Genomic DNA, 144,179 nt, shown 5'->3' on the forward strand with positions numbered 1-144,179 from the left:
TAGTGTTGGAGGTCAGCTTTGGTTCCTTCAAACAGTCAAGGCAAGTGTGTATAGTTGACAAGTTGGTCCACTTTAGCATCTTAGTACTATCTGCAATCAGTAAATCTTGAATGGTGCTAAAAAGTGGTTAGACATTAATTTAAATAAAAATCATAAGTTCGTAGTCCCCTTCTTGACTCAATAAAATTGTTTTTGAAAAGATTTTGACAAAACTCAAGAAGATGGTATTAGTACTACCTCCCCCAGACTTAAATTACACTGTCTCGGTGTAAAGTGTCCAAAGGTGGTGATAAGCAAAGCTAGATGTTTGAGATGTTAAAGTAAAGTGCCGTACCTCTCTGTCCCGCACATCGATCGATACCATCCTCTCCGTATCGATCGACGGCGTAGAACAGAAAATTTTGCGTCATGTCTGGAATCTAACTCATATGATCTGTCAGTTTGGTTAGATGTGTTAGACACTCTAAACATAAGAAATAAATAACCAGTCTCAAACACAAAGCATAGATATGTCTAAAATATAAATCCTACAAGTTCGAAAAACAAAGAAACAAGTGCATAAGGGAAAGAGATCGAAATGGGAGGACTAGTCGGTGTCCTCGCTGGTCGCGTCGTCGTCGCTCTCGGATGAGGGGTCTCTGCGCTGCCTAGAGCGTCCTGCTGCTGCTGGTGAGTAAGCTCTGATGGTCCTCCTGCTCGTGCAAGAAACTCTAGACCATATGGCACGAAGAGCATCAACAACTACCCTCTAAAAGTCTCACTGGTCGCGCATAGGGATGTATGGTATGTTTGGGAAGTCAAGAAGAGGTGCCTTTGTTGGTCCCTGTGTAGCTCTGGCTCGACGCAGTCTGGGAGGTCTGCGCGGAATGGCCGGAAGATCGCGGAGGAGCTGGGCATCGGGGAGGAACCGGAGTCTCTTGACACTGTAATCAAAGTCCGTGATCGTCTTGTTCGGCATCTGCAGTAGACGGTGCTGGTTCCCGATCCTGAAACTCCATAGAAGCTTCTCCTTGAGCCAACCTGAGTTCATCATGTTTGGTTAAGTTTTGCAACATATATGCTTTCTGGACTTCAAGATATCTTATATTCGAAGAGCACAAAATGGAATTTCTGACTCTTTACTGCAAGATCCTTTTAGTGAGGTTTGTTTTACTTGTTGTTTTATTTTGATCTGGTTATTCAGACCGACTCAAATTTGAATAATAAAATAGTCGTTCATTGTTAAGAAAAAAAACTGTGGTTTAAGTTTATATTTGAAATATATTTTTTTAGGAAAAAGTGGTAAGCTCAGACGGATGGAGAAACAAGATGGAAGAGCACAAAGATTGGAAACCACGTTAACGAGTGGCATGTGACACTAGGTTAGACGGTGCCATGTCATCTCTAGACAGCGCATAAAAGAAACAAGGGACTCGCTTTAATTACCCTTTTACCCCTCCAGACGAACGCGGCTTCACCGTAATAGCAAAAAAACCGACGTCGGATAAAAGTCAAAAAGTGACAACTCAAGACCACACCCTCCTAATACTTTATATTCAACGCTTCTTTGTTAGTTTCTTTCGTTCAACAACATTTTGTCTCTTCACATTAGACACAACTACAAATAAAATTCAACTTTTTACAACGTTTTGTAATTTTCTCGATTTTTTCTTTGTTACTATTATGAAATTCGTTATATTTATTTTCCGTATGTCAAAAGTCCAACAACATCTCCTAGCCAAGACAAGTAGGTTGGAGAATTATGTAATACTCATTTTAAAAACATGAAATCTGAAATATTCAATGTCCATAAAGAATACTTATATTATATATACTAATTAGTCCAAATGCAATTAGTCTATTATCTAATTCCTGGTCAGTAAATGCCCTTTGCTACACGTACACAACTATAAATACATACACACTAGCCCTTCATCTCATAACACAACAACTCGTTTCACAAAGCCAACATTCTTAGAGAAAAAGATTCTGAAGTGAAGTAAAAGATCAATATGGAGAAAAAGATTCTGATTGTGTTATTCATCATCTTTTCAGTGGAGATGTCCTCGATTATTTCGGGAGTTGATTGCCGAGCCCTACGAAAAGAGCAGACTAACGGCTGTAATCAAACGGCCGCCGTCGACGGCGGTGCCTTTAACTTGATCTCGCCTGCTGTTGCCGCGAACAGCTCGAGGATTCGTTTGATGAGGAGCTTGACTTTCCGATTGGCGTCTGGGCCGAGCAAGAGAGGACCTGGACACTAATGAACACATTGTTCTTCTCTTTTAGTTTTGAACACTAATTCTTTCTTTTCTTTTTTTTTTTCCGTTTTTGACTTTACAAAGTATGTAAAGATCTGTGTATACTAAGTTCTCAAAAGTATAAAAAAAAGACACTTGATTAATTCGTATACAGGCTTTGAATTACAGGCGTAGTTACAGGCTTTTTGTTTACACAAGTCGTTATACATGTAAAGAGTTTGAATTTTTCTTTGAATACAAAAGACTATAGTTTGTTTATTTTATAAAAAAGTCACTAACAAAAGCCAATGATAGAAAGAAGATTTACCAAAATATAATTCAAAACTTGATTTTAAATACAAAACTATACCCAAACTTGAATCAAATGCAAAACCAACTTAAAAGCCTTGTGAAATTACAGCTAGCCTCTTATGACCAAACAAAAAAACAGAACTCATTTTTACGAATATAGTCCCGGAAAGTCGTCTGAGTCTTCTGAGATATTGTAAGTCGTCTAGGCGACTTCCAGGAAAGTCTTATGGTGTAGTTGATCTTAAAAATAATTTTTAAATTTTTTAAAAAATAATTTGACAAGTAAAAAATTAATATCATGTAATTATAAACAGTTTTAAGTAATATAAATTAAGAGAATCTACCAAAACTAACCCACAACTTGATTTTAACCTCAAACCTATACTCAAACTTGAATTAAATACAAAACTAACCTAAAAGCCTTGTAAAATTACAGCATAACCCCTTGTGACCAAACAAAAAAAAACCAGATACTATTTTTACGAATATAGCCCAGGTAAGTCATCTGAGATATTGGAAGTCGTCTGGACGACTTCAAAGTAAGTCTTCTGGTGTAACTTATCTTAAAAATAATTTATAAATTAAAAAAAAATATTTTGATAAGAAAAAATTCCGACGAAATGAAAAAATTCCGTAGAAAATTCGTCAAACTTTTCCGACGAATTTTGACGAACCTATTCCTAGGAAATTTCCGACGAATTTCCGACGGATTGCATCACATTCGTAGGATATTCGTCACAAGTTTCCGACGGATTGCATAACATTCGTAGGATATGCGTCACAAATTTCCGACGAATTTCCGACGAACTTGAGTTTTAGATGTGAAATATTCTAAATAAATGTTAAGCCGGATATATTAAGTGATAAATATGATGTGGGTTAATAATACTTCAATTATTTAAGCTATATATATATATATATATATATATATATATATACTCTTGCGAATGATGCATCGACGGATACCTAATCTTTGTCGTTAAAACTTGAGCACATACTTTCTGTTGATCGATCTTATAATCTTTAATTTGTGTTTTTTCAAGTGTTTTTAAACATTATGAAGATTTTAAACCCTTAAAAGTCATCAATTTATTATAAATGGCTATTATCGTTCTATTTTTTCTATGTTCCAAACCCCCAATACGTAATTCATCGGAAATTTGTAGGAAATTTCTGACGAATTTATGACGAATATCCGACAAATATAGTTCTGACGAATTTCCGACGAAAAAGATATATACCGACGAATTTCCGACGACAATGGTATATTCGTCGGAAATAGTCGGAAAATGAAATTTGCCCGGGAAAAAACCCGCCTAATTTTCGCGAAGAACCAAAATAAAAACTTCCGACGGATTTCCGACGAACACTTTCCGTCAGAAGTTTTTAATATAAAAGCGTAAACCCCTTCTTCTTCCCCATTTCTCCTCTCTCTCTAAACACACACAAATTCTCTCAGATTTTCTCTCTCTATACCGGCGATTCTAAGTCTTAAACTCCTCAAATCTACTTAACAAATTATGTAAGTCATCTCTTTCCTTTTCTCATTTGACTTATGTTACTTTTTGATTGTGAAATTGTGAATTTTAGGTTTAAAATGTTGGATTTATGTTAGGATGAAGAATTTTATGAATTATATGTTAGATTTTGTTGTTAGGTTGTGGTTTAGATAGGTTTTGATTATGATTTTGTGGTTTGTTTATTTAATTTGTTGACTTGTGAAATTTAAAAAGTTTTTATTATTTTATAAAATGCTTTTCAAAATTTTAAAACATTTTGTAATTTTTATAATTTTTGAATGTTTTGTGTAAATATACATATAATTTTCAAGTTTTTATTATTGTTGTTGTTTTAAAACATTCTTTTGATTTTATAAAACTTTTTACACTTTTTATAAAAAATAATTAAGTTTTTATAAAAAGTTTTTAAGTTTATTACAATTTATAAAACATTTTCTGGTTTCAAAAGTTTATCAAAACAAATTTCACTTTTTTTAGAACTTTTCAATCTATAAAGGCTTTTGTGTTTTTTTAGATTTAATTAAAATATTTTTCAATTTTTAGGAAATGGGTTCAACAATTAAAAATTTTTTAAAAAAATTTCTTAAAACGTTTTTTCGTTATCTATAAATATTTTCAATTTATAAACATTTTATTTAAAAAAAATTATAATAAAATTTATTATAAACGATGTTAAAATAATTATATTACAAAAGCGTTTTCCTAAATTTAAATTTTATTTTATTTATATATAAAGAATTAAAAATATTTATTATAAATGATTTTTAAATTTTATTTTTAAGTAATTCAGTAAAATATTATATTTAACATAATTTTTATTTTATTTTTTTTAAATAGTTTACAAAATTTCCGACGGATATCGTTTGTCGGAATTTATCCGTCGGAATTTCGTCAGAAACTTATCCGTCGGAATTTTGTCAGAAATTTATCCGTCAGAATTTTGTCAGAAATTTATCCGTCGGAATTTCGTCAGAAATTTATCCGTCAGAATTTTGTCAGAAATTTATCCGTCAGAATTTTGTCGAAAATTTATCCGTCGGAAATGCGTCGGAAAATCCGACAAAATTCCGACGAAATTTTTTTTTCCGACGAGTTAGAACCGAGCTGTTTTGACGGATTTTCGACGAAAATCGTCTGTATGAAACAAGCTGTTTTCTTGTAGTGAAAAAGTTAAAATCATGTAATTATAAATAATTTTAACTGATATAAATTAAATTATAACAAAATTGAATTGTTTTCAACATAGATGAGTGTAGGTAGTGTGAATCATAATATTTTTTGGTCTAGGGTTTGGAAACATATGCTGTAGTATTGTATGTATTCTTAGGGTTAGATTTTGGAAAGCTTTAATGTTTTTTTGAAAAATTAAATTTTTACCTATACGTGTTTATTTTTGTGTATAGTAAACACTTTTGAAGTTTAATTAATTAATTGAAGTGTTTAGTTAATTAATTAAGTTTAGGGGTTATGTTTAGGGTTTAGAAGACTTACATTTCAGTCGTCTGGTGAAGAAATTAAAACAGACGACTTACATGTAAGTCCAGACGACGTGAAGAAACCGATGACTTACTTGTAAGTCGTCATCTTTGTTTGTTAAAAAAAATCTAGAGAATACCCTAGACGACTTACTGGTAAACGGGTTAGTTTTGCATTTGACCCAATTGTGTCAGATATTTGACTTTTCCTGGACGACTTACCAGTAAGTCGTCTCCGGAAAAAAATATTATAATATTTTATTAAAGCGAGACGACTTATCTGTAAGTCGTCTCAGGTTACTTCTGCAATTGGAAAATAAAACTTAAATATTTAACTTTTTCCAGACGACTTATGCGGAAGTCATCACGTAAGACGACTTAATTGAAAGTCGTCCAGGATAAGCAAAGTCGTCCAGATTTATTTCCTAGATTCTGGTCAAACCTTGCTTATCTCGGACGACTTTTTCGTACGTCGTTTACCTGGACGACTTTCAGGTAAGTTGTCTGGGTAAAATTAAATGTTTAAGTTTCTTTTTCGAATTGCAAACTAACCTGATAAGACTTACAAATAAGTCGTCTTGCTTTAATAAAATATTGAAATTTTTGTTTACTCAGAGACGACTTAATAGTAAGTCGTCCAGGAAAAGTGAAATATCTAACACAATTGGGTCAAATTCAAAACTAATCCATTTATCTTAGACGACTTACCCGTTTATCTTTCAGAAGACCTTCAAGTTAGTCGTCCAGTGTCTAGTCTTCCAGAAGACATTCACGTAAGTCGTCCAGAAGGTCATCCAGTTAGTCGTCCAGGGTGTTTCCTTCGAGAAGACCTTCAAGTTAGTCGTCGAGTGTTTAGTCTTCTAGAAGACCTTCACGTAAGTCGTCCGGAAGGTCGTCCAGGGTTTTTCCTTCCAGAAGACCTTCAAGTTAGTCGTCCAGTGTTTTGTCCTCCAGAATACCTTCAAGTAAGTCGTCCAGAAGACCTTCAAGTAAGTCGTCCAGGGTTTTTTCCTCCCGAAGACCTTCAAGTAAGTCGTCCAGGAGGTCGTCCAGTTAGTCGTCCAGTGTTTAGTCTATGTATTAAAAACTTATGTTATGAACTTATTTGTGTCTACTTCTTTGTCAAATTGCACTACCAAACAAATTTAAGAAGGTCTTGCCCTTTATATTATCCGAAAGGTTACAAAAGGTCACTGCACAGAAGACTTTCCAGACTACTTATAGTAAAGTCGTCCAACATTCCAGACGACGTAACTGTAAGTCTTCTGCGCAGAAAATAGGTTACAAAATAGGGATCAAGTTCAAATACACACATCATCCTAATATATCATACAAAATAATCTAATGTAGCCTGTTTATCACCCCTCATACGCACCCAGGTTGGCATCATTGTCCTTGTTTACGAACTCATGCGCGTCCGGAAGCTCTTGAAATATATCCACCGCCATCTTATCCCTCATAGTCTTCCTGTTGGCCTTAGCAAATTCTTTTTTAGTAAACTCTATCCCAAGAGCATGACATTCAATGTACTTTAGAGTGTACACGCCACAATCACCAGCTCGGGTCGGAGGTATATTGTCCGGTCTCTCAAATGTGAATGGCTCCAGGCTGTATTGGGCACGTTGTTCGTCTGAGGAAGCGCACACAACAAGCAGATAAGGGACCATGTGGAGAAATGGCTCCATTACCACATCGAGTTCTTCTGGGGAGATACTGGAACAAATGCTGTCAAAGACGACTATGTGCCTCTTAGGATCGATATCCACATTGCAATCCAATGATTGTCTTTGTAGCTCACTGGCGCATAGATATCATCAATATCCGTCCCCCAAACCTTGTTCGATTGGCAAAATGATGGTATAGTGCCTGCATAATAGTTCCACGCCCCACCAGGGAGTCTTCTTCCTAAACCGTTCTGATCGGGTTCCGAGTCCTTTAAATACTTGAAGTTGAATCTCCATTGATGAGCAAAGAGATGTTCAACGAAGCACATTCTCTCGCTCCTGAAATGTTGTTGGTTAGCGTGGTACCTCTTCCCCAACACATTAATCCAAGCATCAATATGCTGCATATAAAATAGAGTACAAGTTAGAAGATATCAGACGAATTAAGTCGTCTGGTAAGCCGTCTATGTAGGCGACTTACCAATAAGTCGTCTGGTAAGTCTTCTACGTAGACGACTTACCAGACGACTTATTGGTAAGTCGTCTACAAAGAAGACATACTAGACGACTTACAAGTAATATGTAGACGAATTAAGTCGTCTGGTAAGTCTTCTACAGAGATGACTTATTGGTCCATCGTCTACAAAGAAGATGAATCAGACAACTTACAAGTAATTCGTAGACAAATTAAGTCGTCTACGTAGACGACTTACCAGACGACTTACCAATAAGTCGTCTGGTAAGTCTTCTACGTAGACGACTTACCAGACGATTTATTGGTAAGTCGTCTACAAAGAAGACTTATCAGAAAGTCATCTAAGTCATAGCAGAAGACTTACACAGTCCTCCAGCCACTCTAAGGACGTCCGGAGGATGTGATACCACCAAGTTCTACTTGTACGTGGTTTTTTTATCTTGGGCTGCTCTATAATGACTGCAAACACAAAATATTGAAAAGCAATCAGTTTTTTTAAGACTAAAGCAAGCTATGATGGGAAAAACAAACACTTACGGACAAGTTTTCAACCAATCAGCGAGCTCCTTCAACTTCTTCTTGTCAATTGGTGCAAAAGGATTATAGTGATATACTTTGGATTTGACCCATTTTTATCCATGGTATATTATTATTTTACTATATATATCTATGTTTTCTACTCTTCTAGGTATGTTTTCAGGTTCAGGTGCATTTCGGAGTAAAGCTATGACTTTGGAGCATTTTGGAGCATAATGGACATTTCACCCGAGCTAACCACTTAGAGGTCGACGAGAGGAAGAATAATCGATCGATGCGCATCAGTGCTGACGATCGATATCAGGAAATGCCTCGACAGATGAAGATTAATATCGATCGATGTACACAAGTACCGTCGATCGATGTCGAGACACCAGACGTGACATTTTGGATTCAGCAGACTTAAAGACCAAGGCCAAGCCAAATTACCAAAATGGCCTGACGAGTTTTTAACCTAGTAGAATATATACTGCCTAAGTGTTTGACGGCAGAGAGAGCTTTTTCTTTTCTAGACCTAGTTTTGTTACAAGTTTCATTTGGAGAGAAGATCACTTGTGATTGGAACTCCTTGTTTCATTTTCTTATCATATATTCTATGAGTTTCTATTTATCTATTGATATGAATTGCTTTGCTATGTCTGAGTAGTTCAACTGTTAGATCCAGGGTTCAGATAGGTTTGTGGGATTAGCCCCAAACTATAGATCTGCCTTGTTATGATATTCATGATAGATTTGTATTCATTGCTTCTTTTAGCCTAGCTAACTAGAACTTGATCATAGGATTGCATATTCAAGCACCCTTGTTATCCCATCCTGACATCTATCTATCATATTAGGATTGCTAGAGAGGGCTAACCGCCAATTTAGAATCTTAGTAGGGCATTTCATACTCGCGCATAGGCCTGGCTAGAACCCGTCGATCGATGTCCTCAACTGACAATCGATCGATGTTGGCAAAAGTGTATCGGTCGACGTCTTAATAGACTATCGATCGACACTCTCTTGTGGCTGCATCTAACCGGTGAGACACAAGATCTAGTTTGTTAACCAGTGGTACATGCGACAGCTGATCACTGAGTTAAGCGAATGAGCTCTAATATATCACGCATGCAACAGTTAGGTATCTATAGGAATTATAATCTCCAAAACCTGAATAGTGGCCCTGCATCTAATATCATTTCCAACCTAAGTTACATTTATCATTTACTCGCTAGTTACTATTGCTATTTCATTTAAAACATTAAAACCTTTAGAATTAATAAACACTAGATTTAATTGTTCCCTAGCTCCTTGTGGATTCGATCCCTAAGTACTACATCTGAACCTCTTTTGATGAGAGTAACACTCCTTAGGGTAATTTGAGTGGTATCATATAGCCTGGATAAAGCTTTTTGTTTGGAATGATCACTTTGACCGTGGGGTTTGCCGTATAAGGAGATTTCTGTGAGGCAGCAAGTCTCCTTGTTCTATCACTCTTTGCACAAAAAAGTGCCAAAGCAGCATCCCTCTTATCCTGATATCTAGCATCCTCAACCCGTGTAGGGGTTGAATACTTTCTCCCTTCAATATATCCAGCGAAGATCGCAAGGTACGCGAGCCGCTTGCGATCATCCCGAGACCACCCTTCACACCTCCCTAATGCTGCTATTATCTCCTCAGTAGATGGCCCAGCGTCGACATGAACTCCCAACATCCCCCAGAAAGAAGTCAACTCCTTTGTAACAACACATTGAGGTCTCTCAAGGTCCTCGATGTACTTGCAGTTTAGACCAGTGAGGTTATCAAACTCTAACAGTGAAAACATCACAGGTTCTGGAACAACGAGACTCCACAGCTCATACTTCTTCTTTATGTCCAGCTGGAAACCGAGCATGTAGTGAACCAGCCTTGAAGCCCATTCAAATCCCAGATCTTGGAACTTGATGAAAACTCCCAACTTCGACTCCTTCAGCTCTTCATATTCATCATCATGAAGAGCTTTCTTTAAAGCAGTATGCAACAAGTATGATACGAAATGCTGTGCCCTGCGGGGTCTCTTCCCCTACTGTATGTATCCTACGGGGGAGTTCTGGTATATCCATTTTTTTTGCATGCAAAACAATCAAAGACAACCATCTCAAAACAATCAAAGACTTATAATTAAGTCAACCATCTCAAAACAATCAAAGACTTATAATTAAGTAGTCTGGCAAGTCTTCCAGCTGGTAGACTTATGATTAAGTACAGAACATTTTAAAGTCGACCTGAAAATTCGGAGAAGATATAGTCACCTTCGACGTAGCGGTTATATATCGGCAAAAATAGACGTGAAAAAAGAACGAGTGTATAAATTGATAGAGACAACGTTTTATGTTCATCTTTTCCCCAATCAATCACTCACAATCACTCGACAGTAAGAGATATAACTTACTGGCGGCGGAGTTCAACGAGACGCCTCTAAGAGAATGCACGCTAGGGTTTCCTCTCAGATCTTAAATAGAGGAAGCGGCTGTGAGAACGGTGGTGAGAACGACGGTGATAACGGTGGAAAGATAACCGGCGGTGAGAACGATTGATTAGAGAGAATCGACGGAAATCGCCTTCGAAATCGCCTTTGAGAGAAACGGCGTTAGGGTTTTCTGAATTTCGCGAAACAGTGAATAAAAAAAACCTTATATATGGCCGGTAAATAATCCGGTTAGGTTTAAAAGTACATTGTAAAATTAAAGGTTCGGTCCGGTTTGAACGACTTACTAGTAAGTCGTCTCTTGAATATTGTACATCAGACGACTTACTAGTAAGTCGTCCCAGACCCTAAATTTAACCCGAAAACTAAATTGACTACATCAACTAACTAACCACGTTATAAAGCCATAATTATACTTAAATAGTGTTTAATATACACAGAAATAAACACACTTAGGTAAATTTTAAAGTTTTCAAAAAACATTTATATATTCCAAAATCTAACCCTAAGAACACATACAATACTACAACATATGTTGGCAAAACCTAAACCAAAGAATATCATGACTCACTACTTTCACTCATCTATCTTGAAAACAATTAACTTTTGTTATATCTTAATTTATATCTCTTAAAACATATGTTAATTACATGATTTCAATTTTTCACTTAGCAAAATGTTTTTTACAAAATTTTTAAATATTTCAAAATATTTTTTACTGGAAAGTCGTCTTACGGGGGTTAAAAACGTAAAAAAAAATCGTTTTTTTTGTTTGTTCACAAGGGGCTGGTTGTAATTTCAATAGTCTTTTAGGTTACTTTTGTATTTGATTCAAGTTTAGGTTCACTTTTGCATTATAAATCAAGTTGTGAGTCACATTTGGCAATTTTCCCTTAAATAAATGCATTAAATCTCATCACATCTTTGAAAATACTGCAAAAATTTTCCTTATCAATTCTTTCAAATTCCTGGACTGAATAGGATTTAGCTAATTTGCACTCGTAACTTTTCATTTTATCTTCAAACAAGTAATGAAATTTTAACATAAAATAAATACTGGGAGTCTCTAAATATGTATATCTGTCCCTTTATATTATTTGACGAGCACTTTTATTAAATAACCTTACCTTCATGTATTATTAACCAAAATACCATTACTTAGGTGTCATCCTTATAATCTTTTTCATGGGCTTAAATAAAATATCCTTCTTTCACTAGATTAATTACATAAAATTCCATTACCATCCAACTTTAGTGTAACCATAATAAAAATCATATAACTTAGTTATTGGTTGGTATGTACACTGTCATAAAACTTTTTTTTTAAATACAGAAATTCAACCATTTAAAGAGTCCCCATTAACATATACTTTTTTCTAATGGTTTGCCCCCAAACATATAATTGAACATGAAAAGCTCTTCAAATGTCAACCTCTTACTCATGACTAACACATAGAAGAATCGCATATACAAAAGATAGAATAATTCATAGATAAACAAACTTTCAAATATAGTTATTATTTACAAAATGATTATTTTTTAAATAGTTTCTCTAAAATTTTATCTTTCTAACATTTCGTCTACAAGTATTCAAATGCTTTGTAACATATGTGAGAAAACAAATCTTCTCTATTTGAGTAAGCCTACTCATGATCAATCCCGTCAATAATATGTTTTAAAAGTATTCAATTTTCGCTTCTCTGAATTTTTTTTCTTCCTAACATTTCGTTTACATGTATTCAAATGCTTCTTAACATATGTGAGAAAAAAATATTCTTTTTTTTAAGTAAGCCTACTTATGAACAATTAGACAATACTGTTTTAAAAGAATAATTATTATGTTAGCTTCTATAGTAGGTAGCACAAATATTCATACGGACAATGTGGTTAAATGTATATTTATAAGTGTAAATTTATTATATATAGGTTCTATACAAAATATTTCAAAAATCATAAACCTAGAAGTTTCATTCGGTCTTTTTTTTTTTAAAGTATAAATTATTATGTTAGTTTCTGTAGTTAGGTAGCACATATTCAAACGAACTGTTAAATTTATATTTATAAGTGTAAATATAGTATATACTAGGTGATCGGCCCGCACCCTGTGCGGGCATAAAAAAAATTAAAATATGGAATAAATATTATATAGTTTTTAGATGTAACAAATTTTACAACATAATACCACCGTCTTTGGGAGAATTCATCAGCCATGAAAAAAAGCTGGTAGTCAATATTTGAGATGGACGAGAGGGAACAAAGTAACGTCAGTATGAAGAGGGAGATATTGTGTGTATGTATAATTTCAACATCACAAAATATTTTGTGTGTTTAAGAAGATACTTTCATTCAAATAATAGAATAAATAGTGTATAGTTTTAGAAGTAACAGATTTGATATTATCATTAATTAGAATTGTATTGTATATGTGTCGTAATTCTTTATTTTAGGTGAATCGTAATTCTTTATTTTAGGTGAATAATATTATTTTTCCATAAATAATAAACAAACATTAATGTAGATATATTAAAAGAAAATATAATAAAATTGAAAATATTATCCATAAATAATATAAATTGTGAAGTACAATTCTCGATAAAGAAAGCAAATTCAATTAGAATCCTGAACAAAATTAAATAAATTTTGTAAGCAATTTGACGGATTAACATTATTTGATAGATTTATAAATTTCTAAATTTTATTGAACACAAAATAATATTAAATTGACATACCGTCATCGGTCTCATAACTCATCACAACCCATCTGGCAAATATAAAAAATAAATAATTGTAACAATTTATATATTTTAAAATTTGTATTTTAAAAAAAAGTAGATTAAAATTACCTACCGTGACTACGGAATATTCTGAAAAACTTGTTTTTAGACAACATTCAATGTTTTTGTCTGCGGCTTCCCTTCTTGACCAGTTATTAGGATTTTTAATCCAGATCTCGACTTAACTCTTGAAAGTGCAACGTAGAGCTTACCATGAGAGAACACTGGCCTAGGCAGAAACAACCCAATACTTTTCAGTGTTTGACCTTGACTTTTGTTGATGGTCATCGCGAAAGCCAATGTAACTGGAAACTATCTTCGACGCATTCTGAAAGGAAACTTTGTGTCAGGGGGTGTGACAAACATTCTAGGGATCCAAACCTTGTCTCCAGCAATATTGTTTCTAGTTATAATTCTACCTTCTATCACATGGGGCAGTAACTGAGTAACAATTAGCCTAGTACCATTACATAAGCCATCTGCAACATCTATGTTACGAAGACACATGATAGGAGCACCAACCTTGAGCTTCAAACAATGTCTAGGCAGTCCAGCCACTTTAGCACTGTTCAAAAACTCCGTAGGATATACTACATTTTCTTCTATGTCAACATCGGATGGGATAATACTGTCAGAGCTAAGGTAAACCTTCTCTTCAACTGAAAGCATATGTAAATCCTTTCTCTTTAGTGACATGTAAAAAGTTAGTGGAACATAACAGTAAATGATAAAACACGTTACCTAGCAACTTCGAAAGCATGTAATCATTTATTTTATCCACTTCATCATTTGTAGGAGTAAGAATGGCTCGATGTCTATACAAATCCTTATTTGTTGAAGTTTGAAAAGCTTGTCCATAAATCTCTTTTGCCATAGTCTCAATAGGATCTTCTCCACTATTTTTTATCAGCAAATCAGAAGGGATGTCAATCTCAACTTGACCGTCGTTACGCAAATTTATTTTACCATCTCCAATATCCAAAATCCAGTTTAAAAAGGATTGAAGCTCTTTTGCTGCATCATCAGTAAGACCAGCGAGCAATCTCATGTTTTTTGTTAGCTTCAAAACTTTGCAGTGCTCCCAAAGATATGACGAATTCAGAGCCACCAAAAAAGTCTCTGCTCTACCACCAAAAAAGTCTCTGCTCTACCACCTCCTGCTCTACCACCTTCAAAACTTTGCAGTGCTCCCAAAGATATGACGAATTCAGAGCCACCAAAAAAGTCTCTGCTCTACCACCTCCTGGTATAACCGGTAAAATCTCTGCACCATTACACAAACAAATAATATAAATTTGTTTGTAGGATTCAACAAATTTGCTATAAAATTTTATGTTACGTCATCCACTTAATATATATGATATTATTGACTTAGCACTACAGTGTAACCATATATTTAACTAATTTGACGATATTATATTATAAATGAAATTTATTTTGGAGTAGATGATAGTGAGATATTTCCAAAGACACCTAGATCACCTTTTGGTCCCTTTTAGATTGACAAGAAATTGCTCATGAAGTTGATTGTTCACTGATCCGATCTGCATTGACCAGTTTTGGAGAAATGATCATAACTCTTAAACCAAAGTTATAAATGAAGATCCGTTTTTGGCTATAGATAGACATATGAGTGAAGAACTTACCCTATAGTTTGGCTTCAAAATTCACTGATTTTATCATCCATTCTTCTTCTTCCAAAACATATTTGATGTGTTTCTTCTCCTTTTTAGGTGGCTATGATGACTTTTCTTTCATGGTGGCTATTGTAGGTGGTTCCGATGTCATTCCGGAAATAGTTCACCACTCCATAAGCCTCTGTTAAAAGGCTCATGAAATTTCTAATAAATAGAGAAAAATTAGGGTCTCTTATAATTAAACTGGGTCAAAAAATTTAAAGTCGGTATAGATTGATCATCAGATTTACAACTATTTGAAAAAGATTCCTTGGCATGCGACATTCTAGATTCACTATTTATCAGTTCTTCTGAAACGCTGATGTTATCTGAGGAAGGATCAAGATTCAAGGACTCTTGCCTTGGATTTATGTGCCTCTAAGCATCCAAACCAAAATAAAGCCTTAAAGGCACAAAAGCAGGGTAAACACTCTGAACAGCACTTTGGGTCTAAAAAACAGATGTGGTTTCTAACATATAAAAATTACTCAAGCAAACAGAAATGCGGCTTCAGAAATTTATTTACAAAAAAAAAGGAAAAAAAAAAGAGAGACCGTAGCAAAAGTATTGGCATTGTTATATATACAAACAGTGACTTTTGACGGGAACATAGAGCATAAGAGACATTTAGAGACTAAAAAACTGAAAGGGAGAGAGAGATAGACAAAGTCTAATCTCACATTTTCACCTCCTGCCTCTGTTCTATCTCCCTACTCTTTGGTTGTCACGAGTGTGTCGATTCTGTCGACACCATTGAGCTCAGGTGATTCGGTTTCCGAGCCTGGAGTTGACGTTGATGCTGTGTCAGGTTCAGTAAGGCCATTGCTGATGTGTTTATCCACTGAGAAAGAAGCAGTTGATAATTTGTCTGGTTTCGAGTCAAGGAAGAGGCAAACTACAACGCAGTCATCGACTTTTGAATTGGGGAACTTCCATCTCCAATTCCTCACTGCAGCTTCCACCAAGGCTCGACCAGCTGTGCAACGTGTTGGTGCTTTCACTACAATCTCCACAACTTCTTCATTCGTCAATACATCCCATATCTAGCAAAGTTTCAAGAACACACTTAAGAGACCAAATAGTTTGTACCTCTATTATATGCATTTATTCAGAACTATTGGACTTTTTACTATTACTATTTCATTGACAGTGTGATATCTCTTACCCCATCAGTTGCCAAGACAACAAATTCATCTTTCTCAGTGAGGTGTCGGTAGGACACGTCAGGAACAGAAATGAGACCAAAGTCCTTAAGGCAAAAATCTCCAAAAGCACGCGCCATGGCCAGACCAGGTGAGTTGTGGTTAGGAAGCCAGAGGCGGGCAACTCCTGGTTCATCCCAGAGAGAAAATATACGTCCTCTGCATCTCTTTATCCTTGCTGCTTCAGCTGGTAACATCAAAACTCCCAACTTTAATTGATAAAACCAAATTATCTTCTCAAATGCCTAAAAGCTAAAACTAAAGTTTCCTCACAGTAGTTCCATAAGAAGAACTTAAGGATGATGGAACTGGTTATAAAAACCTTTGTGAAGAGGAAGATGTAGCAGTAAAATAACCTGGAAAATCTGGTTTGAGATCTTCAGTTAACTGGAAAGGAACAAGTTTATTCTCTTTATTCATCGTACCCAATACTGCTCTTGAATCCCCAATGTTTCCAACAACAAGATGTTGATCCTAAACCAAATAACCCAAAGAACAAAAAACAATACAAATGAAAAGGACTTTTCCCAACAAAACTCAGACACAACATAAGAATATTTGGTCCAACTATCTACCTGCTTAACCATAGTAACTGCAGTAGTCACTACAAAAGCAATCGACATCCACTTGCATCTTCAATTCCTTGTCCATGAATCTGTAGGCTTTAACAATCGAGGTCAACAGCGTCTGAACCATATCCTGATCCTTGTTGTAGACTCGGGATTCACCATTAGCAGATATGTGCACAAGGCTGTCAGAGGTCATTCTGTCAGCAGTGTTTAGGCTGATCTCTTTAAGAACCTCCTCGCAGGAGAGATAGGACTCCAAGTGAGAGCCCAATTTGAGAGGAAGCAAATCCCTGACTCTCTTTGCGATAACGTGACCCTAAGGACCATGTCCATCAAATACACCACAAAAGACAGTGTCCTCCTGTCATTAGATTAATGAACCATAGAACAACTAGGGTGAATTATTAGGTTTCCTACATTAGAATTGTTCTTACTGCTTGTGTTCTAGGATACCTAACTAGAACACTTATTTTAGGTTGTTGACAACTACGAGAGTAGTTCATACCCTGAGTTAATCCTGTTGAGCCAGGTTGTTAGATGCATGCGAGACCTGGTTTAGGAATCTAGTGAACATATCGATTAGGACGATAACGCTTGTCTAACAAGTATCAAATTGATACCTAGTCAATAGTATCGACATTTGATCTTTGTTCACACGAGAGAACAAGAACATAGGATTTAGTTATCTGGTTAGACTCGCAGCGAGAGCTAGATATCTTTGTATTAGAATTCGAGTTCTAGGACGATTATTCACACATCCTTGGCATCTATAATATTATAATCTGGATTGCCTGAAACCCTAATTCTAGATATTTTGTCTAATTTTCTCACTACCAATCAATCAACTGTTTGCTCTTATTTACTGCTTTACAACTTTTTCTCACTACCAATCAATCAACTTATTCATTGATGCAGTGATCTTCGTAGGAACTTCAGATAGCGCCTCTTCAATGTCTTCTGGATTAGAGGACTCAAAGATCTGCCTAAAGTAGCTAGTAGCAATGGCTAGTAATCCTCCTTCATCGTCAACAATATTTCCATTTTCATCTAGAAGTTGCGTGATCTTGTTTCGTGCTCGTCTTTGCTTTGTCAAGGAATGGAAGAATTTTGTGTTCTTATCCCCCTCTCTCAGCCAAAACACTCGGCTTTTCTGTTTCCAGAACATTTCTTCTGCTTTAAGAGCATCAGAAAGTTCCTTTAATGCTGCTGCAATTTCCTCAGTGGTAGCATTATCATCTGCGTATAGACCTTCCACTTTTTCTTTAAGCTCCTCCACTATCTTTGCCGAGTTAATATTAAGTTTTCTTCTCCACTCACTCAAAGCTTTTCTGCAGCTGGAAATATGTTCGATAATGGTCGCATTGGGTGGGAGATCGGGAGATTTCCAACCCTCTAGAATGATTTGTCGTAGTTCTTCATTATCCAACCATCTTTTGTCAAACTTGAATTTTTTTGATCTCCTCATTGGCTTTATGAGTATGTCTGCAAGAATCGGACGATGGTCTGATCCCCATAACCTCATATAATTTACATTAGAGTGAGGAAATTTCTCATGCCAATCCGCATTCCTACTGCCCTATCTAGACGACATCGAACAGTGTCCCGACCTGCTCTCTTCCCTACCCATGAGAGCATGTCCCCCGTGAAGAGAAACTCTAACATCCCACAGTCATTAAGCATCTGGTTAAAGGGCATAAACGAGCTATCTGTTCGTTGTCTCCCTCCTTCTTTCTCATTATGACCTGTGATTTCATTAAAATCTCCTATCATGAACCAAGGTCCATTTCTTGTTGTTGAGAAACGCGTAAGACGTTCCCAAACTTGATCTCGTCTTTCTGACACAGGATCCTCATAAACAAATGTCATATGGACTTTTATTCCATTAATGATTGTCTCAATGTCAATCATTATGTTTTCGAAAATAAAACATTAACTTGAAATTCATCCATAAAAAATAAAGCTAAACTTCCGCTGAGTCCAAGTGGCTCAACAGTAAACACATGATCAAATCCTAAGTCGGCCTGAATGATTTGCAACAGCAGCCTCCTGTTCTTCGTCTCAAAAAGGAACACAAGTCCTGGGCGACGCTTTTGACACTTCTCCGTAAGGCGTCAAACTATGAGTCGTTCCCTAACCCTCGACAGTTCCAACTGATTGTCCGCATTAATGATGTTTGGATGGGTTTTTGGAACCCATCAAACATCCTTGTGTGATGAACTTGTCCTTGCCCTTTTTGAAGATCCATGTCGCTTTTTCCTTTCCTTCCCAGCATCTCCGTGGTTTGATCTATCAATAGGCTTAGGTGATCTTTGTCGTGGAGAACCTCTACGTAGGACCTCAGCCTTCTTATTATGAAAACCCAAAGGAGCTCCCATATTTTTACTCGCCTTTAGACTCTTGGAGATATTAAGGGAATCTCGTGTAGCCACCTTAGAAACCACATCACGTGATGAGTTACCATTCTCCATTTCCATAAGATCCATCCTCAAAAGATCATCATCATTGACCTCACAATCTATCATATGTTCATCTTGTGGCACAGTTAAGTCCATATCACTTAGGGCTCCTATTATGGCCTCATCACCACCAACCTTGGGTGAAAAGGATAGAGATTTTGATACACCTCTATCTCTTACAGTCACATTATCACTCATATGAAGTAAATGTCGAGAAGTTGGAGTGACAATCTCACTCGCAAGTTTCTTTCCATGGAGAGCATCTTTCCCATCCTCCTCACTATGTTGCGCTACGTGTTGATCATTACCGCTATTGCCGTTTATATCCGAACCATCAGGGATGATCGTAGCTTGAGAACCCCACTCTGGCTCTTCCCTCCTCATATGATACGAACCATTGTATTGCTTAGCACACCATCTCTGCTCAACGTTACGGTTATAAGGTTTTGAATATTGTCGTGAGCCACCATACGAGTGTGTCCTTCCATTCCCATCTCTCTTTCGCATTATCCTATCAGAGTGACTGTATTGGTTAGCTCCATCCAGAGACCGAGCATGAAAAGTCGCACCTTCGTGATGACTTTGATTCACATGATAAGACTCTCTCAAGCCCTCGCGATCATCATATCCTCTTCGGTTATCAGCATGTCTCGCCATGTAAGCTGAGCAAGAGTGATAATCAGAAGCTCCTTTTTCTCCCAACAAAGGTTGGCGAGAAGACTGCTCTGGGAGCTGAACCCGAGCGAAGACACCAGTTCTCCCCTGATGTTGCCCTTGCGTTTGTGAGCTAACTGAATTAGTCGAACAATAGCCTTTCTCATGGGCAAGAGTGCCACACGTTGTACAATGATTGAAAAGCATATCATATTTAATCTCTATTGTAACCTCCTCTCCCTCAGGTGACTGAACTTTCCTTTTTAACTTAAGAGGAACCCGAGAGTCAATGTCAATTAGCATACGTCCTTCCATTAGCTCAACTGTATCAACATGACCTAGCCTCACACAAATATTCATCAAGTTTTTGTCCGTCCAGAGGTGTAGAGGGATACCAGTAAGTGTAACCCAAAATGGAATGATCCAGGGGTAGTCATCGTGGACTATCGGTTCCCATCGTACCAGTACAAACATACAATAGTTATAATGAAATGGACCCATCCTGAGAACCGAATTAAGATCCTCCTCAGATGAAAAGTTAAAACAAAAACTTTCCATTCCCTAGATGCAGTGGTATGGTCCTCTAGTCCCCACTGATGAGGCATCGCCTGAATCAGTTTTTCAACGTTCTGTTTCTTTGGATTTAAGATCTTGCCGATAAGAGACATACGATACTCTTTTATGACAAATGAATCATCATGTTCAGTTAAAGAAAGAGCTGTACAAGCCTTCTTTTCTAAAGCAAAAAAAAATATTGTTGTGTGAATCTCTTTCCGTTTTACTTGTTTTCTCATTTAATTTCTACAACTACATCAAAAAATTCTACAAACTAAATTCTGCAGTAAAATTTCTAGAGCTACATTCCAACCAATCACCCCTATTATTATGTAGAAAATAATAGACATAAACCCGATTTCTCTCTCTATTTTCTCTACCTTCTCTCTAAAAGTTCTTAAACTAAAGTTGCATCTCCGGTAGCCGGTGGGCTTGTGCCGGTTACCAATCCTTTTTGTCCTTTTGTTTTTACTATAATATAGTACTTCGCTAGGCGATCAAAACTTCCGCATGATTATCTACTTTGCAAGGCGAGCTTTTGAGGTGTTCCTCTCTAATCTAAATCAGAGTAGTTGCTGCGTATCAATCTCATTTTTCTCTGATTTGAGTGAGGATGAATAAAGTCTCTGGTTATTTAATCGGAGTTTGTTCGCCTTCTCCTTCTTGGTGCTGACTCTTGCTACGTTAAGCTTGGAGGCTTTGATTCTCTATCGTTACTTGTTATTCATCCTTGCTTCTTAATCTAGGTAAGAATCAATCTTCACTTTTAGTTTTTAAGCGGAGTATCTCCAAGGGTTAAGAACCGAGACGGAAGTGAAAGTGAAAGTGAAAGGGTATGGTGAGCCAGTGTAGATTTTAGATTAGTCGGAGTTTGTCTATGAAGATGTTCTGGCGAGACTTTATTACTGACTCGTTGAAGTTTTTTACTGGATTTACACTCTAGCGAGTTGAAAAAGAAGAAGCTTTCAGGCTGGCAGCGATGAAGAACGGAAAGGCAAGTAAGCAGTTCAAATCGGAGATGGAAATAGAAGACTTTTCCAGCTAGTTTCTGGTGAAGTCTCTGGTCGCACGACCACTGTCTCTAGAATGTTCGATGGTCACGGTAGGGACACGTGTACCTCATGCAAGGAGTTAGTAAACGATGTTAGCTTTGTATGATGACACGCGTTTTAATCTTATCTTTTAAACTAGGCCATCTTTGGGCTTTAAGTATTTGGATCACGGAATTTGTAACTGCTTGTAAAAATTGGACTTTGACCCCTTTTTTTTTCAACGGTTTTGACCCTTAATACAAAGATGTCGATAAAAAAATAAAAGAAAATAATAGACGAAAGATGTTTTAAAAAGGTGAAATATGTTTTAGAAGTGGCACCACCATTAGCAATCTTGCCGGTAAAAACAAATTCAGAAACAAATCCGATGAAAATAATCCCGCCAAACAATTTTTGTACCTCACCAAAATTTTGTTACGACTCCCAAAACAAAACTAAAAACCGCACACTGAGCGCGAGAATTTCAACTCGAAAGTTTATCAGAAATGGCGCTTTTGCTCTCTCCTTTTACATCCCCCTCTCTCACCCTCACATCTTGCTCCCCACCAAATCTCAATCTCTCTCTCTCTCTCAATTACTTTCTCTTCTCTCGGAATCTCTCCAGTTCCTAAATCATGATGGAGAAAGAGATCTGTGTGAGGATGACGAGAGCTGCGGCCAAAAGAAAGGCTATGGCCACGGAGGAGGAACGGGTCACCAAGAAGAGAGTGGTCCTTGGTGAGCTTCCCAATGTAGCCAATCTCAATCAGAAAAGAGTGATTCCGCAGCCCACAAAGAGTCTTGTAGCTCCAGCAAAGCAGAGAAAGACTGCCCCGGTGGAGTCAGGATCTGACATTGATGCTCGATCTGATGATCCTAAGATGTGTGGGCCCTATGTCTCCGACATCTACGAGTATCTACGTGAAATTGAGGTAAAAAAAATATTCTCAATTCTCTGTTTGGACTTAATCATAGATTAGTTGATGATGATTATTATTGGTTTGCTATGTGAAGTTGAAAGAGCTTTTTTTTTTTTTTGAATTGGTGAAATTTTTCAGGTGAAGCCAAAACAAAGACCATTACCTGATTATATTGAAAAGGTTCAGAAAGACGTAACACCAAGCATGAGAGGTGTTTTGGTGGATTGGTTAGTGGAAGTCGCTGAGGAGTACAAACTCCTGTCTGAAACTCTTCATCTCACTGTCTCTTACATTGATAGATTCTTGTCCTTGAAGACAGTCAACAAGCAGAGGCTTCAGCTTGTGGGAGTATCTGCAATGCTTATTGCCTCGTAAGTATCTCTTGTTGCTAGTCATTGTCTTTGTATGAAGCTTATGAGCTTATTCTTTTTTCTTGTTATCGGAATGAGTAGGAAGTATGAAGAGATAAGTCCTCCTAAAGTGGAAGATTTCTGTTACATCACTGATAATACATTTTCAAAACAAGATGTGGTGAAGATGGAGGCAGGTATACTTCTTGCACTCCAGTTTGAACTTGGAAGACCTACAATCAGTTCATTTATAAGGTTAGATTGGTGATGAGACACTGTGCTTTCGATGGCTTGTATTGTATGATTCATTGTCCTCATTTTGTGTGTGTTTTGCCTTTTTATGCGCAGACGATTCACAAGGGTTGCACAAGAAGATTTCAAAGTAAGCTCAACATAAAAAAGATTTGAAACCTGCGCTTTGTAACTTGTAGAGAGTCAATTGCTAATAGTATTCTCCTTCCACGCCTTTGCTGCAGGTGCCACACTTGCAGCTGGAGCCACTCGCTTGCTATTTATCAGAACTGAGTCTATTAGATTACAAAGCTGTGAAGTTTGTGCCATCTATGTTGGCTGCTTCTGCTGTCTTTCTTGCTAGATTCATCATCCGTCCAAAACAGCATCCTTGGGTAAGCATTTTCTTCTCATTGTCTTACATTTAAGTCTCTTGAATTAGATACTATCTTTATTTTGTTTTGATTGATATACAACAGAATCAAATGTTAGAAGAATACACAAAGTACAAAGCGGCTGATCTACAAGTGTGTGTGGGAATCATACATGACTTGTATCTGAGCAGAAGAGGAGGTGCTTTACAAGCTGTAAGAGATAAATACAAGCACCACAAGGTAATCAACATTAAAGTGATAACAGCATTTTCAACAAGATCATTTGAATAAGCATTGTTGATCGTTAATGTTGTTCCTTTTCTTACAGTTCGAGTGTGTTGCGACCATGCCTGTTTCACCAGATCTGCCCGTTACCTATTGGGAGGATGTTACCATTTGATCTGAACCACTCTTTCTTTTGTCTGAACTTTGCTATCTTTGCCAAATGTTGCTGAGATCGATTTGACGAAAGGTATCTCAATACAATACTGAGTAGCCGGTCAGATAGTATACAGAATCTACAGCTGAAGCTGGTGTAGCAAAGAACTCTTCGAAGTGAAGTGAAGGCAGCAACAAATAATTTGTGTTTTGTAATATGAAGATGTGTAATTTTTCATTCAAGTATCACTTTATATACATAATTAGTATATGTACCCTTGGAATAATGCAGTACAACTACCGAATATGATTTACGTTATGCTTTTTTGGAATGAATTAGTTAGTATAAGAGAAGTAAACCAACCTTTAAGCTTGAACCAAGAAAAAAGCCATTTTCGGAACAAAGAAGAAGTACGACACATGCGTTACAACACGGTATCACACGGATTCTCTTTTCTATTTTTTATTTTTTTTATCTAGAATACGCCGTGAACAAAGCCCAACCTATGCGCTTTCTTATCATCAGAGGAAGTCGATAAACATATACATAGAAAATGGGTTACACTCCTCTGCAAAGCCCATAAAATAGAAGATCCGGCCCTTTAAGCCAGCCCGAAACGCCAGTTGGACTGAGCGGCTTCCGACCAAAGCAAAGGAGACCCGACCACATCTGTGACCTTTGCAACGTCCTTCCCATGGACGCAAGCCATATTCTTCTAGGACGGCTATGGCAGTTCAACAAGAGAGCAATGCATGATGGTTACACCAACCGCCACTCCTTTATAAGGAAAATAAAATCACTCTGGTTTCTTTAATTCTTTTGGAGGTTCATCAAGATCAGATTCAGTTGAAGAAGATTCGAGGGAAAGAACCTAAATAGCCGAACCTGAGGTTTCTCCTAAGAATTCTAATTTCTTTATCGAGGAAAGTCAGGTAAGGAAGTCTTTGTATTCTCAGCAGCCATTTCTTTTACTTATGTATAAAGAAACTCTAATGGCTTCTTTTAACCTTGCACCGGAGATTCCAAGTGATTTGATAGATGTTTTTCAGGAATTTTCTGATTTTTTTTTCCAGATGAGAATCCTAAGGGATTGCCACCGGTGAGAAGCATAGAGCATCAGATTGATTTTGTTCCAGGTGCTTCTCTTCCAAACTGTCCATCTTATCGAACCAACCCGGTGGAAACAAAGGAACTTCAAAGGCAGATTTGAGAGATTCTTGCGAAAGGCTACATCAGGGAAAGTCTTAGTCCTTTGTGCCGTGCTTGTTTTACTTGTACCTAAGAAGGATGGCTCATGGCGCATGTGTGTTGACTGCCATGCCATCAACAGCATTACGGTAAAGTATAGGCATCCAATCCCTAGGCTTGATGACATGCTAGATGAGTTGCATGCTTCCTCTGTTTTCTCTAAATTGATTTGAAAAGTGGCTATCACCAAATCCGCATGAAAGAAGGTGATGAGTGGAAAACTGCATTCAAGACTAAACTAGAGTTGTATGAGTGGCTTGTCATGCCATTTGGTCTTACTAATGCACCTAGCACATTCATGCCTTTGATAAATCATATCTTGCGGTACTTTATTGGCCATTTTGTTGTTGTCTACTTTGATGATATTCTTATCTACAACAAGATTTTTAATGATCATAAACTGTATTTGAAATCTGTTCTTGAAGTCATTAGGAGAGAAATGTTGTTTGCAAATCTTGGTAAAAGCTCTTTTGGAACAGATCACGTGGTTTTCTTAGGCTTTGTTGTAGGTGCTGATGGATTCAAAGTGGATGAAGAGAAGATCAAAGCCATCCGTGACTGGCCTAGTCCATCGACCGTTGGTGACGTAAGAAGCTTTCATGGCTTATATGGGTTCTACCGGAGGATTGTCCAGAACTTCAGTACTATAGCAGCCCCATTCACGGAAGTGATCAAGAAGAATGTTGGGTTCAAGTGGGAACAAGCTCAGGAGGAGGCATTCCAAATTCTTAAAGAGAAGTTAACTCAAGCTCCTTTGCTTACTCTTCCTGAGTTCTCTAAGACTTTTGAGATTGAATGTGATGCCTCAGGCGTGGGTATTGATGCTGTTTTGATGAAGGAAAAGAAGTCCAATGCGTACTTCAGTGAGAAGCTTGGAGGAGCCACACTCAATTACCCCACTTACGACCAGGAGTTGTATGCTTTGGTAAGGGCTTTTCAAACATGGCAGCATTACCTCTGGCCGAAGGAGATTGTGATTCACACAAATCACCAATCTTTGAAACACCTCAAGGGCTAGAGAAGTTGAATAAGAGACACACACGTTGGGTTAAGTTCATTAAGACCTTTCCTTATGTCATCAAGTACAAGCAAGGTAAGGAAAATGTGGTAGCTGATACCTTGTCTAGGAGGTATGTTCTTCTTTTAGCTATTGAGACTAAGTTGCTCGGTTTTGAATTTATCAAGGATTTATATGCAACTAATCAGGATTTTAAAGATATTTTCAGAAAATGTTCCAAGGCGGCTTATCGAAAATATTATCAAATTTCTGGAATTTTATTATTTGATAACCGCTTGTGTGTGCCCCCAATGTTCTTTGAGGGATTTGTTTGTCAAGGAAGCACATGGAGGAGGCCTGATGGGACATTTCAGAATAAAAAAGACACACAAGGTGGTTCATGAGCAATTCTACTGGGCGAGCTGATGAGGGACATGGAACGGATTTGTGGCTGATGTGTGGTTTACAAGAAAGCCAAATCAAAGGCATTTAACCAAGGTTTGTACTCAGCTCTACCCATTCCATATATCTCATCCTCGGGTCGACATATCTATGGATTTTGTGCTTGGATTGCATAGGTCTAAAGCTGGTAGAGATTCTATCTTTGTGGTGGTTGATAGATTCTTTAAGATGGCCCATTTCATACCTTGTCAAAAAAACCGATGATGTTGTGCATGTTGCTGAACTATTCTTTAAAGATGTTGTTAGGTTGCACAGAATGCCTAGGTCAGTTGTTTCAGTTAGAGATTCTAAGTTCCTAAGCTATTTTTGGAAGACTTTGTGTCTAAGCTAGGAACCAGGTTGTTGTTTTCCACCACTTGTCACCCACAGACCGACGGTCAAACTGAGGTTGTAAACCGGACCTTGTCAGCCTTGCTTAGGTCCTTGGTTAAGAAAAACCTTAGGTTTTGGGAAGAATGTTTGCCTTATGTAGAATTTGCATACAATCATTCCATGCATTCTTCTACTACGTTTTCTCCATTTGAGGTTATTTATGATTTCAATCCTTTGTCTCTACTTGATCTTTTGCCTTTGCCTTTGAGTGAAAGAGTTAGTACAAATGGGAAAAGAAAGGCGGAGACTATTCAGAAGCTGCATGAGAAGGTTCGTGCCAACATTGAAGCAAAGACAAAGATCTATACGAGAAAGGCAAACAAGAAGAGAAACAAGGTCATTTTTGAGGAAGGTGATCTTGTTTGGGTTCACTTAAGGAAGAAACGGTTTTCGGAAGAGAGAAAGTCCAAACTCATGCCTCGAACTGATGGACCATTTCTGATCCTTAGGAAAGTTGATATACCTTGGATTTGACCCATTTTTATCCATGGTATATTATTATTTTACTATATATATATATATATATATATATATATCTATGTTTTCTACTCTTCTAGGTATGTTTTCAGGTTCAGGTGCATTTCAGAGTAAAGTTATGACTTTGGAGTATTTTGAAGCATAAAAGACATTTCACCCGAGCTGACCACTTAGAGGTCGACGAGAGGAAGAATAATCGATCGATGCGCATCAGTGCTGACGAACGATATCAGGAAATGCCTCGACAAATGAAGATTAATATCGATCGATGTACACAAGTACCGTCGATCGATGTCGAGACACCAGACGCGACATTTTGGATTCAGCAGACTTAAAAACCAAGGCCAAGCCAAATTACCAAAATGCCCTGACGAGTTTTTAACCTAGTAGAATATATACTGCCTAAGTGTTTTGACGGCAGAGAGAGCTTTTCTTTTCTAGACCTAGTTTTGTTACAAGTTTCATTTTGGAGAGAAGATCACTTGTGATTGGAACTCCTTGTTTCATTTTCTTATCATCTATTCTATGAGTTTCTATTTATCTATTGATATGAATTGCTTTGCTATGTCTGAGTAGTTCAACTGTTAGATCCAGGGTTCAGATAGGTTTGTGGGATTAGCCCCAAACTATAGATCTGCCTTGTTGTGATATTCATGATAGATTTGTATTCATTGCTTGTTTTAGCCTAGCTAACTAGAACTTGATCATAATATTGCATATTCAAGCACCCTTGTTATCCCATCCTGACATCTATCTATCATATTAGGATTGCTAGAGAGGGCTAACCGCCAATTTAGAATCTTAGTAGAGCATTTTCATACTCGCGCATAGGCCTGGCTAGAACCCGTCGATCGATGTCCTCAACTGACAATCGATCGATGTTGGCAAAGGTGTATCGGTCGACGTCTTAATAGACTATCGATCGACACTCTCTTGTGTCTGCATCTAACCGGTGAGACACAAGATCTAGTCTGTTAACCAGTGGTACATGCGACAGCTGATCACTGAGTTAAGCGAATGAGCTCTAATATATCATGCATGCTACAGTTAGGCATCTATAGGAATTATAATCTCCAACACCTGAATAGTGGCCCTGCATCTAATATCATTTCCAACCTAAGTTACATTTATCATTTACTCGCTAGTTACTATTGCTATTTCATTTAAAACATTACAACCTTTAGAATTAATAAACACTAGATTTAATTGTTCCCTAGCTCCTTGTGGATTCGATCCCTAAGTCCTACATCTGAACCTCTTTTGATGAGAGTAACACTCCTTAGGGTAATTTGAGTGGTATCAAATTTGGCGCCGTTGCCGGAGACCTTTGATCGCCATTAGATTTAGTTTTATTAATTCTTATTCTTTTCTTTATCCCCTTTTTCTAATAATTTTTCTTTTTCTTGTCTTTTCAGGTGCATGCCCAGCGGTACCAGAAGCAACAAAGAGAAAGACTTGCTGTTCTCAGACGATCCTGCTCATTTGGAACGCACCATCCGTAGAGGTCAACGTTCCACATCGCTCGACGCAACCACTTCGTCGTCGATCGATACGCACAACCAACCGTCGACCGACACCAGACCGTCATCGTCGATCGATCCAAATCGTTCGACAACGATCGATACTACACCGCGTACGTCGATCGATACCGTGTTGTCAAAAATGGTAAACATTATTATTCTAACTCAGGATGAGAACGGAAACCTGTATGACTAGGCCGGTTATCTGCGTAATGCAACAGGTCAGAAAATAGATGCTCAGGGAACTGTAATCCCTGATGCTGATGCTACAGGAGCTGCTCAACCTGTAGATGAAGACGCTCGATCGAAACCACTGGCCGACTACAATCGCCTAGTACTATTCCAACAGATCAGCGATTCGACTTCCAGAGATCCAGAAGCAGAATTTCGAGCTGAAGCCTCAATACTACACTCTCGTGTCGCAGATACCCTACTCTGGGTTACCGCACGAGCATCCTATGGACCATTTGGAACGGTTCGAGGATCTAATCGCTGCCATTCAGATGGAAGGAGTCCCCGAAGATCACCTGCTGTGAAAGTTCTTTAGATACATGCTGAATGGAGAAGCGATGCACTGGCTTAGGCAGCAACCCACAGGATCTTCTTCGATGAAGCGCGCGCTGAAGAACTTTGGAACAAAATTTCCACCTTCTCGCAGAAGGCTGGAGATTCCTTCAAAGATGCGTGGATTAGATTTAGGTTTTTCCAGCGAGACTGTCCACACCACGGATTTAATGAAGTGCAGCTGCCAAGCACTTTCTTCCGAGGTCTCGCCTTACAGTATCAAATGGCTCTTGATACGGCGAGTGAAGGAAACTTCACTACTCGGAATCTGTTGGAAACTGTGAGACTTATCGAAAGCCTTGCTAACAGCAGCAGCACCAAAAACACTGACTCTGAACGGAAGAAGTCTGTAGCCTCTATCGGGAAGGAACAGATGGACGAAGTAAGAGCTAAGTTAGATGTGGTGCACAAGCTTCTTAGGAAGCAAGTCTGTTCAGCTGAAGGAGAAGTAGCAGATACATAAGGAGAAGAAGATGTGAACTACATCGGAGGTACCGGATTCCAAAAATTTGGAAACCATGGCGGAAACAGAAACTTCTTTGGAAATGGCCAAAGAAGTAACCAAAGTTCACAATTTCAAAAACCCTTCAACAACAGCAAGAGCTACTCGAACTCTTACCCCAGACTCAGGAAAGCAAGATCGAAGAAATGTTTGATCGAGTACTGTTGGGACAACAACAAATCACCGTGGATTTCAACGGTAAGATAGACTCTGCCTACAACAATCTGAACACCAAAATCGAGACCTTAGGGACTCAGGTGAGAAAACTTGAAACTCAAGTAATTCAGACGGGCGAGACTATTAAGATGCAAGAAGCTTTCGCTAGAGAGGCAGGAGCCGACAAAGGGAAACACCACGTAAATGCCATCATAGATGATGAATTCTGGCAAGTGGTGAGAAATCAAAACCTTGAGGAAGGAGATTTCGAAATCGAAAGCTCCATGAGTCTCGGCGGATCCCAATGGTGTCGACCGATGTCGATGAACTCGCATCGATCGACAGACCATGATGAAGATCGATGGACGGATTACTCCAGTCATCGATCGACGTCGTCTGCCAAATCGACTGAATGCAATGCGGTTCGAATTCTAACTCATGAAGAATTCGCAGCTAAGCATCCTCACCCACCCTCCCCTTTCTATGAAAAAATCGATCGATCGGTTAACTCAACCATCGATCGACAGAGTGAGTCCGACGTCGATCGTCACAACACACCTCCCATCGATCGACAGGCACCTCTGACATACCGAGTGCGGTTACCCTCAATCGATAATGATTACATCAATGCACTCAGACCACCACCTAAACCATTAGCAAACCCACCCGAACCAAAACCCAACCCTTTAAATAGTTCAACAGAATCTGTTCAAGAAGAACAAGAATCTGAAGGGAGAAGGTTAAGGAAAAGAAAGGAGAAGATTCCTAAAAACCTTAAGAGGGAAGCTAACGATAAGGAGATGGATGGTTTCACTAAACGAGTCCTCAGAATCCCAATCGAAAAACCTTTTGATGAAGCTTACTTCACACACCGGTTGTGGATGTTCTTCAGAGAAACAAAGGTAACTGAGGAGGACATTAGGAGAATGTTTCATCAAGTCCGAGGAAAGATGAAACACAGGATCACATTGACGAAGAAGAGTGATCCAGGGAAGTTCGCAATACCATGCGTAGTCAAGGGTGTTGAATTTCCCCATTCAATGTGTGACACATGAGCATCGGTTAGTATCCTCCCTAGGATCATGGCAGACCAGCTTGGTTTGACCATCGAACCCTCAACAGAATCCTTCACCTTCGTGGATCTTTCAGAGAAACGATCAGGAGGCATCATAAGAGATCTGGAGGTACTGATTGGTAATGCCCTTGTCCCTGTAGATTTTCATGTCTTAGACATCGAGCTTAACTGGAACTCTTCACTTCTGCTTGGAAGATCTTTCCTAGCTACAGTAGGAGCTGTATGTGACATGAACAAAAACAAATTGTGTCTAACGCTCATAGACTCAAACATCCACTACGTTCCCATCCGACCTAAGAGAAAGGTAATTAACTCTGTGGATTATGGGAAAGAACTTGGCTTCATTGGCGCATGCCATTGTGGAGCAGAGTATGAATCGGAGTACAAAACAGAGTACTCGGAATCGATCGACACCCCAACCTTCCCATCGATCGATTCCAATGTGTCAATGGTGACCGATGACCACAACAACACGTCACTCGACGTAATGCACCCACTTGACCATTTCGCTTCACCTAATCATTGTTACCAACATTTTGCCTTCCAACCTCCAACAAGGAGAGGACATGATGATTATTCCATAGGCAGTTGGGCAGACAGTGGTTTCCATGAAAGTTTTGCAGTTGGCACTGTAATTACTTCACCTCATGAGGAACATACCGAGGAATACGATGAGGATTACTGGAAAGAACGTGCAATAAAAATGTCTTTGCAGGATGAAAGACTTGAAACACATAAGTTCACCAACACGTTTCCAACATCGTTCGACGCTGTGCACCCCACATTGATCGATTCCCACCTTCGTTCAGCAAAAAAACCGCTCACATTGATCGACACACCAAAAGGAACATCGATCGATATTCGCACCGCAGCGAAAATTCAGGAGCAGGAGAATATTCCCTCCCTAACTAGGTTTATAGATACCTATATAAATCCTTTTGCACCTCCGAAACCACCTACACACATCAGAGCAAACACACAAGCAAATAAGATGAACACTCTTCCTTCTACATCAACAGAAAAATCCATGAAGAGCAATCATCTCAAGAACACAAGTTCTGCAGAAATTACACTGCCATCGATCGATGTAACTGTAGCTACATCGATCGATACTATTCTAAACCCTAATCTCTCTATTTCTAAATTGAATAATTATGCAAACATTGATTACGGTTTTCTAACACCTGATGAATTTGGTATTTTCGGGGACCCAGATGGCAACGCACGTGCAATGGATGGAATGATTTTACAAGTGTCCAGAGAGGACATAACAGACATCCTTCAACTAGCCAATGGACCTGACAACCTGTTTTCACAGCAACGTGGCACTCCAGACGTCATTCTAACAGATCCTAACAACCACGCAGGAGTCGCCACAACAGAGATGATCTATCACGCCAACCAAAAGGGCAAGCATCGATCGACGGTACAACGGAGACATCGATCGACAGGGTAGCACCAACGTCGATCGATATGGATGAACCGACGTCGATTGATAGACGGTATGAATGTGGGAGCCGCGCTTTTGACATGTATGGAGCCAGAAAGTTCACTTGGGAACAAAGGGACGAATATGGAGTCTACAGAGATGAGCGTGGACACGCACGAAGCACAGCTGGTGAGATGATACCTGTCACAAAGGACAACATCAGGAAAATACTGGAAAGAGCATCTCTTTTTGAGGAGAGCCACATCTGTCTTCCAGAACATGCCACTTCCTTCACACTCACAAGACTGGCACCAGAACTCTACACCAAAGAAGAAATCGATGAAATGGTGTTTGGTATTTGTGGAGCTCAGGAGAAACTGGGAGAGGAGCTCAAAATATTGGTGGATGACACACATCAGCCTTTGGATAGAGGCTACAATGAGATTTTCAGATGTATGGCAGAAATGAGGACAGAAATTGAAAGTTTACGTCAGCAACTTGAGAAGAAAGCTACGACCTCAGCATCGATCGACGCACCACGTGCAACATCGATCGACGTCAGTCTTCCTACAGCTCAGATCCCTGCAGAACCGCAATGTTCAACACAACACAGGGATGAATGGGAAATCTCATGCATCGACACAAGGATAAACGACGTTTACTGCCCTCTCAACAACAACGTGGACTGGCTAAGCACTAAAATCGAGCTACTACAGTAAGATCTGGACACCATTCGCAAGAAGGACCAACATCCAGCCACATCGATCGACATGTGCACCTTCACATCGCTTGACGCCAAAGTCTCAGCAATGAATGAAAGGCTGAGGACTTACGAGGATATGCATGACCGTTTTATATCACCAGTCATGATAGATTTAAACAAATTGTCTCGTCAATTACTTGATGCCCAAAAGGATATTGAGAACATTACTAATCAAAGTTTTTTGCAGGCAAAATCAGCATCGATCGACAGGCTAAGAGGACCCTGGATCGATGGCAAGAAACCTGTGGAGTTACTTCCTTACACAGCAGCAGAGGTTGACAAGATCACATCCAAGATCTACACTGCTCTAGACACCATGGAGGAACGACTTGACAAACGCTGCGATGACATCTAATTTTCATTCGACAACAAAATCAGTGGACTAGACAACCACGCAGAATGGCTACAGAAAGAAGTCAAAGCCATTCAGAGGAAACTCGCAGCTCAACACCAGATATTAGCATCGATCGACGGAACAAAAGCGAAATCGATCGACGGCAACTCACCGAGATCGACCAACAAACACATAATCGCATCGATCGACGCCGAGTCTATACCAATCGGCGAGCAGCTGATACACAAGACAGTAGAGTCAATGCAAAAGGAACTGACAGATCTTTCAGCATACGCCTATGACAACATAGGCTGGCACCAGGTCAGCATTGACAACATTCAAGAAAGGCTACAGAACATCTCCAATGTACTTGGGAAGATGGATGACAAATGGACAAGAAATGATGAGGCCACAAGAAGTTTCATTGCATCTTGGTCCAGAATGCGCAGAGATGACGTGGATGCTTGCTTTCCAACAAGCAGCTGCTTCTCCACCCAATAGCCAATCACTACCACAGTCAAGCTAAATGACTATAACCAAGCGCTGAGTGGGAGGCAACCCACTATTAGGTATTTTACTTTGGTTTTATTAGCTAGCATTTAATTTCTTTCGTTTTATCTCTTTCAGATTTAGGAGAACCAAGTAGGAGGACTTGAATATCGACCGACGACGAGACGTCGACATCGTTCGACATAGGCAACCACACGGCGATCCATGTAACACTTACCCATCGATCGATATTTAATCCGGTCAGATGTATCTTACCTACTTGTTACATTTCGTACATCATACACTTTTCATCATAACTCCGGCTGAGTTACACTGGGATAGTGTAATTTAAGTCTAGGGGGAGATTTACTGATATAATTTATTTTATTCTTACGTAAAAAGGAATTTCAAATAAATTATGCTTAGCTATCGAAAATAGGGACTATAATATCTAACCAATCTTTAGCACCATTTTAGATTTACTGATTGCAGATAGCACTAAAGATGCTAAAGCGGATCAACCTATCAACTACACACTTGCCTTGAACCGTATGAAGTAGCCAAAGCTGATTTCCAACACTAAACCTGACATAACCGCTTGTCTTGGGGCTTGGTATACATGGGATCGGATTCCTCAGATAGGTCTGGAAGCTAACGCCTGGTTTAGATTATTTATCACATTTTCTGTCTCTAGATTTCGACCCTAGATTAGTTATAGAGTATATAAAAAATAATAATAATAATAATAATAATAAAATAAAAATAAGATCTATTGTTTAATTAGGATGAGTCTGAACAGGATTTGGTGGCTAAAACCATTAAGGCTTGATTCATAAAGACTCAAATAAAAGAGTTCGAAACGGGACTTGGAGGCGGCAATCTTCAAGGCTTGCTTTCGCAAAGAACTCTTAGATATAGGTCAAAAAGAAGTGAACAGAACTTGGTGGCAACCACCATTAAGTTTTGATTCATGGAAGCCTGTCCAATCTTGGTCACTGATCCTGCAATGGAAGCAGACTTTGACTCAAGAGAGAAATTTAGAGAGAGAGAAACTAAGAACTAACTTTTACCTGCAGCCCTATATACCTGTCTGAAATCCTTGCATCCTGTGATCGATACTCCCAAGGTAAAGCATTCACTTATTATTTATGCCAAGAAATGAAATCAGTAGAGGGGATGTCAGACGTGAATTGATGAGTTGTGTTATGTTAGAAATGGTTGCTAAGCTAGGATATTGCATAGTGTGCTTTTGTGATTAGGACTTTTTAAATGTGGTTGCAAAATTGTTGAGGAAAGATTTCTATGTTTTTAAAATCTTAAGTTCCCAAATATTTTCAAACCTCTTTCAGAGAGACTGCCTGTATGTTTTGCTTGAGGACAAGCAAAAGGGTAAGTCTGGGGGAGTTGATATACCTTGGATTTGACCCATTTTTATCCATGGTATATTATTATTTTACTATATATATATATCTATGTTTTCTACTCTTCTAGGTATGTTTTCAGGTTCAGGTGCATTTCGGAGTAAAGCTATGACTTTGGAGCATTTTGGAGCATAAAGGACATTTCACCCGAGCTGACCACTTAGAGGTCGACGAGAGGAAGAATAATCGATCGATGCGCATCAGTGCTGACGATCGATATCAGGAAATGCCTCGACAGATGAAGATTAATATCGATCGATGTACACAAGTACCGTCGATCGATGTCGAGACACCAGACGCGACATTTTGGATTCAGCAGACTTAAAAACCAAGGCCAAGCCAAATTACCGAAATGCCCTGACGAGTTTTTAACCTAGTAGAATATATATTGCCTAAGTGTTTTGACGGCAGAGAGAGCTTTTCTTTTCTAGACCTAGTTTTGTTACAAGTTTCATTTTGGAGAGAAGATCACTTGTGATTGGAACTCCTTGTTTCATTTTCTTATCATCTATTCTATGAGTTTCTATTTATCTATTGATATGAATTGCTTTGCTATGTCTGAGTAGTTCAACTGTTAGATCCAGGGTTCAGATAGGTTTGTGGGATTAGCCCCAAACTATAGATCTGCCTTGTTGTGATATTCATGATAGATTTGTATTCATTGCTTGTTTTAGCCTAGCTAACTAGAACTTGATCATAGGATTGCATATTCAAGCACCCTTGTTATCCCATCCTGACATCTATCTATCATATTAGGATTGCTAGAGAGGGCTAACCGCCAATTTAGAATCTTAGTAGAGCATTTTCATACTCGCGCATAGGCCTGGCTAGAACCCGTCGATCGATGTCCTCAACTGACAATCGATCGATGTTGGCAAAGGTGTATCGGTCGACGTCTTATTAGACTATCGATCGACACTCTCTTGTGTCTGCATCTAACCGGTGAGACACAAGATCTAGTCTGTTAACCAGTGGTACATGCGACAGCTGATCACTGAGCTAAGCGAATGAGCTATAATATATCATGCATGCAATAGTTAGGCATCTATAGGAATTATAATCTCCAACACCTGAATAGTGGCCCTGCATCTAATATCATTTCCAACCTAAGTTACATTTATCATTTACTCGCTAGTTACTATTGCTATTTCATTTAAAATATTACAACCTTTAGAATTAATAAACACTAGATTTAATTGTTCCCTAGCTCCTTGTGGATTCGATCCCTAAGTACTACATCTGAACCTCTTTTGATGAGAGTAACACTCCTTAGGGTAATTTGAGTGGTATCAAAAGTTAGTGACAATGCTTATCTGATTTGCAAGGTAAGTAAGATATTTCTCCAAGTTTCAATTTTCTGATCTATCTTCAATTTTCTGATCTATCTCCTTCTATTGCAGATGATCCAGATTTGTGAACAAATCCTTTTGAAGAGGAAGAGAATGATGCGCCTCAATACATAGATCCGGACCAGGATGGCGATCATGTTGCTCATCTCAGCCAAACCGAGGTTTCCCCTTCAGATCAAGCTGACCGTACCGACCATGCTGTCTACCGCAATGCAGCTAAGGATAGTTCCATGACCTGACGATGGAACTGACGACCCACATGAGTTATTTCCCGACCAACTCGTCAAGTTAAGACTTATAGTCGAGCCAGACATCACTTGGGACGTATGTGGGAACCGAAATTCGCACCGTCGATTTTCGTTGAATTAGGAAAGTTAGGAATGCCCTAATTTTCCAGAGGTCTCGGATATCTGCTAAACCACACGTCAAACAACCAAGAACACGGAAAGACAGACGGGAAAAATATGAGAATGAAAAAGAGAACGAAATTGGTCTTATTCTGTATCTGCATATGAGCGTTACAACAAGGTAAAGGCCTTGGCTGCTAGAGCTGTCGGCGAAATCTCCTAGTTCTAGCACCTAAGATTGCAGAAAACCTAATTGAGTCGCAGCTCGAATAACAAAAATGAAAAGTTGCCTAAATCGTTCTAAGTATTGTTCTGAGTAAAAATTCATGTGTCCTCTCGTCCCTTCAGCTTCCATCCCCTTATATACTCCTTCTAAGGCAGTTTATCGCTTCACAGATATATTCCATATTTCTTCGATCTCTGTAGTTATCTTCGGAAATGACATTTATCTTCAAAAACTTGACATTTATCTTCTTCTGGGCGACAAATGATAAACCATCATAACGACTGGGCTTGGTTTCATAAAATCATAAGTGGCCTCTTTGCCGTGTTCTAGCCTTTTCTAGGCTGTTTTCCAACTTTGGCATTTTTATGATTTTATATTAAGAATGCTTCCGAAACGACGTCAATTCCAAAGAACACTCAAATTCCTCGTATAAAGTAGGCAACCTTGGGTGATCAGCTAACCGTTGCCGTTTTAGACGATCAATCTGAATGTTCTTCGAGAAAAACGAGTTCTTGCGGTTTTTAAATCGTAAAGTTCCAATGATACCTCCGATCGAGACGAAACAATAATGTGTTCGATGCAATCTCGAGAGAGGAGTTACAAGGATGAGGTGAAGATGGACTTCGGTTGATCCAGCTCGGCGAATGGCCGAGCTGTATCCGTGTTCGATCCAGCTCGGCTGTTCGCCGAACTAGACTTGTTCCAGCTTGGCGAACAACCGAGCTGAATCTGCGTTCGATACAGCTCGGTCGTTTGCCGAACTAGACTTGGTCCAGCTCGGAAAACGGCCGAGCTAAATTCCACGTATGATCTAGCTTGTTTGATTCGACGAACTGATCATTAGACCTTTGATAGTTTTTTCCGTTCTTTCTTGACTTTTTTTTTGTTTTTTATGGAAATTAAGTTTCTATCGGAAGTTTTTCCGACGTTTATTTCGTCTTAACCGATTTTGACCCCAACAGTTACCCCCCCCCCCCCAGCTTGTTAGGATAGTGATGTTCTTGCACTGGCTTAGACATGTTCGAATAAGTTAGACAGAATCGACTGTCCGAAAATCCAAAGATGAATAGTGAATCTTTTTGCCTATAAGTAGTTGGAGTAAGTTTTCAAATTCTTTACTTTCTCATTCCCACAAATTTTCTCCCAAAGAAGATCCTTTGCTCTCTTCTCTTCCTTTGAAAAAATCTCTTCCTTTTCCTCTCTTTTTTTTCTCTCTTTTTTTTTTCTTTTTGAGAAGGAAAGATCATGCTTTCAAAGTGAAAATCTTCTACTAAGTCTCGTCACGATCGTTCTGTTCCTGACGGTTCCAGCTCGCAGCATATCAGTGTTGTGCTAAAGGTGGAATTCTCGGCCGACTCGATTGATCCTGAAGAGATCGATGCATACTGGACGGCAAGGGGTGAAGTGAAACCTCCCGTCGCTGTGCTATGGGTTCCTCCCCCTTTTAAAACCAACCCTATGGCCGGCTGTCCGAGTATGAGTTGTCCAAATGGGCTTGCGGCCATTAGACGTTTCTGCAGGATTCCTGAATCAGTCGAGTTTCGCCTTCCAGAAGGTGGGGAAGTTGCACAATCTCCGCCTGAAGGCTATTTCATGTGCTATGAGGTGTACTTGATGCAGTGTCATCTATGCTTCCCTATCCCGGAGCTTATCGTACGGCTTCTTAACCGTTTCAACTTGTCGATAAACCAGGTTAATCCGTGCGTTTTACTGCACCTCGTTGAAATCTTGGTGCTGAGTTACGAACTGGGAATTACCCTTGACGCTGATCATCTCAAGGCCTTAGTCGACCCCTGATGGTCTACTTCACTCATAGTCCAAGTGAGGCCTCGTACGAGCATGGCGATCATCGCGGAGTTCGTATCAAAATACCATTTGTGGAAGGAGCCGAATTAGCGATGCCTCGGTGGAAGCGAGCGCCATCCCCATGTTTAGGACTGGATGGGGGAAAAAGGTATTATTGATTTCCAATGTTTGCTATCTTTGGTTTCGACGATGTCTGATCTTCACTTGTGTTTTTTTTTTAGTCTCCGCCTCTTTCTATCCGATGCCCGAGGGATTGCTCACCATTCAAGAGTTATTACGCGGACGTCCATGCTTCTGGGCGTACTTTTCCCCAAAGCGGGTCTGTCATGTTGTCGCGCTCTACAGTTCCCGGTTTCAGCCAGACCTGCCGACCGAAGAAGGGTCGGAGTCTAGTATGGATGGGTTTATTTAATATTTGCCGCAGACGAAGAGAGACAGGTCGAAGCCTCGCAAGGACAAGCATCTTATGGTGGATGAAGACGTGGTTGACGGACAGCTTTCTCCTGATAACATACTCAAGGACTGTCTTGACAGTCAAGCCGGTGGAAGCAGCGGCGAGCAGTTTAACCTCAACGGGATGTTTGAATTCGACTTTCCTCCGGCCGAGGGTGGATCCAAAGAAGTGCCAGATTTATCCAAGGCGGCGAGGATGGTCAATGGGGCAGGTTCTCATCTTTGGACATTCTCGGGTTTTGTTTGGCCCTAAGCTTTACTGATTTTGAGAATTCTCGCAGGGCTTTCTTATGATAAACCGAGCCCTCGATACGAGCAAACAAGAGGCTCGGATGGCTCGATTCAAGGCTGAGGTGGCTGACAAAGAGATTGCTCGTTTGAACGATGAGTTGGAAAGTTCTCGTCGTCGTGAGAGAGAGTCGTTGGAGAAGGAGGTCAACCATGCCTATAGGCGAGGGAAGAGAGAGATAATGGAAGTTATAAAGAGCCGTCGTGATAAGTTCTCGCAAAAGTTTGGAGAGCTCAAGGGGCGCTATAAAGCGCTCGGGGATTATCGCGAGTGTCGTAGAACCGTGGGTGGTTTGTACCTTTAGCAGCTCCCGACTACTCTTTTACTAACGAGTATGCGAAGCAGACCGAGAATATGGCCGAGAAAGACGAGAAAGACAAAGATTTAAAAATTTCTGAGGTTGAGGAAGAGATTTGGGAGCAATGGGAACCAGTTCCCGTTTCTACACGGTGGAGGCCGAGATGGGAGATCCTGGCGAGGTGAGTGTAGTGGACCAACCGGTGGCTCCGCTTAATGTGAACGACTATTCGATCGGAAGGTCGATGAGTGGGGACTTTGATCTTGGAGATTGACTGCAAGGTTCATTGTGAGTTGTTCGGAAAGTGTTCCCTTGACTTTGTAATTTGTTTCTGTTATTTGTACGTGTGCTGGCCCAATATTGCCGTTTTTTTGATGTAATAGGACTGGCCGAGTTAGGCTTCGAATCCCTGCCGTTTTACCGGCCTTCTGTTTGATCCATGCTTTTATAAAAAATGAGGTTTTTAAGGATGTTTGGATTTTTTGCTAAGTGTATGGAGAAGGTTTTGAGTTGTCATCTTGTCCTTCGCCTCTTTTCATTTTGGTGGATTGTCGAACTTGTTGCTCATTGAAGCTCTGAGCGTGCTTTTGGTTATGGACGAAGAGGCATGCTTTCAGGATCTCGTATCTTTTCGATATCATGCCTTGAGACATTAGAGACCAGTATGCTGGGTTTAGGGTAAGACCTATGTTTACTTTCGGTTGAAGGCTATTTTGATGACTAATCGGCTGTTGTTTAGCCTATTGCGATTTTAACCTGGCTCCATTCCGCGATAAGTTCTCGGCTTATACGACTTGTATGGTAGGAATCGAGCATCTCTTTGAGGAAAAATTTTAAGTTTCCCTAAAGTGCTGACCGAAATTTTGGATTTCTTTTATAGCACGCTATCTTATCCTAGTCGGATGTAAGAGGACCTATCCTTAGGATTGATCAAAATGCGTTTGTTGAGGACGGCTAATGTGCTCGGCGGGGCCAGTCGACGAGCGTTTGTAATGTATAGTCGACTGAGAGGATGTTTTTGAAGATCTAAGCGACGTCTCGCTTATTTTTTTGAAAACGTATTGTTAGTGATATTCTGAGTATCCGAGACCGGGGTCTTGTGTTCTGGTCGGGGGTCGGAACCGACAGTACGACCGAAACATTTTTGCCAATGAGTTTTTGGAATCTGTTGATTCTGGCCATGCCTTAGTCGATGTGACGAAGTTTATTTGTCGGATTAGTTAGTGTGGAGTTGATCCATTTCGAGGTAGGATGATTTGTTCCGAGTTTCCGCTTTTTATTTTTGTACAATAATCGTTTTGCTCGTCTTTGGATGTTTCCCGAAAGTACAAGAAGATGTTTTTCCAAAATAAGAGAGATATTAACGAAGTTTTATTACCGAAAAAATTTTAAAAATATTGAGTACAAGGCAAAAATTTTAGAATGCGGGAATATACGGTCGTGATATGCCGTATTTTGTGTTCGGCCAGGTACCAGCGTGTCAATTGTGTTTGGGATCCCCAGATTGCAGCAATTTTGTTATGAGTCGGGAATTTGATGCCTAAGTGATAAGTCGACGGGACTGCTTTCATAGCGTTCAGCCAAGGCGTGCCAATGATGACGTTGTAGATGGCTGGGTGGTCAATGACTGTGAAATCATGACTTCTTTCGTCGCAACGGGTAGATTGATAGATCCGAGTCATAGATATCGTGCCCTGGAAACCGGTTAGCGGTTTGGGGGATGGTACGACTTCTCCTAGCTAGACGTTCATTCTTTTAAGAGTGTCGCGGAAGATGACGTTGACCGTGCTGCCCGTGTCGATGAGAACTGTCGTGACCTCGAGATCTCTTATCACGATATCGATCACGAGCGGGTCGCAGTGGGGCTGATCGATCCCGCCAGCCTCTTCTTCATCGAAAGTGATCACTTCTTTTGGGAAGTCGCTAGGCGCGAACCAGGTTAGCGAATTTTTGCTTGTCTCAGCCTTACGCTCATAAGCTTTGATGGCGGAGATGGTATCGCTGCATTACTGCGATCCTCGAATGATCATATTGACCCTGCGACGACTATTGTCATTGCCTTTCTCGTCCTGCCTTCTTCCGCGCTTTTCTCCTGATTGGTTCTTTCGGAGAGAGTTCTCGGTTTGAGGGGCTTTATCATTTCTCGGAGGACGGTCTGAGTCGCGGACGAGATCTTTTACGCTAGATACTTCGGCGAGTTCTCCTGCGAGCAGCTTTGCAGCCAACCTTGCACCGAGAACCTTGCAGTTTTTGGTCGAATGGCTGCGGGCCTGAAGAAAGTCGCAGAAGGCGTTCTCGTCGTAATTTGGATTACGAGTCCATGTATTTCCCGTTTTCTGGCCTTGCTCTGGTCTGGATTTCATGGCGTAGTTATGCGCTCCCTGGGTCTCCTCTTCCCCGTGAAGGGCGTTTTTGTCATTACGAGGGTTTTTTCTTTTAGATTTCTGATCCGACCCGGGATCCTTCAATGAAGCTTTCATGAGTTCTGTTTTTGCGATAAGATTTTCGTCTCTTCTTCGATGGTTCGTAGTCTGTGGCCTTATGGAGATCGTCTTGAATCGTACGTGGCTTATCCAAGGTTATCCACTTCTTAAACTTTGATTTGTACTAGAGCGTTTTACGGAGTGCGTCTACTGCCACTTTGTGGCTTATTCTGCTGACTCTAGCCATGACAATCTTAAATCATTTTTTGAAGTCGCGGAGAGGCTCGTCCTCTCCTTGGGACATGCTCCAAAAGATCGACATCGGATGTTTCTCGGTCTATGAACATAGAGTAATGCTTGAGAAACTCCGAGGCGAGTTTGCGAAAGCTTCCAATGGAATTCCGCTTCAGGCGAGAGAACCATTCGAGCGCTGCTTCTTGGAGGTTTTCGATGAAGAGGCGGCATTTTCCGGCATCCCTTTCGCTTTCTCTTTATTTGACTCTCCCCATTGCGATCTGGAAAGCTTGCAGGTGTTCCCTTGGATCGGTTGTTCGATCGTAAGGCTTGATTTTTCCAGGGTCTGAAACCTTAGTTCTGGTGATACGGGTGGTAAAAGGCGTTTTCGAGATTCCTCGAGCAGCAGATCGATATGGAGCGCGGTGCTAGTAGCGTGGTGAATCTGAGAGTTCACCGCTCTGACTTCTGCAGCCGTTTTCATGACATGATTGCGGATCTGGGATTTCTTGCTAGCAGGTTTCTGATTTTGTCGGTATTTGCCGCGAGTGTTCCTAGTTTGCTCCTCCGCCAGTTCTTCATGTTCGTCCCAGAAGACAGCTTCTTCTTCTTCGGTCATAAGATTATCGAACTGTGAATCATCTTTAGTCGCACGACTCTTTGTACGGCGCGAATGCACGTCTGCCTCGTTTGTAAGTTTAGACTGACTGCTAGAATCCACATCGATGCGCTCAATTTCTCCTTCTTCCTCATCTTCCACGATGGGGGGGGGGGGGAAGATCTCCCGGCTTTTTCCGCGTTGGCGCAGGGGTGGTTTCGTTGGGATTTTCCCATGACGTTTTCCCCTGCACGTTGCCGGACCGGTAAAGGAGTCGCGAAATCGAGTCTTCTTCCGTGGATTCGGGTTGTCCCGCACGGAAGGACGGCACTGGTTCTTGCCGGTAGGTTTTCAACCTGTTTAGCGAGAGAACTCATGACCTTGTCTTGTTCTTCCGACTTCTTTTCAAAAGTCGAAAACATTTTCTGAACCACATGTCAAGCAATCAAGAACACGAAAAGACAGACGGGAAAAATATGAGAATCGAAACGAGAACGAAATTGATTTTGTTTCGAATCTGCGTATGAGCGTTACAACAAGTCAAAGCCTTGGCTGCTAGAGCTGTCGGCGAAATCCCCTAGTTCTAAAACCTAAGATTGCAGAAAACCTAATTGGGTCGCAGCTCGTATAACAAAAACGGAAAGTTGCCTAAATCGTTCTAAGTATTGCTCTGAGTAAATATTCTTGTGTCCTCTCGTCCCATTAAATCCAGTAAGCGTCCACTGTGCTATCATGTTATATTGCCAATGTGCTTTACACAAGTGTGTTAAGTAATATAAACACTTAATTTTTTTTTTTGTAAAACACAAGTATTGATGCTCAAACCCCGGTTGGGAGGCTTTTTAAAATAGCGAGAAACCATTATGCTACATTACATTAATTGTTTCGTTGTTTTGTCTTTGGTTAATATTATTTTCTCTGGTTGTGATTACAATATACATTTTCTCCCATCTAAAAACTGAGTATTTCGTTTGTTTGAAAAGTAATAACAAGGCAAGTCATAAACGTTACATTAACAACCAAATCCCTTATATATTAATTGAGGAACATTTGAAAAGATGTAACCTCAATTTTGTATTAATTAAAAGAGGCCCCAATGCATAGGTGGCACTCAATTAAGTAGTCAATTACATTCAATTGAAAAATAAGTAGGTCCACATTCGATTTTTATATGTTGTTAGATATATAAGTTGGTCAAACTATATGATATAATGATATGATATGATATTTTCTTTCCTTAAATAAAACCTACAGAATTACCATAAATGACTAATATATATATGACAATTAATGAGTTTAATAATAAAGATTTGATAACAATGTATATCTCCTCCATCATTTTTTGCTTAATTTTATATTATTAAAATAAATTAAACAATCAAATTAGCTATAAAAATAAAATTTAGATTTTTTCGTATATGTTATATTTTGAATTTTTAAAAACGACAATAAATGACTAAAACTATTAAAATTATTATGTTAAAAATTAATGATCAATGGTTTAACACTTTTATTATAAGAAGATACACATGATTTTAAAACCATATGAGTAAAAAATATCATTTAATAATATAATATATATATATATATATATATATATATATATATATTAAACACTATATACCATAAGATTACATAAATATTTTAATATTAAAACTTTCAATGAATTTTCAAGAACATTTATAAATTATAAACTTATTAAAGATTTCAGATTGAAAATTTTGTTATCGATGATTTAAATATTTTGTTATAAAACGATATGAACGATCATAGAACCGTATGATTATAAATTCTTATTTAATAAATAACTATACAAAATATACTATTCCTAGAAAAATAGGTTGGTCCATCTTAACTTATATTACACTTTTTATTAAACTAACTATCGAATTGATAAATAACGTACCAAAAAATGTTTTGCACTTTCCTTAAATAAAAGCTACGAAATTACCTAATATGATTAACGTATATGTGAAAATTAATTATAATGAATAATAAATATTTGATAACAATTTTTGTATCTTAGTTCTTTTTTTAATTTTATATTATTAAAATATATTTAAAAATCACATTAAATATATAATAAAAACATTTATAATTTTTCTTATATGTTATATTTTGAATTTTTCAAAACGTCTATAAATTATTAAAAATTTGAAGATCCCCACTCTGAAAATTTTGTGATCAAAAGATTATTTTTTTTGTCATAATAAGTTACAAATGATCATAAAATTGTATTAATATGAACTTTTATTTAATATTATAAGAAGATACACATTATTTTAAAACCATATGAGTAAAAAATATCATTAAATAATAAAACATATATATAGATTATACTATATACCATAAGATTACATAAATATTTTAATATTAAAACTTTCAATGAATTTTCAAAAACATTTATAAATTATAAACTTATTAAAGATTTCACATTGAAAATTTTGTTATCGATGATTTAAATATTCAGTTATAAAATGATATGAATGATCATAGAACTGTATGATTATAAATTCTCATTTAATAAATGACTATATAAAATATACTATTCTTAGAAAAATAGGTTGGTCCATCTTGACTTACATTATATTTTTTATTAAACTAACTATCGAATTGATAAATAATCTACCAAATTTTTTTTGCACTTTCCTTAATTAGAAGCTACGAAATTACCTAATATGATTAACGTATATATGAAAATTAATTATCATGAATAATAAATATTTGATAACAATTTTGGTATCTTAGTTCTTTTTTTTTAATTTTATATTATTGAAAGATATTAAAAAAAATCACATTAAATATATAATAAAAATGTTTATATTTTTTCTTATATGTTATATTTGAATTTTTTAAAATGTCTATATATTATTAGAAATTTGAATATTCCCACTCTGAAAATTTTGTGATCAATAGATTATTTTTTTGTTATAATAAGTTACAAATGATCATAAAATATAACGCATATGAATTTTTATTTAATAAATATTCAAACTAAATAATATATATATATATATAAACACTAATGATTTAAAGCAATAAGATTGGCTGATCAATTTAGTCGTCCAGTTGAAATCTTTCAAAAGTATGTGAAAGACTAAAGTCAAAGTAAATATGAATTTAGAATAGTAGTTATATTTTACTAACCAAATACCGTAAAAAACCGAACCGAACCAAAACCAACCCGATATTCGGATTGAACACCCGTAATCCAAATGAAGCCAAACTATTGTTTCATTCTCCAAAATATAATAAAAATAATAACTTAATCCCGCGCAAGGCGCGGGTTTTATCCTAGTAAATCTTAAACCAAAAACATACATGAAATTGAAAAGTCAACAATAATCAATACCATGCTTTAACTAAACTAATGACAACTAGATTGCAACATCACATGACCTTCTGTTGTGTCCTCCTTTACCACAACGACTACACTTGTACTCTTTTACCATTTGTTCTTTTTCTTCTTTTACCAGCACTTCTTTTACCAGCACTTCTGCGTGTTTCAGGTGGTAGTACTTTTGAATGTTCATCACTTTAAGGAACACACCATTCATCTTTCCGGATATGTATATGATTAATGCTTTCTCCGTGCATTTCTCCAAGCAGTAGTCGTGTATGATTCATCTATGAATAGATGTATCTTCATACCTCTTGAAAATAGCTGGAATAGCATGTCTGCAATGAATTTTTCCTAAATCATACTTTCCATTCGTACAAGTTCTTCTAGCCAAATCAACGACACAATCATACTTGTCACCTATAACAAGAGAGATGCACTCCTTAATTGGAACACCTTATATCCTTTAGCCTTTTGTATCCTTCTATCAATATTTTCTCCACCTTTATTGTTAAAGGATCCTTATGTATTAAAGTTAACAATCTACAATCAAAAACCATTTTGTTAGCGTCTACCTTATACTGTTTAACGGAAGAATCACAGGATACTCCATAGAGGTTTTCAATACATAATTTATTAATTCTGTTGGATTATTCATCCTTATGTCATACCTGAATCAATGAAAGTGACAACTAGCCCATTTTCTCACATCTGTGCTCTGAAGGTATGTTCCAACAGTCGGACTCATTCTACAAATTTCATCTAAAATTTCCAAAAAATCGACAACCGTATATGCTTTTGAAGATCTTTCAACAAACCTTGATACTTCTCTTACCTTATAGTTCTTAACGACATTTCTTAGCAGATGATGCATGAAAATTCCATGTCTAGCATGTGGATAAACACTGCCGAGTGATTTGACAATTGATGAGTTTACATCCGAAACAAATGCTAAACCATGATCATCACCAATAACAACCTTCAACTACATGAAAAAACACTCCCACAAAATTGTCATTCTCTGAATCAAACAACCACAAATGCAATTGGATAAAGATTAGAGTTACCATCTACAACTATAGCAAAGAGTAAATCTCCTTTGTATTTACTTTAAAGAAAAGTACCATCTACTATACAACCACCCTCCAAATTTCCTTGTAGAACCCTCTCACAGATTGACCAAATGAAAGAAACAAATACTTGAATCTACCATCAGTTTCAGTTGTGTAGTGAGTATGCGTATTTTGGTATTTTACCAAAACTTTTCTCTGGCATTCCTCTTACTGCTGAAACTGCATACTCACGAGATTCCAAATCTTGGGAATAAAAGATTTCACAACCATGCTCGTTGCACATAAACTCTATAATTTCGTTCGGTATTGGCCCTTCTTTAATACCTTCACATTTATGCATGATCCGGTTCCCAATTGTTTTCGCATAAGTTGGTTTTTCCATATCTGCTTTTAATTTGAAGGAGCACAAGTATGTTCGCCCACACACTTATTGATTATGTAGCTTGTAGATCCAGCTAAACATTCTGCACGAAGACTCAAACGACAGTTGCGATCTTTACAGAAACCACTTCACCATCTTCTTGTCGATTGTACAACCTTCTAGTCAAAGTTATTACATAGCATAAATTTCCACAGTTAATTTCAGTACGTCTTTACTTATGAAAACTTGCTCCTTCTTCACATAACCAGCCAACCAAAAATCACCTTTCTTTCAATGGTATTCTATGGTTTCTGAACCCAAGCCATCAGCACCACAATCACAGTGAAAGTTAATGTCTTTTGCTTTGTCTTTGAAATCATTATTCATATTTGACGAATGAAAAAATTCATCACGATTTTCCCTAACATTACCATCATCTTGACTTGAGTTAGAAGGCTCCTTATTCAGATCAAATTTGTTGTTTCGATTCTCAATCATATCCACAAATGACACACATAAGTAGATTGACGAATTCTTCTTTGCATATCTAATAAAGCTGCTAACTTGTCGATCATTGGAAATAACAATTGGGGGAACTCCGAAGTTACTAGTCAAAGAATTTGGAAAATAACTAAACTTAGCACTAACAATCCTCTGGTCCATTCCAAATTCCTCCAAAACCATCATCTTCAATTGCTCTAACATTTTACTCGCTTCCACCTCTTTTTTCGTTATCAATAATGACCGCCACTCGTTCTTTGCATCCCTTCTCCAAACACCACATGCTACATAGATATGGACCATTTGATTTGATAAGCAAGAAATAGTGAAGAAGAAAAAACGACAAAGATCGTTGAATAAAAAAAGGGATGGATTCAAAGCCATTCAATTTAAATTTCGCCAAGAACAAATAAATTTGACTCAAATTAGCTAAGATTACTTTCTAAATTTTCTCAGATTTAAAAACATAAAATACATGAAAATATAGAATACATATTCTAAATAGAATAAAACACAGACATAAGGTTACAATATAAATTCTAACTTTTTAAGAACGTAGCGTAAAGGTAAAAATATATGTTTTTTATCTACGATATATGATAAAATAAAGGATAGAACACAGGTAAATGTTTTCTAGATTTTTTTAACAACAAAATAAGAAGCCTACAATATATATTCTATGTACAAATAACAAATTGTTTTGGTTAGAACTTAGGTAGACCTATTCTCTATTTAGATAGATATAATACAAATACTTACTTTTATAAAGTTTTGAATACAAGTTAGAACGAACGTCTATTTTATCCTTGTAAAAAAGGTTATAATACATATTCTAACAAATCTAGATCAACACATCCAATTTTTTTTGGAATTCAATTTTTTTATATCAAAACATATAAATATTCTCATGATTGTACTGATTTTTTCATATTTTTCTGAACTTTATATAATTTCTAATAATTATTTTCATTATGATGAGGGAAATTATGTCCAAAACTGACAAATTAATGCAAAGGTATAAAGGGACAAAAATATTCACATTACGGCCTATATTCAGAGTTTTCCTTTTTTTATTCCGCCTCTTCACAATCTATCTCCTCACAAAGAAAGTAGACCAAGGTGATTCTTCGGCAATCACTCCGGTGTTTTCACTGACGCCCTCTCCAGTGATGTCTATGCCGGGTATCACAGCTCCTTCTTCTTCGTCTTCATCCGAGTTTTCTTTCTCAAAAGAGATATGGTAGAAGAAGAAAGGAAGAAGATCGTTGAATAAAAAAATTGAATTCAGCATGATTCAATACAACTATCATCATGAACAAGATAAGTTTGAATAAAATCAGTTAGGATTGTTTCCTAGATTTTCTCTAATTTAAAAACATAGAATATACAAAAATATAAAATGCACATTGTAAAAAAGAACATAAACAAAAGGTTAGAATACATATTATAAAAAGATAAAAAATAGAGAAAATGTTAGAATTTAAGTTCCACCATGTTTAAAACATAGCATACAAGTATGAACTCACTGTTTCATCTACAATACATAACAGAGTAAAAGATTGAACACAAGTTAACAATTTCTAGGTATTTCCATAATAAAGTAAAAATCCTACAATATATATTATATTTTATAAATAACAAAACCCTTTAGTTAGATCTGAGATAGACATATTCTATATTTGGATAGATTATAGAGAATACTTTACAATATGAACTATAATTATAAACGTATAAAATAAGTTAGAACGTCTATTTTATCTTTGTAAAAAAGTTATAATATACATCCTAACAAATTTAGATCAATATATCAAAATTATTTTTGGATTTCAGTTATTGTACATTAAAATATGTAAAATATTCTTATAATGGTATTGCTTTTTCATATTTTTGATATATATATAATTTTTAATAATTATTTTTGTTATCATGAGAGCAATTATGTCCAAAACTGATAAATTAATACAAATGTATAAAGAGACAAAAGTATTCTCACTATGGCTTATTTTACCAATATCTCCCAAATATATATATGTGCGAATGATGTTTTCGAGTATATTGTCCCTATAATACTGCAAGTAAGGCAAGGCTATAAGGAAAAGCAGTGACTCCAGCAAACGCAGAATTTGCCACAAACATGTTGGCCGCCTCAGTGCTGTGGACTTTGTCCCAGTACACGTACCTTCTTCGAAACTCACAAACCGGTTTATTTGCCGCACATAGTTCTTCCCCTGATTCGACCGTACAACAACTCTTCTGTGTTTCTGTAAACCCTACAAAAATGTAAAATTTTACGCGTGACTGTTATTTTTTTTGTTTATATATACGCAAGGTAAATTTATAGGAACTTAATCCAATAAAAGAATTTGTGATTTTACTGCAACCAAAACGGATCAAATATTTGTAAATTTGTAGTAAAAGGAAGATTTATATTTTTAGGAAACTTTTCGAAAAAGCTTTCGTAAAACTGCAGAATTAGTAGGTGTTTAGGAAGGATTCATAATTTTCCCAAAAGAGGTTATTGTGGTTTTACGAAACTTAATATTATTACAAAATATAAATATTTTCTAGAATGCCTTATTAAAAACATTTTTTAGCATTTATTAAATCAAACTCACACAAATCCAAGAGTAAGAATACATCTTTTTTTGCTTTAGAAAACTTAACTCAAAAACTAAAACTCTCTCAAATCTCATAAGTATATACTACATCATGGTATCTCCTTATATAACAATCATAATTTCTTAAACTCATTAGAAAACACATATTTCATTTTTCGTTATCCTAAAGTCATTAAGATAACTTATAACCTAAGTTATCTTCAAGCTTAAGCCAACATTCTCCTCCATAAGTTTGAAATCTCTTTTCTTCGCATCTTGAACTCCAATGAGATCTCTCATCTCCTTGAATTTGATTCTTCCAAGTGATTTAGTTAATATGTCGGCCTTCTGTTCCTTGCCAGCGACGAACTCAATGTCAACAAAACATTCCTCGCAGATACCGTAGCACTTGTTTGAGAGCCACACCATGTGATACCTTTGGTTCATGCATGTATCAACTAAGCCCTCTAACGCAATGGCTTCTATCAGGTCGAGTATGGATCAAATATCATAGACAACCAATGTTTCTCCTGAAATCCTTCTCATTGGTTCCTTCTCATAGGAACATGAACCATATTGCAATCACTCATACCCGCTTCCTTTAGTATCTTACTTGCATACCTCTCTTGATGCAAAATTACACCATCTTTAAGTTGAGTTACTTCAATACCGAGGTAATAACTGAGCTTACCAAGATCACTCAGCTCAAATTTGGTTGCCATCTCAACCTTAAATTCTTGTGTAACCTCTAAGCTCGAACCTATAACAAGTAGATCATCTACATAGACTGCAACCAAAGAACACTCCCCTTTGATTCCTTTCTGAACAGCAACGGCTCCTTGTAGCACTTAGAGATGTTTAGTTCTTTAAGAATCGCCTTTAGCTTGATGGTCCAAGCCCTAGGTGCTTGTCTCAAACCATAGAGAGCTTTATGCAACTTATACACCTTGTTCTCACTACCTTTGATTTTGAAACCCTCAGGTTGTGAAACATAAGCTTCTTCACTCAAGTCTCCATGAAGAAATGTTGTTTTAACGTCGAGATTGTGGATTTTCCATCCATTAGAAGTGGCAAACGCAATGATAACCCGGACTGTCTCTATTCTTGCTACTGGAGAAAACACTTCTTCAAAATCAACGCCATGATGTTTCACATAGCCCTTAGCGACGAGCATGGCTTTGTATTTGATAATACTCCCATCTGCATTGCGGTTTATCTTTAAAACCCACTTCAAACCAATCGCTTTGAAACCAAAACGAAGCCCAACCAGAGTCCACGTCTTCTTTTTCTTTATCAAAGAAATCTTATCTTTAGAGGCGTCTCGCCTAACCTTATTTCTTTTTGCCGCATTCCAGTCCCATGGTTCTTCATCAAAAGAAGTATCCTCTCAGTTTCTGCTACTTCAGCCAACAAAACATAATCCTCGAGGTAGCTAGATCTCGTGGTTACTCTTGTCAACCTTCTCAACTGAGTCGGACACTCCGTTTCACGGTCCTCTGTTTCTTCATAAGACTCTTCTTCGTTGCATTCACCATCGCTATCATTACCTTCTTCATCTGTTTTATCTTGCCTCTCCTCTTCGTAACCGTGCACCGGGAAAGTTAGTGCTCCTTGTTCTTCGGTAGACTCTTTTCCTATTATATTTCAACCCCAACTTTTATGTTCATCAAAGATTACGTCCATGCTTGCTATCACTTTGCAAAGCTTTTGGATCATATAACCAATATGCTTTTGATCCTGGTTTTGTTCCAAGGTGCACTAATGCTCGTGACCTATCATCAAGCTTCTTGAGATATAGTGCTTCTATCTTGGCATAGCAGACACAACCGAATACGCGTAGGTTCTCCACGTTTGGTTTCTTTTTTTTTAAAGCTTTCATATGGAGTTTTCTCTTTCAGGTTACGGGTTCTAATTCTATTGATGAGATATGATGAGTGTCTTACCGCTTCTCCCCATAGGTAGTTTGGAATACTCACGTGCTTCATTATGCTTCTAGGCATCTCCATTAAAGTTTTGTTGCATCGTCCAACAACTCTGTTCTGCTGTGGCGAGTAAGTTGCGGTTAGATGTCTTTTTATTCCATGGCTTTCGCAGAAGCTCTGAAACTCGTGAGAAGTGAACTCACCACCTCTATCTGTACGTAAAGTTTTGATTGTAGACCCTGACTCTTTTTAAAATAATCTGCTTTAAGATTTTAAACTTCTCGAAAGCTTCACTTTTCTCCTTCAACAAGATTGACCACATGTACCGAGAAAGACCATCAACCAAAACAAATATATAACTATTTCTTGTTGTTGATGATGGTGTTATCGGTCCACAAATATCTCCATGGATCAGCTCAAGGATATGTGAGGCTCGATATGTTGTTACCTTTGGAAATGATGTTCTTGTTTATTTTCACATAAGACAAGACGCGAAAGTCTCTTTATCAATATCGATCGTAGGTATTCCCTTGATTACTTCCTTGTTCATCATCGATCTCATAGTACAAGACCAACATGTCCAAGTCTTGCGTGCCAAGTATCTGAATCACTGAGCTTTGTGGCATGAAGACGTCTACTGCTCTCTACCTCCATGGTGACTTTGTATAGTCGATTTTGTTTTACCTAATTGACTTTACTAACAAGTTACACTCTCGATCATATAAGGTTAGGTAGTCTTCTCTCATTCGAACGTTGCAACTAGATTATGTAGCCTGTCCAAGGCTTATGATATTACTCTTCAAGTTTGGTATAAAGTATACATCAGCTAAAGCTTTGCGCTTCCCATCTTTGGTTGTGAAGATAATAAATCTTTTTACTTTTATATCGATACGAGAATCGTCATCAAACCTCACTTTCCCCGTAATCTTCTCATCTATCCGCGTAAAATAGCTTTGATTCCCAATCATATGATTACTTGCTCCGTTGTCCAAGTACCATATGTTATCAATCTCGGAGTGTGCCTCAAACTTGTGTGGCATGACTTTCTCTTCATTGAGGTATACTACCTCGTGCATCATCAACTCCTCTGCTTCATGCGTGCTGTCAGTCTCACCCGCTTGTGTCTCCTGTAGTTTGAGAAATCGATCAGGACAATCAATGACATAGTGACCGGTTTTATCACACCGATAACAGACTACTCTTGACATGTCCCTTCCTTGTCTCCAGTCACGTTGATTGTTATAATTCCCACATCCTCTTCCTCTACCGTAGCTATTATGTTGAGTCGGAGAATCTATATTAGCGTACATGAGCTTCCCTTGATCTTCTTGTTGATCTTCATCTTGGATTTTTTCTTCATAAGCTTTTAACCTTCAAACAATATCATTGAAACTCGTTGTATTTAGGTTAAGGACTTGCTCGAGCGCAGCGATTATACGAATGTATTTCTTTCGGGGGGGGGGGGGGTGTTGTCTAGAAATTTCTTCACAAGTTTAGATTCATCAATAACTTCTCCCAAAGCTGCCGATTTTGAGGAAGCTTATGTAAGTTTTGCTGACAAATCGTCAATGGTGTCAGTTTCTTTCATCTTCATCTGACTGAAGTCATCCATTAAAGTATGAAGTCGATCTTCTCGAACCCTATCCACTCCTACATGTCGTGCCTTGATTGCTTCCCAAACTTCTTTGGATGTATCGAGGTTGCCAACTTGTAGGATTAGAGAATCAGGTAGCAATTGGAATAGAAAGGCTCTTGCCATATCACTCTTGTCTCTATTGGTTGTGCCTGGTTCTATCGAGTCCAACACTTTATGTACCTTTAGTGCAACTTTCATTCGCATGCTCCATACTGTGTGGTTTGTAGTATTGAGAATCAGACATTGTATATTTGAAGGACTGATCTCCTTCGCCTTGGTCATCACGGTTAGATCCCCCATAACTCTGTCTTCTCAACAAAGCTTTTCTAGTTCTCTTCTCTCGGTTTGTTTATTGATCTCAATAAAGCTCTGATACCAATTATTGAAATTAAACTCACACAAATCCAAGAGTAAGAACACATCTTCTCATTGCTTTAGAAAACTTAACTCAAAAACTAAAGCCCTCTCAAATCTCATAAGTTATACCACATCATAGTATCTCTTTATATAACAATCATAATTTCCTAAACTCATTAGAAAATACTTTTTTTTTCCTAATCCTAAACTCATTAGAATAACTTATAACCTAAGTTATCTTCAAGCTTAAGCTTAATTGTCAACAACATTACCATATGTTTTTAGTTCGGCAAAGAAAACACACAACCAACAAAATCAGTTTAGCAACAAAAAGAATTGGCAAAACGGATTTCCTCTTGGATCAAAATGTTGAGCTCAATATATTTAAATCTACTTACCTAAGGCAGCATACGCAAGAGGAGTTTGACTGGTGAAGATATCAACGTAAGTGATCTTAGCATCGTTGAAGTTTGTGTTAAACTCACTGACCAGATCTTTGAGGTTCTTGTTGAATGGTTCAACAGCTTTGTTCACTTCAGCAGCGCAGCCTAGACCACCACCATGGGAGGCGATCATCCGCGGCGTGCATCCGAGCTTACTGACCCCAAACAACCCCACCTTCCTTGCTCCTTGGACATATAATAACTGTACATAAACAAAGTCTCGTAATATATCTGTGTTTTTTTTTAAAGATACATATTAATTATGAATAAAATTTATATAAACACTTCTACTTATTTTTTGGTTTTGTAAAATTAATAAACTATTTATTATGTAATTTGTTTTAATAAAATCAGATTTGAGGGTCTATAATTCCCTTATTATTTTCTTTTTACACCTTGGCATTATAAAGTATATTACCTTTAAATAAGAGCGATAACGTCCAATGAGGAATTCAGCATATTGATCGTAAGTGAACGTGCGACTAGTATTGTACTTATCACCTTGCATGAAATAATTGTTGAGATAATCATTGCTTCCAATATTAATTGTGTATAGGCATTTCTCCAGCTTCTCGGATGGCACATTCGCCGTCATTATAATCGTCCGATGATTCTTTATTTGCTTTTCAAAACTGATTTTATCGCCCTATGAGACAAAAAATACTATTATGCATAATAATTAAGTGTTCTAAACCGAAACAGTACCAAATATTGTAGTTCTCGAAAAAAAATACTGTAAACGAGTCATATTTAATTAGGCTCCCAGCAAGAAAATAATAATCAATAAAAAGCCAAATGGTTACTTCCCATGAAGGAATTTTTTTTTAACATCCCTTGAAAGAAATTAATAAATTATTTTTTTAGTAACCTATAACATGTATATAGTATTATTTTATATCTGATCCTTGTAATTCATGTTGCCTATTTGGAGCCTTAGAATAGATTAAGGCTTCCTTAAGGTGATCAGCACATGATTAGTTAACTTAAAATTAAGGTGCACAAAAAGTTACGTTTGCTGGGAAGAAACTCGTCGATTAATATTAATTAGGTGATTTTCCTGTGCTTATACACGGGTATAAATATTTACAAAATAAATATACTATAATAACTAATTGTTATTTATTTTTAATTTTAAATTAATTTATAATTTGTATGCATAATTTGTAATAATAATGCTATATTAAAATTATGATTAATTTTTTTTATTTTATTTACATTGGTTGTTGGCTTAGATATGTAAATATATTTGAGAAAGATTATGTATAACTTAAGATATATTGGTCTTAGAATGAAATAGAAAATAAACTAAAGTATCTGATTCCAAATTATGTAAATTAATATAACGATAATATTCTACAGTCTCATGCATATCTATAAATTTTACAAAAGAACTAAATTATTTTATTTTCATTTGTTAATATGTTTTGAGTCATCCTATAATTTACATTTATAAAATAAATTATTTTTATAAAATTATATATTCTTATTGCAGTTAAATATGTGATTTTAGATATAATTTGGATTAGTCGAGTAACTCATGTAGTGAGTATATTGAGTTATATATATTTTTTCAAATTCAAACTGAAGTATAATTGTTTTTGTTATTATAAGTAAAATCAAATTAATTTTATTTATCGTTTAAATGTGAATGTAGTTTCATAATATTTATCAAATAATATGTTGATTTTTTTTAAAAAGATTAGAAAATAAAGCGATGATCAATATGAAGTTACATATATAAATAACTAATACATTTTTGGAACCTCATAAACACATATAAATATTTACAATAATTAAACTGAAATGGTAAACTGAAATTTATTTTAAATAATCTTAAAAATGAGAATTCAAATTTGCTTTGGTATTTTAACTATAGTCATACTAAGTTCCACAAATATAAAAAATAAAATTTAAAAGCAAATTTAATATTATGAAAACAAATAATTTTAATAATGATAAAAATATAATATATCTACCTCGTTAAAGTATATAATGTTATGTTATTTAAAAATATTTTGTAATTATTTGATCAAAAGATGTTTATTGTTAATTTTTTTTAATATCTCTTAAAAATAAGTAGTTTAAAAAATTGTGTGATTGTATTTTAAAAATCATATTGTATTTAAAAATATATAATTTATAGATTTTTTTGCTGTAATTGAATGATATTATAGTCAACTAAATATATGAAAAATAAATAAAACATTTCAATATTACTAATTATAAACTATTTCTAGTCAATTAAACAAATGTTAGTTTATGTTACTTAATTAATTTATGTTTTCATCTAAGAAAATAGATAGATATATAAACATTATTTCTATTACTTTGAAAATATATATTTTTGTATTGTATAAAATTATGTATTAAAAAAATAATATTTCTTTTTCTAATATCATGATTATGTGTGTGAATGTTGTTTTATGAAATCACATTATATGCAAATATGTATTTTCATCTAAGAAAATATAGATATAAAGAAATATTTTATTACTTCAAAAGTATTTTTATGTTATTTAAAATATTTTTTAAATAAAATATTTCTATTTTGTGAATTTTCTTTTTAATGAAATCATATTATATACATATATTTTCTTTTTTAAATTTGTTTTTTAAACTTTATAAATGTTTTCTTTTTATTATATATGTTATTTGAATTTTTTTAAAAAGGAAACTAAATAAAAAATTCAATAATAATATATAAATGTATCATTTTTAATTTATTAAGTGTATCAGCGTAATCAACCATCATGAGAATTAATGTGAACATGACACATAAGAAATTGACTTCTCAAATAATATTATAGAGATTTACCTAAAAGTCTATAATTGTATGATAATTTTCAGATATTTTCCCGTATAATAATTAACCCGGGAATCATAACATTTGAACTAGTCTTTTTCGAAGCCAGATCGATTTGAGCCTCAAACTTTCACTACACAAAGTCCTTATTTAAAACTATATACAAACATCATAGCTAATAAATGAGAACAAATGATCACCACACATATTTTCAAATCAATTAAACTAGGGAGACCCATTAAACTATTAGTAAAGTCTGAAGATGAAACTGAATTTCGTTTAGGAAATCTACTTAATTACTCTAGCTCGTGTCACATTTGGCCAATATGTGGTAGTATTAATGAAAATGAAACACTTGAGGAAAAAGCATGAAAATAAATTCAAGTTAATCTCTCTTGCTTTTAGGTAAGTTCTTACCAAATGGTAGCTAGTCTCTTCGAGAATTCCGGCAGCACCAGAAGCGTAGTTTATACCAGTGTGAGCTTGTTGAGGAGATGCTCCAGCAAAAGGTGGAATGTAATCACTGAATCCCATTAGTTCAGCTAAAACATAAACCAAACTCATATTACACAAGTATTCATTATGAATAATACGCACAAGAATTTTTCTACAAAAAAAATGATACAGAATAAATTTTAAATTTCCTTAAAAAACTGAATCTTGATACACAATATACATATAAAACTTTATCTATCTACTAAAATAGTATATTTACCTATCTACTAAAAAAAACTAAGAAGTAGTGACTATTTTGCATATTATCATTATCTAGTTATAATGTTTCCGTTTCTTTTTATATATACCATTATTATTGATCTATTATTCGTTAAAAACGTCAGCTACAGACACACATCCATTCGAATCTTCCAGTTACTAAAAAACTTGTAATTTTTGGCTGTTTCTATGAGCAGATTCATCGACAACATATTGGCACAGAAATAAACCAGGCCGAGGACTAACCGATAAAGTCGGGAATATTACGGCCATTGCTAAACCGGCCGGTAGGACCTCTAGCAAAATCAATACCATAAGGTGAATAATTAACTTTGACGGTGGTATTCAAGTCATTGTTGTTACCGTTGTCGAAGACTGAGTCTCCGAAAACGAAATAGCAAGGCACTAGCTGTGCACGAGCCTCCTCGGCCATTATAAGCGCCATTGCCGCAATAACCCACAACAATGCCTTGAAAATTACCCCGGCCATTATTGAAAAGCAAATACTAGAAAACTGAAAATGGCAACGTTGAAGAAAAGAGAGAAGACTCTTTATATAAGCATACATAGGGGGAGAAAGACATAATTAAAATTATATTTCAAGTCTATTCATCAGAAGAGGTAGGATGTTTTCTTCCACAAAATAATAATAATTAAGGGATGTTAATTAATTTCCCTTTTTAATAGTCAATTTGTATGTGATATTTTTATTTATTTTGAAAGATCTTTTCAATAGTCAACTTGTCCGTGAGTTGGAATGATAAAAAAATATAAGTAATCTGAACAAGAAAACCCTCGATATGTTTTATCCCTTATATATTAATTGAAAAACACTACAACATAGTTTTGTAGCCACGTGTCACTATGAGAATGAAATTCAGAATTCTTAGAGAAATATGTTAGGATTGATCAATGTATATTTCTCTTTGTTGTGTTTTATTTTATTTAAATGTATGTAGATCACATCTTATCAGAAAAGAAAGATTTATGTAAATGACTACGCATTGGACATTTGGCCATGTTAGTTAATTATTTTAGGGAAGACGACCTATTTCCACACCAGAACTATCGTATAGTAATAAATGTACACAATGTTCCAACCTCGTCGTAATTGCACACCGCAAAAGTATAACAACCCCCTTCCACACACAATAAACATTTGAAACTCGTTTCCACACAAACCGAGATTTGACTTGGTTTTAATGGTTTATAACATGAACCGATAGTAAACGAGTTCATATCGGTTGGTACTGGTACAACCAGACCCAGATAAAGATCCAACTAAGGATTGATTTAAACCCGACCCGAAACCTTCTAAAAACCGCCCCAAAATCGATTTCCCTTTCATTTTTTAGAACCCTAAAATTTAATACAATGGCTCCTGCAGATATTTCTCTTAATCTCTTCCCTCTCTTCATCATCTTCTGTCTCCGAATACAAGTTATGCTTCACTTGAGGTTAATCAACAAAGTTCATGGCTTCTTTTTTCAATGTTGTAATCATTACGCTCTTTTCGAACTTCACCATCAGAGTCAAAATCAGGAGAATCAGGAGTCCCCGGGTCAAAATCAGATGCATCATTACACTCAACATTCACATCAGTTCATGGCTCCATTGTCGATTTCTGAAAAACAGAGAGACACTGAGTTAATACCAGAGAGAGACAGAACAATAATGACAGAGACAAAGAGAGATAGATATAGAGAGAGAGAGAGAGAGAGAGAGAGAGAGAGAGAGAGAGAGAGAGAGATAGAGAGAGAGATATATATAGAGAGAGAGAGAGAGAGAATTGTCGAACACTTACCTGAATGGAGCTGAGCAGAAGATCAACGACGTTCTTGGCGAGAGAGACAAGGATTTAGGTTTTTACGGTTTCTACTTTTCTTAAGTCTGGTCTTGGGTTTGTCTGGTTTATTGATTTAAACTGCTTTATATTCTCTAACCGGGTCGTAATCGGGTCATTTTTGGTCAGTTAACTTAGTTACTGGTTAAATTTATGGTTTAGAGAACACTAACCAACGTTTAACCGGTTTTTGTAAGTATTAGTTCAGTTTGTGTGGAAACGAGTTTCGAACTTTTATCGTGTGTGGAAAGGAGTTGTTATACTTTTGTGGTGTTAAATTACGACAAGGTTGAAACATTGTGTACATTTATTACTATACGATAGTTCTGGTGTGGAAATAGGTCGTCTTTCCGTTATTTTGAGAACTTGTACAATGAGCTGAACGTAGTTTGTTTATTTGTATAAAGTTCACACACGTCATGAACCCCATAAAACTAGGGATTTAGTTGCATTGTTTTTCTTTTAATATGCAAAGAAGCAACAAACACTTGATTCTGGTTAAGACGTGAAGGCAAGATAGTCATCTCAGCTGAAGTGAAATTCAAAAGCTGTAGCTGTTACCTTTCTTGTAATAGAGAATAATCTATATTATTAAAAAAGAAGTACCAATATAAATTGCCTCTTAGTTTTCAAAGTTATTTATATTTAAATGCCACTGAAGTAATAAATTTACTTACTTTTTAGTATTTTTATCTTTTATAATTTAATTAATGCATTTTCCTAAAATAAAGTATAACAAATTATGTTTATTTGGTTAAAAAATGTTTCCGATAATCTGGGTAAACAATAAATTATACTTAATCAATGTCAAAAATATAACAAGATTTTATTATTACGAGGTGGTTATTTTTTATTTTGGTATATTAACTACGTCTAAAAAATATAAAAGTATTATAAAATACATAATATAAACCATAAAATTTTAAATAATATTGAATTATTTAATCGTATAAATCAAATATAAAAATAGATAACCATTTTATTTTACATTAAAATTTTGATCCACAAAAAATACATTTGCACGAACACATGAGTTATATTTTAAAAATAAGGTTGTAAGAGTTGACGGATCAAAAAATAAAATAAAATTATTCATTATAAATTCTAAAATGATTGTGTTTAAAAATATATTAAATAATTATTTAATATATATATATATATATATATAAATTTTAAAAAACATATATTACCATTTATATAAGATAAATATTTTTTTTTTTGCAAACCAAAAATGAATATCCGCGCGGGTGCGCGGATCAAGCTCTAGTTGAATATTAAAAAAAAATGTTCACGGTTTGATATAGTTTTATGCATTGATTGTATTTTATTGACAACTAGGTTAACGGCTTGCACGCCTACGCGGACATTAATATTACTAGATTTTTTAACCGCGATGCGCGGAGATAAGGTATTATTAGTATTTCTCAATTCAAAAAAATAATATATAATATTGTATTATATTATTTAAAGAATATAAAATAAGACTAGATAACATAAATATACTTTTAAAATTTTCTTTGTGGAAATCATTATGTTGTTTGATTGTTGTACTTGATTCACATATTTACATAGATATTTGTGATAGATGAATAATTATATTTTTATTATCAGTAAATAATATATATTTATTATATAATATAAGAAAAATGAAATTGTTTACTTTTTAAACAAACTTGTCTCATGTTGGAGACTCGGTTATAGACATATCATATTCGAAAGAGATATATTTTCAGTTATCAATCTTCTTAACAGTCAAGAAACAAATCTGAATATCAAAACAATATCTCATATGATCTCTTTGTGGAATAACTGTTCTGAAGAAATTGAATATAGGCATCTAAAAGAACTGGAAATGGATGTGCATATGTGTTATCTAATTCAGCTTTATAAAGTACTATTCATAGTTCATATATCATTTATGTGTCCATCCTATTTTTTTTGTTCATCCTTCCTTAAACATCTTGAAATAACTGATGCTAATTAATAATAAACTTTTGGCTGGCAAAAAAAAATCAAATTTGTCTAAATATTGCTTAAATATTTTATTAGTATTGTCTAAGAAGCTTTCAAGTGATATCATAGTTTAATTTTTATTAGTTTTTTTTTGTTAATTTTTAGAGTTTTTTGTCTTTAAGATTTTTTTTCATATTAAGCTTCTATTTCTTTCACAGAATTGATATATATATATATATATATATATATATATATATGTCATAAAAATTACCATCAAATCAGTTTTACTTATTTATTATTTTGTTTTTAATAAAAATACACTTTTTAAATAATTTAATTTAAAATAAAATTATATATTAATTTGTCGTATTCTAACAATTTGATTGATTTAACTAATTTGCTTTGGTGGATAACTTAAAAAGTTTTCATATGAATCGGGAAAGCAAGCTTAGGTTGTTATATTATATTTATTTTTGTATATAGAATCTATATATAATGCTAATGTAATAAAGAAAGAACATTCTTTTTTTGTAACTTCAAAAAGATACATTATTACAATTTGAAATTAATCAAAATTGAATAAAATGGTAATTAAATATTTGTAAATCTAATTGTTTTTTATTTATTTTGTTTAGTTGGATTCTCATGGAAAGAAATTGATAGGTTAAACAAATGTTTCAAAATTTGTTGTGTTATTGTTTTGTCTATAAATTACAAAACTTATTGAATTGATATATTTAATTATTGCATCCTTAAATAATATTTTATTAAGACATTAGAGAAGTATGTTTTGAGTTGTTTTGTCAAAATTGTACAAAAATCTATGATTTTTCATATTTGTCACGAAAATTTATATGTTAAACTTACTTTTACAAAATTCTTAACTTTGTCACGAAAACAAAAATCTGTGCTTTTTCATAAGGATCATCCACAGACGGATCCAAATTTACCAACCATTCCAAACAAGTCCACAAAAGTCGATAATTATTAAAATATAAAATTATGTTAATAATACATAACATATTAATTCCTTATAAAAACCACCAGAATAACAAAATGGGAATACATATCGATTGGATAAGTGGTTGATATGCTCAAATTAACCTTCAAGCTACTCTCCCAAATAAGAGGTTTGATGTAGTACTTGAGGATCGAATCCACAGAGACTCTATCTTTCACACGATAGATTTGAGTTTCAGATCAAGCTAGGTTAAATAATATAAAGCAGTAAATAGCAGTAAACTAAATTTAGGAGTTTGTTTGTGATGGAATGATAGTTGCTAAACTTTGGGTTTCATTCAGGTTATTAAAACTACAATCTATAGATGCTAAGGGTTTAATCCTAGATCTCAAATTCATATAAGCAAGTAAACCAACTCTCGCATGCGCTTACTAATCAGATGCCTGAAATCATGTGATTCCAGCTCTCGCATGTGAACTTATGAATGAGTGTCGATTGATTCTATAGAGTGAGTATTGATCGATAATTATTCCAGACAAGCGTTAATAACCAATTTGATTTGTTCACTAGGTTAACTAAACCAGCTTTCACGTGCATCTAACAACCTAGCTCATCATGATTCAATTCAGGTAATAGACCATGATGTCGCGTGCGCCTAACTATCCTATGATCAGGTTTCTAGTTAATTACTCTAGAAACAAGCAATGAGAAAAATCCTGTGAAGGATACAATAAATCATCCTAGCAATTCTATATTTTAGAAGTTCATTAGAAACCCTAGAAAACCTAGATCTAGCAGGTGGATCTACTCAGACATGATAGTTACACAGAAAATTATAGAAAGAATAGATGAACAGATATAAAATATAAAACCAAAACCAGTTGGAGTTCCAAGAGGACTCTAAATGGGTTCCTCTCCCTCCTAACATAAAACTAAGAACAATAGAACGTAAAAAAAACACACACATAAATAGAGTTTTAGGTCATCCAGGGGCATTCTGGTAATATCTGGTGACATCTAGGCCCAAGTCGGTCATGAAATAGGTTCGACTCGTCTTTTCGCATTAGTGTTGATTGAAACCAAAGGCTTGTCGTCGATAGACACTCCTTCATATCTTCCACAGCTTTCTCTCGCGAGCCAGGCGTACCACTCTTCAGTAAAACATGAATAACTTCTGTTATAGGATTATGATTGACCTCAAACCGATAGAATTCGAAATCTAACTCAAAGATATACTTTGCGTCAGCATATGGGCTCAATCGCACAGTGGTAAGATCTCCATCAATAGCTAAACTTCTGACGTATCTGTGCAGTTCTACACCTCAAATAGCTCCATAATTATCGAAGTTCTCTAAAGCATATTTGGACCTGAAAATTAAGACAAAGTCCAAACACATATAATTTACTCTAAAAAGGTCATATACGATGGTCTAAAAGTGGTAAAATCCATGGTAAATCAACTTCTTGTTGGGCTCAAAATCGGTCACGACGAAATCAACGTCCGAAAATTCCCGAAAAATATTTCTTCTAAAAAGAGAAGTAGAAAATCAACACTAAAAGCCTCGTACAAGTTTAAAAAGAGTTATACGAGATGTTGTCAGAGTAAATAGTCCAATATATTGGCAAGTGGCTTCCGGGAGACAAACAATGAAACAGGAAAAAAGTCGACCATCATATCCCAACAATCCGAATCACCTGAAGATAGCCAAAATTTAACCTCGGCCTTAACCAATTTGACATACGACAACCGGGACAGCATCGTCCCGCTCGCCATATGGCGAGCACGACTGCACCTTATCAACGTCATGCACTCTCGTCTCGTCTTCATAACTTTCTTCTTCGAGCCTTGGCTACACTGTCTCTTGTTTCGTCTCGATTGGAGTTACCGTTGGAACTTTGCGATAAAAATCGTCAAGACTTGTTTTCTCGTATGAGTTCAAATCGATCGTGTAAAACATCGACGGTTAACTTAACACCTTAATTTCTTGACTATACGATTAATTTGACTTATTCTTAAAAGAACTGACATCATACCAAAGGTGATCTTTCAAAAAAATCGTAAAAATGTTAAGTCGAAACACGGCCCGAAAATGTTTAAGACACGGCTAAAAAGCCCACTTACGATTTTGGATGAAATTGAGCCCAAGGTTACTATGACGGTCTATCTCTTATTCACCAAAGAAGACAATGTCAAGTTTGGAGATAAATGTCAAACTTGTAGGGCGAGAGAAATAGAATATTTTTGCAAGGAGATAAACTCAACCCGGGGGCAGAAAAGAAAAGCTCAAACCGACCTAGGAGGAATATATAAAGGATTCCAGGGTGAGAGCATAAAAGAGAACTATGAGACACAACAAATTTAGCATTTAGAGCAATAGGTAACTTTTTGTTTTTGTTATCGAGCTGTGACTCAATTAGGTTTTTGCAGTCTTAGGTTGATAGAACTATGAAACTCGCCGACAGCTCTTGTGGCCAAGGCTCTTACCTTCTTGTACACACTCACACGCAGATTCGGAATATTAATTTATGATTTCGTCTGTTTACGTTGTCTGATTACTTGACGTTTGGCTTAGCAGAAATCTGGACCTCTAGAAAAGTTAGGTTCTCTTAGCTTTCCTAATTTAACGGAAATCAATGGTGTAAATTTTGGTTCCCATAATTTGGCGCTAAAAGGAGTGGGAGGGGGGTGCAGATCAATCTAACTCACAGCCGAAAAACACTTGGTCAGTATGTCTACAGACGATCAAAACAATCAACAAACTTCCAATGGCACCACTACCAGCGACAATGTTAATCAAACTCCGGCAGCGAACGTCTCCGCGGTCAACACTGATACCAACACCGCGGTGCTCGACGAGTTTAAGAAGATGTTCACGACTTTTTCAAAAAATTTGGAAGAAGAGGATAAGGTCATGAGCACTCTTGCTAAACATGTCGAAACCCTGACAGCGAGAACCAGGGTCGTCCTTCCACGTGGATCCACCAGAGTCCACAGAAGAAGACTAGATTTCAAAACTCCGGTAGACAAACAGGGAAACACGTTGAAACACGTCAGGAAAAAATTCCAACGAAATAACCTCTGTCGAAACACGGAAAGACTCATAAAATCTTCCGCCTCACGAGCAGGACGCCGACGAAAATGAAATCAAACGAGTCAACTTGGATCCCAGCGATCAGTCCGATCATTTGGACGAGGACGCAGACGTGCATCCAAGAAGGACTTGGAGCTGCACGAATCGGATGGATTCTTCGTTCATCCGAGGAAGAATAAAACGTCTTCTGGGTTGAACAATAGAAGCTCGTCGAGGAACATGCTCGAATCACTCGCAGCAAACACTGACAAACGCGAAAAAACTGCTGGCGACGATCTCGAAGAAATTCGAGACCTCTGTGATTACATCACGAAGATGGCCGCGGAAGTAAAAATAGTGAAATCCCAGATTCACCAGACTACCAGTGACGCACCCGAGATCGACAGGGACAGTTAAGCAGTGAAAACTTATCCATTGACCATCACTTGGGCAGCTACCTCTCTATCCTGGAACCAACGTCCAGTCGTGGTTCTGTCGGATGTGAAAGTTCTTGTTGATATCCTCAACGCGAAGAAGATTGACTTTAAGCTCCAAAGTGTTCTCTATGACAATTATGCTCTAGCTAAACCTTTGGTATCTATCTCTTTTAAATTTATCCCTTGTTTAGAAAACTATGTTCCTGACTTAGTGGCAAAATCAGCTTTGCTTCAGTCTGTAAACTCCTCCTTCATGGAGTAAACTCTGTTTTTATTTGAATGAATGAATGGTTTGATCAAAAAATTGTCATTTTAGTAATTTTATTAATATGATTACATTAATTGTATTTCCATATTTCATTCAGTTTAAGAAGTTCATTAATTATATTACCTTAACAATACACAACATCATTAATTGTATTATCAAAATAATAATAGTGCATATTTTTATTTATTAGTTTTAAACATTAACTTTGTGCCAATTATAAAATAAAAAATGTAAAATAACTAAGTTTTGCCTATGGTTAAACGTTTGGTTTAGTTTTTTTTACTAATTTGTTTTTAAAATTTTAGTTTTAACCGGTGAAAAATTACGTAGCCAAAAACATAATTCAAAAACATGTTTTTATGAATAAAATAATAACTTAAATTAAAATAATAAAAATGTATTACATTTTTTGTCACTTAATTTTTCAATCCATATAATTATTTTACTAAATAAAAAACTCTTTCTATTTCAATAAATTTAGCCAAATACATAGAAAAAATCATTTTTATTATAGTATAAAATCAGTTAGGCATGAACATTGGCTATCCATTTAGGTGCAGGTTGTTCCTTTTGTGTATATTTTTATATCTTAAAATTAGGCTCTGCTTGACTATTATAAATTTGTGTGTGGGTTTTAAGTTTCGGAACAAAATTGTGGACAAATGTGAAGGTGGAGATCCATCCGATGAAGACAGAAGCTGGTCAGATGGTGCGAAGCAAGAAGACAGTGTCCTCTTCTCGCACAGGGTCTGAAGCAGAATCACGCAAGAAGGCTCGTGAGTCCCCTGGCGTGGATACGGAGACCAAGAAAGCAGAAATAGTTCGTTGGCTCACTGGCCTGACTTCTAATATGGTTGAGGGGCTGAGCAGATGCGAGAATACTCTGAAGACACAATCCCGCATAGATACTGCAAAGATGGGAGCTGTTGAGAAGATTGTGCGTGAAGGTTGGAAGGAAGACCAGACCAAATCTGGTTCATCTACTGATGTACCTGAGGCAAACAAATCTGACGGAGACAAAGCTAAGAAGGACAGAGCTGAAGAAAGCAGAGCCGACGAAAGCAAAGATGAGGAAAGCAAATCTGAGGAAAGCAAATCTGCGGAAACAGATCCCAAACCCCAACAGAATGACAACAAGAGCCAAAGCTAGAGACACCCAAGCCACTGTGGTTAGTACCAAAACATCTCCCAAACCAATCAATCCGAAAAGGGGCAAAAAATCAGTGAAAAAGAAATAACTTGTTTGCATTTGAATTTGGAACGGTGGAATCTTTTTCATGTTGTTTTGGAACCTTGGAATATTAGCTTGTTTGGTTTGAAAAACGTGTGCATTTTGACTGTTCTCTTTTGGTTTGTATAAGATTGTAAAAGGATGCATTTTGTTATTAGTGGTTGTTATTAATGTGTTCTTTCTACTGATAACAAATGCAGAGTGAGAGCGAAAATGAGAATTGAGGCATAAGTGTTGTTGTAGTAGATAAAGAACAATCACGCATTGATTATGGTTCTGTGAAAAAACTGAAACAAGTTGGTAAAGTGAGAGCTGCTTGCATTGTGGCCCGTGCTAAGAGTGAGAGGCAACATAGGCTTGCTGCTACTCAGCACTCTCCTTTTGATGGAAACAGCACAGCAAAAGTTATCATACCTAACCAGCCGAAGCGAGGCTAGGGATATAACCCATTTGCTGGTGTTGATCGCCAAAACCTCTATGCTCTTCTTGATTGGGTGAAACTTGACCCGTAAGTCATCTAACCTCATATAATTTCTCTTTATATAACGGACTTGGTAGTGTTTTATTTATATAATTTGATTATTGACAGCAAATGGCGACATAAGGTGCCTGCTTCTTCAAGTCATTGGTTCTATATACTACTAACTCCTACAAAATGGTTGATTGACACGGTATGTAGACTTCTCTCGCATGTAGATTTCTCTGATGTAGGAGTCTCTAATGTTGTAAATACAGCACATGGATGCTGGAATTAATCTCTTAAGGCTCCGATACACAAAGCACCCGGAATGGTTTAGGTCCGACAGAATTTGCATGTTAGATGCTGTATTTACTCAAATGTGGACAGCAAAGTACTCAAAGTTTCTGGCCTCTCCTGCCATCCTGACGGCTTAGGTAAACAACTCCCTCCTGGCGCCTTAGACTACTACACAGGCGAGGAACCAGCGTATAACAGATCAAGTAAGACATGGGCGCTGGAGATTGATGATACATATGCGCCATTATTAGTCAAGAACGATCATTGCGTAGCTTGCTGGATATCAATCCCGAGGAGACACATAGTGATTTGGGATAGTGATGTTGTTTACGCTGAGGATGCAGAAATTGCTAAGACCGTGAAGCCTATTGCACACATGCTACCGTACATGCTGCATATGTTATCTACCGGTAAGGAGAAGGAGTTGTACACGGTTGATTTCATACATGAGCGTGAATCTGGGGTGCCACAAAACAAACAAAGTGGTGACTGTGGAGTTATTGCTTGAAGTATATAGAATGTCATGCACTTGGCATGCCATTTCCACCTCATGAGCTGTGTGATAAGAAGATCAAGACAATCAGGTCTCAGATGGCAAGTGAGATATTTGATGAGACCAGCATAAACGACACAGAGAAAGATGTTTACAAACATCTCAGTGTCTATGACTAAGGTTAATCCACTTCATTGGGTAGAATTGAGGGAAAGTATGAAATGTTTTGGTGACTTTCCTCATCGGATATATGTAGGTCGATGTAGTAGGCTTTTGTACCAGACTATTGTATTGTGCTGTGAGTAACAGGCTGATGTAGCACGCTTTTGGTTGTAACAAACTTATGTAATTTGCTTGCAGCAGACTTAAGTATTAGTCCTCTTTTACATAAGACTTTTACAGAAGTTTGCTACTCGACTACTATCTAGACATCATCTTTTTATCAGTATATTAGTTTTTTTAGCTCATATTCGACCAAAAATACAACTTTGAGACAACTAAGAGACTTACGTATTAATCTTCTTTAGAAAATTAAGACTATAAAAGAAGTCTGCGTTCTGTAAAAGAAAACTACAAAAAAAGTCTGTGTTCTGTAACAGAAGACTAGCACATTAAGACATAAGACATCATCCAAACCATAAGACAACATCCAAAGCAATAATACAATTGATAAGTTCCACACATAAGACATAAGACAAAATCCAGGACAATAAGACAACATCCAAAGCAACAATACAACTAATAAGTTCCACACATAAGAAATAAGACAACATCTAAAGCAATAAGACTAACAACACATGTTTAACCTAGGCAGTTAAGATGAGTGTGACCCGGTTGTTTGCACTAGGAGCAACTATAATCCTTGTGCAATTTTCGCGGTTTGTTTTCCCTCATCCTGGAAATTTCTAGCCAAAACTGCCACCTCGACTTCTTTTGCCTACCCGGACCACGCTTGACATCTGGAGGAAGACATTTATGTGCATTAGAACATTCTTCATTGGCAGGTGATGTGTCATCAGTGTTGGGAGCTCCTTCTTCATTGGCAGGTGATGTGCCATCAGTGTTGGGAGATTCCAATACGTCACTTTTGGGATATAAATTTGCCGCGTATGCTTCATAAAGATAATTCTTTGAATAGGATGGGCATACAAGCGTAGAGACATGAATATTTGCATCCTTTGCAGCTGCAATGGCATGTGAACAAGGTATCTTCTCAATATCAAACACACCACATTGACACCTCCTAATTTTCAAGTCATAAACACAATCTCAATGTCCTCCTCTCACAACAAATCACCAACCATCAATACGCTACACATTCATCATATATGCATACTCTTCACGAATAGCCAACACATTTTCAACTCCCCGATTATGATGTGAAGTGAGACTCAAAGCATCTTCTCTCCTTTTAAAGAACCACCTTCCTAGCTTCTCGCGTATAAATTCTAGAAGGAATGAGACTGGGAATCCTTTGGCTGGCTTAAGTGCAGAGTTGATAGATTCTGCGATGTTGCTAGTCTTTATGTTGTATATGTCACCTTGAAATTGAATTCGTGACCATAATGAGACGTCAGCATTCTCCAAATATGTTTCAAGGTTGGGGTTTATACTCCGTATCTCATCCATGTATCGGTTAAAATCGAAAAGCGTATGTTCATAAGCAGCGCCTTTGACCAAGTACAACATGTGATTTTCCTTGAACTTTTGGACTATGTTCTGTTGTAGATGATAATAGCATATTTCTCGCCTTGCCCAAGGGAAAACTTTCTCACACGCCTTCTTAATGGAACCGTGCATGTCAGAAACTATCACCAAAGCCTACTGATCAGAGACACATCTCCGTGATTGGGTAAAAAACCATTCCCACGACTCATCATTCTCCGCATCCACAATCGCAAAAGCCAATGAAAAAATCTGAAAATTACCATCTTGGACAGCCGCAACTAGCATAACTCCTTCATACTTCCCACATAGATGAGTCCCATCCACCACAATAACCCTCCTACGATAGGTAAAACCAGCAATCGAAACTCCAAAAGATAGGAATATATACTTAAATTTGTTTTCACCATCTTTCTCAAGACATGTGACAGTTCCCGGATTCGATATCTCGATCTGACGGAAATAAGAATACAGATTCGCATATCCATCTTCTGTTGTTCCTCTCACCAACTCTTGTGCAGATAACAAAGCTCTGTACGAAGTGTTGAAATCTAGCTTCATCCTAAACATGTTCCTCATCACGTCTTTGATATGCTTCAGTGTAAGCCCATCTCTAATCCCAACCCGATCTATAAATAGTCTTGCAACATGTTTCGGAGTATAATGTTTTCATTGAGCCATTCGATCTGTCACTGAAATGTATGAGTTTTCAAAAATTTTGTCACCCAAAATGTCTTCGGCCCATGTTCACACTCGCTCTAAGCTTCCAACCACATCCTTGAACACGACACTTAGCCACATACAGAGTTTTCGTTGTCATATATGTTGTGAATGTAAATTTATATTCCACAGCCACCAAATTCAGCTTTGGAACAAGCTCAGCCTTACTAGCAAAACTCTGACCGACATATATATTGTCCTTTCAGGACAACGATCTTCCTTCACCACCAGAGCATTGTGCTTTATGACCATCATAAAGCGTTTCATTTGCATACTCGTCAAAATCCTCATCTTTCACTTTCCCGTAATCATTGTAGTTTACACCATCGTCAACATCAACAACAACATCAGCAGTTGCTTGAACATCAGCAGCAGCTGCTTGAACATCATCAGCAGCGTTACTATCTTCATCCCACTTTTCATCAGTATCTTGACCAGCATATTCATCAGAAAAATTATTATCATCACCATCAGACACATCCGCATCATCATCAACTCCAGCTTCTACTTGGCTCTGGCTTGAACACAAAGGCGTACAAAGTGTATCTTAGCTAACTCGATCAAGTTCCGCACTTCTCTATCATTCGTGACATGCATAGAAGGAGTATCCGGAACCATTTGCTGTAAAATGACGTCTGGTAAGGAATAAGTTAGCACCACCTTCTTGATTTTCTTTTCCAAACCATAATCTCCTAGTGCCATTTCAAGAAGTTCATCTTGTGTACAACCATCCGGCACAAGAAACATTCTCCCTCCTTTCTGATTATTGACCACAAACTCCCACAAAGAGCCTTTCACCACCCATTCTCCGTATACAACAAGTATCTGAGCCATTTTCTGCAAAAAATAATACAAGTTTACATAATCAGTGAAGAAATATTTCATGTTTCATAAAACTATAAACGAAGACTTACAAATACGTCTATAATTATTAGCTAACAACATAGTCAAATCAAATGAATTATACCTTCATAATTATAACAAATTTTCTTTTCAAAATCACTCAAACCATTAGGATTAACTAACACACACGGTCAAACAAAAAAAACTAGAAAAAAACTTAATGAATAATACACAAATTCACATTTTTATAGATTTTTCTATGTAGACTTAATATTCAGTCTACGAAGATGTAGATGTTTTTTTCAGTTTACCAATGTAGACTGTCAAATAGGAATACTCTTTGGGTTGGTTTTTGCAATTGCAAATTTTACGGGTTGCTTTCTATATTTAAAAAAAGTTGTGATTTCATACATGTAAACTTTCATTTTAGCCTACATTTTAAAAATGTTAGTTTTTGCAATTGTTCCCATAATTCATCCAAGATTTGACTTTCAGAACTAGACTTCATATGCAGTCTACATGTTTGAATTTTTTTGAAAGAGGTTAGTTTTGCAATTGATCAAGTTTGACTTCCAATGAGTAGATTGAAATGAACATCTACGGTTGTGTAAACTCTGTGTGAAGTCTACTCTACAATCCGACGGGTTGGTTTTGCATTTAACCAAAATAAAAAAGTAAGACTTTAGACGCAGTCGACATTTTTTTTCTAAGATAAGAAGACTGCATATGAAGTCTACAATTTAATAAATTTTTGATTGCTTTTTAAACTTTTTGATCAAACACAAAACTAACCTATTCAACGAAGTCAAAGTTTTGGTCAAATGCAAAACTGACCTTTTACAGACTTCGTTGGCAGTCTACAGTTTGTAGACTTCCGGTGAAGTCTACTTTGAAAAGTCAAAACTTCAGTCAAATGAAAACCTAACCTCTTTTAGATAGATATCTTGGTAAGTCTACCAAAATTTTTATTTTTGTTGTCAAAGGTAAAGACGGAGACTACTGGGGAAGTCTGTGTTAGGAAAAAAATTTGTTGGGTCAATTGCAAAACTAATCCGTGCGTTGACAAGCATCGTAAGTGTACACGTAGGCGTAGACATACAAAATAATCTACTGTCGCGACACAGATCTGAAAAAGCACGAAAACCATGTACATAGTTACTTTTTTTCCTGTGTAAAGCTCGTTTCCAACCTTTTCAACCGTCCAAACTCCAAATATGAGCAAAAAGAAGCATCTTTGACGATTCACTAATGAAGAAACTCGAAAATATGAAGTTTGTGATTATGAAAATGAAGGTTATGAGATTTTTTTAGACGGAAATGTAGAGCAGATGAGAGGAAATGAAGTTTTTTTTTGTTTAGAATGAGAAAAAAAAATGGTTGAAAATTGAATTCTAGAGCTTTAGAGCTCAAAAATGGTGGTTCATGGTGGTTGGAAAAATTGATGATGATGGCATTTTCGTAAATAAGAATAAATGATTAGGGTGTATTTGGTTTTTTGTTAATTTCGAAATTAGTTACAAATTAAATAAAAATGGCAATTTTGTGAATAATTCAAAAACATAGGGATAGTATGGAAAATTTAATGATGAATAGTAATGACAAAAAAGGGGTTTGTTTTGAAAAATTCCCTTTTTTTTGGTCAATACTTAAGGTATCTTTTTATTACAATCTTCATTTATCATCCATAGATATTATTCTTACTTGATAAAAATGGTATCAAATTTTCTATTTCCCTTATATGCGTTATGGTTAATTGAAGTGTCTACAATTAAGTTCATCAAACTTAATGATACTTTTTAAAATTGGAAATACCAATATTCAGCTTTCTCAAATATTGTAATACATTTAATATTAGATATAATACCAAATTTTAAATTTTATATCCGATTGTACACAAAATTTAGGTATATAATTTAAAATAAATTACGTGTCTTAAACTTTTTTTACAAATTCTTTTTACGGTGTCATATATATATATATATATATACTTGGTATAAAATAAATGCATTTTATATGTAAATGCATATATGTTTGTAGGGCTGAGCAAAAAAAAACAACTCGAATCCGAAAAACCAAACAGAATCCGATCCAAGAAAATAGTACCCAACCCAACTTAAATTTATTAAATTTCTTAATGGGTTCAGAATTTTGGTATTTAAAGGACCAAACCCGACCCAAACTGAAGTATTTCGGGTTATTCGAAATAGATTTATATATATAAGATACTTTTAAGTTGTCCAAAATATTTGAAAATATATAAAAATAGTCAAAAGTAAATGTCTAGAATAGCCAAACTATACTCAAAACACCAAAGATATTTAAAATATCTATTGATTTTCTATCCAAAGATTCAAACCGACCAATTTATATATTAAGTTTAGGTATTATGACGTATATTATTCAAATTTATATGTAGTATATTATTTTGTTTATAGACTTTGAGAAGTTTAAAATATATAAGGAATTTTAAAAATTTTAAAATAATTTTAATGGGTTATCCATACCTTCATATCCAATTCAAACCCGAATCGAAATTTAAAAATACAGGGCTGAAATCTTTGACTCTAAATTCTGAAACCCGAATAAATCGGAATCGAACCCGAATGGGTACCCGAACGCCCACCTCTATATGTATGTAATAGATATTTTTATAAAGTGCTTATCCCGCGCTTTGTATAACACTAATTATGAAAAAAACAAATATCAATATATAAAAATGACCAATATCCGCGCGGGTAAGAAAGGTCAATCTCTAGTAATAATTAAAGATAGAACATAAGTTAACTTTTTTATATTTTTCTACAATAAAATAAAACACCAACAATATATATTGTATTTTATAAATAACAAAGACCTTAGGTTAGAACTGAGACATGCATATTCTACATTTGGATAGATCATAGAGAAGACTTTACAATATGAATTATAAATTTATAAAACGTATAAGATTATAGAGAACGTCTATTTTTATCCTTGTAAAAAGAGTTATAATATACATTCAAACAATTTTAGATTAACATATTCCAAATTATTTTTGGAAATCAATTTTTGTATACCAAAAGATGTAAAATAATTTCATTTCATATTTTTTATTTAATATCATTTTTAATAATTATTTTCGTTATTATGTGGACAATTATGTCCAAAAATAACCAATTAATGCAAAAGTATAAAATGACAATATTCTCATTACGGTCTATTTTTCCCATTTTTCCAATATTCTTTGGGACATAACGGATTATGGATACTGCAAATTTTCTGGATATCCGCTCCAGACCTGTATCCGCTCCAGACCTAATTTATAACTTCTCATGTCAAATTCCCAAGTTGACTCCAAAAGTCAGTCTCTCTTTTTACACTTTTTAACTAGTGTAAAATCTTTATTTTTCATTTGCAGTTTGCTTTTGAGATTACAATTTTCAGTTAGTTAACTAGATTGTTTTTTAAGACTCGGCGAATCCTTGAGGGAAAATTGTAGTCCTATTCAACTACGCCTGATCCACTCCACGCACCTTTCAAGTTTGTAATGAGTATAAGAATACCCCGTACATTAAAAGGAGGAATATATCAGACAAAAGAAGAGAAAAAGGATGAATGCATCTTGTTTCTCTTTTTGCAATTGTTACTCGAAGAACTGACTTCATAAACCATAATGCAACAGTACATGTTCTTTCGGCATTATTGGGCAAGGCTATTCCCATGCTTGCTCGGGATAAAAGGCAAAACCAAAAGATATTATCTCTCTTGACTCTGCAGAGAACCAATCCTGTCTTGAAAGGATTTAACACAAGAAAAAACACAACCTGAGACGAGCGTATCAGTAGTGAGTAGTTGGAACCCTGGTGGTGGTTTTTTCTGGTAAGACATTGTCGGGAAGAATCAACTCGGCTGGAGTTTCACGGACAATCCCAAGCATTGAATCATAATCCTCATCCTTGCGTGCATATTTCTTCCTAAGCGCTCTCTCAACCTCGATCTCATCAAATGACTTTGAATTCTCTGCGGCATGAATATGTGCAAGATTGATGTAGTTCTCTGCTGACTTTGAGATATATGCTATCTCTTCATCTGTTAACTTCCTCATAAACTTTGCTGGATTCCCTCCCCAAACCTGCCACATGAATTGATAACTTGTACATACGTCTCCTTCAAATTATATATTCTCAAGTTGAATGTTGAATAAAGTAGTTCCTAGCAGTACAAGGAATCAATTTAATTCTTAATCGAACAGATTGAAACCACCAGAACCACCTATTACTCCAGTCACCTTAGTTTCAGTTTTAGAAAAATGAAATACGAGTATACGACTAGTAGGCATAGCATTTCAGTAAGTAACAATGCATCAACCGAAATGTTTAGCAAAGACACAGGGAGTCGAACTGAAGCTGGTCAAGCCTTAGCTAAAGGTCTACTTTAACTAGCTTAGGAACGAATGTAGCAGATTATCGCTACTGTTGCTTGGTTAGCTAGCACTTAGTGAGGGCGGAGTTTAATGTGGTGGTTTGGAAACTTTTAAGCTTTGGACAGCTTCTGGGTTCTAGACAACAAAACCTAGGCTTTTATTTTTGGTTCTGGTTACTTGTTGATTCAATGGTCGTAAGCAAACGTAGTAGAAAGTAAACTAGAAGAAAAAGGGAAGAGAAATAAACCTCTCCAGAAGGAATTCGCGTGTTCTCTTTGACAATAGAACCAGCAGCAACCATGGCATGCTTCTCAACCACCACACCATCGAGTAGTGTAGCTCCCATACCAACAAATGCATCATCCTCAACAGTACACCCATGTATGACAGCACTATGACCTGCTCGGTTTCATGTTTGCAGACATATTGTTTCATGAAACAGATATAGTAAAGCTGATAAGTCACTTGTTAAGGTTTACCTACTGTGACGTTGTCCCCAATCGTAGTTGGTGAAACCTTCCCACCAAGGTTGGTTTTTGCAACATGTACAAGAGAATTATCTTGGATATTCGTCCCGGATCCAACACTGATGTTATTCACGTCACCTCGAAGAACACAGCCATACCAAATAGAGGAGCCTTTCCCGATTTGAACGTCACCAAGAACAGAGGCACTTGGAGCCACGAACACATCCTTATCCACCAATGGAGATTTATCAAACACATTCATCAACGTCCGATGCCTCGATACTGGAATATAACAAACAAAATTTAAAAACAAGATCGATCAGACCAGAGATACGGATTGGATCTAGGGTTTGAATGTGGCTTACGGTGTTCTTCGAAGCGGTGGCTCCCTTGGAGAAGAGAACCCACACGATCAAGAGCTTGGCCAGAGCCACGGATCCACTTTCCCACTGTGTAAATTGCTCGTCCTAGGGTTCCCATTTTCGATTACCACAGACAAGGGAGCGAAGCAGGCGTTGATTTTGTTTTGTTGAACCGAAGAGAATCGAGATTTACCGAAGCGACTCATTAAATTGAAATCGAACCAAACTCATTAATTTGAAATCGAACCAAATTTTATACCTGAACCTTGCACAACGGTTTAAAACAAACCAGTCGAACGCATAAACCAAAACTTATCATCAAAAATTATATAAGAAAATACCATAAAAATATCCCAACTAAAGTTCTTTAACAATTTTAATACTCCATAGATTTCTGTGTTTCTGAATATGTATAGTATAGCACCCATTTTTCGTGTTTGACTTCATATTCTTTCCATAATTTCATATCTATATATTCTACCATTCCCATTCATATCGAATTGAAGTTTATTTTTTTTCAGCTTTCCCAAGGTAGATCTCATAACCTGAGACGGGATTTGGCTTCTTCTCCACGTATGGATGCTGGAAACCATGGCGTAACTGCCTTTTCGGCGAATAGCAAGACTAATGAGCAGAATAAACCAGCTGTACCATCTTTACAATCTATTATTTTACTTTCTTCTTAAATAACATATCCTTCACTAATTTTTCTCATATATATTTTGTATGGGAGTCTGTTGTTTTCTTTGGGTTTGACTCAGGATCAACCTCCTCCTGCTCCTGTGGTAGATGATGAGATGGGTGACAATGGAGATGGAGATAGAGCTGAGACAGTTGATGACCCGATGCATTGTCGCACAAGCAAGAGGCTAAGACTTGTGCCTCCTCCAATGATAAGTGATTATCAGTGCCCGACAGCTATTCTCAACCGTGCACGTGAAAGCAAAATGGTGGGTTCCAACTATTATGAGCTGCCGGTTATTTGGGAGAAGTTTGCTAAACTGTCCATCATACTAAAGAAATCATGGTAATACTGCTACCTGCCGGCAATGTCGAATAGATATGTGTTACTTTTATTCTCAGTATTGGTTTAGATTTTGTTCTGATATTTGCTTCATCTTATGATTAGTGTGATAAATGTCGCTGGCCTGTCTGTGACTACGAAAGACATTACTGATATTGCTGAAAGGAGTCGACCTTTGCCGGCAAAGGAATGTTACTCTTTGTAGGAAGGTTGTTGAGTTTGATGTTTGTATATAGCAAAAATAGTTATAGTTTTAGATAGCATTGTGGTTGATCAAAGCTCTTTGATATTTCCAGTAGTAGCTAACATGTGGTTTATGTAATTATGTACTATGGTTTGTGCGATATAACGATTCTTTGGAATTTGGATAAATACTTGCAACTGGCCAACTATTTTCTTTCCTATGGAAGCATTTTAACTACGAATATTGCATGTTTTTGATATTCTTATGAGGCTGGTGAGATCAACATGCTACAACCATGTTGGTTGCAGTGGTGCCACAAAACCTGAGTTCCTCGATAGTAGGTTTGTCTCGATGCTGTGTAAGAACTACGAGAGGTTCAACAAATCAAAGGCGAAAGACTCATATGTGTTCCCTAAAGGTTTGGTTGACTGCACGATTAAGTGTTGCAGTTCTGGGAATGCGTCTACACGCTTCTACCTCCCTCTATATGTTGCGAAGAAGCACTGGATTGGTTTGTGTGTGGATTTTACTGTTGCGAAGATATATGTTTTGGATTGCAATCCAGCTGTCTGTGCTTCTGAGTTGACACGGGAGCTTCTTCCTATCTCGGACATGTTTCCTTATATGTTGAAGTTTTATGGTCTTCTAGAGGTCCCTGGAAATAATCCGCTGTGTCAAGAAAGAGTCAAAGGTGTTGCCCAAAACAACAACTCTACTGAGGCTGCGCTCACAGTTGCATTGCTTATTCAGACAAATCCTTTTTATCAATATATATTTTTATTGATAAAAATTAGGCATAAATTTGCCCAACACTAAGCCAGAGTTCCAAGAGTTAATATATTCATGTTAAGAGTACCGAATTTATCTCTATGAATACAAGCTTATATGTTTTCAAGTAATGATGTATTTGTGCTTTATTTGATAGAATGTGCTTCCTCCATTTCATATAGAAGTAGCTTTAATTTAGAAAACTGTTTTTTTTTTTGTATTTTCGATGCATTTTATCAACTAATAAAGATTTAATTGTAAACTTCAAAAAAATTAATTGATCAGAATTGTGGAAAATAGATAATCACAAAAACTTATACATTTATAACCTGAATTTAATAGTTTTAATAATATATATGTGAAAATTTTTAAACATGCATTACTTTGAAACAGAGTGAGTATAAAAAACTAGTAATTTCTATAATTTTAAATAGATGACATTTTAGGATTAAGTATTAGGATTAAAAATATATATATTTTTAAAAACATCATTTATTATTCGTCTAACCACAATTCTACCAATGATGATATATATGTTATACAATATCATTGCTCATACAACATAAATCGTTAAAAAATATATTTTTTTATATTTTAGAAAAACATCAGTTATTATTCATCTAATCATAGCTTGACCAATAAAAATATATATTATATAATATCATTGCTTATACAACATAAATTGTTAATAAATTTTACATTGAAAATTAAAAAAAAATATCTAATTTGGAAAACAAACTTTCTTTAAAAGGTCATATATGGAAGGAGTATTTACCATATTCTCCATTGAATTAAGAAAACTTAATCTGGCCTAAATTGATAAATTAAACAGGACTAGTAGGCAGTTGGATCATAGAAACAACATTATACCACATACCGAAAAGGGAAAAGAGAGAACCAATGCGTTCTGATAGAAGTGGGGTCCATAAGCACGTCCGTCCTCTGATTACAAAACGTTTGTTGCGTCTTGAATTGTATTGTAGGCGCACTTGCTACCCGAAGAGAAGAGCGTCACTCTCTCTCACTTGCCGAACTCAGATGGCTTCGTCGGATACTTCGTGCTGCGGAGCCGCGTTCTGGTTGGACCTGGTGATCATCATATCTCTCGTCGCCTTCGCTGGGCTGATGGCAGGTCTAACCCTCGGTCTCATGTCTCTCGGATTAGTCGATCTCGAAGTTCTCATCAAATCCGGCCGTCCTCAAGATCGAATCAACGCCGGTGAGGATTCTTAATTAGCTTTTGATTCGTTGAAACTGCGACTGGAATTGATTTCACTGTCTGTTGTTAGGTAAGATATTTCCAGTGGTGAAGAATCAGCATCTGTTGCTCTGTACCCTTTTGATCGGAAACTCTATGGCTATGGAGGTAATAATAACTCTTTTGTAAAGAAAAGATTTTGATGCAAAGACTTGTACTAATAATGGTCTCTCTTTGGTCCTAGGCTCTGCCAATATTCTTGGATAGAATTGTGCCTCCATTGGCTGCTATTGTTATCTCAGTCACTCTTATTCTTGTCTTTGGAGAGGTTTCTTTCTTTATTTACTTTCTTTTTTATTTGTACAATTTCATCATATTTTTTTTCTCGTTGAATGTATCTGCAGATAATGCCACAGGCTGTTTGCACTCGGTACGGGCTCAAGGTTGGAGCCATAATGGCTCCTTTAGTTCGTGTTCTTCTCGTTCTCTTCTTCCCTATTGCTTATCCTATCAGTAAGGTAGAGATTTTGATCCAATTTGTTTCCTTTACTGGTCGGCTAAATCTTTTTTTTTTTAATTACAAAGTGTTTCTTGATTCTGGTTCAGGTTCTTGATTGGATGTTGGGTAAGGGACATGGTGTTCTTTTACGGAGAGCTGAGCTCAAGACATTCGTGACATTCCATGGAAATGAGGTTGCAGTAAAAACCTGACTCTTGTGTCTGTTTCTTACAGCAACCTTTCTGATTTTTTTTATTTTTTTTTTGGTAGGCTGGGAAAGGTGGAGATCTGACAACCGATGAGACTTCTATCATCACAGGTGCACTTGAATTGACAGAAAAGACAGCAAAAGATGCAATGACTCCCATTTCCAACGCGTTCTCCCTTGATCTTGATTCAACTCTTAATCTGTGGGTTTCTTCTTTGTTTTATGTTTCGTGCCCTTTTTATATTCCGTCATGCTTATTATCTGCTTTCATCTACAATACAGGGAAACTTTGAATACAATTATGTCAGTTGGTCATAGCAGAGTTCCAGTTTATTTCAGAAATCCATCGCATATAATTGGCCTCATTCTGGTAACCTATCTTTAATAGTTTTAGATGCTCTATATCTTTTCTATCTTTTGGGTACTTAAAGTCTTTGTTTTTTTATTGTCTACCTTAAATATAACCTGTTATGATAGTGGAGTTTCTAGAATTTCGAGAAAGACTATCTTGTAACTACTAGATCTCCATCGGTCGGTTTCTCTTTAACAATGACAAATAGTGCTTACTTATGACCTTTTCCTCAGCAGGTAATGATGTTCCCTTTTGCTGGTGCAGGTTAAAAATCTCTTGGCAGTTAATGCAAGAAAAGAAGTTCCTCTGAGGAAAATGATCATGAGAAAGATTCCGCGGTAATTTACTGATTCTCTCTCTCTCTCTAATGCTTCGTTCACATTCGTGACATAGTTTTTTTATAGCATTAAACAGTGTTCATATCTATAACCTACTTTTTTTTTCAGTGTGTCTGAAACCATGCCGTTATATGATATCCTAAACGAGTTCCAGAAAGGCCACAGCCACATTGCAGTTGTCTATAAGGATCTTGACGAGCATAAAGGATCTCCAGAAACGAGCGAGAATGATATTGAGCGCAGAAAAAACAAGAAAACTAAAGATGAGCTGTTTAAGGACAGTTGCAAGAAACCAAAAGCTCAGGTTGAAGTATCAGAGAAGGAAGGTATGACATGACTCCGCATGAATTCTCAGGTATTAGAGACTTTTCCATTTGCTAACACATGCTTTTCCGAATATAGTATTCAAAATTGAAACCGGAGATGCAAAATCCGGCAAGAGCGAGAACGGTGAGGAGCAGCAGGGGAAGACGACCCTCACGGCTGCTCCAGCTAAGAAGCGACATAGAGGCTGCTCGTTCTGCATTTTGGATATCGAGAACTCTCCTATACCTGATTTCCCTCCCAATGAAGAGGTTGTAGGCGTTATCACCATGGAGGACGTCATCGAAGAGCTTCTTCAGGTTAACTCGAAGCCTCTTTTTAGCACTAGAGAATTAACTAAAATGAATCATAAGCTATGATTTTTTTCAGGAAGAGATCCTTGACGAAACCGATGAGTATGTGAACATCCACAACAGGATAAGAGTCAACATGCATGCTTCTCAGGAGAATCTACCGAGTGTGATAACCTCTATCACGCAGTCATCATCTGGTTCAACTAGTCCCAACCGAACATCTCATATGGCCACACCAGATTCGAGTCCTGCAACAAAGCCATTAGATAACCTGTAGATTCTTCCCACACTATGGCTCCTAAACGTTGAAGATTCAGTCCAAACCTTGTGATTTCTTAATGAAGATAAAAGATAGTTAGTTAAAAGGATTTAACTTATTATAAACACTGCTTGTTACTGGTTGATGGTTGCTTTGTACGTAAAGAAGCGGATGGATCTTTTCTTAAGAAAATAATACAAGATTACATAGTTTTGTTTTTGAACATCTAATCCATTATTTTAGGATTTATTCTTGGGTTCACCAACCAATAGGATTGTTTTAAAGAAAAAACAAAATATTTTCAAGTTATATTATGTTTAAAAAAAATATAGTAGTAGTTATAAATTTATTTATTTATTCTAAATATATTTAACGTCGTCAACAAAACACTAAAACTTAATTCCTTGGTAAATCCTAAATCCTTGGATAAATCTTAAACTCTAAATCAAAAACGCTAAACACTAAAAAAAATCAAGTATTTAGAATTTATGATTTAGGGTTTAATGTTTTAGTGTTTTGATTCAGAGTTTAGAATTTACCCAAAAATTTAAGATTTACCCAAGGATTTAGGATTTACCCAAGGGTTTAGAGTTTACCTAAAGATTTAGAGTTTAAGATTTAGGGTTTAGTGTTTTGTTGTCAACGTTGAAAAAATTATTAAATTTTTTTTTTGTAACTATTATTATTTTTTACCTTTTTTATTTTAAAAACATAATATAATTTGACAATATTTTGTTTCTTTTTCCAAATGATATCGAATATGAAATAACAAAATTATATTGATTGGTGAACCTCTAGAAGTGAACCTAAGAATAACTTTTATTTTAGATGCAAGCGAGTCGACAAGATGAAAAGGAAAGTCGAGAAGAAAAATGAAAGTAATCCGATTTTCGATCCTTCATAAGTAGTCTTTGAGGCAAAGAAGACATTTATAGACACATGAAGTCGATCGGCACATCAAGTAGGATTTATAGTTTTATATTGTTCTTGACAACTTCTATAGTTTAAAGCCAATTTCATCTCTTATTTCTTTTTGTAATCAATCGCAAATAATCTAATAAACGATTTCAAATAATTCACTATAGGATTTGTATTTTTATTTAAATACACAGAACTCATATTCCAAATTTGGCACGTTCGGTGGGAAATTAAGAAAAAAAAAACACCAAAGAAGATCTTCGATGACCTACTGAGATACATACCAATGATCAAATTCAAATCGAAGGACAAACAGCCGCAACCGAAAACTCCAACAATGAGTTTAGCCACCATCATAGACCTTATGCAATGACTTGATCGCCAAAACGCAACAACAAAAACAACCAACGAGCGACTTGCGCCCCTAGCATCTACTTAAGGACAATCCATGCATCAAGATCCCGACACCGACACGGCAACAAGAGCCCTATCTCAAGAAACAAAATCAAATACATTGGGTCAGAGAGGCGCAACAAACCAAATAGGGTTACTGAATTTGGCATCGAGTCGAGAAATTGATTTTATCATGGACTCACTAAAAGACATCTAGCCAAAGGTCCATTGCGTGAAAAGTTAGGTATAGGAGATCGAACATGTTATTGTTGCAATGAAAAAAAAAAACTCTTCACAACAAAAATAACTGAGGTACAAGTTCAGCACTTGGACAAACTTAACTTTCATAGAAAAAACAGATCCGAACAATCATATGACCGTGTTCAACATAACCATGAAACGAGCATATTTTACCGCAGAAGAGAAGGATATCTAAGAGCATCCTCAGTGAAAAGAAACACTCAAAGTCCCTCAACAACATTATTTTAATTATAAAATTATGTGTGTTTTTTTTAAATCAGTTGAATTAGACTCCCCCTCAATCGTAGCAAGGTGGAAGGATGCGATGATTGGATGCGTCTAAGTCTTGGAAGTTTCTTCCCATTTCCTCATCTTTTCTGAAAGACCAATTTCTTCTCTCTCCTATCTTTTGATTCTCTTTCTTACATTTTCTTTTCTTTTTATAATTTTAAAATGTTTCAAAAATTTATGAGAGAAACCTTTGATGTGGGTGCTCTAATCCTTATATATTAAAGGAGAAACACTTTTAAAACTTACCTTAAAAGGTTATTGGCAATTTGTGTGACGTAGCTTCATGAGAAGCTTTTATTTAGCAAAACGCTTAGGTGTCATGCAGAGAAACCTTCTCACAGAAAAATTTGAATTTAATGCAAACAAAAACATTCCTTAAACAAAACTTCATACTATGGAGACTTACAAGTCGTAAACCTTCAGAAGTTCGTAAAACATTCTTTATATTAATAGAAGTTGAAGCTGAAGATTTACGACTTGTGTGTTATTAAACGTGGTCTGAGAAATAAGTTATTGATGTGCTCATAAAGATTTGTGTATGTAAATAATAGAAGCAACTTGCACGCAAGTAGGAGACTGATGAAGAAACGGAGAATGTCTATGCGGTGAAACCGAGTGATTAGGAAAAACTGCGATGATAAAGACTCTTTTTTTGCTATGTATATACTAGAAGAAGGCTTGAACAAACAAAACATACAGAGTGAGGAAGAAGGCGATATAGAAGCGATGTCTTTCATGCACGAGGGTAAACTTAAGTCACTAAAAAACTTGTGTAATGAGATCACTGAGGCACTGAGTCCACAGGGAATGGGAACGTTAAATTCCTTGAATGGAAACATTAAATTCCTTGATTGAAAATTTTCGTAAGAACATAATCAAACATAGCGTGTTCAGAAACTCTATTCACCTTTTGTTCAAGAATCATGCAAAGACACAACAACACCATGTTGATACCGAACTTGAAGACGGTGAAATCCAAGAACACCATGTTTTTGTGGTTAGGGCTAAAGTATATGAGAGCTTAAAAGAGCATCCTATTCATCATGGTAATCTAAAGATAGGATCCCATGTTGGAAGTAGATGAGAGCTCTAAAATTTATCCAATTAATTATGGTAACCTAAAGATTAGAGCCGATGGTGAAAACCATAGAGAATATGTTTCAGGAGCAAGAGTCTGAGAAATATGTTACCAATGTGCTCTTAAACTTTCTTTGATATTTTAAATTATAAATGTTTTGTTTCTTTAACTTTTGGTATCTCAGGGAACTTTATAAAGAGTTCTAAATTTTTTTCTCTTTGACAGACCATAAAAAAGTGATGGAAGCATAATAATTTGAATGATGTTGTAACATCCTGGGCCAGGCCCAAAAAGAAACTCAAGTGCAGGAGGCCCAAGAAGAGGAAACCCTAGACATAACCCCTTCCATTGCTTATAAAAGGAGAAGTTCCCCTAGGGTTCAGCCACAAGAGAGACAGCAAGCGAAGCCCTGCCCGAGCAGAACCCCGCCGCCGCCGCCTCTAGCCGCCGCCGCTCCGTCTCCGGCGAAGCCAGCCGCCAGCCGCCCGCGAAGCCCTAGCCGCCGCAACCGATCCCCTAGCCGCCGCCTCCTTGATTCAGTTTCGTGCAAGCAACTGAGATCTGAACCCTAAGGTAAGACTATGATCTCTAGCTCTAAGTCATTGGAAATGACAGATCCTAAACCCATCTCTCTCTTGTGTGAATCCGACTCTTAAACCAGATCTCGAGAAGTGACTGATTCCCAAATTTAGATCCAGATCTACTTCTGCAAAAACCTAAGGTGAGGACTTGGTTGTGAACTTGCCTCATGTGGAGTAACCAATGGGACTTAGTCCTTTGTTAATCAGATCTAGATCTTGTGTGTATGTGTGATGTGATATGTGATTGATCTTGTTTAGACGATAGTACGTGTTGAAGTGATAAGAACGTAGGCATGTTAGGGTGGTCAAGAAAATGATGATAAGATGTTTAGACGTGATGTGAATGATAAGTGAAAGATGTATGTATAAGTATGAAATAAGGGATCATATAGAGAGTCTAAGGAAAGTATGGGTGGCAGTAGTTCCACGCTAGGTATCCATAGGAGTTGTGGCGAATCCACAAGAATATGAAAGCACCCATAGGAGATGTGGCGAATCCACAAGAATATGGGGTAGAAGCCTAGTAGGAGCTACCCACTGATGATAAGAAACGAAGTGCCAACCGCGAGAGGCGGGATATAAAAACGTGCATTGTAGGGTCTTTAGCTCATGGTCGGGTAGTTGGGTTTCTGTGTAATAGATCTTATTAGCTCATGACTTGTGATTGTTTGCTCTTCCTGAGTTGAGATCGTGGGTTCCCAGAATCTGCCCTCACTGAGTATTCTGTACTCACCCCTCTTTTTACAGGTATGGCCGAGAGGGAGCGGGAGTAGATGTCCGTATGGTGCAAGTGTTTTCTCGAGTCTTTCATTTATGACTCCTTTCTTTTTAAACATTTTTTCCTTAAGTTTTCATTTGACATTTCAGTTTTTAGTTGAGTTCGGTTTTATGTAAGACAATTTGAGTTTTAATAAGAAGTTTTGAACAAAAAGGTTTGGGTTATGGTATCTGATAAGGTTCATCGGGCCAGGACCGTTACAGATGTGATCATAAAGATGAACTTGGAAGGAAATAATGGAAGAAACTTGCACTCGGGGAGGAGACTGATGAAGAAACAGAGAATGTTTATGCGGTTAAATCAAATGATACCAAGCTATAAGCTTATCCCTGAGGAAGAACGGTGTTTGTCAAGTATGAGGTAGTGAACAACAAGTATTCTCTGTTAAAAAAAAATATTCTCTGATGAATTGAAGAGTTCGAACATAAGAAGCTAACCGAGTACGAAGAAGCAATGACGAAGAGCGAAAATGAGATGATTGAGGCTGATAGGTTGATGGAACGTATGATAAGTTCAGTGGAGAAACTGGAGATCAGGGTTATAAAGGGAGAGATGAAAGGGAGAAGACTCTGATGAATCGTTTATAACATATTGCTCAACCCCTCGAGGAAATCAGAGGACACTCAAAGCACAAGAAATGAAATACTGACAAAGAATTGGGAGATTGCACAACATTTTAGAAATCAGTAACAGATATATACAAGACATCAAACTAAAGTAAGGCTTTCTAGAGTATTGCTATGAAAGAAGAAAGAGGCTCTAATACAAGGAAAAAATTTGTGTCCATAATCTATCAGTCAAATAGGATAAAAAGTGAACTGCAACCTCAACCTGGGCCAGGTTATAATCATGCACATCCACTGAAGGGAATCCATCAATGTCTGATGGAAGTTAAAGAAGATAGTAACAAAAATAAAGAAACAAACCATAGAATTCCGCAAACCCAGAGCATGCATGAAATAAAAGGCAGAGAGGGACTTTGGTAATTTTGATTCAGAAAACGAATAAGCTAAGAGTAGTAGAGAAGAACTGAATACAAGCATCACAAGATGGCAGCGCTTACATACCTCAAGTCCCTCATCCTGTTTCCAAGCAATGCTACGACTATTATACATGTTTTCATAAGTATAGAGCACTATTTATCGGGGTAGAAATGAACTCTGCTGCGACGCAAGCCAAAAAGACAAGCTCCAGTCTTTAAATGAAAAGGACCATGAGCTTTATCCTAGACATAGAAAGAAAAAAACCAAGCGTACTTACTAGGAGCATAAGAACAACAGATAAAGAGGGATACAACAATCACCTACTCAGTTCCAAAGTTGGGTACTTCTTGTGCGATATTATCCAGAATTTGTAGAGTAGAACTAACATTATGATACTTTGACAAAGCTTCAGTTCCCCGAGGTAGAAGATTAGGCCTGCCAGCAATCTTCAAAACAAACACTCTACATTGGAACTCTAGAATCAAATCAAAATACTCAAACACTCTACATAGGATGTCTTAAAAAATTTGGAATGCATTTGTAGAACATTACTCCAAAGTTTTGTATCACATTAATTCCATGCAAGGTGCCGGTAATGCATGTGTAGAACATTTTTTTTTTTTTGCTAAGACTGTTAATTTCATTAGATGATAAGAGATTGTTCTACAAGGGTAGTAAATCTATACAAAAGAGGCTCTGGCAAAAAAAGAAGGTAAAAAACAGAGCAACTTTAACACGGCTTGAGACATCACCATGAACATGTCAAGTGATTTTTGCTGGGCAGAGAAGGGTCAGATGAGCCATCTTGCCATTAAGTTGGTGAACTTCTTACGCTTTCGAAAAGCATAAATAGAACTGATGATATGTCGATCAATTTCCCGGAATGTTGCTGTAGGGGGGACTAAAGCTTGATTGTGTAGCATGTTGTTTCTTTGCTTCCAGATGTTGTAAAACAATGCTTGAACTACCATCATACGCAGGTGTGATGGCGCAGCATTAGAAGACGACGATGTCCACAGCACAAGCTCGGGCCAGTTGGTGAAGACTGGGACCGTGTCTCTGAATCTGCGGCGAGATTCAGACCAAAGGACCTCAGCATACGGACAAGAGAGCATTAGATGGTCCCTAGTTTCCGGCTGAGTAGAACAGATGCAACATGTGTAGAACATTACTCCAAGGTTTTGTATCAGATTAATTCCATGCACGTAACGTTACACTTTTGTATCAGATTAACTCCATGCACGTAACAGTAACGTATTTCTCACCATTATACATATAATATAGGTATAATAAAGAACTCCCAATTGTCTTAACTTTAGTGAAGAAACCTTCCAAAACATGTCGCATAATCTCATTAATTAATAAAATGGTCTCATAAGTCTCGAACTTATGAGCAATAAATAGTAGAAGATATGTCATCTTATATGGCAATTGTTGACTGGTCATGTGGCAGTAACGAGGAACTTGACAAGACGCAATATGAGGTGTGACAATTACTGTCCAAGATGCGGAGAATTAGAGGAAACTGTGACCCATGCATTTTTTGAATGTCCGCCAGCTCTTCAAGTCTGGTCATTATCATCGACTCCAACAAGCCCTGATATATTTCCGGTATCAAGTGTCTACACAAATATGGATTATCTGTTTTGGAGGAAGAATAGCATCATCGAGCCAGAAAGAGACAGGGATCCTTATCCCTGGATATTATGGTACATTTGGAAGGCTAGAAATGACAAACTCTTCAGAGGAATAGATAGAGATCCATTGGAGCTAGTTCGACACGCAGAGAGTGAATGTCATGCATGGTTTGATGCTAATGAAGCGGTGCAACTAGTGTTACAACCAGTGGTTCAAGCTAATATCCCTGGGATAGCCCAAGTCATACGTTTGGGTAATATATGCTTGCTAGATGGATCTTGGACATCTTCTGCTCACTTTAGCGGATGCGGCTGGGTATGGATGGACAGTGTTGGGAATATTCAACTTATGGGAACAAAGAATTTCACTCGACGTGAATCAGCTTTGCATTCGGAAGTAGAAGCACTGCGGTGGGCGATGGAAAATATGCTTCAACATTCAACATGCCAGAACTTTGGGACAGACTGCAAGGAGCTGATTGCAATGTTAAAGGACCCTCAAGATTGGCCAAGCTTTGCGACAGAATTGGAGAGAATAGAGACATTACAGATATGCTTTCCGGACTTCAGCATCATTCATGTTCCACGGGCGCGCAATCAGATTTCAGATTTTTTAGCTAAGACTGCAAGATCCTTCCATAGGGAGTTACTTTTTATTGGTTGTTCTATTCCGGTTTGGTTACCCAGACCACCTCAAGTTTGAGTAATAGAATGGCCTTTTGACGTCAAAAAAAAAAATATTAGAGTAGTTACCAAGCAATTATTTGTTACATATATAGAAATATAGTTGATCCTTATTGATAGGAGATTGTTTAAATCTCACAATAAAGGGATATACGATTCTATAAAGTTTTTTTTTTTAGAAAGTGCTTACGATTTTACAAGGTTACCTTAAAATATGTAATAATATTATCTCCGTATATCTTACTAATAAATATCGTATATTCTGTAGCCTCTGTATATAAGGATGACATGAGTAAACTTCATATTCACAGCTCTACAGCATCAGAAAAAATGATACTTTGATACTATTTTCGAAGAATTATGGCCCTTATGTCTCTGATTTGAAACCATTCAAATCAATGTAGAAGATTATGGTGAAGATTAAACGTTTTGTGGAAGCAGTATTCTGCTGCTGGTGGCCTAACTATTGAGATGGTTCTAATCGACTACATAACGTAAGTGTCCCTTAATCTTCATATTACTAAATTATATAAAGAAACTGTTTTCGGTTGAGTTATTTAAGTTGTGACTGTCTTTTTATTTATTTGTAGGATGTTAAGATTCATTGAAAAAGCCAGGAATATTGAACATAGAGAAACAAAAAGAAATTTTGGTGATGGTCCTAAAATCGTGAATAAGATCTAATTCGATCAAGTGAGATCTAAATCTGCGGACGAAACCATAAGCCCCTTTCAATTCTCGGTGTTTGATGGTAAAGACTTTTTTTTTTTGTTATAGCAATCATGTACACGTTTTAGAATCCCATGTTTTTTTTTGTTTTTTCTGCAGGTCCAATTGAAAAATATTAGTTGATCGATTAAAGGTTAAAGTTTAAAATTGTTTGGAGCAAAGAAAAACAGACACCAAAGACTAAAATGCAGCATGCATAATTATATATGTTGTATCTTTATAATGTGTTTTACAATTTGATAGATCTTTATATAATAAGAATAAAACAAATTACTCTATTACCTAAAACTAGATAGCAAAAACAATAATCTCTCTCCGCGCTAAGTGCGGGTTACTACTTAATACTTCCAGATGTTTGTGAAGAGTCTTAGTAGACATGCCTTAGCATGGTTCTCGAGACTCAAGGTTAAAACTAGATTTTATTATTTATAATACATGTAGAAAATATATATAACAATTAAATACTGTTTAATCTGTATTCGGTATGATCGTTAGGAGTGTTTCGAGAATGATTATAAGTTTTCATGAAGACCTTTTATTGATCATTTGGGGAATATGTTTGATACCACTCAAATTATCTTAAGGAGTAAATTACTCTCTCAAATAAGAGGTTTAGTTGCAGTACTTAGGGATCAGATCCACAAGAAGCTAAGGAACCTATTAAATATAGTCAGGTTATTAATTTTAGATGTTTGTTGTTTTATGGTTTAAAAGTAAATAGTAATTCTAATTGAGCAAGTCTATTGCTCGACTAACAAGATAATTGGGGGTGTAACTTTATTGGAAGATATTAGATGCATGGTTTCTATTCAGGTGTTAGAGATTATAATCTTATAGATGCTTAACAATTGCATGCATAATATATTAGAGCTCAACTCCTTAATCACAATGATCAGCGACAGCAATGTTTAACTGGTTAACTAACTAGATCTTGGATCTCAACTGTCATCTTTTGATCACAAGAAAGTGTCGATCGATGATCCTATATGGATATCGATCAATACACCTTTCGCAATATCGGTCGATTGTCAGAAGAGAATATCGATCGATAGCTTCTAGCTAAGCCCTAGCCGTGGGTTGATAATGCTCACTTGTCTCCTAGATCAGCAGTTAGCTCTCTCTACCAGGGTTAGCATGACATATTAGATTCAGGACAGGATGATCAAGGATGCTTGACACATGCAAATTTCTAGGTTCATGTTCTAGTTAGCAAGACTAAAACAAGCATTAAGAACAATCAATCAATGAATATCACAACTCAGCAAATCTATAGTTGGGGCTAATCCCTCTAACCTATTTGAACCCTGAATCTAACAACTAAACTACTCAGACATAGCTAAGCAATTCATGACACAAAATATAGATAAAAACTGCATAGAATAGAATAGATGAATCAATGGAGTTCCAATCACAAATCTCTCTATGATTTTCTCTCCTAAAACTCTCTCTCGCTCTCTTGCTGAAAGTAAGAATACAATGGTGGCTAAAAACTCTCCTTGCCTCCTAACACTTAGGCAAGTATATAACTATTAGGTAAAACTCGTCAGGGGTAATCCTGTAATTTGGTGAAGCCTTGGGTTTAAAGTCGGCTGGAACCAAGTCGCGCATCTTGCGTCTCGACATCGATCGATGGTACAGGATGTACATCGATCGATCATAATCTTCAATCGTCGAGGCTTATCTTATGTATCGATCGACGGCATTGGATGTGCATCAAACGATTGCTTCTTCTTCGTATCGACCTCTAATGGTCAGCTCGGATGAAATGTCTTTTAAGCTCTTAAATGCTTCATAATCATCACTTTACTCCAAGATACTCCTGAACCTGAAAAAATACCTAATAGGATTGAATATATAATATATAGATAGTAGAACACTTATATACTATGGATGAAAATGGGTCAAATCCATGGTATATCAATGTTACAAGATATGTTCGAGATGATGAACTAAAGAGAGCTAGACTGTTTTCTTTGAGAATAGTGATCGAAATGATAAATCCTAGTTCTAGCCGTTGTTTACGGTCATGCCCATTTTTTTGGATCCCCTCTTTCTTGTCCTTTCCTCTCTTATTATATTTGTCCTTGTAGAACTCTCCCATTCACCATTGACTTAATCGACCAGTCCCAGTCTTCTTGGATCGAATTGTTTGTTAATATTGGACCGAGATTTGTACTTGATGGACCTTGATGAGGGGTGTCCCCCTCTAACAAATACTATTTATATATTTTTGATTTTTTTTTACAGCAAGAACATTTACAGACTCATGTACACTCTGTAAACCAAGGTGGTAACTCTGCTTCCATGTGTACAACGAGAGACGGTTGTGTCTGAGCACTGTGTGCCAAGCGATCCGCCTTTATGTTTTTTGTCCTAGGAACATGAACAATTTCTGAGTTGGTGAAGCTCCTTCTCAAAAACTTAATATCCTCCAGGTAGCTTTCAAATTCTGGCTATTCTTCTGGTTCCGAAACCATCTTCACCAATTAAGAACAATCCTTTGCAAACGTGACCTAGTACTGTCTTAAGTTCTTCATGCATTCCATTGCCCAAATTAATGCCTCCATCTCCGCATGAAGAGGTGAGAGACTTGCCCCTAACAAACCCTCATACCCCGGTAGCGTGCTGAACCAGCCTTGTCCTGAAAAAGAATCCTTATCTTTCCAAAAACCGTCAGTGAAACACCATCTTCCAGTAGTCTCTGAGGTAGCTCTGATCTGTGCTTCCGGTGCCAACCTTGTATTATTGATAACCTGTGCCTCAGCCCAAAGTGTTGATTCCAATTTTGCTAAGTTAAGCGTTTTCCTCGGATCAATATCAATATTACTGAAAACTTTATTATTCCGACCCTTCCAGATGTACCATAGGATCCATGCAAACTGATAATCCTCCATTTTTGGATTAACTCTCCAAAACAGATGATCCATATTAGAAAATAGAGAGCCAATAGGAAAAATGTTTGGGTTCAATGGAATCTTAGATAGTGTCCACACTTTACGTGTCAGAGGACATTCGAAGAACACATGATTTATTGATTTCTCCGGGTCCCCACACCATGCACAACTTGTATCTCCTTGTATTCCTCTTGATTTTAGTTTTTTTTTGTCACTGTTATACAACCTGTCAGCAGCTGTCATAAAAAATGCCTTAACTTTGGAGGACACTTAACTTTCCAGCAGAATTTCTTAAATTTGTCCATATTGTGTCCATAAAATTCTGGTGGTTTTTCCTTATCAGGATATATCCTTTCAATTTGATACCCTGATTGTACCGTGTATCTTCCATTATTAGTGAAATGTCATCCATTCCTATCATCCATCTGATTTTTACTTAGAAAAATACTTTCAATCATTTTTGCATCGTGGAGTTCCACCAAATCCTAAATGTCTGTAAATTCCATGTTCGGGATTCATTTTTGATTTTCAATTGAATGGAATTAAAATATATTTGGCAACATATTAAATTTATTAAAATATTAATATTATTTTATTTTCTAGTTATATTAATATATATATATATATATATATAGTAATTCCACGCAAAGCATAAATCACGTGAAGTATGCATCACACAAAAGAATAGAAAATTGTTCATTGACTTGTTCGCACTAGTCATTTTTTTTTCCTAATTTGATAGCCACATCTATTTTTATTTTACGTTGAGTATAATTCTTATATAAGTTTTTTTTAACTACGAAATCTTATATAAGTTATTTCTGAAAAAGAATACAATGTATTTCATAGGAGAGTAAATAAGCAATACTTTTTGCAACTCAAAAATAAGTTTTTGAATCATGGAAAAAATGTGTTTTATGTTTTATATTGTTTCTTGCAATTTTCATTGTGGCCCAAGTTGAAGGTAATACTAGTATTTGCGCTATAAAATTCTTTTACAAATATTTATTCAATTTATCATTTTTATTTTGTGGATATAAAACAACAGAAGTGGAAGCCGTGAACAAGTTGGCGTGCCGCTTTACTGATCGCTGGTACAAGGGAAAATGCGGGAATAACGGAAATAGTATTTGTACAAGGGAAGTGAAGGAGTTCATAGCCAAACATCCAGACGTAAGTAAGAGCGTTCTAGGTGAGATGCGTTGTAATTGTACTGACATTCCAGTCAAGGCAAATGAGGAAATCAGACGTGAATGCAGCTGTAGATATGATTGCAATTTTCACTAAATAAAATACCTACAACCATGTACTCAAATGAAGGAAAAAGATTCTGGAGATTTTAACATTTTAACATCGATTTGATCAATTATTTTTTTTGTAAATATTAGTTTTTATATTGCCAAAAGATCAATTTGTATATTTTTCTAAATTAGTTATAATGGGCAACTAACACCTAAAAATTATAATTGTCAACTAATGATATATCTTGTTTTTCTAATAATAATATCACTAAAAATCAGTCTTCAATACTAGGTTGATGCGCCTTGCGCGGGATGGACATTATACATGAATTATTTTATGCATTATATATATTTTACATATTATGAAATACTAAATATATATTGAATAATAAAAAAGTCAGTAACTATTACGATATATTAAAAGTGGTTCAAACATATAAATAAATTTTATTAATCCAAACATATAAATAAATTTTACAAAAACTTTTTTAGTGCTATCCTTGGGTATTTCCCTAATATGATTTTTTTAATTTATTTGAATAGATTAAACTTAAACAAATATTGATAAAAGATACAGTAATCTTTATCAAATCCTTACACTACAAGAAAACACAATTTTAACGACGAAAAAATGACGAAAAAGGTCCTCGTAAAATTACGTTGTCTTGACGAGTATCTTACGAGGAAAAAATAAATCAACGTAACTTTGTCGTAAAATAACGACAATAAAGTTTTGTCGTAAAAATGACGCAATTTATTGTGGTAAAGTAGGCATAAATATAACGAGGACTTTACGACGAAATATTTTACGTCTATTTAGCATCGATATCTCGAGTGCACCAACTTTTTAGTTGTAAACACGTTTTTTTGTTTCGGCTAGCTGACTATATTTCCTTGTAAATTTTTAGTGAAATTTCACCTAACAGTTTCAAAAATTTCCTATAAATATGTCCTTTGTGTATCATTTGAAACACACCAAAAAGAAAAAAAAACTAAAACGTGAAAGAAAAAAAATGTTGGGTGATGAGAATATTTTCGAGTTAGGGAAGTGGATGTATACGTATAGAGATGCTAATGGGAGAGTGACGAAAGAATATCTAGAAGGGATGGAGACATTTATGCATCAAGAAGATTCGACACAGCTCGCCCAGGAAAGCGGTAAGATGTTGTGTCTTTGTCGGAAATGCAACAATTCAAAATTGGAAACTCGGTAAGAGAACTCCACGGGTTAATGTATTTGGAGGAAGTTGTTGAAATTACGCAGTGTTGCGTACCAGTTTATTCGTCATGAGGTACATAATGGTCAGCGACTTTCTTCTGGTTTGACAACTGGTTGGAAGTAGGGAAGCTTCTTGATATAGCAGGCGAGCAGGGCACTCGTTATCTAGGCATTTTGAGAACTGCTAAGGCATGTGACGCCACTGAAAACTCACAATGGAGAATGGTAGGAGGAAGGACCCGTGTTTTCCAGGATCTCATTGCAAAGATTCAAGAACGACCTTTACCTGTGAGTGACCTAGGTCCATACATTGTTTTGTGGAAGCATGATCAGGGTGATTATAAGGGGTTCTTTTCGGCTAGTAGGACTTGGGATCAACTCAGAGAAAGGCGTGAGAAAGTTGATTGGAGCATTGTGGTTTGGTTCACACAGGCTGTTCCTAGATTTTCATTCATTACTTGGCTTGCAATCAAGAATCGGCTGTCTACAGGAGATCGTATGAGGGTTTGGGGTTTACAACAGGAGTGTTTGCTGTCTGGGGAGAAGAATGAAACTAGGGACCATCTATTTTTCGCTTGTCCTTACAGCTATACGGTTTGGATACGGGTGACGGGAAGACTCTTTGGTACTCGCATCACACCAGATTGGCAGGATACTGTTGCGAAGATTCAATATGTTCGTCGACCTAAGTTCGATAAAGTTCTTGTACGAATGGTCTTTCAAATGACAGTTTACCATGTTTGGAAGGAGAGAAATGCAAGAAGGCATGGGAAAGCTTGGATACCTTTAGAGAAGCTGCCTTCTCAGATTGATAAGACTATGAACATAATCACATCTCAGAGATATTCATATGGGGATAACCTAGAGCGACTGATGAGGTGTTTGTTTGAAGTAACATTCTGAGACAAGATTCCTAAAAGCTAACTTAGAAAAAAATTTCCTTTTTTAATTCTTTTCTTCTCTACTGTTCAGAAGCTAGCTACTTTTTTCAATTTCTGTAAATGCCTATTCATTGTTGATTATCAATAACTTTCAAATTTCATAAAAAAATTGGCAACTCGTGAAAATGTATGGAAGCATTTAATAAATAGAGGTTTTACTCCATATTACTATATCTAGTTTCAACATGGAGAAGGTTATAATTATGGGAATGAAGCTAGCAGTAGTAATAGCATTTTTCAGGATGAACCTATCGATCATTTGCATAATGAACATAGTTACCATCAGGTTGAGTAGATTGTAGATTATGATAGGGTTCATGATATGGTAGCTGATGCATTTGTAGCTGATGATAAAGTTGAAGAACCTAACATAGATGCAAAAAAGTTTTATGAAATGTTAGATGCTTCGAATCAACCAATTTACAGTGGTTGTAGAGAAGATCTCTCTAAATTGCCTTTGGCTGCTAGAATGATGAATATTAAAACTGATCACAATCTACCTGAAAGTTGCATGGATGCATGGCATACTTGTTTAAAGAATATTTGCCAGAAGACAATATGTCTGCTGATTCTTATTATGAGATTTAAAAACTTGTTTATAGTCTTGGGTTGCCTTCGGAAATGATATACGTTTGCATTAACAATTGCATGATCTACTGGGGAGATGATGAGAAGTTAGAAGAATGTCGATTCTGCAAGAAGCCACGATTCAAATAGCAAGGATGAGGACATAATAAGGTACCGTACCAATGGATGTGGTACCTACCAATTACAGACAAGTTGAAAAGATTGTACCAATCTGAGCAGACTGTTGGAGAGATGAGATGGTATGCCGAGCATACTCAGACGAATGGTGAGATGACTCATCTATCAGATGTAAGAGCTTGGAAATATTTTAACAAAGTACATCCCGATTTCGCTAGCAATAGCTGAAATGTGTATCTTAGATTATGCACAGATGGATATAGTCCATTTGGAATGTCAGGGAGACAATATTCATTGTGGCATGTCTTTCTTACGCCATACAACCTGCCACCGGAGATTTGCATGCAACAGAAGTTTCTATTCTTGACCATATTAATACCTGGTCCAAAACATCTAAAAGGCCTATGGATGTTTTCTACAACCACTGATTAAAGAGTTGAAAGATTTGTCGTCAACAGGAGTGAGGACGTATGATTGCTCAACGAAGACAAATTTTACGATGCGAGTGATGCTTTTGTGGACCATAAGTGACTTTCATGCTTATGGATGTTGTCTGGATGGACAACACATCAGAGATTATCTTGTCCATATTGTAATGAAATGACATATGCGTTTCAATTGAAGAATGGTAGGAAGACAAGTTGTTTTCGATTGTCTCCGTCGATTTCTTCCCATCAACCATCTGTACCAAAGAAACAAGACATTGTTTAGGCACAAAAGGGTTGTGAGAGACACTCCTCCTCCATATTTAACTGGAGAGCAAATGGAAGCGCAAATTGATTACTATGGAGCTCAAGAAACATTACGTTGTGGTGGTAATTGGCATGTTCCCGGTAATATGCCTGATTTTTACGGAGTTCAGCATAACTGGCACAAGAATAATATATTTTGGGAGTTGCCATATTGGAAGGATCTTATTTTGCGTCATAACCTTAATGTGATGCATATAGAGAAGAATTTTTTTGAGAACATCGTGAATACAATATTGAATGTCTCAGAGAAGACAAAAGACATCAAAAAATTGAGGTTGGAACTATCTGATATTTGCTCAAGAAGTGAGTTACATATAAAATGGACAAGTTTCCGTTCCGATATTCAGATTGTCATCAGAACAAAAGTCGGTGTTGTTCAACTGGATGGCATCAGAAGTGAAGTTCCCCGATGGGTATGTTTCAAATCTCTCTAGATGTGTTGAAAAAAGTCAAAAGTTCTCAAGGATGAAGAATCATGATTATCATGTCTTTATGCAACGACTACTTCTCTTTGTATTTGCGGAGCTACTTCCAACAAAAGTACATGAAGCACTTGCAGGTAATACACTACGCATTAATTTATTTATTGCTCTATAATATGCACAAATAAATAATATGACTACTAATGTGTTTAATTGTTTTTGAAATATTCAAGGCATTAGAGCATTTTTCAGGGACCCGAACACATGCACTCTTAAAGAGGATGTCATAGAACAACTTGCATGAGAACATTCACATCTTATTGCGCAACTTGGAGAAGATATTTTCTCCGGCATTTTTTGACGTCATGGAGCATCTAGCTGCTCACCTCCTGTATGAGGCATTGCTTCGTGGACCTGTACATTACAGATGGATGTATCAGTATGAGCGGGCCATGAATTATTTGAAGGAAAAAGCAAAAAACCTAGACAAAGTTGAAGGGTCTATAATTGCTGGAAGTTTGACGGAAGAAACATCTCACTTAACATCATACTACTTTACACCAAAGTACGTATCCGGAAAAGAGCTTCAAGAAGATATGATGATGCTGGTGTCTCGCCAACATATGCAGTTGATGGTGTTCCAGACATTTTTAGCCAGATTGGGCGAATGGTGGGAAGTTGTAAGAGTTTTGGTGGTCGAGTGATCTATAGTGCACACACTTATATTCTACTCAATTGCGAGGATCCATTGGTGCGTTATTTTGAAAGGTAACATATATTAAAACTTCTAAACACATATATTTATAAATTATATAATTTTCAAATGATTAATCAATAGAAAATGTGATTTTACAGCCTATTTGTTACTCAAGTCGAAGAAACAATCCCAGGTATATCCACAAGTGAGGTAGACAAAAAAAAAAGATCAACAATTTATTAAGTGGTTAAAGGATCAGGTATTAATTAACCCAACTTTGTAAGTTGGCATACATGATCTGTATTTGCCGTTATTATGATTAATTTCAACGTTCTCTTTATTTTTGCAGGTTGATTATGACGATCCAGATTACCCCACATGGTTTCACGAATTAGTTCAAGGTCCAGTTGCAAAGGTCACCACATCACCGATGTATTTCACACGAGACTTTACTTTTCATACATATGAATAAGGTAGATAACGGGTGACAAGTAATTATGGAATATGTATCAAAGGCGAAACAGATTTCTACGGGATCTTACATGAGATTATTGAAGTGGAATTCCCAAGGTTATTAAAGCTGAAATTTATCCTCTTCAAATGTGATTGGTTCGACCTCGTCATCAACATAGGTGTTCGGTTTAAAAAATTCGGTGTAGTTGATGTCAATGGTGGATAAAGGTACAACAAATTCGAACCTTTTATATTGGCTTCGCAAGCATACCAAGTTAGCTTTGTTGATTATTATAGGATGATGATTTGTATATATGTTTATAGAATTTGTTGATTATTATAGGATGATGATTGTTAAATGCTAATTAATTTATATCTTTTCTTTTCAGATGGTTAATACTGAAAATTAATTTTTTTTGTCAGATAGTTAGAAAGAAGAAGCTTACATCGCATTACAGAGAGATGTTTGGTGAGCCTGGTAGTCGTACAGGTGCATCATCTTCTTCAGCTCCCAGTTCTTCGGTTCCGAAGACTGTCCCCGAATCTCAATAATCTCAGAGAGTTTCTCAGTCGCCTCCTTTTGGTGCACAACCGGTTCCTCCGTAAGTTGCACCACAGATTCCTCGGTTTGATGCGCCACCCGTGCATCATGATCATGTTCCAGAGGAGGCACATCCTCCGATGGCGGCAGGGATTCATCCCGATTTGCTGGTGCAGCCGAGTGCTCCTTATGCCATGTACACCGTCGAGGACCTTCTCGCTCAGCCAGGCAGAGAAGGTTTACCAGTCTTAGACCCGACCGACCGGATAGAACTTTTAGTACATTACATTTTTATTGTACAATTATTTTATAACAATAATAAATAATTTACATAATTTAATTTGTTTTTCTCATGTTTGGGCTTGACGGTTCTGTCGCTCGGAACGTAACCGAGGCGATCAAAAGCTACTTCCCCGATGCTCATCCGAACTGGAAATTGACGCCGGACCACGTCAGAAATACGTGGTTCAAAATGTTCGTTGTAAGTTACTATTAATTAATTATATAGACCTTATTTTTTATTATTACAACTTTTTTATTATTTTTACACTAATTATTAATCTAATTTTTTTTCGTTACAGCAAAAATATCATTGGTCCATAGGGGTGAACGAGAGGGCGAAGAAAGCGTTCGTCAGGAAGGCGAAAGGTCGATTGTTGGACACGGTATCCAACTGGAAGAATGATTAGATCGTGAAGGGTTATGAGCAGGAGAAAATCCGCTGAGCTCACCAAGGAAGTGTGGGATGGCCTCATCCGTTATTGGAACCTGTCATCGTCCTTAAAGTCTCCAACAGTTGCTAAGCCTCCCGTCAGAAGAAAGATGAGCACGGAAACGGGCCGATGCTTCACTCTATGGGTCAAAAACCATACGCTGGTGTCTGTTTGGATATGGTAAATATTTTAATTAATTATTATTTTTTTTAAATATATTCTAACTTTTTTAAATGTGGTTTAGGCCAAAGAGACGAGAGTTCTCCTATTTCTTAAGGATCTTTACGAGAGGACCCACAAGAACAAGGCTGGGCAATTTTTGGATCCTAGGTCCGAGCAAATGTACAACGAGGTGGTTGCTCAGATTGAAGACCGCCAAACCCAGCTGACTCAGCAGTCTCCCGATGGAATACCGATCACATTATCCACACGTGAAGTGGATCAGATTTACGAAGAGGTAAAAAAAATTAAATTTTTAGCCATTATTATTCATTAAATATAATTTTATATCACTAACATTAATCTTTTTTCTAATTAAGGTGTCCCTAAGAAAAAGAGACGTATGTTGGGGATTGGCTCTGTCAACGATGTCCCAAGAGCGACATCGTCTTATGGTCAGATACGGTCTGGTGAAGTCACTCAGCTGCGTTCCGAATTGAGCTCGACACGGTCTGCGTTCACAGCTCGTATGAGTTCAGTCGAGGGCTTTGTAGACCTTCTAGCGGCTGGAAATCCTCATTTGGAGACCATGTTTGCGGAGATGCGGACAAAAAATTCCGTTCCAGAGCCACCCAACACCCATGAGGATGAGGAAGAAGTAGAGGGGAGTAGTGAAGACCTCTTCCAAGAAATGGAGTAAAACAACCCTTAGTTTTTTTTCTTTTTTATTGTATTATAAATTTGAAACTTAAATATTTATAAAATATTTTTGTTCATTTATTATTTACATTTTTAATAATTTTGAAATAAATTTTAAAAATAAATTTGATTATATTTTTTTGTAAAAAATAAAGAATCAAAGCAAATTCTTAGCTAAATTACATCTAATTAAAGAGGAAAATGAAAAATTGTTAACGAGGAATTTACTACGAAAGACACGCAGATTCGTTGTAAAGATTACATGTAAAGAACGATGAAATCAAGCGTCTACTTTATGAGGAAAAGTTTTATGTATACTTTGTGAGGAAGCCGTTTACGTGTACTTTACGAGGAAAATGTTTACGTGGCTTTTACGAGGAAATAGCTTACGTGGCTTTTACGACGAAATTATTGACACTACTTTACGACAAAACCTTTCCACGTAACGTTACGACAAATTAGCGAGGAATATACGTTACGACAAACGTTTAACGATGAAATGGCTTTCATAGTTATATCGTCGTAAACCCTATTTTACGACGAAATAACCACGAAAACTGTCATTGTTATACATGCGATTTTTTTGTAGTGTTATTATTCAAAATCATTAATTGTCATATATATTTTAGCCACATTAGGCAATTCTGTAATTTTTATTTAAGAAAATAATGAAGAACATTAATAATGAATTTATGGTCAGTTTAATAAAAAATTTATTATATATTTAGATGGATCAACATATTTTTCTAAAAATTCTACGATAGGGATTCAATTATCAAAAAATGTTATAATGGTTAGCAATTAATATATAAAGGATGTTAAGCGGACAGTGACCAAGCACCTAAGGACAAATCTTGCCGAACAAATATAGAAAACAGGTGTTGTAACAGATCTTGAGGAACATAAACCCAAAGGAGAGGAACTACCAGATGCAATCCTTGTGATGTACAAGAAGATATCTCAAGACATGATGCCAACCATTCTGCTTAATGAACCAACAATCAGTCATACAAATACCATACCAAGGTAAGTGTATAGCACCACGTTTAGGTACTGGTTCAAACATGTATTCTCATGGTACAGGAGAAAGCAAGGAGAGTTCTATGCTTACTAAAGTCCCAAGGAAATAACAAGGGCACAAGTTCAATCATGAGCCACACAACAAGTGGAAACCAAAAACTGAACAATGAATCGTTCAAATACAAAAACCTATGGTAAGTTTCACTTGGACCAGCATGTTCTTATTAACTCTATGACAAGATTAATGCATTTGTGTTGTCCAAGAGGATGTGAAATAGATTCAGGAACCATGGAGTACACTTCCCAAAGAACGAGGCACCAACCATGATGCAAATAGATGTTGTACAGTTGATATACCATGATTTTCACCCACTTTTATACATGGTATATAAAGGTTTTAAGATGTATTAATCATGTTTTAGAGTCTTTTCAAAGCAAATACAGGTTTATTCACCTGATGGAAGGAAATGATACTTTTGGGACATTTTGGAATGCTTTTACGCAGGGAAAATCGATCGACGCTTGAAGAGCAACATCGGTCGATCTTAATCACTTATTATCGATCGACATACATTCTTGTGCATCGATACACAGTCACACAGATTAATTGCAAACTAAAAGATTTCATTTCCCAGAAAATCTATTATTTACAACTTAAGTCCCTGGCCGCCTGTTAGGCTATATGTACTAGGGTTTTGTATCATTTCTAGGCAGACACTTGCAAAAGACCTAGTTTGGAAAAGGAGCATTTTGGCTACCATTAGGAGAGCTTAGGATTGGAGAGATAGATCTGAGACTGCAAAACAGAGAAGATCTTGAACTCCTTTATTTCCATTACTCTATCTATTTGTGTTCTATGTTTCATTTGAGTTTATTTCACACCATCATGACTTTGTCTCTCATGAATATGTTTGAGTAAACCAATTGTTAGATTTAGGTTTCTCACCATGGTTGAAATTATGTACTGCTAATATGACTGTTAAAAAAGTGTTTTGATTGTTCTTTCATTGCTTATGAACTTAATGCTAAAATTGAGATTGATCACCTTCATTTTAGATCCTAGGATTAATTGAGTCCGACTAACCGTTTCCCCTCAATACCTGAACCCATTTGCGTGATCTAACTGACTCAGGCGCAACGACAGTTGGTCTGAGAAGGTTAGAGAACAAGTTAAACCCGTTCGCAAAGCTCGCTAGAATAACCGTCGATCGACGCAACTATCGTTATGTCGGTCGATCGTTACAAAGGTGTATCGGTCGATGTACGTAAAGTCGCATCGATCAACACTTTCTCGAGATCAAAATACGACAGTTGAGATCCGAGATCTAGTGAAGATAACCTATCCGGTTAAATCAATGTTTAGTTCAAGAACCATTGAACCCTTTAGTCTAAACTAAGTGCATACATTTTATACCTGAGAATTACCTGGATCTAGCTACTTTCCCAATCTTGAAACCACTTCAATTCAATCTATTGAATCACTGTTGTTTTCGATTTATCATTTATTTCTTTTAAAACTATTAAAACCTTTTAGTCTATATTCATTTCTAATTATTTAAGTCTGTTAAGTAATCCTAGAGTCTCTGTGGATTCGATCCCTAAGTACTACATCTGAACCTCTTTTGATGAGAGTAACACTCTTAGGGTAATTTGAGTGGTATCAAATTTGGCGCCGTTGCCGGGGACTCTTTCTTATTACCATTAGATTTAATTTAGAATTTAGTATAGACTTGTTACGAAAATCTTGCTAAAGTTTTCTTTCTTAATCTGTTATTCAGACACAAAGAATGGAGAACATAGAGCGCGACCAACCATCGATCGACGGAAATACGTTTCCATCGAGCGACGATGAGTCGGAGGAATCGACCGATACGGAGTCACCAACATCGATCGATACCGCCCAGCCGGAAGCAGGTAAGTATTCTCTTACCAAGCCCGCTAATGAGAAAGTAGTCCAAACTGAACTAAATGGTCAAACGAGCAATGAAACTAGCCAAACTAAACAGGGGACTGAAATCCCTGTTAAGGAAAATTCCACCTTAACTAAAGGTGAAGATATAAAATTGTCCATACAAGACTACCTTGATCCTGGTATGACCTATTCCAATAGGTCCGCTATTAAAATACTAGGAGACGATACCAAGAAATCTAAGTTTAACGCAGATTACTACCGTATGGTTCGTCAAAACCCATTCCGTGGATCCTTCCCAGAACACCCACAAGATCATATTGAGACTTTGGAAGAATTAATACCAGATGAATATGATCGTTGCAAACTATTCTCATTCTCCCTAGAAGGACAAGCCCTCAGGTGGTTGAACTGTTTAGCAACAGGATCACTCACTTGTTGGGAAAAGATTAGAAGAGCTTTCCTTAGAGAATTTTTCACTGATGAACGCTACTGGAAAGTAAGAAAACAAATTTCTACATTTCGCCAAGGTCCACGTGAATCATTTAAAAATGCTTGGGGAAGATTCAGAGGCTATGAATTTGGATGTCCCCATCATGGTTATTCAGAACCACAACTTCTTAACATCTTTTATGGAGGTGTTAATTTGAGCTACAAAACCACACTCGATACAGCGAGTGATGAAAATTTCATCACTAGGAATCCCGAAGGAGCTAGACGCCTTATCAAGAATATGACAACGGGAAGGTCCTATGAAAAAATGGATGAAGAAATAGAAAAAACTACAAATCCAAAAGACAATTCTGATTTATTAGAAATTAAGAATTCCCTTAAATCCCTTCATTCCTTTCTTCAAAACAAACACCGATCTGATATAGCCCAGATCGACGAAAACACTTTGTCTGACACCAATGATTATTCGGATGAAGAAACGAACTGCTCTGATCCTTCCTCTATTTTTCATGTCGAGAGCTTTACCCAAGCTTATGACACTGCTTTAAAATCACGTACCGGAAGAGAAAGGTTCAATATCAGACAAGCTCTTACTGGCAACCGTAAGACGAAATTGGAGTTTTACGGAAAGATAAATATGGTTTACGGAGAATTGATGGAAAAAGCAGATTCTTTAGGAGAACTAATCCGAAAATTAGAAGGTCAAGTAGCTGAGATAGCAACTGCAATAAAGAGAGATGCTGGATGTCTTCCTGGAAGGACTGATCTAAACCCAAGACGTCAAGTCAGTGCCGTAATGCTGCGCAGCGGGAAAAACCTCGCAGCAGGCACGAGGAATAATTCAGATGTTGGAAAACCTGACGATGCCGATGAGACCGGGAAAAGCAACTCTCATCCTATTTTTCTTGACGAACTAGACCCAAATCCATCTCAAGACAACCGGAAAACCACCACTGAAAAGGCTAAGGAAAAGGCAATAGACTTAGAACTAGAAGAATATACGGAGATTGATGATGAGATCGATCGACAGTACGGAACTGACGTCGATCGACCCAAAACACCCACCATCGATCAACAACCGGAGAAACCCATCGATCGACGGTCTACTCAACCCGAACCCATAATTGAAAGAGTCTATAGAAGTTTACCCCCTTTTCCTCCTAAAACGCAAACTAAGAAATCATTAGAGAACGCAATCTGCAAGAAAGCCTTAGATAGGATTTCTGTCGAGATGTCTCTTAGCGATGCTATAAAAATAGCACCTTCAATTAAGAAGTATATAAAAGATATGACATCTCCAAACTATCCAATCGTAGAACACAGTGTGATGATGATTTCAGAAGAAGTAAGTGCTATGATTAAAGGAGAAACTCCAACGAAGAGATCCGATCCTGGTAGTTTCGTCCTAGATTGTAAGATAGAAAACACGCGTTTCCCTAGATCACTATGTGACCTCGGTTCTAGCGTGAACCTTATGCCTTACTCTGTTGCTGTGACGTTAGGATACAGAGAGTTTATGCCAAGTCCGATCATCCTGGTTTTAGCTGATAGATCTATTAGGGTACCCGAAGGAATTCTCGAAGATGTTCTGTTGGGGTCAAAAACGGTTACGACAAATTTAACATCCAAAACATCCGAGGAAGAAAATAAGATTTTCTCCGAAAGAGTACTTTTCGAAATAGACTCTTTCTTACGAAAAAGCTTTACGGAAGAAAGAGTCGAGATGTCCGACGAAGGCTCGAAACAGGTCGCTACGTAGCGACCGAGCTCGAGCCAAAGCTCGGTCGCTACGTAGCGACCAAGCGATCGTCCCGCTCGGTCGCTACAGAGTGACCGAGCTCAGCCAAGCTCGGTCGCTATGTAGCGACCGAGCGATCGTCCCGCTCGGTCGCTACGTAGCGACCGAGCTCGAGCAAAAGCTCGGTCGCTACGTAGCGACCGAGTGATCATCCCGCTCGGTCGCTACGTAGCGACCGAGCGATCGTCCCGCTCAGTCGCTACGTAGCGACCGAGCTCGAGCCAAAGCTCGGTCGCTACGTAGCGACCGAGCGATCGTCCCGCTCGGTCGCTACGTAGCGACCGAGCTCAGCCAAGCTCGGTCGCTACGTAGCGACCGAGCGATCGTTCCGCTCGGTCGCTACGTAGCGACCGAGCTCGAGCCAAAGCTCGGTCGCTACGTAGCGACCGAGCGATCGTCCCGCTCGGTCGCTACGTAGCGACCGAGCTCGAGCCAAAGCTCGGTCGCTACGTAGCGACCGAGCGATCATCCCGCTCGGTCGCTACGTAGCGACCGAGCTCAAGCCAAGGCTCGGTCGCTACGTAGCGACCGAGCACTTGTCTCGCTCGATAACATCGATACGACACCAGTCCTTGCATTCTCATCAAAACTTCGAATGCTATCTCCCGAAGACCGTAGTAAGCTCAGTCCATGTTTCCTGGCTTTCTAATTCATCGATCAAACTTCGCGGATTAAAAACCGCGGAAAACTCGTAGTAAACATGTCGAGTCGGAAAACGGCCCAAAGGGATCTAAAACACGACTCGAAGCCCATCCTACGATTTTCCTAACCAAAAGCCCGTAAACCACAGCATGGTTTACGCTTGGCCCACAAGGAAGGATAGATATCAAGTTTCCGCGGATAAATACGGAAGTTTTGAAGATAATTGTGAAGATCAGGAAAAATGGAATATCTCCATTTTTATGCTATGACGGCTTAAGGGCAGAAGAGTAAAAGCGTAAACCGACCTTGGAGCTAGTATATAAGGAGTCCTAGGCGAGGAGCAGTAAAAGAACTTTTTTCAGAGCAAAGTTAGCAGTTAGAGCAATTTAGGCAATTTTCCGTTTTTGTTATTTCGAGCTGCGACTCAATTAGGTTTAGCCGTCTTAGGGTTGCTAGAACTAGGAATCTCGCCGACAGCTCTCGAGCCCAGGCTTATACCTTGTTGTAACGCTCATACGCAGATTCGGAATAAAGATCTACTTTGCTCTCTTTTCGATTTCTTATTTTTATCGTTGTTATTCTCGTGTTCTGATTGCTTGACGTGTGGTAATTAATAGATATCCGGGTCCTCTGGGAAATTAGGGTTTTCCTAGTTTCCTTATTTGAACGGAAATCGACAGTGTGAATTTCGGTTCCCACAGTTTGGCGCTAGAAGGAGGGGGACTTACGGATCAATCTAACCCGCAAAAGCCACTCAACGATCAGGAACGGTATGCAAGATTCGACGTGCGCAAACATCATCTCATTCAAGGGGGGGGGAGAAGCAATCGATCGAGCCAAACCTCGAAACGATCTCCTTGTTATCGAGTTGACGATTCGAGATATCGACGTCGCTAGAGTGCTAATCGATACCGGAAGCTCGGCCGATATGATCTTCAAAGACACTCTTGAAAAGATGGGGATCAGTCAATCCAAAATCGCAAAATGCCCAAGCCCACTGCTAGGAGTTTCGGGGGAAACGACCATGGCCTATGGATCGATTAGACTCGCTGTCAAAGCCGGAACCGTGACAAACATCACAGAGTTTCTAGTCGTTGACAGCCCCGCATCTTACAACGTTATCATGGGGACGCCATGGCTGAACACCATGCGCGCAATCCCATCAACCTACCATCTTTGCCTCAAGTTCCCGACCCCTAACGGAGTCGAGGTAATCTGGGGAAATCCAAGAGTTTCACAGGTTTGTTTCGCCGCGGAACTAAAACGAAAGAGACCGATCCTCGAAATTACTCCTAAGAAAGCGGAGAAAAAGACCTCCAGCAAAGATACGCGAAGTCAGGATTCAGCGGAATTCTTCTGGCAGTCTCGCAGCATCGCAGTTCTAGATGAAAAACGCGAGCCAACATGTGAACCCGTGGTAACGATCTGTCTCGACGAAGCCTTCCCAGAACGCTGCGTCGAGATTGGAGCCAATCTCCACGAGCCTTTAAGGACAGAACTCATAACCTGTCTTAAAAAGAACCTTAATACTTTCGCATGGGCTGCGGAAGATATGCCGGGAATCGACATTAACATAACATGTCACGAGCTGAATATCGACCCAACATTCAAACCCGTCAAACAGAAAAGACGGAAGCTAGGACCCGAACGTGCTGCCGCAGTAAACGATGAGGTCGAAAAATTACTTAAAGTTGGGTCGATAACGGAAGTAAGATACCCGGACTGGCTCGCCAACCCCGTAGTAGTCAAAAAGAAAAACGGGAAGTGGCGAGTTTGCGTAGATTTTACCGACCTAAACAAGGCATGTCCAAAAGATAGCTTCCCTCTACCACATATCGATCGATTGGTAGAAGCAACAGCGGGCAACGAACTCTTATCCTTCATGGATGCCTTCTCAGGTTATAATCAAATTAGGATGAATCCCGACGATCGTGAAAAGACTGCGTTCATTACCGATCGCGGAACTTATTGCTACAAGGTAATGCCCTTCGGCCTCAAAAACGCTGGCGCGACTTACCAACGACTCGTGAACCGAATGTTCTCCAAACAACTCGGAAAAACGATGGAGGTTTATATCGACGACATGCTCGTCAAATCCCTCAAAGCAAGAGATCACGTGTCACATCTCGAAGAATGCTTTGCACAACTAAACTCCCATAACATGAAGCTCAACCCGACAAAATGTAGATTCGCCGTGGCATCAGGGGAATTCCTCGGCTACTTGGTCACATACCGCGGCATCGAAGCAAATCCAAAACAGATCAACGCTCTAATCGAGATGGCTTCACCAAAGAATAAACGGGAAGTCCAAAGACTGACCGGCAGAATCGCAGCACTTAACCGATTTATTTCACGATCAACAGATAAGTGCCTGCCCTTCTACGACGTCCTGCGAGGAAATAAAAAATTCGAATGGACGGAAGAGTGCGAAAACGCCTTCCAACAGCTGAAGCGTTATTTAGCTACTCCTCCAGTCCTCGCAAAACCCGTGGAAGGGGAGCCTTTATTCTTGTACATCGCGGTATCGGCAACAGCCGTAAGCGGAGTCCTGATCAGGGAAGAACGCGGGGAGCAGAAACCTATTTTTTACATAAGCAAAACCTTGCTGGATGCCGAATCTAGGTATCCGTTGATGGAAAAATTGGCATGCGCGGTCGTAACATCGGCCCGAAAACTAAGACCATATTTCCAATCCCACACGATTGTCATCCTCACGACTTTTCCCTTACGGACAATTTTGCATAGCCCAAGTCAATCAGGCCGATTGGCTAAGTGGGCGGTCGAGTTGAGCGAGTATGACATCGAATACCGACCAAGGACGAGCGCAAAATCACAAGTGCTCGCAGACTTTTTGGTCGAACTTCCAACGGGAGCAATAACCAATGAGGAACCAAATTCCACCTGGCTCCTCCACGTCGACGGATCCTCATCCAAGCAAGGATCGGGTATCGGGATCCGTCTCACATCTCCAACGAGCGAGATCTTGGAACAATCGTTCAGGCTGGAATTCCATGCCTCAAACAACGAGGCCGAATACGAAGCATTGATCGCAGGTCTACGTTTGGCTCACGGCTTAAAAATACGTAATCTCCACGCTTACTGCGACTCCCAGTTAGTGGCCAGTCAATTCAGCGGAGAATATGAAGCCAGAGACGAACGGATGGACGCGTACCTCAAACTGGTCCAAGGTCTAGCTCAAGACTTCGACTGTTTCGCCCTTACCCGGATCCCCCGTTCCGAGAATGTCCAGGCGGACGCCCTCGCGGCCTTAGCATCAAGTTCCGATCCAGGACTCAAAAGGGTAATTCCGGTCGAATTCATCGAACATCCGAGTATCGGACCGCCAGTCGTTGTCAATCTCATAGAGGGTCAAGACGACGAGGAAGAAGAAATTACGATACCACCACCATCGGAGCAATCTGATTACGGTTGTGATACCCCATGGCTTCAGACGATTCGAGACTACATTATCGACGGGCAACTGCCCGCCGAAAAATGGGCAGCTCGCAAGATCCGAACACAGGCCGCACGCTACGTAACAGTGGACGGCGAAATCTACAAATGGAGATTCTCCGGACCACTCCTGACGTGCCTGGAAGGAGAAAAGGCGAGGAAAGTAATGGAGGAAATACATTCCGGCTCATGCGGCAACCATTCCGGCGGAAGATCACTAGCCGTGAAAATCAAACGCCACGGATACTATTGGCCAACAATGATCGGAGATTGCGAGAAATTCGCACGAAAATGCGAAAAATGCCAAAGGCATGCGCCAACTATCCGACAACCGGCCGAAGTTCTTTCCTCCATCACATCGCCTTATCCCTTTATGCGCTGGGCCATGGATATTGTCGGACCTCTGCATAATTCAAAGCAAAAGCGTTTCCTTCTAGTCCTTACCGATTTTTTCTCAAAATGGGTAGAGGCGGACTCGTACGCAAGTATAAAAGACGTCCAAGTCGAGAATTTCGTATGGAAAAACATCATCTGTAGGCATGGAGTTCCTTACGAAATCGTAACCGATAACGGGTCTCAGTTCATTTCCACCCGATTCGAGGCATTCTGCGAAAAGTGGAAGATACGACTCAACAAGTCAACTCCCAGATATCCGCAGTGCGACGGACAGGCTGAAACAATCAACAAGACCATTCTCGACGGACTGAAGAAACGCTTGGAGGCCAAAAAAGGTAGATGGGCCGATGAACTCGAGGGAGTCCTCTGGTCTCACCGTACCACCCCAAGGCGAGCAACGGGAGAAACTCCCTTCGCCCTGGTATACGGCACGGAATGCATGATTCCCGCAGAAGTAGAATTTCCCGGTGTTCGAAGAAGGTTCTTACCTGAACGAGAGGAACTCAACAATGCTATGCTCTTGGACGATCTCGACCTCATTAACGAACGCCGAGATCGAGCGCTCATCCGAATTCAAAACTACCAGCACGCCGCTACGAGATACTATAATTCCAACGTACATAATCGTAGGTTCAATCAGGGAGATCTGGTCCTTCGCAAAGTCTTCCAAAACACCGCTGAACGAAACGCGGGAAAACTCGGAGCAAACTGGGAAGGTCCCTATAAAATCGAAAAAGTCGTCCGACCAGGTTCTTACGAAATAGCCAACATGCAGGGCATAAAAATCCCTAGAACCTGGAATGCGATGCATCTCAAAAAATACTATCACTAAACAAACCAACTCGCAATCACTGAACTACGAGACGGCTTGATCTCCGCAAGGAGTACGTAGGCAGTTTGCCGAAAGGCAAATTCAGCTGTCCCCCCTCATTAAAAAAGGGGGGGGGGAGTGGGTACGTATACTCGTATACTCCCAAAAAATCGAAATACTCCTACCACGCTTTTGGTGTTTTCGACTTATCAAAACATCCTCACCCGTAAAATCAGAACGAGGTCTTCGGAAATTAGTCGGCCGCTTAGGAGAAGCAACCTTTAGCATCGCGAGACCTCGCAAAAGATGCCTCAAAGTTTATTTCTTTCGAGCGAACGAAACCTCCGTCACAAAAAAGGCATATATATATGCACACACTAACACTTATTTTGCGCAAAATAATCAAAACAATGGCACGCGCCACCAAGTCTGATGCTGATCACATCGAACTCACAAACGTCCTAAACAGACATAGCCGTCTCACGGAGATGACTCTCTTACATCCGACACAAGGATAATAGCGCTATAAAAGAAATCCGAAATTTTGGTCTAGCACTTCCGGTCTCCGGAGAGATGCTCGATTCGTATCAAACAAGTCGTATAAGCCGAGAACTTTTCGCGGACTTTACATCGATACGAATCAGGAAGAAATCGCGACAGGAAAAACGATAGCCGGTTAGTCACCGCACAATCCTTAAACCGAAAGTAAACCTAGGTCTTGTCCTAAACCCAGCGCACTGGTCTCTAACATCTCAAAGGCATGATATCGAAAGATAGGAGATTCTTAAACCATGCCTCTATGTTTATGTTCGACACCTTCAGCACCCCCGCAGAGTTCACATCTCACGGAAGAACTCTCGAAACAGATCTCGAATAAAACATTTCACAATCGAAGAAGGATATGAAACGACAACTCATCACCTTCTTCCCCGCTATTCACAAATTCATAAAAAGACGTTATCCGATTATCGTACCATAAAAAGAAAGCCGCGGAGCGGCAGGGATTCAAAGCCACACACGGCCAGTCCCGAAATACAAACAAGGCCATTCAAGGCCGAAACATAAAAACATAAAAAAAATCTCTCGCAAGAGATCTAACCCAAGTCATCCTCAGAACTTACGCCCCCTCTTCGCCTGCTGCCTCGTCCGAGCCTGGAGCCGCGTCGCTTCCGTTCTCTCCGACCATCGGGTCTTTCCCCTCTGGGTCTTCTGAACACGTCGGAAGGAAGCAAGCGGATTTCAGGTCAGCCAGGATGAGATCGAAATCTCCATCCTCGGCCGCCATATCTCCCTTGCAGCCGGACAATCGGGCCTCTTCGGCCTCCAAGGTCGGGGGAGTCTCACTTTGGAACGACCGAACCACGGCCATCCCGCCTTCAATCGTCGCCAAAGCGAAATCCCTGCTCCGGATACACTCGAGGGAACCCAAGGAAGCAGAAATCTTCGCCAAGCGAGTTTGAAACTCCGCACGAAGGGCATCCGTAGCCTCTTGGATCCCGCGGCGCGCTAGTCCCGCGTCACTCTCGATCCGACGCTGGAGTCGACGCACCTCCGAGGATTTGGCCTTCCTGTCCTTCTTTTCCTTAAGCAAGGAACTCGCCGTCTTCCCAAGGTCCCTCTCAAGCTCTCCTATCGCAACCTCGAGCTTCGACACTTTCGCAGAGTGAGAGTCCTCGACAGCCGTCAACATAGCCTCGGTTTCGGACCATCTGCCCTGAAGCTCCACCAACTCCCCGGAAAGGCGACTGGTCTCAGAACCACATTCGCTGATCATCCCATCGATCAACGATATGAACTGCAAACGGTAAAATTCTTAAGACTAAAAGAATGCACGAAAGACGATCGAGAATTCAAACAAGAAACAAACCTTTCCGCGAAGTCCTGATGCTAGGCTCGACCCACCTCGCTGCGAAGTCTCCCCGTCACCGCTCTTGGCAAGTTTCCTCTTCCGACTCTTAGGCTGAGTAGCCAGGATAGCGCTAGGAGCACGCAATGCCAGAACGATTTCTTTTCTGGCTGGAGGAGGAGGCATAGAGTCAGCGGCCTTCTCTTTGTCCTCGACGAGGATCGGAGTCGTGGAAGATCCCGCAGGTAGGGCTTGCGGGAGAGGAGCCGCGACGTCGGTCCCACACGGGGCAACGATCTGCGCGGAGGAAGACGGAAACTCGGAGCCAGTTTGAGCTAGTTCTTTCTCGGCTTGGCGACGAACTAGTTTTTCTCGGAAAGAAAGATGACCGGCAACACAAGCCGGCACTTCCGCCGGAGAAGTTGGAATCGGAGCCGGAGAAGTGTCCTCACCCATCTCGACGTCGGAATCTTTCTTATCACCTTGGGAGGAAGACATGTTGAAAGGAAAGTTATGAAACTAGAGAGGTTTTTGAAGGAATGAAGAAGGGAAGGTGTGAAGAAAATGAATGACAAGAGATCACTACTTATAGAAGTATGGGTTCTGAATGTCGTCTCGACAACTTTTTTCCGCGGAATTTTAAATGTAAATTTCGTCCAATACACTTAACCTTGTCAAAGTCACATATCCGCCCGCTAGAGTCACAACTCTAACGGACTGGGGGGCTAACTGTTGGGGTCAAAAACGGTTACGACAAATTTAACATCCAAAACATCCGAGGAAGAAAATAAGAATTTCTCCGAAAGAGTACTTTTCGAAATAGACTCTTTCTTACGAAAAAGCTTTACGGAAGAAAGAGTCGAGATGTCCGACGAAGGCTCGAAACAGGTCGCTACGTAGCGACCGAGCTCGAGCCAAAGCTCGGTCGCTACGTAGCGACCGAGTGATCGTCCCGCTCGGTCGCTACGTAGTGACCGAGCTCAGCCAAGCTCGATCGCTACGTAGCGACCGAGCGATCGCACGATCGCTCCGTAGCGACCGAGCTCAAGCCAAAGCTCGGTCGCTACGTAGCGACCGAGCACTCGTCTCGCTCGGTCGCTACGTAGCGACCGGGCTCGAGCCAAAGTTCGGTCGCTGTGTAGCGATTGAACTTTTCCGAACATCGATATGACACCAGTCCTTGCATTCTCGTCAAAACTTCGAATGCTATCTCCCGAAGACCGTAGCAAGCTCAGTCCATGTTTCCTCCCTTTCTAATTCATCGATCAAACTTCGCGGATTAGAAACCGCGGAAAACTCGTAGTAAACATGTCGAGTCGGAAAACGGCCCAAAGGGATCTAAAACACGACTCGAGGCCCATCCTACGATTTTCCTAACCAAAAGCCCGTAAACCACAGCATGGTTTACGCTTGGCCCACAAGGAAGGATAAATGTCAAGTTTCCGCGGATAAATACGGAAGTTTTGAAGATAATTGTGAAGATCGGGAAAATGGAATATCTCCATTTTTATGCTATGACGGCTTAAGGGCAGAAGAGTAAAAGCGTAAACCGACCTTGGAGCTAGTATATAAGGAGTCCTAGGCGAGGAGCAGTAAAAGAACTTTTTTCAGAGCAAACTTAGCACTTAGAGCAATTTAGGCAATTTTCCGTTTTTGTTATTTCGAGCTGCGACTCAATTAGGTTTAGCCGTCTTAGGGTTGCTAGAACTAGAAATCTCGCCGACAGCTCTCGAGCCCAGGCTTATACCTTGTTGTAACGCTCATACGCAGATTCGGAATAAAGATCTACTTTGCTCTCTTTCGATTTCTTATTTTTATCGTTGTTATTATCGTGTTCTGATTGCTTGACGTGTGGTAATTAACAGATATCAGGGTCCTCTGGGAAATTAGGGATTTCCTAGTTTCCTTATTTAAACGGAAATCGACAGTGTGAATTTTGGTTCCCACATGTTCCCATAAAGATTAACGATTGCATCGTGCCTACGGATTTTGTTGTGTTGAAATACAGACAAGAACCCAAAGACCCCCTCATTCTGGGTCGGCCTTTCCTAGCTACAGCTGGAGCTATCATTGACGTCAAGGAAGGACGAATTAATTTGAACATAGGGAATATCTCGATGACTTTTGATATGGAAAAACTGATTAAGCGACCTCTAATAGATGACCAGACCTTCTACGTGGAAAGGTTTCTGAGGATGAAAGAGACTCTTTCATAAACATGTGTTCAGACAACCCCTTAGAAGATACCCTTAACCACGTGGAAAATGAAATGTTCAGCATATCAGATAGGACAGACGATTACATGCAACTAATGGACGCTAGCATCGACGTTGCAAACGTAGAAGAAAATGACGATTCCAAAGTTGTCATCGATCAATACCTTCAAGATACCGTCGATCGACAACCTCCTTCACAATCAAATTGGTCTAAAGATAAATCACCAAAGGTAGGATTAAAACCTCTGCCCAGCGGTCTTAAGTACGCTTACCTTTATGACCAATCCTACCCTGTTATCGTCAACGCCAATCTCACTAGCGGAGAACTTGCTTTATTGCTGAATAAATTACGCAAGTACAGGAAAGCAATCGGGTATTCTCTCGATGACATTCCTGGAATTTCTCCTGATCTTTGCATGCATCGGATTAACTTGTAAGATGACGCTAAAACGTCAATAGAACAGCAAAGGAGATTGAATCCGAATCTGAAAGAAGTAGTTAAGAAGGAAATTATAAAACTCCTTGATGCTGGAGTTATTTACCCCATTTTGGATAGCAAATGGGTAAGCCCCGTACATGTTGTACCCAAAAAGGGAGTATCACTGTAGTGAAGAATGAAAAAGACGAACTCATTCCGACTCGTACCGTTACTGGTCATCGGATGTGCATTGATTATAGGAAACTGAATGCCGCTACTAGGAAAGACCATTTTCCCCTTCCCTTTATTGATCACATGCTGGAGAGATTAGCTAATCACCAGTATTACTGTTTTCTTGATGGATATTCCGGATTTTCCCAAATTCCTATACACCCGGATGATCAAGAAAATACAACGTTTACATGCCCCTATGGAACTTTCGCATATCGCAGAATGCCATTTGGTCTATGTAATGCCCCTGCTACTTTCCAACGATGTATGATGTCAATCTTTACAAATATGATCGAGGACTTCATGTAAGTATTCATGGATGATTTTTCAGTCTATGGATCAGATTTTAAGAGTTGCCTCGACAATTTATGCAAGGTATTGGAAAGATACGAAGAAAAGAACGTTGTCCTAAACTAGGAAAAATGCCATTTCATGGTAAACGATGGAATAGTATTAGGACATAGAGTTTCCGCTGCTGGAATAGAGGTCGATAGAGCTAAGATTGAAGTAATGACCAGTTTACCCCCACCTAAAACTGTTAAGGACGTACGAAGTTTTCTCGGACACGCCGGATTTTACAGAAGATTTATACTGGACTTCAGCAAAATTGCTAGACCTCTAAATAACTTACTGTGCAAGGATATTAAATTCGATTTTACCCCCGAATGCATGAGAGCTTTTGAATATTTAACGAAATCCCTTATCACTGCCCCTGTCGTACAAGCCCCCGATTGGAATCTTCCTTTCGAATCATGTGCGATGCGAGTGATTTCGCAATTGGAGCAGTTCTAGGCGAAAGGAAAGATAAAAAGCTACATGCTATTTACTACGCCAGCCGCACGCTTGATGAAGCACAAGGGAATTATGCAATAACAGAGAAAGAACTATTAGCTGTAGTTTACGCTTTTGAAAAATTCCGTCAATACTTGATTGGCTCACGTGTAATAGTTCACACTGATCACGCTGCCATCAAATATTTAATGCAAAAGAAAGATGCTAAACCTCGACTCATACGCTGGATTCTACTACTCCAAGAGTTTGACATTGAGATTAAGGATAAGAGAGGAGTAGATAATGGAGTCGCTGACCATCTTTCTCGGATAAGGATAGAGGATGATATCCCTATAGACGACTTCTTTCCCACAGAGAATGTTGCGCACATAGATACATCCTTCGTCGGTCAAGTATCTCTCACATCTGAAGATCAATCGATCGATGAGGGAGATGTCATATCGGTCGATTCACGTAGTTCTACATCGATCGATGACGAGACTGATGTAATTTCTCACCTCTCAGATAACCAAAATCACGAACCCCCGTTTATTAAGATCAACTTCGGTTTACAAGTAAATGTTTCCGGTGATGAGATTAATCTCACACCTAAGGAATTATCACAACGGGAGGTAAATGCGATTGGTAGAAACTCGGATAACCGACCCTGGTACGCCGACATAGTTAACTATTTGGCAGCTGAGGTTGAACCAGACGAACTCAAGGGATATATGAGGAAGAAATTTTTCAGAGAAGTAAGACGCTATCATTGGGATGAACCTTACCTCTATAAGCATTGTTCTGATGGCATATACAGACGATGCGTATCCGAAGCTGAAATTCCAGACATTATTTACCAATGTCACGGAGCTGAGTATGCAGGACATTTCGCTACCTTTAAAACGGTTTCAAAAATTCTCCAAGCAGGATTTTGGTGGCCAACTATCTTTCGCGATGTCCATGCATTTATAACCCAATGTGACAGATGCCAAAGACGGGGAAAAATCAGCAAAAGACACGAAATGAAACAAAAGTTCATTCTTGAAGTTGAAGTCTTTGATTGCTGGGGTATCGATTTTATGGGACCTTTCCCGTCTTCATATGGAAACAAATATATACTAGTCGCTGTAGACTACGTATCCAAATGGGTCGAAGCAATAGCTTCCCCTACCAATGACGCATCTGTGGTTATTAAACTCTTCAAGAGTATAATCTTTCCAAGATTTGGAGTTCCAAGAGTAGTCATTAGTGACGGTGGAACTCATTTCATTAACAAAATCTTTGATAGATTACTTAAAAAGAATGGTGTTCATCATAGAGTAGCTACACCTTACCATCCACAAACTAGTGGACAAGTAGAATTCTCTAACCGGCAAATTAAGGAAATCTTAGAGAAAACCGTAGGAATCTCCAGAAAAGATTGGTCTAGGAAACTAGATAATGCACTTTGGGCCTACAGGACCGCCTACAAAACGCCGTTAGGAACAACACCATTCCACCTCCTTTATGGCAAATCGTGTCATCTACCAGTCGAAATGGAACATAAAGCAGCTTGGGCTACCAAACTTTTGAACTTTGATATCAAACCGGCTGCAGAAAGGAGACTCATCCAGCTTAACGAGCTTGATGAAATCAGACATTTAGCTTTCGAAAATTCAAAAATCTATAAAGAAAGGACTAAAGCCTATCACGATAAAAAGATCATATCCCGGCACTTCGAGCCAGATGATCAAGTCCTCCTTTATAACTCTCGATTGACTTTATTTCTTGGAAAGCTAAAATCCCGTTGGTCTGGACCCTTCACTGTAACAAACGTTCAACCCTCCGGAGCTATCACCTTACAAAATGAGAAAGGCCAGGAATTTACGGTGAATGGCCAACGAGTTTAAGCATTATTGGGCAAAACCACCAGCGAAAGTGCCCATGGTGTATGAACCTGATAATTAGTTTAATCAGGAAGTCGAGCTAAAGACTTAAAAATTAAGCGCTGAATGGGAGGCAAACCATTTATTTTTATAAAAAAATAATAATAATAATTAAAAATAATAAATTATATTTACTAGAAATTAATGGTAATTTTCGTATTTCTTAGTATTAGCATTATTTAGAAAATTTAGTAATTAGAATCTGTAAATAAAAAGGACATCGATCGACGCGGCATTACTGCCATCGATCGATGCGGGCATATCGACGGTTTTAACATTAACTTCAATCGATATCAACCCACTTCCTCTTCCAAAATCACAAACACAACCGAAAACGAAAACACCCACTTTCTCTCTCGATTCTCGACGGATTTCGTCCGTTCTTCGCCCAAATCCACTCGATTTTTCACTCTGTAACTGTTAAATCCACTCCCGAAATCAACATTCAAGGTATGCACTCGAAATTTTCAATTTTTCGAAAAATTAGGGTTTTCGTTTTGAGTTGGATTAGAACGCTTGATTTAGGGCGATTGAGAGATGTTTTTGTAGTTCATATTGCTTATCTAGAGTTCGTTTTGTGATTTCTATGCATTTAGATTAGTATAAACGCGATTTTGAGTTGAGTGATTTTGCAGGTTTCGCGATTCGACATCGGTCGATATGAACTTGTTCGCATCGACCGATGCTCTCTTGTCGGATATTTCCGACACGACGATATCGATCAATGTTCAATAGAACCCATCGATCGATATTACATTATATGCGACAATGCTAACCTTCTTTTCTTCTTGGTTTCAGATGAGCAGCTCAGAGACAAACGCGAGAAACAGAGAACTCAGGTCGAAAAGGAGGTTCGACGAGACTAGCAGCTCCTCCAACCCACAGCGTCATCCATGGCCTCGCCCCGAAAACACACCATTCGATGTTCCGGGCTATGCTGATCCTAAGGCAGCGATCAACAGCAAAGAGTGCCGTCAGCGTCCTCTGTCCGATGATTGGGACGACTACGACAGCCTCTTCTACAATGCCTGGCTAGGAATCTCCATCGAGCCCACCAAGTTCCTTAACCGACCCATCCTGAAGAAACTCGGGATCGAGGGGGATGTTAGGGACATGATCACGCAGCTTGGACTCGGTACCATGCCCTCTCGCGCTTACGACCTCTACCCAGATCTCGTCCGCCAGTTCATGGCCACTGTCGAGGTCATCTACAGGACTTCAGCTGCGAGAGTAGCAGGAGATGGCACCTTGACCTTCTACGGTTTCGATGAGAGCATCGCCTCTTACGAGGTCCCACCCTTCTCACACATTGAGGGATTCTGGGAGATCGTCGGCACAGGAGTTTGGGACACGAACATGGCCGTGCTATCAGACATCCGCCATCCTGCACTTCGCTACTTCCTACGGCTCCTTGCAAACACACTTGTTTTCAAGCTGGAGCCCAACAAGGTCCGGATAAAAGAGCTCACACTACTTTTCTGCGCAGTGAACGGCGTGGTGGACTTGGTTGAGTTGGACGAGGATGGCGAGGTAAGCCCGCCGAACCTCGGAGCTGTCTTTGCTGCGCATTTGGTGGAGCTGAAGAAGAAGCCCTTCACCAGCAAGGGCAAGAATAAGAAGGAGACAGTTGGGAGCCTCCTAACCCCGATCTTCCAGTATCTCGGCATCCACCTCGACTCTCGCACCGCCGACCGCGACCACGCCTTCCTCGACGAGCAGCACTTGATGCACTCGCTATGGCTCGAGGAAGGGAAGCTCTGGCGCCTCAGAATCCGCGACGAGCATCGCCTTCTACCCCTACCAGATAGGAGGATCACTGACTTCAGCAACAACGTGGCGCAGCTTCGATGCATGCCAGACGAGGCATTCCTCCGCAACCCGCGGAACATGTCACGCCGACCTCCCAGCATTCGCCGCACCAGAGCTCGCGACGCACAGGCACCTCCTCTTCCTGACTTCCCGAACATTCCGGACATCCCTATGCACGACCAGGGAGACTTCCAGAGGTTCGTGGTGGACGCTCTTCAGGCCATCTGGGCTAGAGTGTCTTGTCGCAGCAGGAGAGCCACAGGAGCGCAGGCACCAGCACCAGCAGCTCGCAGGGACCCATCCCCAGAGGAAGATGAGGCTACTGACGAGGACACCGACTAGTCCTCCCATTTCTATCCTTCCTCCTCTTATTATGAACTTGTTTATTTATTTTCCGAACTTGTAGGATTTATGTTTTTAAACTTATATTTTATGTTTGAGGATGCTTATTATTTCGTATGCTTGATTGTCTAAACAGAGCTAACATTAGGCAAGGAACATCGAGTTTGACTCCAAGCACATGCGAACATATCTGCGCTCCGCCATCGATCGATATGGAGAGGATTACATCGATCGATTCTGAGCGAGTAACATCGATCGATATGGAGAGGAGTACATCGATCGATGTGTAGTACGGATAGGTACTTCATTTTTACTCTAACATTCTCAAAACATCTGACTTGATTTTACCAACCCTTGAACACTTTGCACCGAGTCGGTGCAATTTAGGTCTGGGGGAGGCAGTTACTAACACCATTTTCTCGAGTTTTTGTCAAAAAATCTTTTAAAAAGATAAAAAAATAAAATATATTATTTTATTGAGTCAAGAAGGGGATTATGAGCTAATGATTTCTACTTGAATGTCTAACCACTTTCTAGCACCATTCTAGATTTACTGACTGCAGATAATACTATAGATGCTAAAGTGGATCGACCAGTCAACTATGCACACTTGCTAACTTGTTAGAAAGAACCGAAGCTAACCTCCAACACTAACCTGACTTCACTGCTTGTTTTGGGGCTTGGTATACATGGGATCGGATTTTTCAGACAAGTCTGGAAGGTAACGCCTGGTTTAGATTATTTATCACATTTTCTCTCTCTAGATTTCGACCCTAGATTAGTAAAAAAAAAAAAAAAGAGGATCTATTGTTTAATTAGGATGAGTATGAACAGGACTTGGTGGCTAAAACCATTAAGGCTTGATTCATAAAGACTCAAATAAAAGAGTTCGAAACGGGACTTGGAGGCGACAATCTTCAAGGCTTGCTTTCGCAAAGAACTCTCGGATATAGGTCAAAATGAAGTGAACGGAACTTAGTGGCAACCACCATTAAGTTTTGATTCATGGAAGCCTATCCAATCTTGGTCACTGATCCTGCAATGGAAGCAGACTCTGACCCAAGAGAGAAATTTAGAGAGAGAGAAACTAGGAACTAACTTTTACCTGCAGCTCCAGATACTTGTCTGAAATCCTTGCATCCTGTGATCGATACTCCCAAGGTAAAGCCTACACTTTTTACATTAAGAAATGAGGTTGGTTGAGGAGATTGATAATAAGATTGGTTAAGATTGTTGGCTAGATGATTTTGGTTGCTAAGCTAGGATATCGCATAATGTATATCTGTAAGAAGGAACCTTGGATGTGGAATGCAATATTATAGAGGTGATGACTTCAATATTTCAAATCTGTGAGTCTCCGATGTTTTCAACCCTCTTCCAGAGAGATTGTCCATTGGTTTAACTTGAGGACAAGTCAAAAGATAAGTCTGGAGGAGTTGATATACCATGATTTTCACCCGCTTTTATACATGGTATATAAAGGTTTTAAGATGTATTAATCATGTTTTAGAGTCTTTTCAAAGCAAATACATGTTTATTCACCTGATGGAAGGAAATGATACTTTTGGGACATTTTGGAATGCTTTTACGCAAGGAAAATCGATCGACGCTTGAAGAGCAACATCGGTCGATCTTAATCACTTATTATCGATCGACATACATTCTTGTGCATCGATCGATACGCAGTCACACAGATGAAATCGCAAACTAAAAGATTTCATTTCCCAGAAGATCTATTATTTACAACTTAAGTCCTTGGCCGCCTGTTAGGCTATATGTACTAGGGTTTTGTATCATTTCTAGGCAGACACTTGCAAAAGACCTAGTTTGGAAAAGGAGCATTTTGGCTACCATTAGGAGAGCTTAGGATTGGAGAGATAGATCTGAGACTGCAAAACAGAGAAGATCTTGAACTCCTTTATATCCTTTACTCTATCTATTTGTGTTCTATGTTTCATTTGAGTTTATTTCACACCATCATGACTTTGTCTCTCATGAATATGTTTGAGTAAACCAATTGTTAGATTTAGGTTTCTCATCATGGTTGAAATTATGTACTGCTAATATGACTGTTAAAAAGGTGTTTTGATTGTTCTTTCATTGCTTATGAACTTAATGCTAAAATTGAGATTGATCACCTTCATTTTAGATCCTAGGATTAATTGAGTCCGACTAACCGTTTCCCCTCAAAACCTGAACCCATTTGCGTGATCTAACTGACTCAGGCGCAACGACAGTTGGGCTGAGAAGGTTAGAGAACAAGTTAAACCCGTTCGCAAAGCTCGCTAAAATAACCGTCGATCGACGCAACTATCGTTCTGTCGGTCGATCGTTACAAAGGTGTATCGGTCGATGTACATAAAGTCCCATCGATCGACACTTTCTCGAGATCAAAATACGACAGTTGAGATCCGAGATCTAGTGAAGATAACCTATCCGGTTAAATCAACATTTAGTTCAAGAACCATTGAACCCTTTAGTCTAAACTAAGGGCATACATTTTATACCTGAGAATTACCTCGATCTAGCTACTTTCCCAATCTTGAAACCAATTCAATTCAATCTATTGAATCACTGTTGTTTTCGATTTATCATTTATTGCTTTTAAAACTATTAAAACCTTTTAGTCTATATTCATTTTTAATCATTTAAGTCTGTTGAGTAATCCTAGAGTCTCTGTGGATTCGATCCCTAAGTACTACATCTGAACCTCTTTTGATGAGAGTAACACTCTTAGGGTAATTTGAGTGGTATCATACAGAAACTAGGCCAAAGAGTTGCTTAACCATTGCCATTCAAATTCAGCCTACGTAAGGAAAGTTTTTCTATTTTTAGTACGTCATTACCATTTGATTATACATACATCATGCATTTGTCTTTACCAAAAGGTTCTGATCCAAGAATAAGACAAAGATAAGGAGATACAAAACCAAAATCAAAAGTTACTAGAATCTTACCCAAACAAGGAGATCATTCTTAAACTTGTTGATTCCATCAAGGTAAGTCTCAACCTTACCCATTTTGTTTATACAACTCGTAGAACATATATAATGTACTTTCTTCTTGTCATGAGGACCCTTTCGACTTAACAAAACTAATTTCATATTAAACTCAAAATTATACAAGAATCCTCAAACACGAAAGCATTGCTCCCAATTTCTGTTGGACCAAAAAAGACACGGAAAAAGCATCAAAAACATTTGCGACAAAGAAAAATTGAGAACACAAATAGCAGCGAACCCAACAAAGGGAACACTTTTTTTCCGCTGGTTGACTAGATTTACCGCTGGTCGACCTATTCGTTCCACTCAAGAAACAAATATGTCATGAGAATTCCTCTCAAAAACCTACAAAAACGTTTCCGCAAAGATCATAATAATATAACCTTCGGTAAAATCCATGAGTGACTCAAAGAAACTTTCACTAAAGATCGAAATCAAATCGAAAATTTTTCTCGTAAAATATGCGGAGACATCAATACTTTAACATCTCCAGACAAAACTCTGCTTCCAATCTTCATAAAACCGGCCACACACAACTTTCGTATAACTGAAACATTTTATATGGAACAGCCTACAGGAAAAAAGATCGGTATCATGAAAGACGTTTGTAATACAAACCCGAATGAGAAGAACCCAATCCTCGCTCGCAAACATCACAGGTAATCTGCGAGTAACGCTCTCCATTTACTTCTATGAGAAGCTGTTCTTGTAAAAACTTACAAGAAACATCCTTAGGATAATCAGATCGAGTTATACAAAGCAACTTTCGAAAATAAACATAACAATTTTACGAACAAGTGATTTAGACAATTTTTTAGTTAAAAACGAAGCCGTATGATTCGTCTCTCGAAGACAAATCTAAACTTTATCTCCTCGCACTACGATCTAACATATCTCATCCTTTATCCTTACTGCTCGCTGACTTCTGCCTCTCACTCCCCTCGGTTACATCCGAGCAGGCCATCATCTTGTGACCAACATTCAAGGGATTCAGTATCGAGCCTCTTATGCTTCGTCTTTGATAGACCATATATTTTACCACATTTAGACCATGGTATAAGCCCTTTTTAGAGTGTATTTATTATGTATGGAGTCTATTTTAGAGTCTTTTCAGGTTCAAGTATGTTTTGGAGCAATATAGAGATTACTAAGCATTTTATAGCTTTTGGATGAGGAAAATCGTAGCTTCTCAAGAAATAAAAGCTAGAGACGAGAATTAGGTGGATTGTCGATCGACACTGCACCCTTGGCGTCGATCGCACCGACGCGAGTAGACGGGCCCAACTTGATTCAAGCCGACTCAAGCCCAGAAGATCTACATATTACAAGATTTCCCCTGACCGAATTTATACATAGTATTTATAGTTTGCCGTTGTTTAGGCAACACCACCACTTTACACACCATCAAAGACCACCATGATATTTTGAGCTTTTATTAGTTGTTTTTATAGAGAACTAGGTTCGTGTCCGCGCTCTGCGCGGATTATGTGGTTATATAATTTTCTGTTAAAATTCAGCATACATATATGACATGTTTGATAGTTCTATCCTTAAAAGTGCAAAGTTTGATCTTGAAAAGTAGCTGGAAATGTTGTCCATTAATAATGTTTTGTTGATGATTAGTTTTGGCTTTAAGTTGGTATTTAAAACACACCATTCATGTAACTTCAATATTTGCACACAATTTAGAGGCAATTAGAATTGGACATTTTGAATATAACTAAAGTGTTTGTTATTGTATACGATGAACTTTTGTTTTTAGATAATATTCATGAATTGCCTCAAAACATGCTCATTACTAAAAAAATCTGGTTCTAATGTTTACTCTTGTAGGCTGCACTGCGTTCATTGTCCAAACCTTAATATTACACATAAATTTCAATGTTTAATATCAAAGTACCTTAGTTTTATCATCTAATTAATCATGTAATTAGTTTAATGGTTGTGTAGGTAGGGAACGAACCATAAGTTTGGCAAAAGAAGTGATATATTGGCAAATAAAATGATATTATCTTCAGATGTAGTTTATACTTGCAACAATAAAAAAAATATTACAAAACATAAGTAATTGTTAACGAACTTCAACAGAATTTCTCTGCTTATTCTGTTTTATTCTTAATCCCAAGTGAATGTTATACACTAATAAGGAGATACAGGCATACAGCCAAACATGTGAAGAGTCGTACAAACTGGTGAATTTTTTTTTAATAATTAAAGTGGTGGTTTCTTATGCTTCTGATTGAATATTTTCTTGAGCAAATAAAAATGTTAGTACGCCTATCGGTATCAACGTCGTAGCCTAGTTGAGATGAAACTTGTAAGGAATCCAATATGGAAAGTAACCCCCTTATAATCTCAAGGAGTCCAAATTCTTTAATAGACTGATCATATTCTACTGTTTCAAACAACAAATTAAATCAGTGCTTCACGAAAGGGAAGAGAATCAGGGCTGGATTTGAGTGTTTTAAGTGAAAATTCCTAATCATCTCACCTTTGTGTATTGTCCGGAGAAACCACTTAAAAGAGCCATAACTTACAAAAGCAACAAACAATCACATGAATTGTTGTGGATGTGGAAGAAGCTTGAAAGATTTTAATAGTAATTAGCAAGATCACGAAAAGTTTGAGGCACCAAATTTTACTTTGAATACAACTAAGCAGTGGTGCACCCACAATACAGTAGGAAGATTCCTGCCCACTGAATCTCGATTGATCAACCTGTTCGAGAAGAAACTAAGCAAACTGAATAAACAGAGTCTCTTTCACACGACATCAATAAGTTTTTCGTATATAACAGAAAATTATGGATTTTCAGAACAACTATTCAATGGAAGCTGTTACCTCTAGGAGTAGGCTTCTTCGTCGAAAGTGTTTCAAGAGACTTGTTCATGTTTGACTGATACAGAAACAAAGGAAGAATCTCCATCATCTACCGTCTCTTCAGCCTTGGTTACCACTATCCCGTTTTTGCCGTTATTTCCAGCGTAATCTACGTCGTCGCCATCGAGCCCCGGCTCCAAATCTCTGAAGGTCTCATCTTTCGATCCCTCATACGCCCATTCTCATTCCGGCACAGATCTGCGGTAGATTTCTTCACTGACGACATCCAATCCCACATATCGTGTTATCAATTTCAGAGAAGAGAGTTCGAAGCTTTGATTGATCAGTCTGGATTCGACACCATGACTGCTGGTAACAAATGGGAAAATAATATTAGTTATAGTAATATATAACTTTGGAGCGGAGGAACCCGAAACAACTGGTTGAATTGTTGTAATAATGGAGGGGTCTTTATGAGTAGGAGGATTGGGAAGCAACTTTACAAAGAGAACTGGAGAAGGTGTAAATGGCAGGGAAGTTTTAGATAGGAAAAAGAAGATGAAGTCCATGAGTCGTTGTACAGTTATTGTTGACTTTACATGTAATTATGGCTTGGTTATGAGCCTGTAAAACATCTTTAAGCCCGCAAACGTTTCAAACATAAATGCAGCACATGAAAGAGAACTTCTATTTGAAAAAAAAACGCTTTTGATTAATTCACCCTACAAACGAACTTGGGCTGAAAAATCTCCGCAAAAAATCGAAGCATTTCTCGGCCACAAGGTCAAACGAGATCTTCATGCCAAATGAGAAATATCTTCTCTAACACGTTCTCATAACCTAAAATTTTACTTGAAAGAAAAACCCAGTCTTAAGTTTCATGAGACGTCACAAACACTTGAAGAACTGGCCTTTCAAAATAAAATTTCTTCCCTGATTAAAGTTCCATCTTCGAAACTCGAACAGTCACACGCACTAACATCTTTTCAAAAGCATACCATTCGCGAAGGCTCCACTCAAACAGTAACACTTACCATCCATTTTGTTGCTGATCACAACAAAAAAAATCTAACGTCCGAAACAGATTTAGCCATTCCCTTCCATAGGGATATGCTCTCCAACATTCGACACATGGATAATAGCAAGAAATAAAACAAATCCAAGATTTTGGTCAGTATCTTCTAAAGACTTCAAAATTGTATTTGTAGAAATGTTCGGTTCCCGATCGATGCAAGTCACATAATCCGAGAACTTTTCGCAAACTTCAATATTGAAACGGAATCAGGTCGAAACCGAAGTTGATGATTTAAGCCAAATTAGTCATCGCAAACCCTAAACCGATAGTAAGCCTAGGTCTTGCCTTAAACCTAGAACACTGGTCTCGAACATCTATAGGCATAGTATCAAAGAACCCGATACGAGATTCAGAAACATGTGTTTTCTGTTTGATATTTGCGCATTTATGAGACTTTTCGAACAAAAGTTGTAACACCCGTCTCATCAACACTCGAGACCGGCGTGTTACCAATCAACAACTTATATCTCAAAATCGATAAAAAAGGTATGAAAATAGACTTTCATATAAATAACGAAATAACTCCATAAATCCCATAACCAAAATAACTGAAATAATCATCAAAAATAGTAAACATAAGTCTGAGAAATAAAAAAAAAGGAAACGCCTAAAAGCACCAGTTGTCTGATCAAATTCCTACTCGTCAGTCTCACCAGCAAGGGGACAAAAGAGGGGTGAGTAACAGGGGAATCACTCAGTGAGGTATGGGATGCTAAACCCGAAGTCCACAGACCCGGGCATAGCACTCTGAATAAATATAATTTAATCCTAACACACTGCAAACACGGTACCTAAAGTACCCAAAGATCAAACAACAATCCTAGCGAGGTGCGCACTCGTTGCCCACTAACAGGCCAAAAACACCACCGAATATGTGGTCGGTCAAACACGCGCATAGACGATTTATCTACACCTCCAGGTTACAGCTCAATTGGTTAACTGTAGCTGGCCGTAACCTCCATACAATTCGGCATGCAGCAGCACGTCTCGCTACGTGTTTGTATCCGTCTCCAAACAATCTTATAACTCTTAATAAAACAACTATTTTTATTCACCAATTTTAAAAGAAACAATTATTGTTGAATCCTCTAATATTCCAGTTTAAGCAAAGAACCTAAAAACTAAACAAGCAATGACATGCTCAATTTCACCCAGACAGAACATATTATAAGTAAATTATACTTATTCAAGGTCCTAAGTCGTATTCGAGAAGTTCGGGAATAGACCCTAACCTTAGTAAAATGGAAAAGTAATAGCTATGAACTCCAGATGCTCAAATAGACTAGAAATCTGAAATTAGGGTAAAAAATCGAGTCAAAACGCTCTTCGAATGGTTATAAACGGATATCATGTGATATGGTCAAAAAGTCAACCCGCTGGTCAAAGTCAACGGTCAACGAGTCAGATCAGTCAGCACAGTCAATCAGACCCGACCCGCCAACCAGACCCAGCCCATCTGGCTAACCCAGCCCATTAACCAAACCGGCCCAGCTGGCTGGCACAACCCATTAACCAAACCGGCCCAGCTGGCTGACCCACCCCATTAACCAAACCGCCCCGGTTAGCCCAAACCAAACGTCAATCAATTGAACTAGCCGGTTTATCCTTAACCGAAAAAATCAAATTAACCAACCAGTTAGCGAGTCATCAAGTTGACTCACCGGGTTGACTCGGCCGAGTTGGCCGAATCACCAGCGGGTCACCTGCGATCGTGACCGGCGGAGAACACGGCGGCTTACGGAACAGTCACTGGCAACGAAGACTCCGACAAACGAGGATGGCAGGCGGTGGCGCGTGAGATGCGTGCGCGGTGGAGCGACGTCGCGGGTGGGTGTGTCAGCGGCGGTCTGCGGCTTATCTTGGAGCTCCAGATTCGTCTCGACAAGAAGAACTCGATGGTGACCTTGGTTTCACGAAAAAACGTCTCGATTAGGGAGTTATCGAGGATATACGAAACGGTTAAAAAAACCTCAAAATGATACGCTGTGGTTCTGAGATACCTTCGGCTAGGATCGGTGGTAAACTAGTCGATCTCGGCTCTGGACGAGGTGGTGGTGGCGGTACGGTCTAAGACGAGAGTGACAGATCAATTTGTGCAGAGTTACAACGCTTTAGGGTTTCTGAAGAATAAAATATTAGGAAATAATGATTTATATAGGGGACTCACCAAGGGCTTCCTACAACCCTAATGGGCTCTAACGAGCCGAAGTGACTGGGCGAAAAATTGGGTCGTAACAATTTTCCCCCACTAGTAAGAAATTCGACCCCGAATTCGGCTCCTGAACTGACTGTCCAATACCATCCTCAAAAAGCTCTGATACCAAAATGTAACACCCAGCTCATCAACACTTGAGACAGGCGTGCTACCAATAACCAACTTATATCTCAAAATCCATAAAAATGTCTGAAAGTCGACTTTCATATAAATAACAAAATAAATCAATAAATCCCATAACTGAAATAATCGTCGAAAATAGTAAACATAACCAGCGGTCCAATCAATCTCCTACTCATCAGTCTCACTTGCAAGGGGACGAAGGCGGGGTGAGTAACAGGGGAGTCACTCAGTGAGGTATTGGATGCTAAACCCGAAGTTCATGGACCCGGACAGAGCACGCCGAATAAATATAATTTAATCCTAACACGTTTCAAACGCGGTACCTAACGTAGAGATATAAACAAGAGTCCTAGCAAGGTGCGCACGCGGTGCCCACTAATATGCCAAAACACCACCGAATATGTGCTCGTTCACACACGGACGTAGACGATTTATTGACACTTCCAGGCAACAGGCTCAACCGGTTGACTCTAGCTGGCCTAACCTCCATACAATCCGGCATACAACAGCACATCTCTCTACGTCTCTGTATCTGTCTCCAAACAATCTCATAACTCTTAATAAAACAACTATTTATATACACAAATTTTAAATGAAACAATCATTGTTGATTCGTCTAATATCATAGTTCTGATTTAAGCAAAGAACCTAAAAACAAAAGAAGCAATGACAAGCTCAATTTAACACAGAAGGAACATATTAGAAATAAATTATTTATTTGAGGTCCTAAGCCGTATACGAGAAGTTCTAGAATAGACCCTCACCTTAGGAAAATGGAAAAGTAGTAGCTATATACTCCAGATGCTCAAATAGACTCCAAATCTGAAATCAGTGCGAAAAATCGAGCCAGAACGCCCTTTGAACGGTTAAAAACGGATATCTGGTGATCTTGTCAAAAAGTCATCCCGTTAGTTAAAGTCAACGGTCAACGAGTCAGATCAGTCAACACAGTCAATCAGATCCGACCCACCGACCCACCCACCAACCTGATGTGACCCAGCTGGCTGACCCAGCCCATTCACCAAACCGGCCCAGCTGGCTGACCCAGCCCATTAACTTAACCGGCCCAACTGGCTGACCCAGCCCATTAAGGAAACCGGCCCGGTTAGCCCAAACCAAACGCCAATCAATTGAACTAGCTGGTTTATCCTTAACCAAAGCAAAATTGATTAATCCAACCGGTTACCGAGTCATCAAGTTGACTAACTAAGTTAACTCGACCGAATTGGCCGAGTCACCGGTGATCGTGACTTGTAGCGAAGACAGGAGGACGGCTTACCGGAACAGTCACCGCCAACGAAGAATCTAGCGAACGGCGAAGGCAGGCGGTGGCGGGTGAGATGCTTGCGCGGCGGAGTGACGGTGCGTGGAGGGTGTCGGCGGTGTTCTGCCTGGAATCTTGGAGCTCTGGATTCGTCTCGGCAAGAGGAACTAAATGGAGACTTCGGTTTCAAGAAAAACATCCCGGTTAAAGAGTTATCGAGGATTTACGAAACTGTTAATAAAAAAAATCAAAACGAAACGCAGTGGTTCTGAGTTATCTTCGGCTTGGATTGGTGGTTAACTAGTCGATCACCGCTCTACGGTCTCAGACAAGAGTGACGGCTCAATCTTTGCAGAGTTACAACGCTTAGCGTTTCTGGAGAATAAAATATTAGGAAATAATGGTTTATATAGGGGACTCACCAAGGGCTTCCTGCAACCCTAATGGGCTCTGACGGGCCGAAGTTACTGTGCCGATAATTGGGTCGTTAATGAAGTCTTCAGATATTTTCATCTTACACAATGACAAGTATCACGATCCGCTGAGCGTCAGAAAAAGTAGTTGACAACTCACACTCTTTCTCTCCATCTCCAGGTATAGCTGCTCTTGCGGTTTTAAAAGGGGAAAAAATATGATTTTAAAAATCCAAAACAAACTGCCTATAAGGCTAATCTCAAGTCCAACAAAGATCTACTAAAAAGTGCCATCGGCAGAAACATGCTCGAAAATCTCTACACGATACATAACTAGGTTGTAAAGGTCCCACTGAAAAACAAGTCGTAAGAATCTTAACTCTAGAATGAACTACGAAAGGTTTAAGTCCTTCAAAATGGGGTACATCAGCAGCCTTCATAAGATGTAGCCCCAATCTTATAAGGAACCATTTCAACTTTTGGAAAAACTGGTTTCAAGCTTGAAGAAAGATGAACTAAAGAGTGAACCGGCTGAGAAGTATCAAGCATCAAGTGAAGATATATGACCATTCATTCCGGAAGAAGGCCACAACAACTTGATGATCATTACCATAGAAGATCAATTCGCCTAGCAAGACTCTTGGACGGATCTAGCAACTAGGCCAAGCCCTTTGTGTGTGCTCTTTTCCTTGCTCTTGGTTTTGTCTCAAATGGGTTTTCCGGAGGAAGGTTTTTAACGAGGCCACAATCTGCTTTACACATTTCCTAAGTGCTATCTCGGTCCAAGGCTATAAAGACTTATGTCATTACCTTATGTTTTCATTTTAGACTATAGTTTAGTTTCTCATTTATATTTAGTTCAAATTTATATTTCGTGAACTAAGGAGCTTGTTCCTATAGTTCTTATTTATATGTTTCGCAAACCCTCATTTTGGGCAGACTTTGAATAAACATAAACTTTTCTTCTAAAGCCTCGCCTCCTCTCTCATTGGCTTGTGAGACCAGTACCTCCACGGCCTTGAGAACCCTGTGTTGTATCACGAGTTTTCCATCTCTCGTATGGTGCACTGATACCACTCAAATTACCCTAAGGAGTGTTACTCTCATCAAAAGAGGTTCAGATGTAGTACTTAGGGATCGAATCCACAAGGAGCTAGGGAACAATTAAATCTAGTGTTTATTAATTCTAAGAGTTGTAGATGTTTAAATGAAATAGCAATAGTAACAAGCGAAGTAACTAGTAATTGTAACTTGGTTGGAAATGATATTAGATGCAGGGCCACTATTCAGGTATTGGAGATTACAATACCTATAGATGCCTATTTGTTGTATGCATGATATGTTAGAGCTCAATCGCTTAACTCAGTGATCAGCTGTCGCATGTTTCACTGGTTTACAGGCAAGATCTCGTGTCTCAACGGTTAGTATGTCGACAACGAAAGAGTGTCGATCGATGGTCCTATTAGGACGTCGACCGATACACCTTTGCCAACATCGATCGATAGTCAGTTGAGGACGTCGATCGACGGGTTCTAGCCACGCCTATGCGCGAGTATGATATGCCCTACTAAGATACTAAATTAGCAGTTAGCCCTCTCTAGCAGTCTAAATATGATAGATAGATGTCAGGATGGGATAACAAGGGTGCTTGAATATGCAATCCTATGATCAAGTTCTAGTTAGCAAGGCTAAAACAAGCAATGAATACAAATCTATCATAAATATCACAACAAGGCAGATCTATAGTTTGGGGCTAATCCCACAAACCTATCTGAACCCTGGATCTAATAATTGAACTACTCAGACATAGCAAAGCAATTCATAAAAATGAAGAAGTAGAAACTCATAGTATAGATGAAAAGAAATGATAACAAGGAGTTCCAATCACAAGTGATCTTCTCTCCCAAAACTCTCTTTTCTCTCAAAGTAAAACTTGTAACAAAAAAGGTCTCCCTGCCGTCAAAACACTTAGACAGTATATAATCTACTAGGTTAAAAAATCGTCAGGGCATTTTCGTAATTTAGCTTGGCCTTGGGTTTTAATTCTGCTGAATCAAAAATGTCGCGTGCCTGATGTCTCGACATCGATCGATGGTACTTGGGTACATCGATCGATATTAATCTTCATTTGTCGAGGCATCTCCTGGTATCGATCGTCAGCACTGATGGGCATCGATCGATTGTTCTTCCTCTCGTCTACCTCTACGTGGTCAGCTCGGGTGAAATGTCCTTTAAGCTCCAAAATGCTCCAAAGTCATAGCTTTACTCCGAAATGCACCTGAACCTGAAAACATACCTAGAAGAGTAGAAAACATAGATATATATATATAGTAAAACACCTATATACCATGGATGAAAACAGGTCAAATCCAAGGTATATCATGCACTTCGATCCATCCATAAGTTCCTGACCATATCCCTTTGGTTGATTAGATCATTCCAAAACTGGATCACCCCTTTGCTAGATTGGCTCCTACTCTCTTGCTTTGGAATCATATAGCCTTGTTAGCTAAGGCTTGTATCAATTTTGATGAGGACCGATGGAAGGTATTCAGACGATTTGAAGTGACACCATGCATTGGTTTGATAAAGAATACTCAGGTACTCAGGTATTTTATGGGTTTTCTAACTTACTGAAAACCCAATGTTTGTACGTGTTCCATTCCAACAAGTTCTCCAAATGAATTTCAACAATACTTATCCAATCGGTATATATTCCCAGCTTGTTATTCTGGTGATTCTTATAATGAATTAATATGTTATGTATTATTAACATAATTTTATAGGGAAAATTGCCAAATGTGACTCACAACTTGATTTATAATGCAAAAAGTAACCTAAAAGACTATTGAAATTACAACCAGCCCCTTGTGAACAAACAAAAAAACCGAATTTTTTTTACGTTTCTAACCCCCGTAAGTCGTATGGACTAGTTCTACTTAGAAATAATTTAAAATTTTTGTAACAAATATTTTGATAAGTGAAATATTGAAATCATGTAATTAACATATGTTTTAAGAGATATAAATTAAAATATAACAAAAGTTAATTGTTTTCAAGATAGATGAGTGAAAGTAGTGATTCATGATATTCTTTGGTTTAGGTTTTGCCAACATATGTTGTAGTATTGTATGTGTTCTTAGAGTTAAATTTTGGAATGCATATATGGTTTTTTGAAAACTTTAAAATTTACGTAAGTGTGTTTATTTCTGTGTATAGTAAACACTATTTAAGTATAATTACGGCTTTGTAACGTGGTTAGTTAGTTAATTTAGTCAATTCAGTTTAGGGGTTAAATTTAGGGTCTGAGACGACTTACTTGTAAGTCGTCTGATGTACAATATTCAACAGACGACTTACTAGTAAGTCGTACAAACCGGACCGAACCTTTAATTTTACAATGTACTTTTAAACCTAACCGGATTATTTACCGGCCATATATAAGGTTTTTTTTCATTCAATGTTTCGCAAAATTCAGAAAACCCTAACCCCGTTTCTCTGAAAGGCGATTCGAAGGCGATTTCCGTCGATTCTCTCTAATCAATCGTTCTCACCGCCGGTTATCTCTCCGCCGTTATCACCGTCGTTCTCACCGCCATTCTCACAGCCGCTTCCTCTATTTAAGATCTGAGAGGAAACCCTAGCGGACATTCTCTCAGAGGCATCTCGTTGAACTCCACCGCCGGTAAGTTATATATGTTACTATCGAGTGATTGATTGAGGAAAAGATGAACATAAAACGTTGTCTCTATCAATTTATACACTCGTTCTTTTTTCACGTCTAATTTTGCCGATATATAACCGCTACGTCGAACGCGACTATATCTTCTCCGAATTTTCAGGTCGGCTTTAAAATGTTCTGTCTTGGAAGACTTATGATTAAGTCGTATGGAAAATCTTCCAGCTGGAAGAATTATTAAGTCTTCCAGCTGGAAGACTTGCCATACGACTTAATTATAAATCTTTGATTGTTTTGAGATGGTTGACTTAATTATAAGTCTTTGATTGTTTTGAGATGGTTGTCTTTGATTGTTTTGCAGGCAAAAAAAATGGAAATACCAGAACTCCCCCGTAGGATACATACAATAAGGGAAGAGCCCCCCGCAGGGCATAGCATTTCGTATCATACTTGTTGGGCGTTGCATACTTCTTTAAAGAAAACTCTTCATGATGACGAATATGAATAGCTGAAGGAGTCGAAGTTGGGAGTTTTCATCACGTTCCAAGAGCTGGGATTTGAATGGACTTCAAGGCTGGTTCACTACATGCTCGGTTTCCAGCTGGACATAAAGGAGAAGTATGAGCTCTGGAGTCTCGTTGGTCCAGAACCTGTGAGGTTTTCACTGTTAGAGTTTGAAAACCTCACTGGTCTAAACTTCAAGTACATCGAGGACCTTGAGAGACCTCAATGTATTTTTACAAAGGAGTTGACTTCTTTCTGGGGGATGTTGGGAGTTCATGTCGAAGCTGGGCCATCTACTTAGGAGATAATAGCAGCATTAGGGAGATGCGAAGGGTGGTCTCGGGATGATTGCAAGCGGTTCGCGTACCTTGCCATCTTCACTGGATATATTGAAGGCAGAAAGTATTCAACCCCTACACGGGTTAGTCTGGCAAGGCTAGTGATGGAGCTAGAACGGTTTGAGAATTATCCATGGGGGAGAGTCGCGTTTAAGGTGCTGATGGACTCTGCGAAGGGCAAAGATATTTCGGGTTGTTACACTGTTAATGGGTTTGCGCAAGCTCTCTAGGTCTGGGTGTACACAGCTCTGTCGGAATTGGGTGCTACTTATGGTAACCTCTCCCAAAAATTCCGTGTCCACCGATACTGGCTTACAAGGGTGGCAAAGGACGCAGACGCTTTAAAGAGGCTATCCTCGATCAGGTATTTACTTCAATCTGGACGACTTCGCAGAAAACTTATAATAAAGTCGTCTGATAAGTCTTCCAACTGGAAGACTTAGTAGAAGACTTATAATAAAGTCGTATGGAAAGTCTTCCAAGACTTTCCAGACGACTTTATTATAAGTTGTCTGCGAAGTCCTTTCTTTCCATCTTTCTTAATCCGTCAAATATCTAAGTGCATATCTTCTTATTACTGCAGACTAGGGTGATCAACTTTGTTGAGAAGGACATTGCTGAAATGTTTCCAAAACTGGAGTTTGATGTTGAGGACACGCCCGCGGATAACATAATTAAACTCATGTTTGTGAAAAAACCGTGGAAGTGGACCCTGGAACACTGGGAAGTCACCGGTACTAGGGTCAATACAAAGCCGGCGGTTGTGATTCCAAAAAAGAAAAAATGTAGTGAAGGAAGACAGTGCAAGACCTCGGAAGAAAGCTCGTAAAGAGGCACCTGCAGAGGCACCTGCAGAGGCACCTGCAGAGTCTAGTGAAGAGGTTCATACAGTGGCTCGTTCAGAGGTGACTGCGACTGTTGGTGGGTTGACCAAAGAGGATATTAAAACCATGTTCAAGGATGTAGTTGATGCCATGAGGGAAGGGTTTGGGACGTGCCTTAAGGAGATCAAGTATCTGTCGGAAAGGGTGGAAGCTGTGGAGAAGAAGGTTGGTATCACCACAAAACGGAAAGGGACAGGGACATCATCTCAAAACAGAGGGACAGGGACATCATCTCAAAACACTACCTCTCCACCTAAAAACACGCTCGAACTCGGGGTTAGTAACGACTCCTCTCCCAACAAGAGATTGACTAGACAAAGTCTTAAGAATAAGAACTGAAAATTTGCATTTGCTTTGTTTCTTGTATGTCATAACATGTGTGCTTTGTTTATAGTGTATGGATTTTGTATTTGACTTCTGTTTCATGTTTGAAGACACTCATTGGTTATTATTGTTTGAAATGGATCTTTGGTTATTATTGTATAAACCCATCTTGTATATTGCAGAGTGAAAGTGTTAATTGAACGAACGCGGGAAGGAAGAGGTTATCGGAGGATAAAGGTCCAGATGTGCCCGCAGATGATAGTTCCTCGAAAGATAAAGCTCCAGAACCGATCCTTGTTCTATTGGACAAAAATCAGTCCACTGTTTCGGATTTACAGAAGGATGATGCTAGATATAAGGATAAGAGGGATGCTGCTTTGGCACTTTGCCGTGCAAAGAGTGATCGAACAAGGAGACTTGCTGCCTCACAGCAATCTCCTTATACGGCAAACCGCACGGCAAAAGTGATCATTCCAAACAAAAAGCTTTTTCCAGGCTATAATCCTTTTGTACCAATTGACAAGAAGAAGTTGATGGAGCTCGCTGATTGGTTGAAAACTTATCTGTAAGTGTTTGCTTTTCCCATAATAGCTTGCTTTAGTCTACAAAAACTGATTGCTTTTTAACATTTTTGTGTTTGCAGTCATTATAGAGCAGCTCTCGATAAAAAACCACGTACAAGTAGAACTTGGTGGTATCACATCCTCCGGACGTCCTTAGAGTGGCTGGAGAACTGTGTAAGTCTTCTGCTATGACTTAGATGACTTTTTGACAAGTCTTCTTTGTAGACGACTTACCAATAAGTCGTCTGGTAAGTCATCTACGTAGAAGACTGTAAGTCGTTTGGTCAGTCATCTACGTAGAAGACTTACCAGACGACTTATTGGTAAGTCGTCTGGTTAGTCGTCTACGTAGACGGCTTACCAGATGACTTAATTCGTCTACCAATAAGTCGTATGGTAAATCGTCTACGTAGACGGATTACCAGACGACTTAATTCGTCTACGAATTACTTGTAAGTCGTCTGGTTAGTCTTCTTTGTAGACGACTTACCAATATATCGTCTGGTAAGTCGTCTAAGTAGAAGACTTACCAGACGACTTAATTCGTCTACGAATTACATATAAGTCGTCTGGTTCGTCTTCTTTGTAAACGACTTACCAATAAGTCGTCTGGTAAGTCGTCTACGTAGAAGACTTACCAGCCGACTTATTGGTAAATCGTCTACAAAGAAGACGAACCAGACGACTTAATTCGTCTGATATCTTCTTACTTTACCCTATTTTATATGCAGCATATTGATACTTGGATTAATGTGCTGAGGAAGAGGTATCACGCTAAACCACAACATTTCAGGAGCAAGAAAATGTGCTTTGTTGATCATCTCTTTGCTCAGCAATGGATTTTCAACTTCAAGGATTTTAAGGACTCGGAGCCCGATCAGAACGGTTTAGGAAGAAGACTCCCAGGTGGGGCGTGGAACTATTATGCAGGCACTATACCATCATTTTGCCAATCGAACAAGGTTTGGGGGACGGATATTGATGATATCTATGCGCCAGTGAACTACAACGACAATCATTGGATTGCTATGTGGATATCAATCCCTAAGAGGCATATATTCGTCTTTGACAGCATTTGTTCCAGTATCTCCCCAGAAGAACTCGATGTGGTAATGGAGCCTTTTCTCTACATGGTCCCTTATCTGCTTGTTGAGTGCGCTTCCTCAGACGAACAGCGTGCCCAATACAGCCTGGAGCCATTCACATTTGAGAGACCGGACAATATACCTCCGGCCCGACGGCCCGAGCTGGTGATTGTGGTGTGTACACTATAAAGTACATTGAATGTCATGCTCTTGGAATAGAGTTTACTAAAAAAGACTTTGCTAAGGCTAACGGGAAGACTATTAGAGATAAGATGGCGGTGGATATATTTCAAGAGCTTCCTGACGCGCATGAGTTCTTAAACAAGGACAATGATGCCAACCTGGGTGCGTATGAGGTGTGATAAACAGGCTATACTAGATTATTTTGTATGATATAGATTAGGCTGACGTGTGTATTTGAACTTGATCCCTATTTTGTAACCTATTTAAGTCGTCTGGAATGTTGGACGACTTAACTATAAGTTGTCGACTTATTTTGTAACCTATTTTGCAGTGACCTGTAGAACCTTTCGGATAATATAAAGGGCAAGACCTTCTTAAATTTGTTTGGTAGTGCAATTTGACAAAGAAGTTGACACAGATAAGTTCATAACACAAAATTTTAATACATAGACTAAACACTGGACGACTAACTTAACTGGACGACCTCCTGGACGACTTACTTGAAGCTGAAGGTCTTCTGGACGACTTACTTGAAGGTCTTCTGGAAGACTAAACACTGGACAACTAACTTTAAGGTCTTCTGGAAGAAAAAACCCTGGACGACTAACTCGACGGCCTTCTGGACGACTTACGTGAAGGTCTTCTGGAAGAAAAAACCCTGGACGACTAACTGGACGACCTTCTAGACGACTTGCGTGAAGGTATTCTGGAAGATTAAACACTGGACGACTAAATTGAAGGTCTTCTGGAAGGGAACACCCTGGACGACTAACTGGACGACCTTCTGGATGACTTACGTGAAGGTCTTCTGGAAGACTAGACACTGGACGACTAACTTGAATGTCTTTTGGAAGAAAGAACCGTGGACGACTAACTGGACAACCTTCTGGACGACTTACTTGAAGGTCGTCCACGTCAATCCTTACATTGTGGTTTCGTATGGCCAGTTTCCTTGCATTTTGAGCATCTATAAACCCTGTGTTGCTTTCGGGGTTTGCGTGCTCTCATCCTGGATAGCTCCAACCAAGATTGCCATCTTGATTTCTTCTGTCTTCCCGGACCACGCTTTATCTCCGGAGGAAAGCATGTGCGTTCCTCAACTTGTTATCCAGCACAAGGATATATATTCTCTGAGTATCCTGCAAACAGAAAATCTTTTGAGTACACTGGACATGCAAGTGTGGAGATATGCAAACCAACAGAGGTTGCAGCACCTATAGCATGAGAGCAAGGTATTTTCTCCACTGTATAGACACCACAATCACACTTTCCATGTTCCAAATAAACCACACAGTCCATTTTTCCACCTTTCACAAAGAATCGTCATCCATCAATTGGTTGTACCGTCATCGTATCCGCTATCTCCGATTGAACAACAAGCAAGTATTCAACACCTCGACAATGTTGAGTTGGGAGACTCAAAGCATCTTATCTCCTTTTCCAAAACCACTTTCCTAGCTTCTCCCTTATGAACTCCAACAGGAACTGAACCGGAAATCCTCTAGCTCGCTTCAGAGCGGAATTAATAGATTCAGCGATGTTGCTTGTCTTTATGTTGTACCTATCCCCCTGAAAATAAACCCTAGACCATAGGCTGACGT

At 38.1% G+C, this 144,179-nt stretch overlaps 6 protein-coding genes, 1 non-coding gene and 1 pseudogene across 7 annotated transcripts; 3 read left to right on the plus strand and 5 right to left on the minus strand.

Moving 5' to 3' along the window:
* Nucleotides 1-15,808: 15,808 nt before the first annotated feature.
* On the minus strand, nucleotides 15,809-18,639 carry LOC125608585 (annotated as a pseudogene).
* A 3,456-nt stretch (nucleotides 18,640-22,095) lies between these two features.
* Nucleotides 22,096-24,143, plus strand: LOC106451809 (cyclin-A3-2-like). Its single transcript, XM_013893789.3, has 7 exons — nucleotides 22,096-22,497; nucleotides 22,624-22,856; nucleotides 22,938-23,090; nucleotides 23,184-23,217; nucleotides 23,312-23,461; nucleotides 23,546-23,680; nucleotides 23,769-24,143. The coding sequence occupies exons 1-7, from the start codon at nucleotides 22,201-22,203 to the stop codon at nucleotides 23,838-23,840; spliced, it is 1,074 nt and encodes a 357-aa protein (XP_013749243.1). The 5' UTR covers nucleotides 22,096-22,200; the 3' UTR covers nucleotides 23,841-24,143.
* A 5,377-nt stretch (nucleotides 24,144-29,520) lies between these two features.
* On the minus strand, nucleotides 29,521-29,627 carry LOC125609670. Its single transcript, XR_007339822.1, has one exon. It is a non-coding gene; the product is annotated as a small nucleolar RNA R71 (small nucleolar RNA).
* A 20,060-nt stretch (nucleotides 29,628-49,687) lies between these two features.
* On the minus strand, nucleotides 49,688-60,189 carry LOC106345177 (GDSL esterase/lipase At2g19050-like). Its single transcript, XM_013784418.3, has 5 exons — nucleotides 59,645-60,189; nucleotides 59,102-59,226; nucleotides 56,300-56,527; nucleotides 55,837-56,083; nucleotides 49,688-51,196 (listed from the first exon to the last, which is right to left on the minus strand). The coding sequence occupies exons 1-5, from the start codon at nucleotides 59,964-59,966 to the stop codon at nucleotides 50,988-50,990; spliced, it is 1,131 nt and encodes a 376-aa protein (XP_013639872.2). The 5' UTR covers nucleotides 59,967-60,189; the 3' UTR covers nucleotides 49,688-50,987.
* Nucleotides 60,190-71,255: 11,066 nt separating this feature from the next.
* Nucleotides 71,256-72,656, minus strand: LOC106453858. The gene is made up of 3 exons (XM_013896060.1): nucleotides 72,341-72,656; nucleotides 71,749-72,220; nucleotides 71,256-71,655 (listed from the first exon to the last, which is right to left on the minus strand). The coding sequence occupies exons 1-3, from the start codon at nucleotides 72,654-72,656 to the stop codon at nucleotides 71,256-71,258; spliced, it is 1,188 nt and encodes a 395-aa protein (XP_013751514.1).
* Nucleotides 72,657-77,259: 4,603 nt separating this feature from the next.
* LOC125608915 (gamma carbonic anhydrase 2, mitochondrial-like) lies at nucleotides 77,260-79,097 on the minus strand. The gene is made up of 4 exons (XM_048779563.1): nucleotides 78,875-79,097; nucleotides 78,522-78,791; nucleotides 78,290-78,441; nucleotides 77,260-77,751 (listed from the first exon to the last, which is right to left on the minus strand). The coding sequence occupies exons 1-4, from the start codon at nucleotides 78,987-78,989 to the stop codon at nucleotides 77,458-77,460; spliced, it is 831 nt and encodes a 276-aa protein (XP_048635520.1). The 5' UTR covers nucleotides 78,990-79,097; the 3' UTR covers nucleotides 77,260-77,457.
* Nucleotides 79,098-81,732: 2,635 nt separating this feature from the next.
* Nucleotides 81,733-84,535, plus strand: LOC106451807 (DUF21 domain-containing protein At1g47330). The gene is made up of 11 exons (XM_013893787.3): nucleotides 81,733-82,066; nucleotides 82,137-82,213; nucleotides 82,290-82,373; nucleotides 82,450-82,563; nucleotides 82,652-82,738; nucleotides 82,815-82,954; nucleotides 83,035-83,122; nucleotides 83,369-83,442; nucleotides 83,551-83,768; nucleotides 83,845-84,065; nucleotides 84,136-84,535. The coding sequence occupies exons 1-11, from the start codon at nucleotides 81,748-81,750 to the stop codon at nucleotides 84,334-84,336; spliced, it is 1,623 nt and encodes a 540-aa protein (XP_013749241.1). The 5' UTR covers nucleotides 81,733-81,747; the 3' UTR covers nucleotides 84,337-84,535.
* A 6,524-nt stretch (nucleotides 84,536-91,059) lies between these two features.
* On the plus strand, nucleotides 91,060-92,585 carry LOC106453857. Its single transcript, XM_013896059.1, has 3 exons — nucleotides 91,060-91,797; nucleotides 92,343-92,395; nucleotides 92,492-92,585. Exons 1-3 carry the CDS (start codon nucleotides 91,060-91,062, stop codon nucleotides 92,583-92,585), a joined length of 885 nt encoding a protein of 294 aa, XP_013751513.1.
* Nucleotides 92,586-144,179: the final 51,594 nt, after the last annotated feature.

The sequence above is a fragment of the Brassica napus genome, chromosome A5, assembly GCF_020379485.1.
Source record: "Brassica napus cultivar Da-Ae chromosome A5, Da-Ae, whole genome shotgun sequence".
Taxonomy (NCBI): Eukaryota; Viridiplantae; Streptophyta; class Magnoliopsida; order Brassicales; family Brassicaceae; genus Brassica; species Brassica napus.

Excerpts from the sequence above, each read along its gene's own strand:
- LOC106451809 (XM_013893789.3), top strand. The coding sequence starts at position 22,201 with ATGATGGAGAAAGAGATCTGTGTGAGGATGACGAGAGCTGCGGCCAAA. Across the intron at positions 22,498-22,623 it reads AGTATCTACGTGAAATTGAG|GTGAAGCCAAAACAAAGACC; the intron begins GTAAAAAAAATA and ends GAAATTTTTCAG. Across the intron at positions 23,462-23,545 it reads GTCCAAAACAGCATCCTTGG|AATCAAATGTTAGAAGAATA; the intron begins GTAAGCATTTTC and ends GATATACAACAG.
- LOC106345177 (XM_013784418.3), bottom strand. The coding sequence starts at position 59,966 with ATGTATGCTTATATAAAGAGTCTTCTCTCTTTTCTTCAACGTTGCCAT. Across the intron at positions 56,084-56,299 it reads GTTATCGCTCTTATTTAAAG|TTATTATATGTCCAAGGAGC; the intron begins GTAATATACTTT and ends GTTTATGTACAG. Across the intron at positions 51,197-55,836 it reads TCTTGCGTATGCTGCCTTAG|GGTTTACAGAAACACAGAAG; the intron begins GTAAGTAGATTT and ends ACATTTTTGTAG.
- LOC106453858 (XM_013896060.1), bottom strand. The coding sequence starts at position 72,656 with ATGAGGAACATGTTTAGGATGAAGCTAGATTTCAACACTTCGTACAGA. Across the intron at positions 72,221-72,340 it reads AGTTGCGGCTGTCCAAGATG|TTTCTGACATGCACGGTTCC; the intron begins GTAATTTTCAGA and ends CTTTGGTGATAG. Across the intron at positions 71,656-71,748 it reads GTGTTGGCTATTCGTGAAGA|GAGGTGTCAATGTGGTGTGT; the intron begins GTATGCATATAT and ends CTTGAAAATTAG.
- LOC125608915 (XM_048779563.1), bottom strand. The coding sequence starts at position 78,989 with ATGGGAACCCTAGGACGAGCAATTTACACAGTGGGAAAGTGGATCCGT. Across the intron at positions 78,442-78,521 it reads TGGGGACAACGTCACAGTAG|GTCATAGTGCTGTCATACAT; the intron begins GTAAACCTTAAC and ends GAAACCGAGCAG. Across the intron at positions 77,752-78,289 it reads CGCGAATTCCTTCTGGAGAG|GTTTGGGGAGGGAATCCAGC; the intron begins GTTTATTTCTCT and ends TTCATGTGGCAG.
- LOC106451807 (XM_013893787.3), top strand. The coding sequence starts at position 81,748 with ATGCGTTCTGATAGAAGTGGGGTCCATAAGCACGTCCGTCCTCTGATT. Across the intron at positions 82,067-82,136 it reads TCAAGATCGAATCAACGCCG|GTAAGATATTTCCAGTGGTG; the intron begins GTGAGGATTCTT and ends GTCTGTTGTTAG. Across the intron at positions 82,739-82,814 it reads TGACATTCCATGGAAATGAG|GCTGGGAAAGGTGGAGATCT; the intron begins GTTGCAGTAAAA and ends TTTTTTTGGTAG.
- LOC106453857 (XM_013896059.1), top strand. The coding sequence starts at position 91,060 with ATGAGGTGTGACAATTACTGTCCAAGATGCGGAGAATTAGAGGAAACT. Across the intron at positions 91,798-92,342 it reads CGGACTTCAGCATCATTCAT|TATTCTGCTGCTGGTGGCCT; the intron begins GTTCCACGGGCG and ends TTGTGGAAGCAG. Across the intron at positions 92,396-92,491 it reads GTTCTAATCGACTACATAAC|GATGTTAAGATTCATTGAAA; the intron begins GTAAGTGTCCCT and ends ATTTATTTGTAG.